Consider the following 121,896-nt stretch of genomic DNA (forward strand, 5'->3'; position numbering starts at 1 on the left):
ATCAGAATAGATAATTGGCCATATTAGGGGACTGTCGTTCTGAAGTCCCACACCAGAGCTGCTGGCTGGGGATAAAAAGGATGTCATCTGAGAGTAAAGAAAACATACTAACAGGGACAGGAAGTAAAATGGACTAAATTGACACTTATTTCTTCTAAGTCTTGCTATTTGAGTGTAGCACTTAAGTGCTGGTCGGTGTACTCACCCTCTGACCCCTCTCCTACCATTGTTTCCCTTCTAGCAGGAGATGCTTCCTGAACTGTACAAAGCCGCATATAACCTTATCGGAGTGAGGGTTGACCTGTTCTTCAATGTGAGTTTGAAGTGCTCACGCTCATCTCCCGATATTTCCCTGCAGCAGGGTAGCGTTGACGTGATCCGAGGGACTCGAGATCCCTGCCGCCTTGGGGTGACATCCATGAAAGCAACACCTGTTGACCTCAGACCTCCACGCTAGTTCACTGCATTCAACACATGCAGCCATTTTTCCTTCTTGGATGTGGTGAGGATGAGCAGAAATTGTACTGCTTAGGTATTAGTATCTTTTAATGTAAGTCAGCTTGTGCCAAATCTTATATTTAGATTGTTGGTGCACATTTGTTTTTGTGAAGTTGTGTTGACAGTGCCACCGCTTGGCTAGCCATATCTCTTTCTGCTTGGCAGTTGGAAGAGAACAGCAAATAGATCATATGCTTTTGGAGTTCTCACTGGTTGATTTGCATATACTAAGCGTGAGGCAAACAGAACGACAAATAAGTCTGGCTGCACAACCGATTGGCAAACGTACTGCAAATTGAGAAATCATGTGACCAAACTGAATAAAAAGAATTAGAAACTACACTATAAAACAAAGATAAATTCCATAAAGAATAATAGTAAAAAGCTTTGGAGCAACTTCAATCAAATTTGGGGAAAAAAGGTATACTCAGCTCCATCATTCATTAAATCAGATTGTTCATTAATTGCAAAACTGGCTGATATTGCCAACTACTTTAATGATTTTTTAATTGGCAAGATAAGCAAACTTAGACATGACATGCCAGCAACAAATGCTGACACTACACACCCAAATATATCTGACCAAATTATAAATTCCATAATGTGAGTGTGGAAGAGGTGAAAAAATGATAGACAACAATCAACAATGTCAAGCCACCAGGGTCTGACAACTTGGATGGAAAATTACTGAGGATTATAGCGCCGATATTGCCACTCCTATTTGCCATATCTTCAATTTAAGTCTACTAGAAAGTGTGTGCCCTCAGGCCTGGAGGGAAGCAAAAGTCATTCCGCTACCTAAGAATAGTAAAGCCCCCTTTACTGGCTCAAAAAGCCGACCAATCAGCTTGACACCAACCCTTAGTAAAGTTTTTGAAATAATTGTGTTTGACCAAATACAATGCTATTTTACATTAAACAAATTGACAACAGACTTTTGGGACAAATCATTCACTAAACCCTAACCCTAAACTAAATCTTGTAATAAATAATGTGTAAATTGAGCAAGTTGAGGTGACTAAACTGCTTGGAGTAACCCTAGATTGTAAACTGTCATGGTCTAAACATATTTATACAGCAGTATCTAAGATGGGGAGAAGTCTGTCTATAATAAAGAGCTTCTCTACCTTCTTAACAATATTATCAACAAGGCAGGTCTTACAGGCCCTAGTTTTGTCGCACCTGGACTACTGTTCAGTCATGTGGCCAGGTGCCACAAAGAGGGACTTAGGAAATTTACAATTGGCTCTGAACAGGGCAGCATGGCTGGCCCTAATTGTACACAGAGAGCAAACATTAATAATATGCATGTCAATCTCTCTTGGCTCAAAGTAGAGGAGAGATTGACTTCATCACTACTTCTATTTGTGAGAGGTGTTGACATGTTGAAAGTAGCGAGCTGTCTGTTTAAACGACAAGCATACAGCTCAGACACCCATGCATACCCCACAAGACATGCCACCAGAGGTCTCTTCACAGTCTCAAAGTCCAGAACAGACTATGGGAGGTGCAGAGTACCACATAGAGCCATGACTACATGGAACTATATTCCACATCAGGTAACTGATGCAAGCAGTAGAATCAAATTTTTAAAAACGATACAAATACACCTTATGGAACAGCAGGGACTGTGAAGCAACACAAACATAGGCACAGACACATGCTGTCATGCAGGTGAAAGAGGACCCAAAAGCGACTTAACAGAAACAGAGTTTATTTAAGTCCAAACAGGGAATAACAAAAATCCTCTAGTCTGTAGAGGGGAATAACTGGAGAAGCGGCCACAGACTGCAGGTCGCTTCGGGTAGGCGCAGGCCGTAGTTGACAGAGACACCTGCTCACACGCAGCATCTGATGAAGGCAAAAAACACGACAGGACAGGGCGATACACAATCACAGCAAAAACACGACAGGACAGGGCGAAACGCAATCACAGCATGGTGAATACTAAACAAGGAACCGACGGGACAGGAACGGAACACAAAGGAATAAATAGGGACTCTAATCAGGGGAAAGGATCGGGAACAGGTGTGGGAAGACTAAATGATGATTAGGGGAATAGGAACAGCTGGGAGCAGGAACGGAACGATAGAGAGAAGAGAGAGCGAGAGAGTGAGAGAGGGAGGGGGAGAGAGAGGGATAGAAGGAGGGAAAGAACCAAATAAGACCAGCAGAGGGAAACGAATAGAATGGGGAGCACAGGGACAAGACATGATAATAAATGACAAACATGACAGTACCCCCACTCACCGAGCGCCTCCTGGCGCACTCGAGGAGGAATCCTGGCGGCAACGGAGGAAATCATCGATGAGTGAACGGTCCAGCACGTCCCGAGACGGAACCCAACTCCTCTCCTCAGGACCGTAACCCTCCCAATCCACTAAGTATTGGTGACCCCGTCCCCGAGAACGCATGTCCATGATCTTATGTACCTTGTAAATAGGTGCGCTCTCGACAAGGACGGGAGGGGGAGGGAAGACGAACGGGGGTGCGAAGAAAGGGCTTAACACAGGAGACATGGAAGACAGGATGGACGCGACGAAGATGTCGCGGAAGAAGCAGTCGCACAGCGACAGGATTGACGACCTGGGAGACACGGAACGGACCAATGAACCGCGGAGTCAACTTACGAGAAGCTGTCGTAAGAGGAAGGTTGCGAGTGGAAAGCCACACTCTCTGGCCGCAACAATACCTTGGACTCTTAATCCTGCGTTTATTGGCGGCTCTCACCGTCTGTGCCCTGTAACGGCAAAGTGCAGACCTCACCCTCCTCCAGGTGCGCTCACAACGTTGGACAAACGCTTGAGCGGAGGGAACGCTGGACTCGGCAAGCTGGGATGAGAACAGAGGAGGCTGGTAACCCAGACTACTCTGAAACGGAGATAACCCGGTAGCAGACGAAGGAAGCGAATTGTGAGCGTATTCTGCCCAGGGGAGCTGTTCTGCCCAAGACGCAGGGTTTCTGAAAGAAAGGCTGCGTAGTATGCGACCAATCGTCTGATTGGCCCTCTCTGCTTGACCGTTAGACTGGGGATGAAACCCGGAAGAGAGACTGACGGACGCACCAATCAAACGACAGAACTCCCTCCAAAACTGTGACGTGAATTGCGGGCCTCTGTCTGAAACGGCGTCTAACGGGAGGCCATGAATTCTGAATACATTCTCAATAATGATTTGTGCCGTCTCCTTAGCGGAAGGAAGTTTAGCGAGGGGAATGAAATGTGCCGCCTTAGAGAACCTATCGACAACCGTCAGAATCACAGTCTTCCCCGCAGACAAAGGCAGACCGGTAATGAAGTCTAAGGCAATGTGAGACCATGGTCGAGAAGGAATGGGGAGCGGTCTGAGACGACCGGCAGGAGGAGAGTTACCCGACTTAGTCTGCGCGCAGTCCGAACAAGCAGCCACGAAACGGCGCGTGTCACGCTCCTGAGTCGGCCACCAAAAGCGCTGGCGAATAGACGCAAGAGTGCCTCGAACACCGGGATGACCAGCTAACTTGGCAGAGTGAGCCCACTGAAGAACAGCCAGACGAGTGGAAACAGGAACGAAAAGGAGGTTACTAGGACAAGCGCGCGGCGACGCAGTGTGCGTGAGTGCTTGCTTAACCTGTCTTTCAATTCCCCAGACTGTTAACCCGACAACACGCCCATAAGGAAGAATCCCCTCGGGATCAGTAGAAGCCACAGAAGAACTAAACAGACAGGATAAGGCATCAGGCTTGGTGTTCTTGCTACCCGGACGGTAAGAAATCACAAACACGAAACGAGCGAAAAACAACGCCCAACGAGCTTGACGGGCATTAAGTCGTTTGGCAGAACGGATGTACTCAAGGTTCTTATGGTCTGTCCAAACGACAAAAGGAACGGTCGCCCCCTCCAACCACTGTCGCCATTCGCCTAGGGCTAAGCGGATGGCGAGCAGTTCACGGTTACCCACATCATAGTTGCGCTCAGATGGCGACAGGCGATGAGAAAAATAAGCGCAAGGATGAACCTTATCGTCAGACTGGAAGCGCTGGGATAGAATGGCTCCCACGCCTACCTCTGAAGCGTCAACCTCGACAATGAATTGTCTAGTGACGTCAGGAGTAACGAGGATAGGAGCGGACGTAAAACGTTCTTTTAGAAGATCAAAAGCTCCCTGGGCGGAACCGGACCACTTAAAACACGTCTTGACAGAAGTAAGAGCTGTGAGAGGGGCAGCAACTTGACCGAAATTACGAATGAAACGCCGATAGAAATTAGCGAAACCTAAAAAGCGCTGCAACTCGACACGTGACCTTGGAACGGGCCAATCACTGACAGCTTGGACCTTAGCGGAATCCATCTGAATGCCTTCAGCGGAAATAACGGAACCGAGAAAAGTAACGGAGGAGACATGAAAAGAGCACTTCTCAGCATTTACGTAGAGACAATTCTCTAAAAGGCGCTGTAGAACACGTCGAACGTGCTGAACATGAATCTCGAGTGACGGAGAAAAAATCAGGATATCGTCAAGATAGACAAAAACAAAAATGTTCAGCATGTCTCTCAGAACATCATTAACTAATGCCTGAAAAACAGCTGGCGCATTGGCGAGGCCGAACGGCAGAACCCGGTACTCAAAATGCCCTAACGGAGTGTTAAACGCCGTTTTCCACTCGTCCCCCTCTCTGATGCGCACGAGATGGTAAGCGTTACGAAGGTCCAACTTAGTAAAGCACCTGGCTCCCTGCAGAATCTCGAAGGCTGATGACATAAGGGGAAGCGGATAACGATTCTTAACCGTTATGTCATTCAGCCCTCGATAATCCACGCAGGGGCGCAGAGTACCGTCCTTCTTCTTAACAAAAAGAACCCCGCCCCGGCCGGAGAAGAAGAAGGCACTATGGTACCGGCGTCAAGAGACACAGACAAATAATCCTCGAGAGCCTTACGTTCGGGAGCCGACAGAGAGTATAGTCTACCTCGAGGAGGAGTGGTCCCCGGAAGGAGATCAATACTACAATCATACGACCGGTGAGGAGGAAGGGAGTTGGCTCGGGACCGACTGAAGACCGTGCGCAGATCATGATATTCCTCCGGCACTCCTGTCAAATCGCCAGGTTCCTCCTGAGAAGTAGGGACAGAAGAAACGGGAGGGATGGCAGACATTAAACACTTCACATGACAAGAAACGTTCCAGGATAGGATAGAATTACTAGACCAATTAATAGAAGGATTATGACATACTAGCCAGGGATGACCCAAAACAACAGGTGTAAACGGTGAACGGAAAATCAAAAAAGAAATAGTCTCACTGTGGTTACCAGATACTGTGAGGGTTAAAGGTAGTGTCTCAAATCTGATACTGGGAAGATGACTACCATCTAAGGCGAACATGGGCGTAGGCTTCTCTAACTCTCTGAAAGGAATGTCATGTTTCCGAACCCATGCTTCGTCCATGAAACAACCCTCAGCCCCAGAGTCTATCAAGGCACTACATGTAGCACCCGAACCGGTCCAGCGTAGGTGGACCGACAAAGTAGTACAGGACTTTGATGGAGAGACTTGAGTAGTTGCGCTCACCTGTAGCCCTCCGCTTACAGATGAGCTCTGGCTTTACTGGACATGAATTAACAAAATGTCCAGCAACTCCGCAATAGAGGCACAGGCGGTTGGTGATCCTCCGTTCCCTCTCCTTATTCGAGATGCGAATCCCTCCCAGCTGCATGGGCTCAGTCTCAAAGCCAGAGGAGGGAGATGGTTGCGATGCGGAGCAGGGAAACACCGTTGATGCGAGCTCTCTTCCACGAGCCCGGTGACGAAGATCTACCCGTCGTTCTATGCGGATGGCGAGAGCAATCAAAGAGTCCACATCTGAAGGAACCTCCCGGGAGAGAATCTCATCCTTAACCACTGCGTGGAGTCCCTCCAGAAAACGAGCGAGCAGCGCCGGCTCGTTCCACTCACTAGAGGCAGCAAGAGTGCGAAACTCAATAGAATAATCCGTTATGGACCGTTCACCTTGGCATAAGGAAGCCAGGGCCCTAGAAGCCTCCCCACCAAAAACTGAACGGTCAAAAACCCGAATCATCTCCTCTTTAAAGTTCTGGAACTTGTTAGAGCAATCAGCCCTTGCCTCCCAGATAGCTGTGCCCCATTCTCGAGCCCGGCCAGTAAGGAGTGAAATGACGTAAGCAACCCGAGCTCTCTCTCTAGAGTATGTGTTGGGTTGGAGAGAGAACACAATCTCACACTGCGTGAGAAAGGAGCGGCACTCAGTGGGCTGCCCGGAGTAGCAAGGTGGGTTATTAACCCTAGGTTCTGGAGGCTCGGCAGGCCAGGAAGTAACAGGTGGCACGAGACGTAGACTCTGGAACTGTCCAGAGAGGTCGGAAACCTGAGCGGCCAGGTTCTCCACGGCATGGCGAGCAGCAGACAATTCCTGCTCGTGTCTGCCGAGCATGGCTCCTTGGATCTCGACGGCAGTGTAACGAGCGTCCGAAGTCGCTGGGTCCATTCCTTGGTCGGTTCCTTCTGTCATGCAGGTGAAAGAGGACCCAAAAGCGACTTAACAGAAACAGAGTTTATTTAAGTCCAAACAGGGAATAACAAAAATCCTCTAGTCTGTAGAGGGAATAACTGGAGAAGCGGCCACAGACTGCAGGTCGCTTCGGGTAGGCGCAGGCCGTAGTTGACAGAGACACCTGCTCACACGCAGCATCTGATGAAGGCAAAAAACACGACAGGACAGGGCGATACACAATCACAGCAAAAACACGACAGGACAGGGCGAAACGCAATCACAGCATGGTGAATACTAAACAAGGAACCGACGGGACAGGAACGGAACACAAAGGAATAAATAGGGACTCTAATCAGGGGAAAGGATCGGGAACAGGTGTGGGAAGACTAAATGATGATTAGGGGAATAGGAACAGCTGGGAGCAGGAACGGAACGATAGAGAGAAGAGAGAGCGAGAGAGTGAGAGAGGGAGGGGGAGAGAGAGGGATAGAAGGAGGGAAAGAACCAAATAAGACCAGCAGAGGGAAACGAATAGAATGGGGAGCACAGGGACAAGACATGATAATAAATGACAAACATGACACATGCATACACACACACACGCATGATAACATACGCACTATACACAGATGTACACATGGATTTTGTGTTGTCGATATGTGGTAGTGGAGTATGGACGTGACGGCACACACTTAGTGTGTTGTGAATTTTGTTATGAATGTACTGTAATGTTTTAAAATTGTATAACTGCCTTAATTTTGCCAGAACCCATGAAGAGTAGCTGCTGCCAGTGGCCATCGAAGGTGAGTATTTGCCCACTGAAGTCAGGTCAAGACCCTGGTGAGGATAACGAGCATGCAGATGAGCTTCCCTAAGAAGGTTTCTGACAGTTTGTGCAGACATTCTTTGGCTGTGCAAACGCACAGTTTGTGTGTCTGGGTGGTTGGTCTCAGACCATCACGCAGGTGAAGAAGCCAGATGTTGAGGTCCTTGGATGTCGTGGTTACACATGGTCTGTGGTTGTGAGGCCGGTTGTACGTACTGCTAAATTCTCTAAAACGATGTTGTTGGCGGCTTATAGTAAAGAAATGAACATTCAATTCTCTGGAAAAAAAGCTCTGGTGGACATTCCGTCAGTCAGCATACCATTTGCACGCTCCCTTAAAACTTGAGACATCTGTGGCATTGTGTTGTGTGACAGCACTGCACATTTTAGAGTGACTCTTCATTGGCCCCAGCACAAGGTGCACCTGTGTAATGATCGTGCTGTTTAATCATCTTCTTGATTTTCCACACCCGTCAGGTGGATGGACTGTCTTGGCAAATGAGAAATGCTCACTAACAGGGATGTAAACCAACTTGTGCACAACATTCGCAAGAAATATGTTTTTTGTGATTATGGAACATTTCTGGGATTTTTTACTTCAGCTCATGATTTTTTATTTTTTATTTTACCTTTATTTTACTAGGTAAGTCAGTTAAGAACAAATTCTTATTTTCAATGACGGCCTAGGAACAGTGGGTTAACTGCCTGTTCAGGGGCAGAACGACAGATTTGTACCTTGTCAGCTCGGGGGTTTACTTCCGGTTACTAGTCCAAGGCTCTAACAACTAGGCTACCCTGCCGCCCCATGGGACCAACATGGAACCAACACTTTTATATTTTTGTTCAGTATAGTTGTTAGCCTACTATATGTGTTATCTGGTACGGCCTTTCCTACATCACATCCATGAATCATGAGTAAAATAACTTTTAATTTGATCCATTCTGACTAGATCAATTAAACTAAAGTCTCAGTCAACCCCTGTGTATAAGGGAAGGTTATTATCGGAAGTTGCGAATATACAATGGCTGGTGCCCATTATGCAAACAAATAACAAATATCACAGATGGCAAAAACAATTATTCTGCAATGCACTCATTTGAAACACAACAGAGATTTGCCAACCTGTGGCTGGCTGCTAGGGAAAATGGCTAATCGAAAAGAGACAGAGAGATCAGCATGAATATAATGCACCAAATACCATCCCATTTGTTTTGGGGGAGGGCACTGACAGGAGAAAGGGGAAATGAAACGATGGATGACAGATTAAATGTTAAATAAAATGACAAGGATGCAGAGGGAAGATAACATTAGCAAGTGACCAAATTGGTTTGCCACCTTCATGAAAGGCTAACACTCACAGGTCACATAGTCATAGGTAAATATTAATTGTGTGCACTTAGCATTTGGAGAACTAAAAACAAAAATGATCAAAGGATAAAAATGGATGACAGTGGTTGGACTGCAAGTAACATTTTGTGGAATTGATCTTTGGTTGATATATATATACAGTATGTCATCTTGAAAGTTATGTAAGAAAGCAACCAACAAGCCAAATGACCAAAATTCCATATTAAGAAGAAAATACTCACAAAGTTGACAAAATAACAACCAGCAGTTCCATTCAAGTTCATAATCAGCACATTTCAGCTATGGCAAGAGGTGAAAATCCTTCAGGATGGCTGGCGTTTCAGTCATGAAGAAAGACATGGTGAGCTATGAGACATGGGAGGTTTCTGGGCCTGGCTTTAAAATATCTGCTTGGAGAGAGATAACAGACAAATCCAGGGAGTGATGGATACCGTCTTCACTCAATCCCCCACTTATACTCTTAACTGCTGCTCATATTTTGGTTTAAACTCCGTGTCTATGTTTGGCCTCATCATTCCGGAGACAATGTTATGTCACCATTAACGACTTCTGAGTTCAGTCTGACTGACTCAAAATTGTAGCTTTTAATATACAATACCCATTGTACTTAGACAAGAGGAACTTGAGACATGTACAGCATGCTCCCTTTTTTACTTGATATTACATTTCAGTCTCTTGGAACTGAGTGTCAGGGTGTTTACTTTTGGATCTTTGTGCGTTATGTGCAATGCTAGAATTCCATCAAAGTAAAAAAAATATTTAAAAATCCTATCCCCCATATTTTCCGCCACATTTGAGCCAGAATGTAATATAGAGGCCATTTTTTTAGCAAACCATGTTCTCCTACATCAACTAGTTTCATTTTCCCAAAGTGACATCCATAATATCATATTTTCAGCCACATTTGAGCCAGAATGTAATATAGAGGCCATTTCTTTTAGCAAACCATGTTCTCCTACATTAACTAGTTACATTTTCCCATAGTGACATCCATAATATCATATTTTCAGCCACATTTTAGCCAGAATGTAATATAGAGGCCATTTTTTTTAGCAAACCATGTCCTCCTACATTAACTAGTTACATTTTCCCATAGTGACATCCATAATGTCATACTTTCAGCCACATTTGAGCCAGTGGATTAATGTAATCTAAAGGCCATTTATTATCAAACCATGTTCCCCTACATTAACTAGTTTTATTTTCCCATAGTGACATCCATAATGTCCTATTTTCAGCCACATTTGAGCTAGTGGATTAATGTAATCTAGAGGCCATTTTTAATCAAACCATGTTCCCCTACATTAACTAGTTTCAATGTCCCATAAAGTGACATCCATAATGTAAAGACTCTGCTGACAAGTTAATGATCCTATCTTCCCTTCAACGGTTCATTTTAAATAATGAATTTAAACCCAGTAAAGTTTGAATTAACATGAATCAGCCTGAAATGTATTTTCTGAATCTGAATAAATTAGTTGTGGACTGTTTTTAGGAACTGACAAATGCCTGAAGAACAGTGATAAAGACAGTGGTGGTACTACGGATCGTACAGTTGAAGTCAAATACATTTCAACTCAGTTTTTCACAAAAAAAAGTCCCAATCTTACGTTGGTTAGGATCACCACTTTATTTTAACAATGTGAAATGTCAGAATAATAGTAGAGAGAATGATTTATTTCAGATTTTCTTTCTTTTATCACATTCCCAGTGGGTCAGAAGTTTACCTACACTCAATTAGTATTTGATAGCATTTCCTTTAAATTGTTTAACTTGGGTCAAACGTTTCGGGTAGCCTTCCACAAGCTTCCCACAATACGTTGGGTGAATTCTGGCCCATTCCCCCTGACAGAGTTGGAATCAGACTTAAATGTAAATGTAGGCCTCCTTGCTCGCACACGTTTTTTCAGTTCTGCCACAAATTTTCTATTGGATTGAGGTCAGGGCTTTGTGATGGCCACTCTAATACCTTGACTTTGTTGTCCTTAAAGGCACAGTCAACTTCTGACCCACTGGAATTGTGATACAGTGAATAATAAGTGAAATAATCTGTCTATAAATAATTGTTGGAAAAATGTATTGTGTCACGCACAAAGTAGATGTCCTAACCGATTTACCAAAACTATAGTTTGTTAACAAGAATTTTGTGGAGTGGTTGAAAAACACGTTTTAATGACTCCAACCTAAGTGTATGTAAACCTCCGATTTCAACTGACCCACCAAGGCACATCGAAGACCATGGTCATTGGAGAGTAAATATTTAAATAATAAGGTTTGGGCTCTTCTAAGGTAATTGCATGGTGGCACTGCAAGTCATTCTTTAAGAAATCTAATTGAAAAGTTGGCCCAGGCCAAACGTATGGATGTGTGTGTTGGACCTCAGAGCATTTGTTCAAAATAATTTTAGACCGCATGCTGCAATTCTGAATTAATTTGAAAAAAAAAAAACAACTGAATGTGTATGGCTGGTGGAGAGAGGTGAACGAACCCCCACAGTTATTTCCAGTCCCTCTGACAAGCACAGGCTTATACTGCTAATGAACAGATCTCCCCTAAAGATCACCAAAATGGTCTTCAAATCAACAAAAATAACTCAGACACTTCACACATAATCAGGGGTGCAATCAGCACAGAGGAGCACCAACATGTTCAACGATAAGAGAGTGAGGGAATCAGGGCATCACCACGCTTCGTATTGACAGATTTTATGTAAATTCTGAATTATGTACAAAATATAGCTTAGTACAGAGACGAATAAAACACTAATACTCAGAATGCTTTGAATCTTATAAGCACCATCTTCCAGTCCATCACCATATTGAAACGCATATATACTGAGCGTACAAAACCATTAAGAACACCTTCCTAATATTGAGTTGCATCCCTTTTGCCCTCAGAACAGCCTCAGAGACATGTGTATGACACACATACACGTCTCAGTTGTCTCGAGGCTTAAAAATCCTTATTTAACCTGTCTCCTCCCCTTCATTTAACAAGTGACATCAATAAGGGATCATAGCTTTCGCCTGAATTCACCTGGTCAATCTATGTAATGAAAAATATTTTGTACATTCATTGTGTACATACACAGTACCAGTCAAACTTTGGGACACACCTAGTCCTTCAAGGGTTTTTCTTTATTTTTGCTATTTTCTACATTGTAGAATAATAGTGAAGACATCAAAACTATGAGCTAACACATATGGAATCATGTAGTAACCAAAAACTATATATTTATATTTGAGATTCTTCAAAGTAGCCACCCTTTGCCTTCATGACAGCTTTGCACACTCTTGGTATTCTCACGACCAGCTTCTTGAGGTAGTCACCTGGGATGCATTTCAATTAACAGGTGTGCCTTGTTAAAAGTTTATTTGTGGAAATTATTTCCTTATGTGTTTGGGCCAATCAGTTGTGTTATGACAAGGTAGGGGTGGTATACAGAATATAGCCCTATTTGGTAAAAGACCAAGTCCATATTATGGCAAGAACAGCTAAAATAAGCAAAGAGAAATGACAGTCCATCATTACTTTAAGATATGAAGGTCAGTCAATGCGGAAAATTTCAAGAACTTTGAACGTTTCTTCAAGTGCAGTCGCAAAAACCATCAAGCGATATGATGAAACTGTCCCTCATGAGGACTGCCACAGGAAAGGAAGACCCAGAGTTACCTCTGCTGCAGAGGATAAGATCATTGGAGTTAACTGTACCTCAGATTGCTGCCCAAATAAATGCTCCAAGGTACTAATCTGTCGTTCTGCCCCTGAACAAGGCAGTTAACCCACTGTTCCTAGGCTGTCATTGAAAATAAGAATTTGTTCTTAACTGACTTGCCTAGATAAGAATCTCAAATATATTTCGATTTGTTTAACACTTTTTTGGCTACTTCATGATTCCATATGTGTTATTTCATAGCTTTCAGGTCTTCAATATTATTCTACAATGTAGAAAATAGTACAAATAAATAAAACCCTTGAATGAGTAGGTGTTCTAAACCTTTTTACCGTTAGTGTGTGTGTATATATATTCAGTTGAAGTTACATACACCTTAGGCAAATACATTTAAACTCAGTTTTTCACAATTGCTGACATATAATCCAAGAAAAAATTCCCTGTTTTAGGTCAGTTAGGATCACCACTTTATTTTAAGAATGTGAAATGTCAGAATAATAGTAGAGTGAATGATTTATTTCAGCTTTTATTTCTTTCATCACATGAACAGTGGGTCAGAAGTTTACATACACTGAAATAGTATGTGGTAGCATTGCCTTGAAATAGTTTAATTTGGGTCAAACGTTTCGGATAGCCTTCCACAAGCTTCCCACAATAAGTTGGGTGAATTTTGGCCCGTTCCTTCTGACAGAGCTGGTGTATCTGAGTCAGGTTTATAGGCATCCTTGCTCACACATGCTTTTTCAGTTCTGCCCACAAATTTTCTATAGGACTGAGGTCAGGGCTTTGTGATAGCCACTCCAATACCTTGCCTTTGTTGTCCTTATGCCATTTTGCCACAACCTTGGAAGTATGCTTGGGGTCATTGTGCATTTGGAAGACCCATTTGCGACCAAGCTTTAACTTCCTGACTGATGTCTTGAGATGTTGCTTTCAGGTTATGTCGATATAGGACTCGTTTTACTGTGGGTATAGATACCTTTGTCCCTGTTTCCTCCAGCATCTTCACGAGGGCCTTTGCTTGATTTGCACTTTTCGCACCAGAATACGTTCATCTCTAGGAGATAGAATGCGTCTCCTTCCTGACGGCTTAAAAATCCTACAATGTGATTTTCTGGATTTTTGTTTTAAATTCCGTCTCTCACAGTTGAAGTGTACCTATGATACAAATTACAGACCTCTACATCCTTTGTAAGTAGGAAAACATGCAAAACGGCAGTGTATCAAATACTGGTTCTCCCCACTGTACATACTACCTCAATTGGCCCGACCAACCAGTGCTCCCGCACATTGGCTAACCGGGCTATCTGCATTGTGTCCCACCACCCGCCAACCCGTCTTTTTACGCTACTGCTACTCTCTGTTCATCATATATGCATAGTCACTTTAACCATATCTACATGTACGTACTACCTCAATAAGCCTTGCTACTCTTATTTTTAAATGTCTTTTTACTGTTGTTTTATTTCTTTACTTACCTACACACACATACCTTTTTTTTCTCAACTATTGTTTAGAGCCTGTAAGTAAGCATTTCACTGTAAGGTTTACACCTGCTGTATTCGGCACACGTGACAAATACACTTTGATTTGATATGAAAATAAATAGACATATTTTGGACAAAGAATCAAGCATAGTGATTGTGGCTCTAGATTGCAGGAAAAAGCTGAGCAATTGTGTAAGTATAATATTATATAATTTCCCCATTTTTTAAATTTATTTTTTACATACAATATAGTTCAGTATTTGAATAATTTATTTTATACAGTCTTTTTTGCTCATATTTATCAAGGGTGCCAATCATTTTGGACCTGACTGTATATGTATGAAAATATCATGGTACAAATCACCCTTGGAGTGCTTGTCTGAGAGAAAGACATGTAAATACCCCATGGTTGAATCTGCCATTGAATCTGATAACTAACTAAATGCATTGAGTCCCTGCAAGTTCTTTTTTCAAGAAGTGGACATCCTGAGGTAACAAACAGCCTCCCTTGACCTTAAAGGGGAATGGAAACACTTTCGGAAGTAAATCTAAGGTCAAGGGAGGTTGTTTGTTACCTCACGGTGGCCGCTTCTTGAAACAAATACGACCTCAGCCCCCCATTGAATTCTGCTGCGTGATCTAAATTCCAAGTTTATTATGGAGTGTTTAAAGTGCCGTACAAGCTACCTAGGCCTTTGTATTCGCCAAACGATCAATTTCTCAGCTTTTTAATTCACTGTGTGTGCCACCTCAAACGTGATCGCATTAATATAAAAGAGCAATCGCAGCACTGGAGTATCTTGAATAGGACACAGAGGAACCACAGCCAGTGATGAATTGCTTGTGGATGTGTTTCTATAGTTGCAGTGGAAGAAATAAGTAATGCACATTTAACCAACGCAAGCAATTTGTTGATGATTGAGCACAGGTTAGAGAAGGAATGACAACATTTTGGTATAATTCTTTATTGTACAGGTGGTATTTAGTATTTAGAAGGAAATGATATGGTAAAATGCATACTTTTTTGGTATTGAACACAATAACTAATTATGTACTCCTGCTTGTAGCTTCAGTGTAGCCAATCAAAAAGAGCAGAGTGATCTGGTCTTCTCATGGTTTACTGAATTGATACATTACGTGTTTGCTGCAATGCCAGATGAGCTGTGCAACACTGATGCCCTCTCGGACACGCCACCCACTACCTATAGCTCCATCAACATAGTCTTAGCTCGACCTGAGCCAATAACTAGTGAGAAGGAAATGGCCCACCTGGAATCTTAACCTTGAGCATCAGCGTACTGGACTAATTTCCATTGTTTAAGTACTGGTATGATACCTTGAAGATTGTGACATAAAGTTGAATTTGAATTTGACGTTTTGTTGATACTAAGTTGATTGAACTACAAGGTAGTATTTAATCTCAAGAGATAGTCTCTTAGATTGTTCTTGATTTAGAATTAGATGCCAGATTACTCCATGTTTAGACTGAAGAACTTTGAAAACCTAATTACGAAATTAATTTAGCTGGATTATTACCGCAACAAATATATAATGAGCTGTATAGGGCCATCGAGCTGTATACGGTCATAAATTGACAAGAAAATCGTCATCCAGAGGCGGCACTTCTAGTGACCGGGGTTGTTAATGCAGGAAAACTGAAAGCATTTTACCTCATTTCTACGAGCATGTCACGTGTGCAACTAAATACGGAAAAACTCTTGATCACTTTTATTCCACAAACTGAAACGCTTTCAAAGCTCTCCCTTGCGCTACATTTGGCAAATCTAATCATAACCATCCTCCTGATTCCTGCTTACAAGCAAAAACAGGAATTACCAGTGACGCGTTCAATACTGAAGTGGTCTGATGAAGCAGATGCTAAACAACAGGACACACATTGACCATACGTACATTTCCCAACCAGAAGCCATGGATTATAGGCGACATCCACACTGAGCTAAGGCTAGAGCTGCTGCTTTCAAGGAGAGGGACACTAATCTGGGCGCTTATAAGATATCCCGCTACACTGTCCGATGAACCATCAAACAGGCAAAACATCAATACAGACCTAAGATTTAATCATAATACACCGGCTCTGATGCTCGTCAGGTGTGGCAGGGCTTGCAAACTATCATGGGTTACAAAAGGAAAATCAGCCGCAAGCTGCCCAGTGCCGCAAGCCTACCAGACAAGCTAAATGCCTCCTATGCTTGCTTAGAGGCAAGCAACACTGAACCATACAAGAGAGCAACAGCTGTTTCGGACGACTGTGTGATCGCACTCTCCGTAGCCGATGAGAGTAAGACCTTTAAACAGGTTAACAATCACAAGGCCACAAGGCCAGTGGGATTACCAGGACGTGTACTTAGACCATGCACTGATCAGCTGGCAAGTGTCTTCATTGACATTTTCAACCTCTCCCTGACCCAGTCTGTAATACCTACATGTTTCAACAAGACCACCATAGTCCCTGTGCCCAAGAATGCCAAGGTAACCTGTCTAAATCACTATCGCCCCATAGCATTCACATATCCGTGAAATGCTTTGAAAGGCTGGTCATGGCTCACATCAACACCATCATGCCAGACACCATGGATTAGCTGTCTTCACGGATCCACCTGTACTTGAATACCCAAGAATCGATCCAGTACCCGAGCGGGTTTGGATCCAGAATTCTAAATAATATCACGGGTCTGAATCGGACATAATATTATTGTAAAGGATATGTGTAATTTTAACTGACTTGTTTGGAAGGGCCCGTACAGCTCTGAATGTGACTGCTACAGTAGAGAGAGATAGTGACATTTGATCATTTATCCTGCTGCTTTTGCTTGTCACGAGACAACAAGCTTGATTGTAGCTTGTTGTTGTTGTTGGCCAATCATAAGTCATCAAAGCGGAAATAGGCTACAGTCATAGAATCTCCATATGTGGCAAAAGTTAGGAGATATCTAATCAATGGAAGATGGAATTAAAATGGAATTCAAAGTTAAAGGAGAAGGATACAACGACCAAGAGGCAACAGGTAGGCTGCTATTTAATATTCTGAATGGAGTCGTTATTTGTAACTGTACGATGAGAAAGTGTATGCACTGCAGCCTCAATTAGACTACCTTGCTAACTAGCTTCTCCCAGTTTTATGCATTCAAGACAGGCACTACGTAATCATATTTGATGATAAATAACCTAGATATGGCATCTATTGGTCTACTTGGTTGGTTGCTTAATTGGTCTTTCTACTCTCCCTCCCACCCTCCCTCCTCCCGTGTCATTCGCTCAAAGTACGACCCCTCCACCCGCCTGCTAGAGGGGCACCTCTCTCTCCCTCCTCTCGCGCTTTATCAGCTCCGGTTAATAAAGTAGCTTTAAAAAATGACTTTTCTGCTGCTTCCCTCACTCGGATTGGGTCTAAATCCGAACACGTCTATACAGTACGGGTATTGTTGTCCTCAGGTGCAATTGGAACAGGTCTCTATATTATTTATTCATGCATATTGGGTCCAGGTGGGAAAGCCCCAGGTCCATTTCAGAACTGGTCCAACTTTTTGGATCCGTTAAGACCTCTACCCTGGACCCAGTTCACATACTGCCCCAACAGATTCGCAGATAACACAATCTCTATTGCACTCCACACTTCCCTTTCCTATCTGGACAAGAAGAACACCTACGTGAGAATCACAGGAGGCTGCTCAGAGGAGGGCAGCTCATAATAATGGCCAGGAACGAAGCGGATGGAATGTGTTTGATGTATTTCAAATCAAAATCAAATCAAATCAAATTTATTTATATAGCCCTTCGTACATCAGCTGATATCTCAAAGTGCTGTACAGAAACCCAGCCTAAAACCCCAAACAGCAAGCAATGCAGGTGTAGAAGCACGGTGGCTAGGAAAAACTCTCTAGAAAGGCCAAAACCTAGGAAGAAACCTAGAGAGGAACCAGGCTATGTGGGGTGGCCAGTCCTCTTCTGGCTGTGCCGGGTGGAGATTATAACAGAACATGGCCAAGATGTTCAAATGTTCATAAATGACCAGCATGGTCCAATAATAATAAGGCAGAACAGTTGAAACTGGAGCAGCAGCACAGTCAGGTGGACTGGGGACAGCAAGGAGTCATCATGTCAGGTCGTCCTGGGGCACGGTCCTTGGGCTCAGGTCCTCCGAGAGAGAGAAAGAAAGAGAGAATTAGAGAGAGCATATGTGGGGTGGCCATTCCTCTTCTGGCTGTGCCAGGCGGAGATTATAACAGAACATGGCCAAGATGTTCAAATGTTCATAAATGACCAGCATGGTCAAATAATAGTAAGGCAGAACAGTTGAAACTGGAGCAGCAGCATGGCCAGGTGGACTGGGGACAGCAAGGAGTCATCATGTCAGGTAATCCTGGGGCATGGTCCTAGGGCTCAGGTCAGTTGAAACTGGAGCAGCAGCATGGCCAGGTGGACTGGGGACAGCAAGGAGTCATCATGTCAGGTAGTCCTGGGGTATGGTCCTAGGGCTCAGGTCCTCCGAGAGAGAGAAAGAAAGAAGGAGAGAATTAGAGAACGCACACTTAGATTCACACAGGACACCGAATAGGACAGGAGAAGTACTCCAGATAAAACAAACTGACCCTAGCCCCCTGACACAAACTACTGCAGCATAAATACTGGAGGCTGAGACAGGAGGGGTCAGGAGACACAGCATTCTCTGTATTTGATACCATTCCAGCCTTTACCAAGAGCCTGTCCTCCCAAATTTAGGTGCCACCAACAGCCTGTGGTGAGAATGCTGTTCATAGACTACCGCTCAGCGTCCAAGCTCATCACTAACTTAAGGCCCTGGGATTGAACATCTCTCTCTGCAACTGGATCATGGACTTCCTGATGGGTAGCCAACAACACATCCACCATGCTGAACCTCAACACATGGTCCCCTCCTGTATTCCCTGTTCACCCACGACTGCGTGGCCGTGCATGACTCCAACACCATCAGTAAGTTTGCCGACAAAGATGAGATAGTTCTGATCACCAACGACGATGAGACAGCCTATAAGGAGGAGGTCAGAGACCTGGCAGTGTGGAACCAGACCAACAACCTCTCCCTCAACATCAACAAGACAAAGGAGCTGATCGTTGACTACAGGAAAATGAGGGCCGAGCACGAGCAGAGCAGGTTCTATCACATAGGATCTATCATGGTCCACACACACCAACATAGTCGTGAAGAGGGCACGACAACATCTCTTCCCCCTCAGGAGGCTGAAAAGATTTGGCACAGGCCCTCAGATACTCAAACACTTCTACAGCTCCACCATTGAGAGCATCTTGACTGGCTGCAAAACCGCTTGGTATGACAACTGCTTGGCACCCAACCGCAAGGCGCTACAGAGGGTTGTGCGTACAGCCCAGTGCATCACTGGGGCTGAGCTCCCTGCCATCCAGGACTTCTATACCAGGTGATGTCAGAGGAAGGTCCTATAGTTTTTCAAAGACTACAACCACCCAAGTCATAGACTGTTCTCTCTGCCAATTAAATAGTTAACCTAATAGCTATCTGCATTGACCCTTTTGCACTAACTTTTCTACTCATCACATACACTGCTGCTACTGTTCATTATCTGTTACTTCATTCCTAGTTATATGTACATATCTACCTCAATTACCTCATACCACTGTACGTCGACTCAGTACTGGTACCCCGTGTACATAACTTGGCTATCGTTACTTTATCAGGTAACAAGGCCAAGTGCAGACTGTGTGCCGTAACAATGTTTATTGTAACATCAGGCAGGTAAACGACAGGTCAAGGCAGGCAGGGGTCGAGTACATTTACATTTACATTTAAGTCATTTAGCAGACGCTCTTATCCAGAGCGACTTACAAATTGGTGCATTCACCTTATGACATCCAGTGGAACAGCCACTTTACAATAGTGCATCTAAATCTTTTAAGGGGGGTGAGAAGGATTACTTTATCCTATCCTAGGTATTCCTTAAAGAGGTGGGGTTTCAGGTGTCTCCGGAAGGTGGTGATTGACTCCGCTGTCCTGGCGTCGTGAGGGAGTTTGTGCCACCATTGGGGGCCAGAGCAGCGAACAGTTTTGACTGGGCTGAGCGGGAACTGTACTTCCTCAGTGGTAGGGAGGCGAGCAGGCCAGAGGTGGATGAACGCAGTGCCCTTGTTTGGGTGTAGGGCCTGATCAGAGCCTGGAGGTACTGAGGTGCCGTTCCCCTCACAGCTCCGTAGGCAAGCACCATGGTCTTGTAGCGGATGCGAGCTTCAACTGGAAGCCAGTGGAGAGAGCGGAGGAGCGGGGTGACGTGAGAGAACTTGGGAAGGTTGAACACCAGACGGGCTGCGGCGTTCTGGATGAGTTGTAGGGGTTTAATGGCACAGGCAGGGAGCCCAGCCAACAGCGAGTTGCAGTAATCCAGACGGGAGATGACAAGTGCCTGGATTAGGACCTGCGCCGCTTCCTGTGTGAGGCAGGGTCGTACTCTGCGGATCTTGTAGCGCATGAACCTACAGGAACGGGCCACCACCTTGATGTTAGTTGAGAACGACAGGGTGTTGTCCAGGATCACGCCAAGGTTCTTAGCGCTCTGGGAGGAGGACACAATGGAGTTGTCAACCGTGATGGCGAGATCATGGAACGGGCAGTCCTTCCCCGGGAGGAAGAGCAGCTCCGTCTTGCCGAGGTTCAGCTTGAGGTGGTGATCCGTCATCCACACTGATATGTCTGCCAGACATGCAGAGATGCGATTCGCCACCTGGTCATCAGAAGGGGGAAAGGAGAAGATTAATTGTGTGTCGTCTGCATAGCAATGATAGGAGAGACCATGTGAGGTTATGACAGAGCCAAGTGACTTGGTGTATAGCGAGAATAGGAGAGGGCCTAGAACAGAGCCCTGGGGGACACCAGTGGTGAGAGCGCGTGGTGAGGAGATTCTCGCCACGCCACCTGGTAGGAGCGACCTGTCAGGTAGGATGCAATCCAAGCGTGGGCCGCGCCGGAGATGCCCAACTCGGAGAGGGTGGAGAGGAGGATCTGATGGTTCACAGTATCGAAGGCAGCCGATAGGTCTAGAAGGATGAGAGCAGAGGAGAGAGAGTTAGCTTTAGCAGTGCGGAGCGCCTCCGTGATACAGAGAAGAGCAGTCTCAGTTGAATGACTAGTCTTGAAACCTGACTGATTTGGATCAAGAAGGTCATTCTGAGAGAGATAGGGGGACAGCTGGCCAAGGACGGCACGTAGAGGCACAGGACGGTAGGCAGGCTCAGGGATGGGCAGGGTGGACAGGCAAGGTGGTCAGGTACAGAGTCAGGACAAGCAAGGGTCCAAATCTGGGAGGATGAGGAACGAGAAACTGGAAAAAGCAGGCACCGAGACACAAAACACTGGTAGGCTTAAACAAACCAGATGAACTGGCAACAGACAGAAAACACAGGGATAAATACCCAGGGGATAATGGGGTAGATGTGCGACACCTGGAGGGGGGTGGAGACAATCACAAAGACAGGTGAAACAGATCAGGTTGTGACATATTCATTGTGGATTTATTATGACTTTTATTATTATGTGTTTTACTTATCTATTATTTCTCTATTGTTGGAAGGGCCCATAAGTAAGCATTTTACTGTAGGTCTACAACTTTTGTTTACGATGTGACAAATTAAATGTGATTTGATCCACATGTCAAAACATCTGTTAAAAGTAAACATTTTATGAATATTTTGCCAGACTTACTTTGCTAAAGTTATTCACATGTCCCTTAAAGGAATGTCATTGAGATGTATTTATTTTTTTGCAGAGAAAGACATTTGTGGACTGGAAAATAATGCTACGGAATGTTCTGCAAATTCCAAGTCCACGGTTTGGGCACAGGAATGTCTGCCAATCACACTTCCACTTCATAATCCGAGCCACAAAACCTGCAATGCTCAGTCCACAAAGCTGTGAAATCAATCCCAGGATATCTATGTATTACCATTTTCAGTGGGTCAAGACTTTTGGAGAGGCAAAACATTGAGAAAGTAGGTTGGAATATCAGTGCTCTTCAATATAGGTATCCTTTCCCTTAATATTTTATGTTTAGTTTTGTGTTTAGATAAATCCATGTTATCAGCAGGCCTTCAGGGGCTTTCTTACTATTTCATACCCATGACATTGAGATGTTCTGATTTTGAAAGCAATTTGGCTCCCCGACTGTGATAATGGCAACACATGTGTTAGCATAGTAGCTCTATCAGACCTTTAATCAGAATCCTCAATGACATCGACCACTAAAGAGGTCTAACATATTGTAGCTGCTGTCGCAAATGTCTTAATAAAAAATATAACTAGTGAATTGAATTTTGAAGTACATTTTTAACGACAGGAATTCAGTACATTTTCTGACTTACAGTTCTATTTGTGGGGGGAGGACAAATGTACCTAGATATTGACAAATGGACCTGCATATTTAGTGAGATGCACTTATTTATCCACTCAGAAATGATCCAAACGTGAACTCTTGTGGACGGCTACTCGGCTATCTTCCTTTGCTGGAAGGAGAGACATGAGCTTCCTTGTCAGTCTGAGACAGATTTTCTTAGTCTGCTGTCAGAAGATTAGACATCTCCCTTAGCCGTAAAAACGCTCTTAATCCCATCCCCTGATCCAACATGTCACACAGAGGAAGCTTTTATTTATTCACTCTGATGTCTCGCACAGCACAGGAAAGTCACAAAGAAAACGTTCAGTTTTCACTGAACAGAAGTTGTCCAGGGAATGTTGGAAAGACTGCTTTTAGGTTGCCTGCTTGTCATGACACATGCAATGCATGGACACAGTGTTAGATATATTTTCCTTCATGGTGTAGTGCAATGTATAGGCCTAAAATGGCCTCTCCTCCATGCTTTTAACATCTGTCATCCCTGTTATTGTGGAACTAGGTTCTATCACAATGGAACTGGGTTATTTTCTTTCTTTCCTGTGAATTCAACATGAATCTGGTATTCACAGTTGATGCTAACAAGTGAGCAGTTCATTAAACCATGAGTTAGCCAATATAGTGTTTGTTCAACACCTGAGTAGTATTCTTAAAACATTCTACCCACTGGGCACACCACATCATTTCAACTTGGAAATGTGGGTCACATTTGGTTGAGATGTTGATGAATGAGATTTCAACCTTTATTCACCCCCTCAAGAAATGCAGCCAGAAGTTTGTTGAATTCAAATGTATTATCACTAAGCTTTCAACCATTTTACAAGCAAAACAAAGTTCAAATAGGAATACAGATATCAGATATTGTGTATTTCTGCAACAACTAAATGTGTTATCACTGTGCTTAACTTAATAGCTCAACCAAATGACCTGGATTGCAGTTGAGATTATATTGAAAGCACATAGTGCAAGTGACCAATGATGCTCGAGATTCTGTGCCGATTATTGTAGCATTGTGAAGATCTCCACAGACCTGCAACATTTGCATGCTATCTTGAACATGCACATGTTCTATGATAACATAAGACATAAGACATTTGTAGTTAGTAACTTCAAAATGTGTTTTAATCATTTTAACATTGAATTTGTTTTTTTTACATTAGTTTATAAGATAGCCTAAAGTTAAGGCTATTTACTGTCTTAGAGAAGAAAATTGAAATGTGTTTGGTTGACAACCCAACCAAATATCAACATTTAAAGAAGATGTATGTAATGCTTGGATAATTTAATCTGAGCCACTGGCTTAATCCTATTCTTTAACTTGCATTTTTTGTTTGAATTGGAGACATGAAATCAACATATCATTTGTTATCTTGTCAACAAGTTAATAGGACATTTAGCCACTCTATTGCTAAAGTGATATTGAATTGTGTTTGTTTGTCAACACAACCCAATATGAATATTTGAAGGAGATGTATCTTTTGTGCCACTGAATGAATAATTGATATGTTGGATTCACATCTCCCTCTCAACCAAAAATAATAGGACATAATTCAATCAAAATTGATTGAAACTTCATTTAAAGTTCGATTTGATCCTAGTCTTTAACTTTTGGTTGAGATGGAGATGTGAATCCAGCATGTTAATTTTTCATTTGTAGACAAACTGGAATTAAAGCCAGCCTAACTCAGCGGCACAGAGGGAGCTATCCAAGCAGAACATACATTTCCTTCAAATGTTTGATATTAGGTTGACAACCAAACACAATTCAAAATCCAATTAGTCTACAAAATAATAACTGATATGTCGGATGCTCGTCTCCATCAACCAAAAATCTAAGTTAAAGTATAGGGCTAAATTAAATCAAACTTTTATATGCACTTTCAATAAGGTTTGATTTGACCTAGTCCTATTCTTCAACTTACATTTTTTGGTTGAGATGGAGACGTGAATCCAACATATAAACGAACTTGAAGGTTCCATTTGAAATCAACCAGAGCTTGAAACCCTATGCCTATATGTATAGTTTATTTTTAGTTGAACCCTGGGTTGAATTAAAACAATAGCTGTTGTGTTCGCAAATGCTGTATAGGCCTAAATAGTATCATTGATGCTATATGATTTATAAAATGTGATTACATTCAGGGAGTGAATACAGTTTAATAAATAAACAAACACAACAAGAAACACAAACAGCACACCAACGTGATACAGACAATAACGCCTGGGTAAGAAACCAAAGGGAGTGACATATAAAGGAGGTGATTTAGTCCAGGTAAGTGTCATTATGCGCAGATGCGCATAACGCTGGTGAGAGGTGTGCGCCGTAACGAGCAACCTGGTGACCTAGAGGACGGAGGGGGAGCACACGTGACAACATTCCTGTTAATGAGCATTTCTCCTTTGCCAAGATAATCCATCCACATGACACGTATGGCATATCAAGAAGCTGATTAAACAGCATGATCATTACACATGTGCACCTTGTGCTGGGGACAATTAAAGGCCGCTCTAAACTGCACAGTTTGGTCACATACTGTAACACAATGCCACACGTCTCAAGTTTTGAGGGAGCATTCAATTGGCATGCTGACCGCAGGAATGTCCACCAGAACTGTTGAAAGATAATTGAATGTTAATTTCTCTACTGTAAGCAACCTCCAACATTGTTTTAGAGAATTTGGCCTCACAACCGCAGACCATCTGTATGGTGTTGTGTGGGCGAGCGGTTTGCTGATGTCAACATTGTGAACAGAGAGCCCCGTGGTGGTGGGGTTATGGTATGGGTAGGCATAAGCTATGGACAATGAACACAGTTGCATTTTATCTATAGCAATTTGAATGCACTGAGATACTGTGACGAGATCCTGAGGCCCATTGTCATGCAATTCATCCGCCGCCATCACCTCATGTTTCTGCATGATAATGCACGGCCCCATGTCACAAGGATCTGAACACAACTCCTGGAAGCTGAAAATGTTCCAGTTCTTCCATGGCCTGCATACTCACCAGACATGTCACCCATTGAGCATTTTTGGGAGGCTTTGGATTGATGTGTACGACAGCATGTTCCAGTTCCCACCAATATCCAGCAACTTCACACAGCCATTGAAGAGGAGTGGGACAACATTCCACAGGCCGCAATAAACAACCTTATCAACTCTATTGGAAGGAGATGTGTAGCGCTGCATGAGGCAAATGGTTCTCACACCAGATAGATACTGACTGGTTTTTTGATTCATGCACCTACCATTTTTTTGTCAGGTATCTGTGACCAACCAATGTACACACAGTCAAGGAAAAAAGTATTTGATCCTGATGCTGATTTTGTACGTTTGCCCACTGACGAAGACATTTTAATGGTAGGTTTATTTGAACAGTGAGAGACAGAATAACAACATAACATTCCAGAAAAAAGCATGTCAAAAATGTTATTAATTGATTTGCATCATAATGAGGGAAATAAGTATTTAACCCCTCTGTAAAACATAACTTAGTACTTGGCAATCACAGAGGTCAGACATTTCTTGTAGTCGGCCACCAGGTTTGCACACATCTCAGGAGGGATTTTGTCCCACTCCTCTTTGCAGATCTTCTCCAAGTCATTAAGGTTTCGAGGCTGATGTTTGGCAACTAGAACCTTCAGCTCCCTCCACAGATTTTCTATGGGATTAAGGTCTGGATACTGGCTATGCCACTCCAGGACCTTAATGTGCTTCTTCTTGAACCACTCCTTTGTTGCCTTGGCCGTGTGTTTTGGGTCATTGTCGTGCTGGAATACCCATCCACGACCCATTTTCAATGCCCTGGCTGAGGGAAGGAGGTTCTCACCCAAGATTTGATGGTACATGGCCCCGTCCATCGCCCCTTTTGATGCGGTGAAGTTGTCCTGTCCCCTTAGCAGAAAAACACCCCCAAGCATAATGTTTCCACCTCCATGTTTGACGGTGTGATTGGTGTTCTTGGGTTCATAAGCAGCATTCCTCCTCCTCGAAACACGGCGAGTTGAGTTGATGCCAAAGAGCTCCATTTTGTTCTCATCTGACCACAACACTTTCACCCCGTTGTCCTCTGAATCATTCAGATGTTCATTGGCAAACTTCAGACGGGCATGTATATGTGCTTTCTTGAGCAGGGGGACCTTGCGGGCGCTGCAGGATTTCAGTCCTTCACGGCGTAGTGTGTTACCAATTGTTTTCAAGGTGACTATGGTCCCAGCTGCCTTGAGATCATTGACAAGATCCCTCCCGTGTAGTTCTGGGCTGATTCCTCACCGTTCTCATGATCATTGTAACTCCACGAGGTGAGATCTTGCATGGAGCCCCAGGCCGAGGGAGATTGACAGTTCTTTTGTGTTTCTTCCATTTGTCGCAGCAACTGTTGTCACCTTCTCACCAAGCTGCTTGGTGATGGTGTTGTAGCCCATTCCAGCCTTGTGTAGGTCTACAAACGTGTCCCTGACATCATTGGAGAGCTCTTTGGTCTTGTCCATGGTGGAGAGTTTGGAATCTGATTGATTGATTGCTTCTGTGGACAGCTGTCTTTTATACAGGTAACAAGTAGAGATTAGGAGCACAGTAAATGTCACAGAGATGTTCAGAATCCCCTCATTCAGCAGAAGCAGGCCGGTCCGCGCACGAGGAGGAGTGTGATAAGTGGCAGAATAATTGCCGTTCTCTTTATTCTTTGTTGGAGAAAGGAATAATACTGCACATCACACACAATTTTCTTAGAAATTAAAGTGTGTCCCTTTTGAAGTCTGTCGGGCTATAAAGGCTAGGTACTGGTGAAACTCTTATTTTCCTACTACTAACTACTGGAAAAAGCCATGTGGTGTGGATTCCGAAGGCTCTAGGAAATAAGACAATAATCGGAAATGTACAGTAAGAGCGTACACAATCTAAGTAAAATAGTAAAAGTAGCAGCTTAAGTTTTAACATTTGCTTTCATAGCAAACAATGTTATACACTTAACCTTTAAGACAATATAAACACAAAAAACTGATGAAAAAACGAACACAGATTGAATTCTTCCATTAGACCTTCTCCCACACATCCCTTACTGTATCTCCTCAGAAGATGAATTCAATTTCCAAACATGCGTTATCGCCATTGACTCCCATCAGAGACATAATCAATGACTGACGGGTCCTTAAATCAGTCGTTACACGATGACAGATGCAACCTGCCAAAAGAAATGACCAAATTTCCACACCAACGTCTCCCCAGTGAATTATGGCCATCAAGCCGTCATTCTTCATCATCATCGCATTGATACGCTCAGATAAACACAGCCCTCCTGTTTTCGGTTTCCCTCTAGTTTCCTTCCTCTTAATGATCCTAGGAGAGTTGGGGAGAAACATTCTCAGGGACAGATTATGTCAAACCCACCATAGCAATGTGTTTAGAAGTAAGTGTGTTAACAGAAAGTGGAGGGAAAAAAAACACAAAGTGTACAGAGGGAGCATCAAATTTGTGGGGTGTTTTGGTACAACAGTTCATAGTGTGCTGGGCTATAAGACTGGGTGGCAGGTAGCCTAGAGGTTAAGAGCGTTGGGCCAGTAACTGAGAAGTTGCTGGTTTGAATCCTTCAGGTTTAAAAATCTGCCAATGTGCCCTGGAGAAAGGCACTTTACCCTAGTTGTTCTGGATAAGAGTGTCTGCTATAAATGACTAAAATGTAAACATCTGCTTAGGTAGCAACAGTAACAGCATGCTACTTTGTAAAGACTGCAGTGTAGGTTGGAGTCAATTACATTGCGCTCTTATATGGTACTTTGTCCACTGCACTGTCACTTAAGGGGGAAATAAATAGCTAACCCAATGGAAGTGAATATCCTGTCATCTGCAACACTGTTTTTATGGTCGAATGGGCCACTCTTGTTTGCAGATTATCAGGCAGATTTGTCAACAGCGCACCTCGGGAACACCGCTGATTAATTTGGGCCATGGTCTTGTCATCAGATGGATGCACCCATGTACTGAAGTCCAACTTCCTCTACTTCTCCCCACTGATCTCTTCTGCCTGTCACGCAGATTGATACTTGTTTGTTGGCATTTTGGTCCCACACTGACTGGAGGGCAGGAGGATCAAGCGAGGAGGAGTGAGTGACAGTATCAGGGAGTCAAGGAGCTCTTAAATGATTCCTGGAGTTTGACATTTAAACAACATAATATGTGACTAGGCAATACTAAACAATTGTATTTAAGGTAGACCTTTTCTTGCATACCACTCAAACATAATCAAGAGACAGTGTTTCAGAAAGAGCTTTCAATGTGACAAATTGATTCACATATCCAACAAATTCATACTCAAAACAAAGGTCTGCCAATGTAGATCGGCAGGATGTGAATACCAAACAGGGAATGGAGTTGGATTGTCACCACGTTTGTGGTGAAGACAACAAAACCGCAACGATTTTAAGACATTAAAGATTACGACATTATCACACATTCTTTACATGTCCCGAATGTTCTAATGTCATCTCCCTTTGTTCTAACTGTCTTGTACACTTTGCTAGTTCTTCAATTAAAGGAAAATGTTTTTTTGTTTTCCCAAAATGGAACCCATTGTAATACTACGGTATTTACAGTATGTTATCTTTTGGTGAGCAGACATATGTAAGAGCTGTCTGTAACTGAAGTGTATGTAACGGGTTAAATATGTATGTGATAACACAAGGCGCTCTGGATTTCATGAGTAGGCTTGGCAATCAGGGTGACAGCAGCCCTCACTCGACATTGCTTTAATTCCTCCTAGTCTTCTGGGGGAAGCTGCTTCCTGGAATTATTTGCAGTGGGGATTTAGCATTGGCACAACAGACAGACTTTTATGGAAGCTTTGGTGGATAGAATTGAGATCTAATACGGTCTCTTTTGTAGAGTTCATTGTAGACCATTGTAGAGACCATTTGTCATAAACGTCATAAGCAATCAAATGGTAATCTGTGGTAAACATTTTACATAACATTAATTCCTAACAAAAATAGATGGATCAATCAGCTCCCAATTCTGATATGAGAAGAAACAGATTGCTTTGATCATATAAAATACGTACATCCAGCTGATTCCCTGCTCTTGACACATCTTGTCGTGCTAAGGGTGATCATACCACAGTAATTACATGTGATTCTGCCATTGTAATGCTAAAACAACAATACCTATTACCGATAACCTTGTTAAATGAGCATATAGTATTGCAAGACAACAACAAATAAATGACATAACCCCACGTTGTGAGAACACGTGTGTCAGACTGAGGGAAGAAGTTCCCTGTGACCTTTTCTGATAGGATTTGAATCATTATGGGTTAGACGATTTTGGTATTTTTATGAGAATTACCTTATTTCTATTACCTTATTTCTATTACAGCATATTGGGTGACTGTAATTCATATTCCATTCACCCAGCTCAATGTAAGATCAATATGTTTAGGCTACTACATGATACTGTAATGTTCCCTATACCCTATTGTCTTTCTTTAAGTCAACTACTCACTACATGTTGTGCACTGCAGTGCTAGCTAGCTGTAGTTTATGCTTTCAGTACTAGATTAATTCTCTGATCCTTTGATTGGGTGGACATGGCAGTTGTCCACCCAATCAAAGGATCAGAGAATTAATCTACACTGAACCAAATATAAAAGCAACATGCAACAATTTCAAAGAATTGACTGAGTTACAGCTCATATAAGGAAATCAGTTAATTGAAAAAACTGCATTAGGCCCTAGTCTATGGATTTCACATTACTGTAAATACAGATACAGTGGGGCAAAAAAGTATTTAGTCAGCCACCAATTGTGCAAGTTCTCCCACTTAAAAAGATGAGACAGGCCTGTAATTTTCATCATAGGTACACTTCAACTATGACAGACAAAATGAGAAAAAAAATCCAGAAAATCACATTGTAGGATTTTTAATGAATTTATTTGCAAATTATGGTGAAGATGGAACTATTTGTGAAATTATGTAATGTGATTTTAAACTGTTTAATGAAGGAAACTCCAATGCCCTTTGTCATTTGCCCGCCCCAAGAGCACAGACATTGATCTGGCGTCATGGGACAGCCCCTTTCTACTTTGTTACGAATATAACCCCCACCCGGAGGAATTCCCTGCAGACCAGTACCTCATCACAGAGGGAGTTACAGTTTGAGTAGATCTTTTAACCATACCACGTGGTACCACTAAAGACTAGCAATCCGACAGAATAAGAGCTACTCTTCGATACTAATTACTAGTCTGCAGCTAGAAATTATGTACCCGTGAATGCGTGGACCGACAACCGATGAAACATCTATTCTATAACAACATTGCTGAATGTTATCCTGAACTATTCATTCTAACCATGTCAGAGAGGGAGAGGGTGGACAAACTCTCCAACAGAAACAACCTTTCCAACAGAGATCACGACGACACACTGAGCGTAAATATATATATTGATTGCAATTATTCCCGAATGAGTGAGCGTTCAAGTGCAAATGATTAGCATTTCAATTGTTAGAAGTATCAAGTGTGTAGTGATTCATTTGCATAATTCCCGCCTTTCTCAGTCTACACTCACTTCCCTTTTTGTCTACCAAGCCGCCATTCTGGTTTAGCCCACTAGGGCACATCCCCTATCATTTCCTTGTAACCATACCTACTTTGTGTGTGCATTTCTGTGATTATTTAGTTAGCTAATAAATAAATGATTGAGACAATTGCTGTATGGATGATTCATAGTGAAGACTGGGTTCGTGCAGATAACCAACAATTTACGACGTTTGGAATCAGACTAACCCGAGGTAAAGAATAATTAATTAATTAGAAGACTAATTCATCAGATATTAAAATATCTGAAAAGTTGTATAAGGAAAATTATAACTTTGTAATCTGAATATTTTCCTTGGTGCCCCGACTTCCTAGTTAATTACATTTACATGATTAGAATAATCACATAATAATTACAGAGAATTGATTTGATAAACTAACAGTCTTCAGTTGAATGATGCCATAGACATGACACTGTTCACAACGTTGACATCAACAAAATTCTCGCCCACACGATGCCATACATGCTTCTGCAATCTGCCTGGTACAGTTGAAACTGCGATTAATCAGTGAAGGGCACACTTCACCAGAGTACATGTGGCCATCGAAGATGAGCATTTTCCCACCGACGTCGCTTACGACGCCGAACTGCAGTCAAGACAAGACCTGGTGAGGATGACGAGCATGCAGATGAGCTTCCCTGAGACTGTTTCTGAGAGTTTGTGCAGAAATTCTTCGGCTGTGCAAACCCACAGATTCATCAGTTGTCAAGGTGGCTGGTCTCGATCTTTCAGGTGAAGAAGCCGGATGTGGAGGTCCTGGGCTGACATGGTTACAGGTGGTCTGCGGTTGTGAGGCCGTTTGGACGTACTGCCAGATTCTCTAAAATGACATTGGAGGTGACTTATTGTAGAGAAATGAACATTCAATTCTCTGGCAACAGCTCTGGTGCATATTCCTGCAGTCAGCATGCCAATTGCATGCTCCCTCAAAACTTGAGACATCTGTGGCATTGTGTTTTATGTGACAAAACTGCAGATTTTAGAGTGACCTTTTATTTTTTCCAGGACAAGGTGCACCTGTGTAATGAGCATGCTGTTTAATCAGCATCTTGATATGCCTCACCTTTCAGGTGGATGGATTATCTTGGCAAAAAGAAAAGCTCACTAACAGGGATATAAACACATTTGTGCACAACATTTGAGCTAAATAATATTTTTGTTGTATGGAACATTTCTGGGATCATTTTTTCTGCTCACGACAATGGGACCAACACTTTACATGTTGCGTTTTAGATTTTCGTTCATAGTATTACTGAAAGGATAAGCTACACTGCAAAGCGTAAAATGTGTGAGTAGGTGACTCAATGAGAGAGAAAGACAGCTGAACAGTTCTTCCAAAATGAAGGAGAAGCGAGAGAGAGAGATTGAGAGCAAGCTATATTTTGTAGTATATACAGTACCCGTCAAAAGTTTGGACACACCTACTCATTCAAGGGTTTTTCTTTATTTGTATTATCGCTGCAGAATGCTGTGGTAGCCATGCTGGTTAAGTGTGCCTCTAAATAGATCACTGACAGTGTCACCAGCAAAGAAACCCCACACCTCCTCCATGCTTCACTGTGGAAACAACACATGCGGAGATCATCCGCTCATCTACTCTGCGTCTCACCAAGACATGGCGGTTGGAACCACAAATCTCACATTTGGACTCATCAGACCAAAGGACAGAATTCCACCGGTGGAATGTCCATTGCTCGTGTTTCTTGGCCCAAGCAAGTCTCTTCTTCTTATTGGTGTCCTTTTAGTAGTGGTTTCTTTGCAGCAGTCCTGATTCACACAGTCTCCTCTGAAAAATGTATCTTGATGTGTCTGTTACTTGAACTCTGTGAATAATTTATTTGGTCTGCCATCTGAGGTGCAGTTAACTCTAATGAACCTATCCTCTGCAGCAGAGGTAACTCTGGGTCTTCCTCTCCTGTGGCGGTCCTCGTGAGAGCCAGTTTCATCATAGCGCTTGATGTTTTTTGCGACTGCAATTGAAGAAACTTTCAAAGTTCTTGAAATGTTCCGGATTTTAACTGGCCTTCATGTCTTTCCCTTTGGTTATTTGAGTTGTTCTTGCCAAAATATGGACTTGGTCTTTTTTCCAAATAGGGATATATTCTGAATATCACCCCTACTTTTTCACAACACAACTGACTGGCTCAAATGCATTAAAAAGGAAAGAATTCCACAATTAAACCTTTGACAAGGCACACCTGTTAATTGAAATGCATTCCAGGTGACTACCTCCATGAATCTTGTTGAGAGAATGCCAAAAGTGTGCAAGCTGTCATCAAGGCAAAGGGTGGCTACTTTGAAGAATCTCACATTTTAATATATATTTGGATTTGTTTAACACTATTTTGGTTATTTCATTGTGTTGATGTCTTAACTGATATTCTATAATATAGTAAAAATGAAGAAAAACCTTGGAATGAGTAGGTGTGTCCAAACTTTGACCACTACTGTATATTTTTCACTTTCACTCACTTAGCTAGTGTAAATGCAGCTAGCCAGTTAAGCCTACTAAAACAACCAGCTCAAGACAAAGGGCTGCTCTGTTAGCAAACTGGCTATGGCTGTCCAACACGGGAACTCTTCCAAGTCAATGTAAGCTTTTGGTATTATACATTTATTGCCATCGGGGCCCGCTTGTCATGTTTTGTCATATATTGTCATGTCTTGTCCTTGTGCTTCCCCTTCTGTTCGTTTCCCCCTGCTGGTCTTATTAGGTTCGTTCCCTCTTTCTATCCCTCTCTCCCCCTCCCTCTCTCCCTCTCTCTCTCTCTCTCTCTCTCTCTATCGTTACATTCCTGCTCCCAGCTGTTCCTCATTCTCCTAACTACCTCATTTACTCTTTTCACACCTGTCCCCTATTTTGCCCTCTGATTAGAGTTCCTATTTCTCCCTCTGTTTTCCGCTTCTGTCCTTGTCGGATCCTTGCTTGATGTTCGCTGTTCTGTGTCCTTGTTCCGCTCTGTCGTGTTTTACCTTCTTCAGATGCTGCGTGTGAGCAGGTGTCAATGTCAGCTACGGCCGGTGCCTTCCCGAAACGACCTGCAGTCTGTGGTCGCGTCTCCAGTCATTCCTCTCTACTGACGAGTGGATTTCAGTTTTCCTGTCTTTGCATTTGCCTTGATAATATCCAGGATTATCGCTTTTGTCTAAGACTGGAATAAAGACTCTGTTTCCGTTAAGTCGCTTTTGGGTCCTCATTCACCTGCATAACAGAAGGATCTGACCAAGAATGGACCCAGCGACTACGGATTCTCTCTACTCTACTGTCGAGTTCCAGGGAGCGATGCTCGGCAGACACGAGCAGGAATTGTCTGCTGCTCGTCATGCCGTTGAGACCCTGGCCGCTCAGGTCTCCGACCTCTCAGGACAGTTTCAGAGTCTTCGTCTCGTGCCACCAGCTACTTCCTGGTCTTCCGAGTCTCCGGAACCTAGGGTTAATAACCCACCATGTTACTCTGGGCAGCCCACTGAGTGCCGCTCCTTTCTCACCCAGTGTGATATTGTGTTCTCTCTCCAGCCCAACACATACTCAAGAGAGAGAGCTCGGATTGCCTACGTCATATCACTCCTTACTGGTCGGGCTCGGGAGTGGGGCACAGCTATCTGGGAGGCAAGGGCTGAGTGTACTAACGATTATCTGAACTTTAAAGAGGAGATGATACGGGTTTTTGATCGTTCTATTTTTGGGAAAGAAGCTTCCTGGTCCCTGTCTTCCCTATGTCAAGGTAATCGATCCATAACGGATTACTCTATAGAGTTTCGCACTCTTGCTGCCTCCAGTAACTGGAACGAGCAGGCGTTGCTCGCTCGTTTTCTGGAGGGACTCCACGCTAAGGTTAAGGATGAGATTCTCTCCCGGGAGGTTCCATCCAGCGTGGATTCTTTGATTGAACTCGCTATTCGCATTGAACGACGGGTAGATCTTCGTCACCGAGCTCATAGAAGAGAGCTCGCGTTAACTGTGTCCCCCCTCTCCCCGACACTACCATCTTTCCCCACTGACTCAGGTGTTGAGCCCATGCAGCTGGGGGGTATTCGCATCTCGACTAAGGAGAGGGAACGGAGAGTCACCAACCGCCTCTGTCTCTATTGCGGTTCCGCTGGTCCTTTTGTCATTTCATGTCCAGTTAAAGGCCAGAGCTCATCAGTAAGCAGAGGGCGACTGATAAGCGCTACTAGACTGTCCTCTCTGTCAAGTACCTGTACTACCTTGCCGGTCCATCTACGCTGGACCAGATCGGCAGCTTCCTGCAGTGCATTAATAGACTCTGGGGCGGAGGGCTGTTTTATGGACGAAGCCTGGGCTCGGGAACATGACATTCCTCTCAGACAGTTAGGGGAGCCCACGGTCATGTTCGCCTTGGATGGTAGTCCTCTCCCCAGTATATTATGTGAAACACTACCTTTAACCCTCACAGTATCTGGTAACCATAGTGAGACCATTTATTTTTTGATTTTTTGTTCACCTTTTACACCTGTTGTTTTGGGTCATCCCTGGCTAGTGTGTCATAATCCTTCTTTTGATTGGTAGTAATTCTATCCTTTCCTGGAACGTTTCTTGTCATGTGAAATGTTTAATGTCTGCTATTCCTCCTGTTTCTTCTGCTCCCTCTTCACAGGAGGAACCTGGTGATTTGACAGGAGTGCCGGAGGAATATCATGATCTGCGCACGGTCTTCAGTCGGTCCAGAGCCAACTCCCTTCCTCCTCACCGGTCGTATGATTGTTGTACTGATCTCCTCAAGAAGCGTTTTGCATCCGCTCCTATCCTTGTTGCACCTGACGTCACTAAACAGTTCATTGTCGAGGTAGACGCGTCGGGGGTGGGCGTGGGAGCCATTCTGTCCCAGCGCTCCCATACTGACGATGGGCTCCACCCTTGCGCGTATTTTTCTCATCGCCTGTCGCCGTCGGAACGTAACTATGATGTGGCTAACCGCGAACTGCTCGCCATCCGTTTAGCCATAGGCGAATGGCGACAGTGGTTTGAGGGGGCGACCGTTCCTTTTGTCGTTTTGACTGACCAAAAGAACCTTGAGTACATCCGTTCTGCCAAACGACTCAATGCGCGTCATGCTCGTTGGGCGTTGTTTTTCGCTCGTTTCGAGTTCGTGATTTCTTATCGCCCGGGTACTAAGAACACCAAGCCTCATGCTTTATCCCATCTCTTCAGTTCTTCTGTAGCGTCTACCGATCCCGAGGGGATTCTCCCTGAGGGGCGTGTTGTCGGGTTGAATGTCTGGGGAATTGAGAGACAGGTCAAGCAAGCACTCACTCACACTCCGTCACCGCGCGCTTGTCCTAGTAACCTTCTTTTCGTTCCTGTCTCTACTCGTCTGGCTGTTCTTCAGTGGGCTCACTCTGCCAAGTTAGCTGGCCACCCCGGCGTTCGGGGTACGCTTGCTTCTATTCGCCAGCGGTTTTGGTGGCCTACTCAGGAGCGTGACACGCGCCGTTTCGTGGCTGCTTGTTCGGACTGCGCGCAGAATAAGTCCGGTAACTTTTTTTCTGCTTCTGCTCCTGGTCTTGCTGGGTCTCAGTCTGTCCCCAGCCACCGCATCTCTCCTGCCCTTGCTGTGTCTCAGTCTGTCCCCTGCCACCGCATCTCTCCTGGTTCTGCTCCTGCACTTGCTGTGTCTCAGTCTGTCCACAGCCACCGCCTCTCTCCTGTTCCTGGTCTTAGCCTTGCTGTGTCTCAGTCTGTCCCTAGTTATTACTCTCCTGGCCTGTTTGGTCCTGATTGCTCTAACGCTTACAGTTCTCTACCCGTGTCTCATTTTTATAAGAGTAATAGCCCTAGATTCCCTCTTCATCGTCTCCCGTTACGGTCCTGAGGAGAGGAGTTGGGTTCTTTCTCGGGACGTGCTGGACCGTTTGTTGATCTATGATTTCCTCCGTTGCCGCCAGGGTTCCTCCTCGAGTGCGCCAGGAGGCGCTCGGTGAGTGGGGGGGTACTGTCATGTTTTGTCATATATTGTCATGTCTTGTCCTTGTGCTTCCCCTTCTGTTCGTTTCCCCCTGCTGGTCTTATTAGGTTCGTTCCCTCTTTCTATCCCTCTCTCTCCCCCTCCCTCTCTCCCTCTCTCTCTCTCTCTCTCTCTATCGTTACATTCCTGCTCCCAGCTGTTCCTCATTCTCCTAACTACCTCATTTACTCTTTTCACACCTGTCCCCTATTTTGCCCTCTGATTAGAGTTCCTATTTCTCCCTCTGTTTTCCGCTTCTGTCCTTGTCGGATCCTTGCTTGATGTTCGCTGTTCTGTGTCCTTGTTCCGCTCTGTCGTGTTTTACCTTCTTCAGATGCTGCGTGTGAGCAGGTGTCAATGTCAGCTACGGCCGGTGCCTTCCCGAAACGACCTGCAGTCTGTGGTCGCGTCTCCAGTCATTCCTCTCTACTGACGAGTGGATTTCAGTTTTCCTGTCTTTGCATTTGCCTTGATAATATCCAGGATTATCGCTTTTGTCTAAGACTGGAATAAAGACTCTGTTTCCGTTAAGTCGCTTTTGGGTCCTCATTCACCTGCATAACACCGCTGGTATAACTGCTAAACTGATTGTTGCTACACTGTACTGCATAATTGTAACGGTGTTAGTTCTAGTAGCATTATTGACTATAACTGGTCTTGATATGAAGGTTTGGCTTGGAACGTTTATTTTTGCCTGGTCACAGACAGCTGATGTGTTGTGTACTGATGTCCATACGCTAAGGGAAAAAGTGAGAAGAGGACAGCATGTACATAGATGCGAGAAGGAATGATATATATAACGAGCTGTTTGTATGTGTCTGGTATGCAAGTGAACTGTGTTTGCGTGTGATCAGGGGTGTGTTCATTTTGCCAATGTATGTTTTAAAACCTTTCTTAAACGGAAGCAAACAGAATGAAACGGGGATAAATTCACCTGAGTTATCCGATATAAACTCACATTTGCAACTGTTGGACTAATGATCACACCCTCGATCAGCTAAATGCAGGCAAGAGTTTGCAAAGGCAGCATTGAATGTGTCAATGTCTGTCACCTTGATTTCAAAAAATGATCTCCACCTGTGCACGTTGTAAACTTTCATTCAAAGGCTAGGTTGTAGCAACCTCATGATGGGTACAGGGAAAATGTGAGTATCATGTAGAAGCACAAACCGATCGATGTTACATTGGGCTGGTTGAGTGGAATATGAATGACAGTCATCCAATATGCTGTAATAGAAAAAAGGCCAAGCTCATAATTTTTTTTTATCGTGCTCCCTTATCATAAATGGCACAGACAGCCGCTGTTATGCATATTCACAGTGGATGTGCATTAGTGTAGCACCTTAGCATGTAGGCCGAAATATGGGGATGTGCCTAGGTGCACAATGACTTACTTTATATGAAAATACAATACAAAATTCACAGGGAGTTCTTTTACGTTCCCCAGTTCCTGAGTTGCTGTGGGTTTTGTGAAGTATTTTGTAGCCGGTCCTGCGGAGGTATGTTTTTGTCACAAGGACTGTGTTTTGATTATTCAAATTGTTCACGTTACGTTAGTATTTATTATTAGTATTCACTGTCTATAAACACTAGGTAAGACCTGGGCGGACCACCCCCTGTATTTTGGTTAGTGCACCAGGTGGTGCTAGGTAAGTTGTGGGTAGGTAGGTAAGGTAGGAGAGGGGCTCTTTAACTTTTACTTTATTTTCTTTGGTTCCGTCCAGCCCCTTTTCCCCAAATTACCGTGTAAAGGTAATCTTTATGTTTGAAGCCTGAAATGTGGCAAAAGGTCGCAAAATTCAAGGGGGCCGAATACTTTCGCAAGGCACTGTACATTCCCTGTTAATGGTAATATTATCTGCCTCTGTCATCCTTACCCACACCTGCAATCCCATACCTCTTTCACCTGCAGTCCCATATCTCTTTCACCTGCAGTCCCATACCTCTTTCACCTGTAGTCCCATACCTCTTTCACCTGCAGTCCCATATCTCTTTCACCTGCAGTCCCATACCTCTTTCACCTGCAGTCCCATACCTCTTTCACCTGCAGTCCCATACCTCTTTCACCTGTAGTCCCATACCTCTTTCACCTGCAGTCCCATATCTCTTTCACCTGCAGTCCCATATCTCTTTCACCTGCAGTCCCATACCTCTTTCACCTGCAGTCCCATACATCTTTCACCTGCAGTCCCATATCTCTTTCACCTGCAGTCCCATACCTCTTTCACCTGCAGTCCCATACCTCTTTCACCTGCAGTCCCATACCTCTTTCACCTGCAGTCCCATACCTCTTTCACTCCACGGGGAGTTGAGTGTAAGCAGGGTGTTGCGTTCCCTCCTCCAAGAGGCGTGCGTAACAAGCTCAGACAATGGAAACACTAAGGGAAGTCCCGCAGGCCAAACAGAACCACACTGAGGAATTAGTTGTCGCGAGCCAAATCATAGCTCTCAGACGGTTGGTTTATACCAAGTGATTGGGAGTGTCTCTTTCGTCCGGTGTCTAGATAGTAGTGAGTCAGTTTGGAGCGATGGTGATTTGCAGGAACAGCTCTATTACTCTGGCTTCCCCTCACCCACTGTGCTAATCAAGTGGAGAGTGTGCTTGCCTGCATGGTGCTCAATTAGGCCTAGAGGCGCACACAAGAACAAGGTGCTGTGTCTCCACTAATGGTACTCCTCTTGTGGTGACGGTTCAAGGGCATAGGCTGCATATTTTACCCCCAAGTCAAGCCCCAAGACCCCAACTGTATCTTTCATCACATTGACACAACATAACAACACTGCAATGCTAAATGGTCAGGTTTGAGGTTTCGGGAATGCTATTATTATTATGCTGTAAACAAACTTTCCTGATGTGGAAAACAAGCTCTAATCAGTTTCTTCCTAAAACTTTTGTAATGCCAAATGTCAAGCAATTCTCAACAAAATGTAAAATTATATATACATCTGAGCAGGTTATATGATGTACCGGCAGGATAGAACAGCGGCAACCAGCGGCATACAAACCTCTCCATTTGGCAAATCTAACCATAATTATATCCTGATTCCTGCTTACAAGCAAAAATTACAGCAGGAAGCACCAGTGACTACATCAATAAAAAACGTGATCAGATGAAATAGATTCTAAGCTACAGGACTGTTTTGCTAGCACAGACTGGAATATGTTCTGGGATTCCTCCAATGGTATTGAGGAGTACACCACATCTGTCATTGGCTTCATCAATAAGTGCATCGATGACGTCGTCCCCACAGGGACTGTACATACCCCAACCAGAAACCATGGATTACAGGCAGCACCCGCACTGAGCTAAAGGCTAGAGCTGCCACTTTCAAGGAGCGTGACTCTAAAACAGAAGCTTATAAGAAATCCCGCTATGCCCTCCGACGAACCATCAAACAGGCAAAACATCAATACAGGACTAAGATTGAGTCGTACTACACCGGCTCTGAAACTCGTTGGATGTGGCAGGGTCTGCAAACCATTACAGACTACAAAGGGAAGCACAGTCAAGAGCTGCCCAGTGACATGGGCCTACCGCATGAGCTAAACTACTTATATGCTTGCTTCGAGGCAAATAACGCTGAAACATGCATGAGAGCACTAGCTGTACCGGAAGACAGAGTGATCACAAGGCCGCAGGGCCAGACGGATTACCAGGACGTGTTCTGCGAGCATGTGCTGACCAACTAGCAAGTGTCTTCACTGACATTTTCAATCTCTCCCTGTCCGAGTCTGTAATAGCAACATGTTTTAATAAGCAGACCACCATAATGCCTGTGCCCAAGAACACTAAGGTAACCTGCCTAAATGACTATCGATCTGTAGCACTCACGTCTGTAGCCATTGAAGTGCTTTGAACGGCTGGTCATGGCTCACATCAACACCATCATCCCAGAAACCCTAGACCCACTCCAATTTGCATACCGCCCCAAAAGATCCACAGAAGATGCAGTCTCTATTGCACTCCACACTGCCCTTTCCCACCTGGACAAAAGGAACACCTATGTGAGAATGTTATTCATTGACTACAGCTCAGCGTTCAACACCATAGTGACCTCAAAGCTCATCAATAAGCTAAGGACCCTGGGACTAAACACTTCCCTCTGCAACTGGATCCTGTTCTTCCTAACGGGACGCCCCCAGGTGGTAAGGGAAGGTAACAACACATCCGCCACGCTGATCCTCAACACAGGGGCGCCTCAGGGGTGTGTGCTCAGCCTCCCCCTCCCTGTATTCCCTGTTCACTCATGACTGCACGGCCAGGCACGACTCCCAACACTATCATTAAATTTGCCTTTGACACAACACTGGTAGGACTGATCACTAACAACACTGAGACAGCCTCAAGGTAGGAGGCCAGAGACCTGTCCAGACCTGTCCATGTGGTGCCAGGGCAACAACCTCTCCCGCAATGTGATTAAGACAAAGGAGATGATTGTGGACTATAGGAAAAAGAGGACAGAGTACGCCCCCATTCCCATCAACGGGGCTGTAGTGGAGCAGGTTGAGAGCTTCAAGTTTCATGGTGTCCACATCACCAACAAACTAACATGGTCCAAGCACACCATGACAGTCGTGAAGCGGGCACGGCAAAACCTATTCCCCCTCAGGAGACTGAAAAGATTTGGCAATGGTCCTCAGATCCTCAAAATATTTTACAGCTGCACCATCGAGAGCATCCTGATACATCACTTGGGCCAAGCTTCCTGCCATACAAGTCCTCTGTACCAGGCGGTGTCAGAGGAAGGCCCTGGAAATTGTCAAAGACTCCAGTCACCCTAGTCATAGACTCTTCTCTCTGCTACCACACAGCAAGTGGTACCGGAGTGCCAAGTCTAGGTCCAAGAGGCTTCTAAACGGCTTATACCCCCAAACCATAAGACTCCTGAACATCTAGTCAAATGGCTACGTAGACTATAACATGCCAAGTGTAATTTGATTTTCAAACTCGAGATGAAAAACAAAATACTTTCATTTTGCGATTTGCATCTTCAACATTTTTTTATTGTAGATGCTTCAGCTAATTGTTTGCACCTGCTGTGTCTAAAGAGAGACCGTATTAGAAGTAATTTGAAGGAATCATCTTCAACACATTATATTCAAACCAAGAGTAAATTATCCTGAAAAGTTCAAATGTTGCATCTATTATGCTGGTTTCAGATTTTGAAAGGCCATTTTGCTTGTGTATGGACTCCGCCTTATCTCAGTTCACTGGTCACGATGGCAAAACCCATCCGTAGCACGCACTCCAGCAGGTGTAGCACGCGCTCCAGCAGGTGTATCTCACTGATCATCCCTAAAGCCAACACCTCATTCGGTCGCCTTTCGTTCCAGTACTCTGATGCCTGTGACTGGAATGAATTGCAAAAATCGCTGAAGCTGGAGACTTTTATCTCCCTCACCAACTTCAAACATCAACTATCTGAGCAGTTAACCGATCGCTGCAGCTGTACATAATCTATTGGTAAATAGCCCACCCATTTTCACCTACCTCATCCCCACAGTTTTTATTTATTTACTTTTCTGCTCTTTTGCACACCAATATCTCTACCTGCAGTGATAATCTGATAATCAGTGATAATCTGCAATATTGTAATTATTCCCCTACCTCCTCATGCCTTTTGCACACATTGTATATAGACTCCCCTTTTTTTCTACTGTGTTATTGACTTGTTAATTGTTTACTCCATGTGTAACTCTGTGTTGTCTGTTCACACTGCTATGCTTTATCTTGGCCAGGTCGCAGTTGCAAATGAGAACTTGTTCTCAACTAGCCTACCTGGTTAAATAAAGGTGAAATAAAAACATAAAAATAAAAATAAAATCTGAAAACCACGTATACACCTGTAATACATTTTATTGTTTAAAAAAACCCTAAATCTTACTCTACTCTGGTGTCCGTTTTCTGTCCAAGTTGATTCAGCACTAGTGCTGTCCAATGAATGTCAACTGAGTTCATACATGTATGAAAATGGAATTATGCTATACAATTTTGTCTCTCTATGGGATATGAAAAATACTATATCGTGTTGATCTATTCTAGATTATTAATCTATGTTAAAAATAAGTAGTGGCCTTCCAAAGTGTTATACCACTAAAGGTAACACTAAAGGTTGGGTCTGCTGCTCAGTACTTGGAAGGGAGAAGGGAGACTGCTGGGGGAAGGACAGGTGGTGTTTTGGCCAAAGTTGGGCACTCATCCCATGGGTCTATGAAGACCACATTACCTTTGGGTAGTAGTAGCTATAGGGACAACTCACTTTAAGTTCTCGATGTGATATTATTTAATCAAGGCTATGACTTTCTATGGTCTAATAAATAAATCCCCTGGCATTTATCGCAAGAGTAGCCGTGACCGGGAGACCCATGAGGCGATGCACAATTGGTCCAGCGTCGTCCGAGTTCGGCGGAGGGTTTGGCCGGCTGGGATGTCCTTATCCTTATTCCCCCAGCAGTCTCCCGTGCTGTAGCGACTCCTGTGGCGGGCTAGGCGAATGCACACCGACACGGTCTCCAGGTTTATGGTATTTCCTCCGAGACTAAATGTTTGTTTGTGGATGGGTATAATTTGTATGTATAAAATGTATAATGGTAATATTTAAAATGACATAATCTGATAATTTTGTATACATTTATTTAAATTTGCATTGACCTGCTTCTGGGGGGATTATTTTAAGATGTCGGTGTAACCGATGTGAAATGGGCGAGGAGAGGGACGGAAGCTATACTGTTACACCGACAAAGTCAGCTGAGTTCTGGTAGATGGAAACGGCCCGATGTACAATTCTCGGCAGTCATTCATTTTGATTCCGGGCTGAGTCCGACACCCGATTCCGGGCCGATTCAATTAGTTCCGGCCTCCCGGAAGAGGGCCTCTTCTTCATTCCAATGAAGTATGATCAAGTATACTCACAGCTTGCTCGTGCATTCTGAACTGCTATAACCCAGCACGCTTCGGCTCCGACCATAACGACTTTGTGCTGGGCAATCACTTTGTATGAATGGAATCTAATGTTGGTGTAGCCTATTGTAATTATTTAACCAATCCAAAGGATGCTGCCTACCTGTCTCCAAAGCACCAACCTTAGAAGGTAACAATTTTCCAGTAAGTTACTGACATTTTGGATGATTTCGAAGAAAGCATCCCTTGATAACACATTGATATTGCACCAAGAGCAATATGTTTGTAGCCACATTGTAGCCAATGTAGCAGTGTGAGCAGCAAGCGCTAGCAATTTAGTGGACAACTATCCTAACATGGACATATCTGACATGAATAACAAGTAACATTTTCCTCAGTACCTGTAATTAATGAAGTGGACACCGACCAGAATAATTATCCTACCGTATAGGGTCCTCCTCTCGCATATTGCTCAGTCTGCTGCTCCATCGTTGTGGACAGGACAGGTAAGATTGCATGCATGATATCGTACAGGCTACAATTTTTTTGAGATGGCTAAATAAGCTATTTTACTCACTGTTTACAAATGATTAATAGCCAGAATAGTGGTGTTTCAATCTGAAGCTAATATTGCATTAGAGCTGCTGTTTTCTTCTAATGCGTGGGCTTTCATTCGGATTAATTCATACAACTATCGCACCTGTGGTGACACTGATGTTCAAGATAACATGGTTTTATATTAGTTGATAACTCATATTGAAAGGTGAAATGATGCAATCTAACTAGATTAGAAGGCTGAGGCGACTTCATCCTAATGTAAACTAAATGCATTGCATACAAAACGAATACTGGCATGTGATAAAGGATAACATGTCCAATTTAATTATTTAAGTGCAATTATATAAATTTTGCTTGCTCTGTTGCTGACTATTCAGACAAGTGTAAAGTGCTGAGAAACATCAAGCATTTACCATTATATTTGGAAAGATTTATCAATCAATCAAATGTATTTATAAAGCTCTTTTTACATCAGTAGATGTCACAAAGTGCTGTACAGAAACCCAGCCTAAAACCCCAAACAGCAAGCAATGCAGATGTAGAAGCACAGTGGCTTTGAAAAACTCGCTAGAAAGGCAGGAACCTAGGAAGAAACCCAGAGAGGAACCAGGCTCTGAGGGGTGGCCAGTCCTCTTCGGGCTGTGCCGGGTGGAGATTATATTAGTACATAGCCATTGAGGCCAGATCATTCGTCAAGATCTTCAAACATTCACATATTATGATTATTTGACATGCAGGTCAAATAATAATCACAGTGGTTGTAGAGAGTGCAACAGGTCAGCACCTCGGGAGTTCATGTCAGTTGGTTTTTCATAGCCGAGCATTAAGAGGTTGAGACAGCAGGTGCTGTAGAGAGGGAGAGAGAGAGTCAAAAACAGCAGGTCTGGGACAAGGTAGCACGTCCGGTGAACAAGTCAGGGTGCCATAGCCACAGGCAAAATAGCTGAAACTGGATCAGCAGCACGACCAGGTGGACTGGGGATGGGGACAGCCAGGAGTCATCAGGCCAGGTAGTCCTGAGATATGGTCATAGGGCTCAGGTCCTCTGAGAGAGGAAAGAGAGAGAGAGAGATGGGAGAGTTAGAGGGAGCATACTTAGGTACACAAAGGACACCAGATGAGACAGGAGAATCACACCAGATAGGACAGACTGACACTAGCCCCCCGGCACATAGAACATTGCAGTATAAATATTAGAGGCTGGTACAGGGACGGTCAAAGGACACTGTGGCCCCATCCAACGATACCTCCAGACAAGGCAAACCAGGCAGGATATAACCCCACCCACAGCCTGTCGAGTATAGCAAAAAAGCCTGGCATGACATGACACAACCCTCCTAGGGACAGTGACTCAGGCCCCGTAATACGGTCAGAGGCAGAGAATCCCAGTGCAGACAACAAGGGCGGTTCGTCACTCCAGTGCCTTGCCGTTGACCTTCACATCCCTGGGCCAGACTACACTCAATCATACGACCTAATGGGGCGGCAGGTAGCCTAGTGGTTAGAGCGTTGGCCCAGTAACTGAAAGGTTGCTAGATCGAACCACCGAGGAAAAAATCAGTTGTTCTGCCCCTGAACAAGGCAGTTGTAAATAATGTGTTCTTATTAACTGATTTGCCTAGTTAAATAAAGGTTAAATTAAAAAAAATAGAGATGAGTCTTCAGTAAAGACTTAAAGGTCAAAACTGAGTGTGCATCTCTTGTGTGGATAGGCAGACAAATGCGTAAAAATTTAGCTCTATAGGAGAAAGCCCTGCATCCAGGTGTTTCCTTAGAAATTATACGGACAATAAGGAGGCCTGCATCTTGTGACCAGCATACGGCATGACCAAATTGGAGAGAGAGGTCGGAGCAAGTCCATTGAATGCTATCAGGGTGTATCAGTAAAACCTTTAAATCAGCCATAGCCTTAACAGGAAGTCAGAGGCTATCACTGGAGTAATATGATATGCATTTTTGGTTCTAGTCAAGATTCTAGCAGCCGTATTTAGCAGTACCTGAAGTTTATTTTGTGCTCTCCGGGTAAAGAATTGCAGTAGTCTAATCTAGAAGTGACAAAAGCATGGATTAGCTTTCCTGAATAATTTTCTGACAAAATGTTTCAGATTTTTGTAATATTATGAAGATTCAAAAAAAGCTGTACGTGAAACATTGATGTTTGTCAAAAGAGAGATCATGGTCCAGCGCAACGATCCCTCAGTTTTATTTGAGATGACTGTACAACCATCACAATTAATTGTCAGATCAAACAGCAGATCCCTTTTGTTTCTTGGGACCTAGAACTAGCATATCTGTTTTGTCCGAGTTTAAAAGTAAAACATTTGTCGCCATCCACTTCCTTTTGTCTGCAGTAAAAGTTGACATTGTGTTTCCGAATGACATCACCAAGAGGAAGAATATATAGTGAACCTTGAGGGACACTGACTCTTGATTTGTCAGAGGGCAAACAATCCACAGAGACAAACTGATTTCTGTCTGACAAGATCTAAACCAGGCAAGAACTTGTCCATGAAGGCCAATTAGAGTTTCCAATCTCTCCAAAAAAAATGTGGTGATCGATGGTGTCAAAAGCGGCACTAAGGTCTAGGAGCACGAGGACAGATGGTCTGGTCTGATGTCATTAAAAGGTAATTTACCAATTTCACGAGTGCAGTCTCAGTACTATGATGGGTCTAAAACCAGACGGGAGCGTTATACATTATTTGTCTTCAGGAAGGGAGGGAGTTGCCGCGCAACAGTTTTTTTTTAATTTAGAGGAATGGGAGATTCGATTATAATTTTGAAAAATTTCCGGGTCAAGTTTTGGATTTTTCAGGAGATGCTTTATTACTGCCACTTTTAGTGCGTTTGGTTCACATCTGGAGGATAGGGATAATTTTATTATGTTCAACATAGGAGGGCCAAGCACAGGAAGTAGCTTTTTCAGTAGTTGAGTTGGAATAGGGTCTAGTAGGCAACTGGAAGTTTCAGAAGCCATGACTATTTTCGTGAATGTGTTGAGAGATACAGGATTTAAAAACGTAAGTGTCTCCATTGATCCTAGGTCCTGGCAGATTTGTGCAGACTCAGGACAACTGAGCTTTAGAGAAATATGCATATTCATAGTGGAGTCCATAATTTGCTTTCTAATGATTATGATCTTTTCGTATACCAGGGAGCTCATTTCTTGTGACAAATGTTTTTTATTTTTTAGAGATGTGACTGTGTCCGAGGTATTACGCAAGGTTAGGTTTAGGTCCTCGGTTAGGTGGTTAACAGATTTTTGTACTCTGACATCCTTGGATAGGTGGAGGAAGTCTGAAAGGGCATCTGGGAATCTTTGTGTTGTCCGAGAATTTATAGTGCGATTTTTAATAATCCCTAATTGGGGTCTGATCAGATTATTTGTTGCAATTGCAAATTTAATTAAATGGTGGTCCAATAGTCCTGGATTATGAGGAAAAACATTTAGATCCACAATATTTAATACACTGGACACAACGTGTAGGTCCAGAGACATGCTGGACAAAACCCACTGAGTTGATAGCTCTGAAAGCCTTTTGTAGTGGGACTGTCACCAGAAATGTGAATATTATCAGCCATGACTACGAGGTCCGAGGAATTCAGAGAACGCAGTGAGGAATGCTGTATAAATCCCAGGAAGCCTGTAAACATTATCTATAAAATAATGATTGAGTAGGATGCAAAGATTTCATGACTACAAGCTCAAAAGACAAAAACGCAGTCATTTTTTACAAAATCAAATTACATTTGCTGTCGTAAATGTTAGCAAAGCCTTTGCGGGATGTGTGGGGGGAAATGGTCACTAATGTAACCAGGAGGAGAGGCCTCATTTAATTAACACTGTAAACTCATAAGGCTTTAGCCATGTTTCAGTCAGGCCAATCACATCAAGGTTCTGATCAGTGATTACTTAATTGACTATGAAAACTGTTTTCAACCAGCGATTGAGTTGTACGAGTCTTCTGTAAAGTTTCATCACTCTCCCTAACTGGACAATTATTAAGAGACAATTATTCAATGCCAGCACATCTTTCTTGCTAAATTACAAGCTGAAGTTATGTTGCACTTGGTGACCTCTGACTGTTTCACTTTTAACATCGTTGGTGCCGACGTGGGTAACAATATCCCCATACCATCTATACAGTTTTAGCTTCAGCCAGCACCATCTTCAGATTAACCTTTATGTCGGTTGCGCTGCCCACTGGTAAACAATGTATGATTGCTGGATAATTATTTTTAAGTCTAATATTGCAGATAATGGAATCTCCAATGACAAGGGTTTTTCAATTTGTCAGATCTAATGGTGTGAGACTCAGGCTGTGACCACAACTCGTTGCTTTGTGGGGAAAACATCACATCATTTATATGATTTCACAATGTTAACTGCAGGGTTCTTTGTTTTGTCATCCTACCATTGTGGGCCAAACATATACACAAAAACATTATTTTAACCATAATAATAATTAGCACAGCCAGACAGAACACTACACGGACAAAACGCCTAGAGAAATTCTGAGATTACTGTGTGCTGGTTGTTCAAAGTTCGCTATGAATGCTGGACATTGTGCTTCACTGTGAGCAGACGAAAAACACAGGAAGTCAACATTTCTATATTTTACCAGTGAAATGAAAATGCGCTCGTTGTAGCTTGTGGATTGGATAATGTTGACGTTTATGACAAAAACGTGACAATATGCCATGGCAGAGCCAGGGTGAAATTCCCCTTTAATCATATGCATCTGCGTAACTGCGGCACTTTTCCCTTCAATCGCACAATTGTACCACTAGACAGGTTTCCATTGACCCAGGTTTATTTGACAAAAGCAATGTCCTAAATAAAATAATAATTGTGATGTGTACAGCAAACAGCAGATGTAGGAGCATCCTATTGGTTCCTGCATGAACGCCCCCCCTCTGGAACCCCCTTGGTTCCTGCATCTTCATGCTTGTGTGACACTTTCGAATGTGGGTCAAAAGGGAAATAGATTTTTTACTTGAGTTTAGACAATGTCCTTCACTCCCGCATGCCCTCACCATCATTAACAGAACTGTGGGAAAACATGCCCGACAGGCGGGGGTGAACGACACTCTAACGCTCTCCCCCGCCTCACACTAGCACAGCAGGCGGAAGGCTGGGGCAACACCCCTCCCAAAAGAACCTGTTGTGCACCAGAGAAAACTGTGGCCGACAGGCGGGGCGAAGTACACTGTCTACCGGTCGTACCATGTACTAACTAGCTTGATAGTTACACTTCACCACCTGTTAGCTAGCTTAGGGTTCCTGCAAATGCATTAATGCCCACATGCAGGAACGGTTCCTTTGGCACCCTTCTCAAATGATGATGACCTTATAATTCTGAAGGTACACAGGGCACGCAATCTCATCATGGAACTATAACTATAACTAACTATAAAGCTCCACTCCACATTTCATTCAAAATGCCTACTGCTTGCAAAATAATGTTTTTCAACTATAAAAATAATCTTTCATTGCAGGACAAGGATCGCCCTGACTTTCAAGGATGCCTGAATTGCTATTCCTTTCTGGTTGGCTGGCAAGTTTCACCATCCAATTAGGAGTGGAATAGTGCAAGTTTCACCATCCAATTAGGAGTGGAATAGTGCAAGTTTCACCATGGCACGGACCGTGGAGATACATTGGCACATGAGAATTATTAGTATACAGTATATGGCAAACAGTCAGTTATTACATTCTATCCATGCTGGCCTTCGCGGACTACCTGAGACATGAAACAAATGGTGGGAGGGCATATGTCGCCGATCTAATAACGTAATTGGCAATCGTCACATCTATTTTCTATGCAAACTTTCTACAATTTACAAAAGAAATCACAGGACAAGTTCATGGAAACATAGCTACTGTATCATTGTACCCCTCAGGAGACTGAAAAGATTTGTCATGGGTTCCTAGTTCCTCAAACTGTTCTACAGCTGCACCTTGGTACTGCTCAGCATCTGACCATAAGGTGCTACAGAGGGTAGTGCGTATGGCCTAGAACAACACTGGGGCCAAGCTTCCTGCCATCCAGGACCTAAACAGCAGAGGGAGCACCACCCTATCCACATCGACGAGACAGTAGTGGAGAGGGTAGAGCGTTTTAAGTTCCTCTGCGTACATATCACGGACAAACTGAAATGATCCAACCACACAGACAGCGTGGTGAAGAAGGCGCAGCAGCGCCTCTTCAACCTCAGGAGGCTGAAGAAATTTGGCTTGTCACCAAAAACACTCAAACTTTTACAGATGCACAATCGAGAGCATCCTGTCAGGCTGTATCACCGCCTGGTACGGCAACTGCTCCACCCATAATCGTATGGCTCTCCAGAGGGTAGTGAGGTCTGCACAACGCATCACAGGGGGCAAACTAACTGCCCTCCAGGACACCTACACCACCTGGTGTCACAGGAAGGCCAAAAAGATCATCAAGGACAACAACCATCCAAGCCACTGCCTGTCACACAGAAGGTGAGGTCAGTACAGGTGCATCAAAGCAGGGACCGAGAGACTGAAAAACAGCTTCTATCTCAAGGACATCAGACTGTTAAATATCCATCACTAACACTGAGTGGCTGCTGCAAACATACTGACTCAACTCCAGCCACTGGATAAATTGATGTAATAAATGTATCACTAGCCACTTTAAACAATGCCACTTCATATAATCAAATCAAATCACATTTCTTTATATAGCCCTTCGTACATCAGCTGATATACAGCTGATGTACAGAAAGTGCTGTACAGAAACCCAGCCTAAAGCCCCAAAAAGCAAGCAATGCAGGTGTAGAAGCACGGTGGGTAGGAAAAACTCCCTAGAAAGGCCAAAACCTAGGAAGAAACCTAGAGAGGAACCAGGCTATGTGGGGTGGCCAGTCCTCTTCTGGCTGTGCCGGGTGGAGATTATAACAGAACATGGCCAAGATGTTCAAATGTTCATAAATGACCAGCATGGTCGGATAATAATAAGGCAGAACAGTTGAAACTGGAGCAGCAGCACAGTCAGGTGGACTGGGGACAGCAAGGAGTCATCATGTCAGGTAGTCCTGGGGCACGGTCCTAGGGCTCAGGTCCTCCGAGAGAGAGAAAGAAAGAGAGAATGTATGTGGGGTGGCCAGTCTGTCAGGACCCGGTTACGAACCCAGGTCTCCGGAGTGAGAAACAGTCACTTAACCAACTGAGCCACGAATAGTCGGCAGAACCCAGAAGATGAGGCAGACACAGCAGTACTTGAGACGGTGTATTTAATGAAGTAAAAAGTGAAGTTCTTCAGGTAAACATGTAACTCCACAACCTCAGAATCCTACAAGAACAAAGGTAATCCTCCAAGAAAAAAAAGGTAAATCCACAAGGTGGAAGGTAAAGCACAAAAAGCCTCAAAAGATACTCAAACAACCAACAAACAAGAACAAAAAACAGAATTCCACAAGAGAGTCCACCGGGATCAACAAGAGTTCTCAGAGTACTAGGGCTGGGTGCTAACATACAAACACAGAGAAAAGAACAGAGGAAAACAAAGGGTTTAAATAAAATCAGGGGAAACGAGGCACAGGTGCAAATAATAATGGGGATCAAGGGAAAACAAAAGGTCAAAAGGCACAATGGGGGCATCTAGTGACCAAAAACCGGAACAACCCTAACCAAATCCTGACACAGTCCTCTTCTGGCTGTGCTGGGTGGAGATTATAACAGAACATGGCCAAGATGTTCAAATGTTCATAAATGACCAGCATGGTCGAATAATAATTAGGCAGAACAGTTGAAACTGGAGCAGCAGCATGGCCAGCAGCATGGCCAGGTGGACTGGGGACAGCAAGGAGTTATCATGTCAGGACACTGAATAGGACATGAGAAGAAACTGACCCTAGCCCCCCGACACAAATGACTGCAGCATAAATACTGGAGGCTGAGACAGGAGGGGTCAGGAGACACTGTGGCCCCATCCGATATAATGTTTACATACCCTACATTACTCATCTCATATGTATATACTATACTCTATACCATCTACTGCATCTTGCCATCTTGATGTAATGTATCACTGGCCACTTTAAACAATGCCACTTTTATATGTTTACATACCCTACATTACTCATCTCATATGTATATACTATACTCTATACCATCTACTGCATCTTGCCATCTTGATGTAATGTATCACTGGCCACTTTAAACAATGCCACTTTTATATGTTTACATACCCTACATTACTCATCTCATATGTATATACTATACTCTATACCATCTACTGCATCTTGATGTAATGTATCACTGGCCACTTTAAACAATGCCACTTTTATATGTTTACATACCCTACATTACTCATCTCATATGTATATACTATACTCTATACCATCTACTGCATCTTGCCATCTTGATGTAATGTATCACTGGCCACTTTAAACAATGCCACTTTTATATGTTTACATACCCTACATTACTCATCTCATATGTATATACTATACTCTATACCATCTACTGCATCTTGATGTAATGTATCACTGGCCACTTTAAACAATGCCACTTTTATATGTTTACATACCCTACATTACTCATCTCATATGTATATACTGTACTCTATACCATCCACTGCATCTTGCCTATGCCGTTCTATACCATCACTCATTCATATATATTTTTATTTTGGTGACAAGCCGAATTTCTTCAGCCTCCTGAGGTAGAAGAGGCGCTGCTGCGCCTCTTCACAATGTTGTCTGTGTGGGTGGACCAATTCAGTTGGTCTGTGATGTGTATGCCGAGGAACTTAAAACTTGCTACCCTCTCCACTACTGTTCCATCGATGTGGATAGGGGGGTGTTCCCTCTGCTGTTTGCTGAAGTCCACAATCATCTCCTTAGTTTTTTGTTGACGTTGAGTGTGAGTTTATTTTCCTGACACCACACTCAGAGGGCCCTCACCTACTCCCTGTAGGCCGTCTCGTCGTTGTTGGTAATCAAGCCTACCACTGTTGTGTCGTCCGCAAACTTGATGATTGAGTTGGAGGCGAGCGTGGCCACGCAGTCGTGGGTGAACAGGTAGTACAGGAGAGGGCTCACAACGCACCCTTGTGGGGCCTCAGTGTGGAGGATCAGTGGGGTGGAGATGTTGTTGCCTACCCTCACCACCTGGGGGTGGCCCATCAGGAAGTCCAGCACCCAGTTGCACAGGGCGGGGTCGAGACCCAGGGTCTCGAGCTTGATGACGAGCTTGGAGGGTACTATGGTGTTAAATGCCGAGCTGTAGTCGATGAACAGCATTCTCACATAGGTATTCCTCTTGTCCAGATGGGTTAGGGCAGTGTGCAGTGTGGTTGAGATTGCATCGTCTGTGGACCTATTTGGGCAGTAAGCAAATTGGAGTGGATCTAGGGTGTCAGGTAGGGTGGAGGTGATATGGTCCTTGACTAGTCTCTCAAAGCACTTCATGATGACGGAAGTGAGTGCTACGGGGCGGTAGTCGTTTAGCTCAGTTACCTTAGCTTTCTTGGGAACAGAAACGATGGTGGCCCTCTTGAAGCATGTAGGAACAGCAGACTGGGATAGGGATTGATTGAATATGTTCGTAAACACACCAGCCATCTGGTCTGCGCATGCTCTGAGGGCGCGGCTGGGGATGCCGTCTGGGCCTGCAGCCTTGCGAGGGTTAACACGTTTAAATATTTTACTCACCTCGGCTGCAGTGAAGGAGAGGCCGCATGTTTTGGTTGCAGGCCGTGTCAGTGGCACTGTATTGTCCTCAAAGCGGGCAAAAAAGTGATTTAGTCTGCCTGGGAGCAAGACATCCTGGTCCGTGACGGGGCTGGTTTTCTTTTTGTAATCCGTGATTGACTGTAGACCCTGCCACATACCTCTTGTGTCTGAGCCGTTGAATTGAGATTCTACTTTGTCTCTATACTGACGCTTAAATGTTTTACTCACCTTGGCTGCAGTGAAGGAGAGGCCGCATGTTTTGGTTGCAGGCCGTGTCAGTGGCACTGTATTGTCCTCAAAGCGGGCAAAAAAGTTATTTAGTCTGCCTGGGAGCAAGACATCCTGGTCCGTGACGAGGCTGGTTTTCTTTTTGTAATCGGCGATTGACTGTAGACCCTGCCACATACCTCTTGTGTCTGAGCTGTTGAATTGAGATTCTACTTTGTCTCTATACTGACACTTAGCTTGTTTGATTTTTTCCGGTCACCTTGCCCTGATTAAAAGCAGTGGTTCGCGCTTTCAGTTCCACGCGAATGCTGCCATCAATCCACGGTTTCTGGTTTGGGAATGTTTTAATCGTTTTAATCGTTGCAATGGGAACGACATCTTCAACGCATGTTCTAATGAACTCGCAAACTAGGTGTGTTATAGGTTATAGGTTACAGCTCCCCCCTTATTACCGTATTATCCCCTCGTTTCATGTGTCTCTCCTCAGGCCGATGGTGGCTGGTCCGCTTCAAGAAGATGTGGTGCGGGAGGTCCCTCCGCCCCCCCCTGGACATCGGGGACGTACTGGATCCACCTATGCTAAGGGAGTTTCACCGCCTCCATCCGGATCGCCCTGCGCCTCGTCCTCTAGGTCGTGCTCGAAGGCTAGCGTCTTCACGCTGCGGGAGCCGCGCGTCACGACTTCTACCGAAGGTAACTCCCTGCAGGGCGCTCGGCGTCGCCGGTTTACTAGCCGCTACCGATCCCTTTTTCCTTTTCTGGTTGTTTCGTCTGTGTTCCTTTTCACACCTGGTTTCAATTGCTTTTATTTCTGTGTGTATATAGGGCACCTGTTGCCTGCCTTAATTCGTGCATGATTAAGCTTGTGGATATTTGCGTTCGATTATCTATGCTGTTTATTGTTTCCGCTATTACGTACGTGTATGTAGTGTCGGAACTGTGGTTGTTCCTCCGTGTATTGACACGAGTTTCTGTTCCTTCGAGAGCGTAGTTTTGGATTTTCATCTGTGCCAATTTTGTATTGGTGGACTATGTGTGTGTATATATATGTATACATGTATCTATATTAAACACGCTTCTCAGAAATCCCTGCTCTCCTGCGCCTGACTCCTACACCTCTCACCGAGATGCACCTTATCACAAAGGTACTTAATTTTTACCTAGAAATGAAAAACGGCTGCATTGGTACTTTACTTAAACAATTCCATCCTCAAAATATGGAAAGATATTTCTGCCCTCAGGCTAAGATTTAATAAGCAAAATGGTGTTTATGTAAGTGTTTACATAATGTAGTTGAATTAAGAGAAACTCAACTGCATATTATTAATAAAAAAGGACTTATTAATGTAAAAGTTCAGAGTGCTGGGGGAGAGACTGCTGGTGCATGTAGACAACATTACAAAAAACATATAAGGTCCAATTCCTCATTAAGCCCTTCGGGGTGTAGAGTTTTTAATGAGGAATTGGAGGGCTTAATAAGGAATTGGACATTGTTGCATGTTTCTTGTAATGTTGTCTATAGGCACCAGCAGTCCCTTCACAGCCCTGATGAGCCCGAAACGTGTGCTCCATTTTTGTTTTATAGCACCTTGCACTTTCTGTATTTTCTTTAGCATGGATTGAATTAATGTCACGTCCTGACCATAGAAAGCCTGTATTTTCTATGGTAGAGTCAGTCAGTCTAGTTTATTATTTCTATGTGGGGTTCTAGTTTTAATTTTCTATGTTGTTGTTTGTGTATGATTCCCAATTATAGGCAGCTGGTAATCGTTGTCTCTAATTGGGGATCATAATTAAGTTGTATTTTTTCCACCTGTGGGTTATGGAATATTTATGTTTAGTTGCCTGTTAGCACTGCATTGTAGTCATGGTTCGTTTTATTATTATTTTTTTTTCTAAGTTTCACTCTCTAATAAATAATGTGGAACTCTACCTACGCTGTGCCTTGGTCCGTCTATACTAAAGATTGTGACAATTAACTACATTATTTTTGCATCTTGGCTTCCTTGGGGTATTCCTTTTCATGGTTTTGAGTGTGAGTACCTTTTGAACTCCACATATATTTTTTTTCTCCTACACACCAGCCACCTTCCATTCTAGCCTGAGCGCAAACCCATATTATTGTAGTTAATTACCACGTTTCTGTTCTGATCTAGGTTGAATATTTGAACAATGAAAACTACAACTTCCAATCAGTCCAGCGTCCCACATAGTTCTTGACTAAGTTTTTCTCCTGCATGATTTGATTTCTCTCTAGAAAAACGGCACATTGAGCTCCCCCCAAAAAACGAGCCCATGGTCAATCCTCTATTGACAGATCTAATTCCTTAAATTAATTCCCAGTGAGAACTAGATTTTCAAAAAGCAAAATAATACATTTCACTGGGACTTGCGCATGGCCTTGGCAGTCCCACACAGTGATAATGGATTCAAGAGAGACTCATAATGTCTCTGCAATTTTCTCTCCGTGGTTAAATAATCACTGTTGTGTTAGTTTACATGGACTTCAGAATGTAAAATTCTTGCCTATGCAATGACCCAGAGTGGGTGGCTGTCATTATGTTTGGAGAGTCCATCCACTTTCCTGCATTACCATGGAAACAATGCCAGCAAATCTTCATCTTTTATTTTCCGTTCAAATATATTCAACTGGGGCATCTTACCGACCTCTTGTAGTTGAGCCCTGATTGCAAGAGATGGACCAAGGCTGTTTTTATTGGAAATCTTACCACATTACTGTTTTCTGAGCGTATCAGACAGTTTCAGTTTTGCTTCAGCTATCAGTGAAATAATCAATAATCAATTATCTAAAAACATTGTTCACATTTCCATTTTCCGACATGTTTTGTCCCTGGCAGAGAAGAGAACTTCACCTGCTAAATGTTGTTGTGATACACAGCAATTTCATTTGAGACTAACTGCATGATCATTTCAGCACCATGGATCGAGACAATTTAGACAAGCAGGGTTAAACTCAGTGAAGCATGTTTTAAGAGTCTCTGATGCTCATTTTCTTCTCATTCAAAGAGCAAACGCAAAGCAGTCAAAGTGTTCATGTAATTTTCCACCACATTTTCCATCTGTCTAAGCAATTTGGCGAGTTGCGTTTTCTTCAATTTACTAAGCTTGTCTTTGTTTTGCTATGTGCTCATGGTAAGGGATTCGTAATTGGGTTCTACACAATATGTCTGAAAAATGTGTTGAAGGAAATCTTGTAGTTCGTCTAGTTTATAACATATTTTATTGAATGCATTAAATGTCTTTAAAACAAAACATCTCACCTTGAAAATGTGCTGTACACTACCAAAAAAACTGGCGTATACTGGCCACCTGATATAATACACAGATCTTAATGTACCTCTGCAGAGCAAAAATAGATAGCCTTGACAATGTGCATTGCCTCCAAACAGAGCATCAAGGCATGTTAACCTCCGTTATAATTGAAAAACTCCTGATCTCCAATTCAGGTCTTTGGGGGAAGTAGGAAACTCATGAAAATGGCCAGCAGCTTTTTCCTCGTTAAGCGGCAACTAATAGAGACTTAAAAAAACAGTCTTCCATTGCTGAATAATCCGATTTTTCAGTGATTTTCAAAACGGTTATTGGGTGAGCAACAGAAAGACGGCTTGGGGTTAACACTGCAGCAAAGGCTCTGTCCTCAGCACATCAAATTTACTGTGGCTCTCTACCAACACTTCCAAAAACAGTGCTGCTCCAACCATTGTTTTTGATTGGATGACTTTCCCCAAGGTTCAAATCCTGATGTAAAATATGACTAAACCAGCCTCTAGCTAGTCATTGTAAGACAATTGTCTTCCCCTTTTCTTAGCCCAGCACCGAGAGATTTATACATACAAAGTTAGTTTCCCAGACACTGATTAAGCCTGGTCCTGGACTAAAAAGTGTCATAACATGATATATTTTATTGTAGAATAGAAAAGTAGGAATAAATGTCATTACGCACATATTGACCATGGACAACAACAGTAAACACAAAGGACGTCCATGGTAGATACTGAATACTCTCTTTCCACTATGTGGATTTACTGTCATGTTTTGTCTTATTTTGTCTTGTCATTTTGCTTTTCCCTCTGTTCGTTTTCCCCCTGCTGGTCTTTTTAGGTTCGTTCCCCTCTTTCTCTCTTCCTCCCTCTCTCTCTTCTCTCTATCGCTCCGTTCCTGCTCCCAGCTGTTCCTATTCCCCTAATCAATCATTTAGTCTTCCCACACCTGTTCCCTATCTTTCCCCCTGATTAGAGTCCCTATTTCTCCCCTTGTTTTCCGTTTCTGCCCTGTCGGATCCTTGTCTATTGTTCACCGTGCTGTGTCTGTGTATCGCCCTGTCGTGTCGTGTTTCCCTCAGATGCTGCGTGGTGAGCAGGTGTCTGAGTCTGCTACGTTCAAGTGCCTTCCCGAGGCAACCTGCAGTTCTTGATCGAGTCTCCAGTCTGTTCTCGTCATTACGAGTGGAATTATGTCTTATGATTGTAGATTTACTTTACTGGATTAAAGACTCTGTTTTCGCCAAGTCGCTTTTGGGTCCTCATTCACCTGCATAACATTTACAAACTTCTTAAACAATTCACATGTTGAACACTTAATTATCTACAGAGAGAATAATGTACTTTCAGTCTTTAGTGGTATACAGTTTATCTATGTTTTCTTATTTGTTAACAGTCATCTGCATTCACACTGAATGTGTCAAATAATGGAAATATCCACTCAGTTACCAGTTTATCAGGTACACCCATCGTACCGGGTAAAAACAAAGCCAGACTACGGTTTGCAACTGCACATAGGGTGGCAGGGTAGCCTAGTGATTAGAGCATTGGACTAGTAACCGGAAGATTTCAAGTTCAAATCCCCGAGCTGACAAGGTACAAATCTGTTGTTCTGCCCCTGAACAGGCAGTTAACCCACTGTTCCTAGGCTGTCATTGAAAATAAGAATTTGTTCTTAACTGACTTGCCTAGGTTAAAAAATGGGGACAGAGATCATGCTTTTTTGGAGAAATGTCCTCTTGTCTGATGAAACAAAAATAGAACTGTTTGGCCATAATGACCATCATTATGTTAGGAGGTAAAAGGCTTGAAAGCCGAAGAACACCATCCCAACCGTGAAGCACGGGGTTGGCAGCAATCATGTTGTGGGGGTGCTTTGCTGCAGGAGGGCCTGGTGCACTTCACAAAATAGATGGCATTCAGTTACACCAGCTCTGTCAGGAGGAATGGGCCAAAATTCACCCACTTATTGTGGGAAGCTTGTGGAAGGCTACCCAAAACGTTTGACCCAAGTTAAACAATTGAAAGGCAATGCTACCAAATACTAATTCAGTGTATGTAAACTTCTGACCCACTGGGAATGTGATGAAAGAAATAAAAGCTGAAATGAATCATTCACTCTACTATTATTCTGACATTTCACATTCTTAAAATAAAGTGGTGATCCTAACTGACCTAAGACAGGGAATTCTTACTTGGAGTACATGTCAGGAATTGTGATAAACTTAGTTTAAATGTATTTGACTAAGGCGTATGTAAAACATCTGACAGCTGTATTTTGCCCATTCTAACTTTCAGTCGAACAGTAACTGAATGCCTCTTTGCATGTCGGCATGCTTTATATAGCATGCCACAGCCACAGCCACCTGACTCGCTGTCTGTAGGAGCGAACCATTTTTGTGAACGGGGTGGTGTACCTAATAAACTGGACAAATGTACAGTAGTCATATACTGTTCACATAGGCATATTGTTTCAAATGTAATCTCCAATGCAATCTAGAACTGAAGAGACAACATACCGGTAAAGGAGAGTTCTGCTGTGCTTCTTTTAACATGTGCCCCAGAAATGCATGTGCTTACTAACCTTGTGCCTCCCCTCACAAAAACAGTTTGTTGATCATCCTTTTAACTTCATTTGAACTGGAAGACATTTTATAATGAATCATTGCACTTAAAACCAGCCAAATGGAGGGAATCCAAATCAAATGACTACTGCTTGTGGCATGGTGATAGAAAAGGGTCCCTATAGACCGTACTTTTGGAGTAGTTCGGACTGCCACTGCCGCTTGCGCTCGGGGAAAGCCTGTGGGATTTTGATGTTGTTAAAGTCCTGTATGCACTGCTTCATCTCTTCCTCTGAGCTGGGTCTCTCCGTGTTCTTCTTCCTGCTGAGGCCGCCCTCACGCCCCATCAGCGACTGGAAGAGCTCGCTGTTGCGTCGCTTATTTGGCAGCTGCATCCACTGCACTGACGAGCCCTTCTTGGAGGGCCGCCCAAGGGTGAGGGTGCTGGGCTGCCGAGAGACAGACTGGAGGGCTCCGCAGGGGGCCATGGATCCCCCACCGCCTCCCCCCACCCAAGTTGAGGCCGTCCTGGGGCGAGGTGGCCTCAGAGTGGGTCTCAGAGCTGGAGGTGGAGAGTTCGTTGAGGGAGGTGCCGCTCTCACTGCCCTTGTCGGTGCCCAGTTTGTCCTTCTGGCGTTCCTCACAGTCCTGCTTGGGGGAGACGATCTTCGATGCCGGCCCTGCCAAACACACAGCAGAGAGACAAGGTCAGTCACATGTTGAGACAACTGGAGTAAAGAGCACCTGTGTATGTCATGTTGCCATTTCCCCCGAATTTCTCCTTCAGTGCCACAGCCGTTCCACTTATGTTCTGTTACAGTACAAGTACACCTAATTCATCTTGGTGATTAGTTGAGCAGTTGAATCAGTTGTGCTAGGTACTCGCTCGCGCTCTCACTCTCTCTCTTTCTGGTTACAGTAAGAACGCATCTCAACACCCAGCTTAAAATCCTTGTCAGTGGCTAGGTTTCCATCCAATTGGCTACAGATTTTTGTGTAAATAGTCTGAAATTGCATAAAAAGAATATTCAGATGTTTACAAATAACTCATTTTGATTCATGTGAAATGGTGCCTTTTTGCAGCGTTAGTATTTTGTGATATTCCACAGCTCAGGGTTTTTGTAGAATGAGTTTGGCTGAATCCCTGGTTTTATAGCATCAGAACTAGAGGCATCATTTCTATTATGTCGATTCTACAATTTGCCCATAACATTTAATTGAAATGCTTCTACACCCCCCTACCCACTGCAGAATAAACATAAACACATAAATGATCTACATTCACAATAGCTGATATGGCTTGTGTTCAAATGTCAGCCAGGCCTGGGTTTTTGGTGGGCCGCTGCAAGCCCGTATTAGCAAACACATGCAGGCTGTAAATCAGTGATGCACCTCAAATGCATTGTACTTCAAGGCTTCCACTTTGGTTCACTATCATTCTAATAGCAACAGTAGCCAAGACCCCAAGGATGCCAAACATCATTCACAATGACTGCCTCCACCATGGAAACCAATTACATATGTAGATCCTAGATTACTCATTACCCCCCCCCCTGCCCCCACACACACACACACACAGCAATTTTTAAAAGTTGAATCGAATCAGTGCCAGGTTCCATTTTTCCGTCTTTCTCTCAGTGGCACCAATAGACTGCAGAATAGAGGCACAGGCGGTTGGTGATCCTCCGTTCCCTCTCCTTATTCGAGATGCGAATCCCTCCCAGCTGCATGGGCTCAGTCTCAAAGCCAGAGGAGGGAGATGGTTGCGATGCGGAGCAGGAAACACAAACGCGAGCTGAGCCCGGTGACAGTGGCAGGAATGGAAGAAAAAGGGTCAGTAGAAATCTGGGCCTTTAAAACGGAGAATATTCTGTCCGACTGTCTCCCATTTGATTTGAAAATAGAGCATGAATAACTTGCTACTCTCAATACTTAGACAACTAATGTCAAGCTAATAGAGGGACTTAGGGAGCCTGTACATCAAAGGAGAAAATGTGACTCCATTAGATAAATAGCATATCATACAAGGATTAAGGCCCTATCATTGAGTTCTCCTTTTTTCATCTTGTTTGACAAAGACACGTCATATGTGGCTCCCTATTCTCTGTATACAGTAGTGCACTACCTTTGACTAGGTTCCGTAGGGAAAGTGTGCCATCCAAGGATTACTAACTCACCGAGACAGTTTGCATTCAACAATGTGTCACGCCGTAACCTTAGATTCTCTGTTTTTCTATATATTTTGGTTAGGTCAGGGTGTGCTTAGGGTGGGTACTCTAGTTGTTGTATGTCTAGGGTTTCTGTCATCTAGGGGTTTTGAATGTCTATGATGGCCTGGTATGATTCCCAATCATAGACAGCTAGCTCTTTATCGTTGTCTCTGGTTGGGGATCATGTTTAGGTAGCCATTTTCCCTATTGTTAGTTGTGAGATCTTGTCTATGTTTGGTTGCCTGTCAGTACTAGTTTGTATAGCTTCACGTTTCGTTTGGTTGTTTGTTGTTTTTGTTCATTCATTAAAAAGAGAATGTACTCATAACACGCTGTGCCTTGGTCCGATCCTGACGAACGTGACACAATGTGCTTTTGTGTGGGATGGTTCTTGGCACCCTATCTCAATAAGTCTTAGGGACGCGACTCAATCGAAACCACATTGCAGTATTAAAAGAATAGTGTCAACATAGCTTTATCAGCAGAGTCAAATGAAATTACAGAATGGTTTGGGTGATTATAATTAATAGCAGGTAGACTACACAGGTCAGGTAGATTCTTTCCAGTTTTCAGAATAAGAATGTGTGCATGGGCAGTAGTGTTAGTGGATATTTTGAAAGGGTTCACTTACATATTTTTTTTATATGTGATTGTTTTACATACTGGCTACTGTCGTAACTTTACCTTCATTTAAGGCAGTTAAGACAAAATTCTTGTTTTCAATGATGGCCTAGGAACAGTGGGTTAACTGCCTGTTCAGGGGTAGAACAACAGCTTTTTACCTTGTCAGCTCAGGGGTTTGAACTTGCAACCTTCTGGTTACTACTCCAACACTCTAACCACTAGGCTACCCTGCCTCCCTAATCTAATGGGTGTTATTTATTTAGTCAACTAACTATGTTTAATTGTAACCTGATTAAATGAATCATGTAACAATTAACTCATTAGGATTGGGGGGCAGCACGAGAGCCGTTGTTTAAAGAGTTACCATCTCCTGAATTAAAGACTAAAGGTCTTTACCTATCACATCCATAAAACAGTCAATGTATTAATTATAACCTTGTATCATATCATTTTGAAAAGTCGTAACCTCCTGCATCGTCAAAAACCCTAGCCTTACTTGATTCAGTACTACACAAATGGGTGTAATTATTTATTTACTAAATAACTACAGTAAATGGTAACACAGGTAATACATAAAAACAGGCCCTAGCGGACTAACAATATGGTGGCTTATTACAAAGGAGATGAAGAGTGAGAGATGGAGAGAGGGGCAGATACATAATACTATGGTACATTTAGAAACTACTCTCACAGTAATCATATACTTTGAACACAAACTGCCGCCCATTTGGAGTAAGAAATCATGAATGTAATTACAGTGGCTTTCGAAAGAATTTACCCCCTTGGCATGTTTCCTATTTTGTTGCCTTACAACCTGGAATTTAAAATACACTGCTCAAAAAAATGAATGGAACACTAAAATAACACATCCTCGATCTGAATGAATGAAATATTCTTATTAAATACTTTTTTCTTTACATAGTTGAATGTGCTGACAACGAAATCACATAAAAATTATCAATGGAAATTAAATTTATCAACCCATGGAGGTCTGGATTTGGAGTGGCACTCAAAATTAAAGTACAAAACCACACTACAGGCTGATCCAACTTTGATGTAATGTCCTTAAAACAAGTCAAAATGAGGCTCAGTGGTGTGTGTGGCCTCCACGCGCCTGTATGAACTTCCTACAATGCCTGGGCATGCTCCTGATGAGGTGACGGATGGTCTCCTGAGGGATTTCCTCCCAGACCTGGAATAAAGCATGCGCCAACTCCTGGACAGTCTGTTGGTGGATGGAGCGAGACATAATGTCCCAGATGTGCTCAATTGGATTCAGGTCTGGGGAACGGGCGGGCCAGTCCATAGCATCAATGCCTTCCTCTTGCAGGAACTGCTGACACACTCCAGCCACATGAGGTCTAGCATTGTCTTGCATTAGGAGGAACCCAGGGCCAACCGCACCAGCATATGGGGTCTGAGGATCTCATCCCGGTACCTAATGGCAGTCAGGCTACCTCTGGCGAGCACATGGAGGGCTGTGCGGCCCCCCAAAGAAATGCCACCCCACACCATGAATGACCCACCGCCAAACCGGTCATGCTGGAGGATGTTGCAGGCAGTAGAACGTTCTCTATGGCGCCTCCATACTCTGTCACGTCTGTCACGTGCTCAGTGTGAACCTGCTTTCATCTGTGAAGAGCATAGGGCGCCAGTGGCGAATTTGCCAATCTTGGTGTTCTCTGGCAAATGCCAAACGTCCTGCACTGTGTTGGGCTGTAAGCACAACCCCCACCTGTGGACGTCGGGCCCTCATACCACCCTCATGGAGTCTGTTTCTGACCGTTTGAGCAGACACATGCACATTTGTGGCCTGCTGGAGGTCATTTTGCAGGGCTCTGGCAGTGCTCATCCTGCTCCTCCTTGCACAAAGGCGGAGGTAGCGGTCCTGCTGCTGGGTTGTTGCCCTCCTACGGCCCCCTCCACGTCTCCTGATGTACTGGCCTGTCTCCTGGTAGCGCCTTCATGCTCTGGACACTACGCTGACAGACACAGCAAACCTTCTTTCCACAGCTCGCATTGATGTGCCATCCTGGATGAGCTGCACTACCTGAGCCACATGTGTGGGTTGTAGACTCCGTCTCATGCTACCACTAGAGTGAAAGCACAGCCAGCATTCAAATGTGACCAAAACATCAGCCAGGAAGCATAGGAACTGAGAAAGGGCTTAGTGGTCACCACCTGCAGAACCACTCCTTTATCGGGGTTGTCTTGCTAATTGCCTATAATTTCCACCTGTTGTCTATTCCATTTGCACAACAGCATGTGAAATTTATTGTCAATCAGTGTTGCTTCCTAAGTGGACAGTTTGATTTCACAGAAGTGTGATTGACTTGGAGTTACACTGTGTTGTTTAAGTGTTCCCTTTATTTTTTTGAGCAGTGTAGATATTTTGTATCATTTGATTTACACAACATGCCTACCACTTTGAAGATGCAAAATTGGTTTTATTTTGAAACAAACAAGAAATAGGACAAAACAATGAACTTGAGCCTGCATAACTATTCACCCCCAAAGTAAATTCTTTGTAGAGCCACCTTCTGCAGCAAGTACAGCTGCAAGTCTCTTGGGGTATGTCTCTATAAGCTTGGCACATCAAGCAGAACTGCTCCAGCTCCAAGTTGGATGGGATCCGTTGGTGTACAGCAATCTTTAAGGCATACAATAGATTCTCAATTGGATTGAGGTCTGAGCAGTGACTAGGCCATTCCAAGACATTTAAATGCTTCCCCTTAAACCCCTCGAGTGTTGATTTAACAGTATGCTTAGGGTCATTGTCCTGCTGGAAGGTGAACATCCGTCTCAGTCTCAAATCTCGAAGACTGAAATAGGATTCCCTCAAGAATTTCCCTGTATTTAATGCCACCCGTCATTCCTTCAACTCTGACCAGTTTCCCAGTCCCTACCAAAGAAAAACATCCCCACAGCATGATGCTACCACCACCATGCTTCACTGTGGGGATGAGGTTCTCAGGGTAATGATAGGCATTGGGTTTGCGCCAGACATAGCGTTGTCTTGATGGCCAAAAAGCACATTTTTGTCTCATCTGACCAGAGTACCTTCTTCCAAATGTTTGGGGAGTCTCCCACATGCCTTTTGGCAAACACCAAACATGTTTGATTATTTTCTTTACGGAATGGCTTTTTTCTGGCCACTTGTCCATAAAGCCCAGCTCTGTGGAGAGTACGGCTTAAAGTGGTCCTATGGACTGACACTCCAATTTCCACTGTGGAGCTCTGCAGCTCCTTCAGGGTTAGCTTTGGTCTCTTTTTTTCCTCTCTGATTAATGCCCTCCTTGCCTGGTCCGTGAGTTTGTGCGGGCGGCCCTCTCTTGGCAGTTTTGTTGTTGTGCCATGTTCTTTCCATTTTATAATAATGGATTTAATGGTGCTCCTTGGGATGTTCCAAGTTTCAGATATTTTTTATAACCCAACCCTGATCTGTACTTCTCCACAACTTAGTCCCTGACCAGTTTAGAGAGCTCCCTGGTCTTCATAGTGCCGCTTGCTTGGTGGTACCCCTCGCTTAGTGGGGTTGCAGACTCTTGGGCCTTTCAGAACAGGTGTACATATACTGAGATTATGACAGATCATGTGAAACACAGCTGGACTTTATTTAACTAATTATGTGATTTCTGAAGATAATTGGTTAAACCAGACCTTATTTAGGGGCTTCATAGCAAAGGGGGTGAATACATATGCACGCACCACTTTTCCGTTTTAAATTATTTTAGAATTTTATGAAGCAAGTTATTCTTTTTCATTTCACTTCACCAATTTGGACTATTTTGTGAATGTCCATTACATAAAATCCAAATAAAAATCCATTTAAGTTACAGGTTGTAATGCAACAAAATAGTAAAAATGCCAAAGGGGATGAAGACTTTTGCAAGGCACTGTATGTGTAAATGCCTTGGGTATCTCTGTCGGATCCAAGCCTTCATGGAAAGGGGTTTGGTTGGCCCTTTCCCGCGGCACACTTGTAATACTCTGATTGTCCAAAAAGGGGTCCTCACCCATCTCTTCTACTTTTGATCTCAACTGCCTTCGCCTGGCAACCGGCAATCCGTCGTGTAGTCCTGAAAAGAACTACAGAAGACACTCTGCTTCCACTCGCTCTGGAAGATGATTCTTTGAAAATAGGCTAGCCAGCTTTATCGATAGCTCTCAGTGGGGTGATGAGAGTAGTAGAATACGATGGCTTGAAGATTAGTTGAATGGTTCCACAAACTGATCCCACTCATAAGGGTGTCCATTGAAAGTTGACTAGCAACAACAACTGGGACCTAAAACACCCCCACCATGAGCACCCAATAAATTTGCCAAAGAAGAGTCAAACAAAATAAAAAACCACACCAAACATAAACAACAGGAAGAAATACAAAAAGTGAAGAATAACAACGAAAAAAGAGTGATGATCAGATAAAGGATTTTGTCTAGAACTCAAATAGGGAGTGCCAACTAAAGGTGTGAGCCCTCCACATCTCTCAAGACAACTGCAGCACTAGGCCAGCACAGGTAAAACACCTTCCAATTAACGAGATGACGCCAATTGACAAACGAGGTAATACCTAACGTCCAAACTTAAAATATATATGGAAAAATCTAAGCCTGTAACATCTTCCACCTTAAGACAACAAATATATCCTATATTTTTGTTGGACAAGTTTGCTCACAACCAACAGAAAATAACATCCATCTCACAACATGATCAACTTAAATGCGTCGCTATTTAAATACGTTGCCTCCTCCGATTTATAAACATTGTGTCTACTGGCTGTCAACACTTAAATGCCAGACAGAACAGCCACCTTATTTTTTGTAAATATATATACACACCATTTGTTCTTGACAATATTTTTCTTCTTTTGTTTCTATTTGTTCTACAGCTGCCTAAAACTGAAGTTCTGAAAAGAGGTCAAATCACATACATTTTTACAACTCTTATCCTTGGAACGAACCCAACCAAAACAAAACTCATTTCCAAAATGGCAAAATGTGCCGTCAAAATAAATTGTGAGCCATCCTCATTAACTCGTCGAAGCGTAACTGGATCATCAATTTGAGATACACTACCCCAATTGCCTTGCCCAGAAGTGGCACGAGAATGCAATTTCCTCATTAGAACACCATCTTTGTCTACGTATACCCCACAAACTTCATCAAACTCTTCCTCCGGACGTATCTCAGCAAAAAGGGGAGATGAAAACATCTTTACTCTGTTCAGAAATCAGCTGCTTTCTAGAAATCGAAGTGTCAACTGTAGGAACTCACTTCCTTCAGTGGTCCTACAAACTCACTCACCTTTGGGGTTTTCAAAGGAAAAGTCAATTCAGGAGATTCACTGACAACAGGATCACCCATAAACGTCTCAGACAGATCGACCATTGTGGGGTCGCTGACATGTTCCTCAACACTAGACTTTCACCCGGCAACTTTCTTGGACATAGCACATGTAACGGCACACATTGGGAACACTCTAGGGTACTTTTCTGATAACCCATCAAGTTCCTCTACTCAAGGTTCCTTACAAACTACAGGATTTGGCACGACCTTCCCTCCAGCCAAATCATTTTCCAAAATAAATGAGCCCCTTCATTGGTAGGCTAGGATTCACTCCAACGACAACAGAACCAGAAACAAGATCAGACTTGAGTTCCACATTATAAAAATGAACTTCCATGCAACCCATCTCCACGCCTTGTACTAACACACTGTAACCAGTTGCTGAAGTGTCTCAGACAAAGCAAAACACTCTCCAAAATGAAAGGCTGCCTCAGTGACTCGCAGTTTCTTCAAGAGCATCGCCACTCTGCATAGTCACGAACCTGTCTGAAACAAAGGGGTAATACACATCTGATCCAAAATCTTGTTTAGGATCCCACAAGAAGAAAATGATTTTTTTCGCTCTCATTTTTCTGTTTCAACTTAGGACACAGAGACAATGTGTCCTTTATCACGGTAATAATAACAAACTGGCATATACAAAAAAACTGTTCTGTCGATCTTTCTTTGGGCACTGTAGAAAAGGACCGAAACCTTTTGGAGGTGACTTCTCTGAATTGCTTTTATGCGTATGGATAACTACTGTGTGCATTGTTTGTGAAGGTAGTTTTATGTGCCAACACACACTCATCTGCCAGAGCTGCTGCTTTTTCAAGAGTGAGATCCTTGTGCTCATAAATGTAGGTAGAAACCCTTTTGTGAAGGCAATTTTTTAACTTCTCGGGAATTACGAGTGTCTTTTAAATCCTCAACGTCGTTGACCTTTTGAGAACCACACCACCGATCAGAAAGACACTCTTGTTCCCTTGCAATCTCAGCACAGCTTTTTGATTCTATCTTTTGTAATTTATGGAACTGTTGTCCGTACGCCTCTGGGACCAACTCGTAAGCCCGATGGATAGCAGCTTTACCAGTGTCATAATCTGAACTCTGGCCAAGAGAAAGCAGGGGTCACTTTTTTTCCCCACAATAACATTTTGGAGGAGCAGTGACCAAATGTCACATGGCAATTTTTAGGGATGTGGCAGTCCACTCAAACAGAGTAAAATATACACTATGTATGTGACCCGATTTGTGAAGCTAGGCATATGCCGCAAGTCACGACTTCACAGGGGAGTCATTCGAATGTAAAAAAAAATCAAAAAATCAAAATCAAAATGCGTTTTTGGGGCGAAATGCCTTCTCAAACAACTTTCATGTGCCTTAACAACAAACTTGTATGTCATCTGTAATTTTGAATGAAATTGTTAAATTACAAGCCATTTTGCTTAAGCCACAGAAAAAGTTGGCAACCTTCCCCCTAGCCATGATTGGCTGAGATAATGAGTGGGCTGGACATGTCGAGAGAGGAGTTCGGATTGGTCTGTCATATTGAAGGCCGCTGTCTATTTGAGCTGGTAAGTCTGTGTTGGTAATCCTGTCGAACGCGGCTTTAAATTTTTTTATTGTGTAGTGGAGCTGCATAAGTGTTGTTCTCCACTTTCTGGAGAACTGAGTTTTGAAATCAGTGGAATTAGAGTATGATAGCTAAAGAGATGGAGAAAACACCTGTCTCCGCATAACATCTGCAAACTGTTAGCAAGCTAGCTAATGTTAGCTGGCTGGCTCCCTAGCTGAAGTTATTATTTGTTTGGCATTGTTGGCACTTTGTTCATTGTTGTTTAACTAGCTAACTTTAGCTGGCTGGCTCGTTAGCTAACGTTACGTGAAGTGTGTACACCACCTGTTGAATATTGCCGGTGTCAGTAAACAACAGTAAACACAAGAGCGAAATGAGATGGGCGGGGCTAAAGCTTAAGAGGGTGTGAACGATGCTTGAATGGGTGTAGACAAATAAGAGCTCTTCACTAGATACCAAAACATTCAAAGGCAATTTTATCAAAAGTGAGTTTACATGTTGATCAACCTTCATAGCAGAATTACTTTCCCATTGTTCCTCAAATGCAGTGTATGATAAACCATTTTGTAGTGCTGAGTCTCTACTTTTATCCAACATAAAAAACACCATTTCACATTTTGCTACACAAGACCGAATCCAGGTGGTGATTCGCATACACAAAAGTATGTGGACACTCATTCAAATGAGTTGATTTGGCTATTTCAGCCAAAACCGTTTTAAAACAGGTGTATAAAATCAAGCACACAGACATGTAATCTCCATAGACAAACATTAGCAGTAGAATGGCCTTACTGAAGAGCTCAGTGACTTTCAACGTAGCACCTTCATAGGATGCCACCTTTCCAACAAGTCAGTTTGTCAAATTTCTGCCATGTTAGAGCTGTCTCGGTCAACTGAAAGTGCTCTTAGTGGTAGGCCACACAAGCTCACAAATCGCCTGTCCTCGATTGCAACACTCACTACAGAGTTTCAAACTGCATCAGCATAAGAACTGTTCTTCGAGAGTTTCACGAAATAGGTTTCCATGGCCTAGCAGCCGCACACAAGCCAAAGGTCACCATGCGCAATGTCAAGCATTGGCTGGAGAGGTGTAAAGTTTGCCGCCATTGGACTCTGGAGCAGTGGAAATTTGTTCTCTGGAGTGATGAATCACGCTTCAAATCAAATTTTATTGGTCACATACACATGATTAGCAGATGTTAATGCGAGTGTAGCGGAATGCTTGTGCTTCTAGTTCCGACCATGCAGTAATATCTAACAAGTAATCTAACAATTTCACAACAACTACCTTTTACACACAAGTGTAAAGGAATGAATAAGAATATGCACATATACATATATGGATGAGCGATGGCCGAACGGCATAGGCAAGATGCAGTAGATTGTATAGAGTACAGTATATACATATGAGATGAGTAATATAGGGTATGTAAACATTATATAAAGTGGCATTGTTTAAAGTGACTAGTGATACATGTATTACATTCAATTTTAAAATATTAAATTGGCTAGAGATTTGAGTCAGTATGTTGGTAGCAGCCACTCAATGTTAGTGATGGCTGTTTAACAGTCTGATGGCCTTGAGATAGAAGCTGTTTTTCAGTCTCTGGGTCCCAGCTTTGATGCACCTGTACTGACCTCGCCTTCTGGATGATAGTGGGGTGAACAGGCAGTGGCTCGGGTGGTTGTTGTCCTTGGTGAACTTTTTGGCCTTCTTGTGACATCGGGTGGTGTAGGTGTTCTGGAGGGCAGGTAGTTTGCCCCTGGTGATGCGTTGTGCAGACCTCACTACCCTCTGGAGAGCCTTACGGTTGTGGGCTTGGTGACAAGCCAGATTTCTTCAGCCTCCTGATGGCTGAGGAGGCGCTGTTTTGTCTGTGAAGTGTACGCCGAGGAACTTAAACTTTCCACCTTCTCCACTACTGTCCCGTTGATGTGGATAGGGTGGTGCTCCCTCTGCTGTTTCCTGAAGTCCACGGTCATCTCCTTTGTTTTGTTGACGTTTAGTGTGAGGTTATTTTCCTGACACCACACTCCAAGGGCCCTCACCTCCTCCCTGTAGGCCGTCTCGTCGTTGTTGGTAACCAAGCCTACCACTGTAGTGTCGTCTGCAAACTTGATGTTTGAGTTTGAGGCGTGCATGGCCTAGCAGTCATGGGTGAACGGGGAGTACAAGAGAGGTCTGAGAACTCACCCTTGTGGGGCCCCAGTGTTGAGGATCAGCGGGGTGGAATGTTATTTCCTACCCTCACCACCTGGGGGCATCCCGTCAAAGTCCAGGACCCATGTGCACAGGGCGGGGTCGAGACCCAGAGTCTCGAGCTTAATGATGAGTTTGGAGGGCACTATGGTGTTAAATGTGGAGCTGTAGTCAATGAACAGCATTCTTACATAGGTATTCCTCTTGTCCAGATGGGTTAGGGCAGTGAGCAGTGTGATTGTGTCGTCTGTGGACCTATTGGGGCGGTAAGCCATCTGACATTCCGAAGAACGAATCTGGGTTTGGCAGATGCCAGGAGAACGCTACCTGCCCGAATGGATTGTGCCATCTATAATGGTCTGGGGCTGTTTATCCTGGTTCAGGCTAGGCCCCTTAGTTCCAATGAAGGGAAATCTTAACGCTACAGAATAGAACATTCTAGATTATTCCGTGCTTCCAACTTTGTGGCAACAGTTTGCGGAAGGCCCTTTCCTGTTTTAGCATAGGTAAAAAAAAGCAGACATTGAAGATCCCTTTGAGCATGGTGGAGTTAATTTCACTGTGGATGGTCTATTAATTCATCCAGTCACTACAAAGATACAGGTGTCCTTCCTAAGTCAGTTGCCCGAGAGGAAGTAAACCGCTCAGGGATTTTACCATGAGAACAATGGTGACTTTAAAACAGGTACAGAGTTTAATGGAAGTGAGAAAACTGAGGATGGATCAACAACATTGTAGTTTCTCAATACTAACCTAAATGACAGAGTGTAAGGAAGAAAGCTTGTACAAAATAAAATTATTTCAAAGCATGCTTCCTGTTTTAATAAGGCACTAAAGTAAAACTGCAAAAGACGTGGCAATCAAATTAACTTTGTCCTAAATACAAAGTGTTAAGTTCTGGGAAAATCCAACCCAACACAGAGTACAACGCTCCATATTTTCAAGTATGGTGGTGACTGCATCATGTTATGGGTATGCTTGTCATTGGCGAAGACTAGGGAGGGTTTTATTTTAAATAAAAATAAACGGAATAGAGCTAAGCTCAGGCCAAATCCTAAAGGAATATCTTGTTCGGTTTGCTTTCCAACAGACACTATGAGACATTCAGGAGTTGCTTACCAAGACATTGATTGTTCCTGACTGGCGTAGTTACAGTTTTGACTTAAATTGGCTTCAAAATCTATGGCAAGACCCTAAAATGGCTGTCTAGCATGGATCAACAACCAACTTGACAGAGCTTGAAGAATGTTAAAAATAATAAAGTGTTATTACAATCCAGTTGTGCAAAGCTCTTAGACTTACCCAGAAAGACTCAGGGAGACTTACTAATGTTAGACGTTTTCTTCCACTTTGACATACGAGTATTTTGTGTAGATCATTGAGAAATAAATAACAATTAAATCCATTTTAATCCCACCTTGTAACGCAACGAAATGTGGGAAATCTCAACGGGTGTGAATACTTTCTGAAGGCACTGCACATGATAATTACAAGTATATCCTATGTAACTACATTGTTCTTATATGATAATTGATTCGGTATAGCCATTGTGCCACCTCAAAACATAGAAATAAACAAATAGAAAATCAAACCAATTGATTAATTGTCACATTCACTGAATACAACAAGTGTAGACCTTACCATGAAATGCTTACTTACAAGCCCTTAACCAACAATGCAGTTCAAGAAATAGAGTTAAGAAAATATTTACTAAATAAACTAAAGTAAAAAAATTTAATTAAATATTAACAAGGCTATATACAGGGGGGTGCTGGTACCAATGTGTGGGGGTACTGGTTGGTCGAGGTCATTTGTACATGTAGGTAGGGGTAAAGTGACTATGCACAGATAATAAACAGTGAGTAGGTAGGCCCCATTTGATGAACTGTTCAGCATTCCTATAGCTTGGGGGTAGAAGCTGTTAAGAAGCCTTTTGGAACTGCCGTGCGATAGCAGAGAGAACAGTCTGATTTGGGTGACTGGAGTCTTTGATAATTTTTTTGGGCCTTCCTCTGACACCACCTAGTATATAGGTCCTGAATGGCAGGAAGCTTGACCCCAGTGATTTATTGGGCCGTACACACTACCCTCTGTAGCGCCTGTCGTGGAAATTCATACTGAGAGAGACTTTGCCATTTCTTCAAACAATCATCTTCATTTAATTGTTATTAATTATTGCAATAAGACTGTTGGGCTGAGCAGCCTAACCCTTACAGACAATGCAGAGTTTTTCTATAGCTGACATTAAAGATGCTTAGTCATTGCTGGTTCCACCCCTCCTATGCAGATTGGGGCATCATATGTCATCCTGTGGTCATCCAAACCCGGTGCCGTTTCAACCTGACCCCGGCTTAGTTTCCCAGTTGATTAGAACAATAAAGAATTGTTCAAAACACTTCCAGGCTATCTCTATCTCGGGTCACACATGCTACATTTTGTCTATGGAATGCTGGCTTGAGGTTTTTATCACCAAGTCATTGTCAGCTCAAGCTATCTCTGGCAAAACACATTTTCCTTGACCAGACGCCCACTCTAACTGTAGGAGTGGAGACCATAAAAACACAGCATTAGTAGGACAGATTCCAAGAACACAGGATGAGATGTTACTATCCTTTGTGCAAGCACTTCTAAGAGTTAATGAACAGTGAGCTTGGTGAAATTTTGGGAGCGCATCGTCAATAGTGTACCTTTGGTTCCTAGGGTGTTTCGGCCTTTCACACTATACACCCCCCCCCCCCAAAGGCGGCCAGCGACAGGATGATCAATCCTACGCTTGCGTCCCATTCCCAATTAGTCATAGGAGTTGCCTTGTTGTTGATAGCCAACATCCCATGGGACTATGCATGGCAGGGGTGTCCTCCTCCCTGAGTCAAGCATTGTTGACCGCATAGCTCCTGCTGCCTTCTGCCGCCTCCGATACAGCTTTGATTGCCGAACGCTGGCTCTGGCCCTTAATTCCCAGGTCTCTAAGCAGTCTGGTTGTAGGTGTTGCCACAAAACCTCTGCAGCCCACCTCCACTGGTCGAACTTCTATGTTCCAGCCATGATGCCGTGCTTCGGCAGCTAGATCAGCATAGCGCAGATGTTTTCGCTCATAAGCCTCATCTACTGAGTCCTCCCAGGGTACTGTGAGCTCAATGATGAAGACTTTATTGAGCGAACGGGACCAGAGCACCATGTCAGGTCTTAGGGTGGTGGTTGCGATCTCCGGAGGAGACACAAGTTGCCGGCCAATGTCAGCTAGCATTTGCCAGTCGCGGGCCAAGCGCAGCTGGTCTCGCTCTAATGGTGTAGAGCCGCTCTTCGATGGATTAGCCCCTTCGCGGACAAAGTTTGTCCGTAAGGAGTGTGATGCTGCTGTGGGTGGTAGGGAGTTGGTGGCAGCACGCTTGTCCTCCAGGGCGGACGCAAGGTTTTTAAGGACTGGGTTGTGACGCCAAGTGTAGCGTCCTTGGGTGAGGCTTGTTTTACACCCTGTGAGAATGTGCCTGAGGTTGGCTGGCATGGAACAGAGGGCACATACCATTGGTGAAGATTAACTGGTGTTGGAAGGACGTCATATGTTGCTCTGATGGAAAAGCTCAACCGCTTCGCTTACATGGCCCACAGATCCTTCCAGCTGATCTTCCTCTTCTCCACACTGTCCCATCGAGTCCACTGTCCCTGTTTAGCAAGAGAGACTGCCTTGGCCCACCTTGCAGCCTCCTCCTGATGGCGTACTTCCTGCACTACCATCTTCTGCCGCTCTGGTGCAGTGGCCTTACTCCAAGCAGCATGGCTAGTTAGCCCAAGGCCTCCTCTCCCTTGCTGAACATGACCCACAATGTCAGCATGTCTGAGGGCTGCTGTTGCCTCCTGGACTGCTTTTCCTGGCCTCCATTTGCGCTCAGTTGCCAAGGTCGGCGCATTGTTGCTCAATACTGGGTCTCGAGATTCATTCAGTGTCATCTGGAGCCTGGTTTTTGCACACTTGAATTCCTCTGTTAGACTGGTGAGGGGCAGCTTGAGGACACCATCTCCATAGAGGCCTATGGTGGTAAGGCATCGTGGAACTCCGAGCCACTTCTTTAAGTAGCCTGTGACTCCTCTTTCCATCTTCTCCACTGTTGAGATTGGAACCTCATACAGTGCTAAGGGCCACAACACCCGGGGTAGGAGACCTAACTGCAGACACCAGGCCTTTAACTTTCGAGGTAGCTGGGTGTTGTCGATGGACTGTAGGCTACTACATGATGTCTTTGCGCAGCTGTTGCACCTGGTCTTTGTCCTTCAGGCTTGCATCATACCACCTTCCAAGGCTTTTTACCGGCTGCTCAGACACTGTTGGGATTTGGTCATCTCCGATGAAGAATTTCAGGTCAGAGAGTACTCCCTTCACAATCGAGATGCTGCGTGACTTGGATGGTTTAATCTTCATACGGGCCCAGCTGATGTTCTCCTCAAGTTTTCTGAGCCGTCTCCTGGTGCATGGGACAGTGGTGGTCAATGTTGTAATGTCGTCCATGTAGGCTCTGAGTGGAGGGAGGCGGAATCCAGAGTCGACTCGCTGTCCACCAGCAACCCATTTTGAGGATCTGATGATAACCTCCATTGCCATAGTGAATGCCAGAGGAGAAATGGTACATCCCGCCATTATACCTACATTCAGGCACTGCCATGAGGTGGTGAACTTTGAGGTGGTGAAGCAGAACTGCAGATCCTGGAAGAACGACTTCACCAGGTTTGTGATGGTGTCCGGTATGTGGAAAATCTGAAGGAGACCACAGGAGTTCATGGGGCACAGAGCCAAATGCATTGGCGAGGTCGAGGAAGACTACATGGAGGTCCCTTTTCTCCACCTTGGCCATTTGGATCTGGTGCCAGATCATGCTGGAATGTTCCAAGCAGCCAGAGAACCCTGATATGCCTGCCTTCTGTACAGATGTATCGATGTACGCATTCCATTGCAAGTACTCGGCCATCCTCTGGGCAATGACCCTAAAGAAGATTTTACCCTCGACATTCAGTAAGGAGATTGGGCAGAATTGGCTGATGTTCACTGCATCCTTCTCCTTAGGGATCAGGACCCCGCCTGCCCTACGCCACACTTTGGGTATTTATTTTTTTATTTTTTTATATCACACGCCTTACAGTCAAGCAGTTGCCATACCAGACAACTGTCAGGATGTTCTCGATGATGCACCTCTAGATCGTTTTGAGGATCTGGGGATCCATGCTAAATCTTTTTAGTCTCCTGAGGGGGAAAGGGTGTTGTTGTGCCCTCTTCACGACTGTTTGGTTCGTTTGGACCATAATAGTTTGTTGGTGATGTGGACACCAAGGAACTTGAAACTCTCGAGCCGCTCCATTACAGGTCGTCGATGTTAATGTGGGCCTGTTCGGTCCTCATTTTCCTGTAGACCACGATCATCTCCTTTGTCTTGCTCACGTTCAGGGAGAGGTTGTTGTCCTGGCACCACACTGCCAGATCTCTGACCTCCTCCCTCTAGGCCATCTTATCATTGCCAGTGAAAGTTAATGACAGGGTGTGTCTTGTTAAAATTGTTGTTACCAGGTCCTAGCCTATTTATCAACACTGGTATTACATGTGGATTTGATGATAGTGGCACCTTGTAGTTACATTGTAGTTACATGTCAGATTTTGGTTTGAGTTGTTAACATGGTAATTCACATGTGTCTAAAATGTGCGATTACAAAACAGTTATATAGTGGAAAAAGAAAATGTGTAATAACATCAGTAATTACACATGTGGAATAACCTTCAGCAAGTGGATGTGTAATTACACATTCCTTCTTCCAATTGTGTAATAACTTATAGGGCTTAAAACTTATTACCAAGTAGTTACATACTAACACATGTAACTACTATGTTGTTACTACAGTTATTGTGTAGTTACATAGTAATAGTGGCAACTTAATGTAAAGTGTTACCGAATTATATATTTGAACTTAAATTGTTCACATCCAAGGACAAGCTGGTGATCTACTATTGAACTGAGTCAAATCTCAACCCTCCCTATAAAGGATCTAGTTCCCTATAACCACTCTCCCATATCATTCCCTGCTGAGTCTTCATGTTTCAGATCGATTCTCTGAGAGAGTCTTTCTCAGGGCTGCAAGATCATCACTGAGCCCTAGGGACAGTAGGGAAAGGCTACACAGGTGGGGTCGGTTAGTGCTGAATTAGGACCACTGATGCCACTGCCCTTCTCCGGTGACATTGGGACTATAATCAGGTTTCCATCCAAACTTTTTATGCGAGTAAAGTGCACCTGAAGTGGGAAGTTTACATACACTTAGATTGGTGTCATTAAAACTAGTTTTTCAACCACTCCACAAATGTCTTCTTAACAAACTATAGTTTTGGCAAGTCGGTTAGGACATCTACTTTGTGCATGACACAAATAATTTTTCCAACAATTGTTTTCAGACAGATTATTCCACTTATCATTCACTGTATCACAAATCCAGTGGGTCAGAAGGTTACATACACTAAGTTGACTGTGCCTTAAAACAGCTTGGAAAATTCCAGAAAATTATGTCATGGCTTTAGAAGCTTCTGATAGGCTAATTGACATAATTTTAGTCAATTGGAGGTGTACTTGAGGATGTATTTCAAGGCCTACCTTCAACTCAGTTACGCTTTGCTTGACATCATGGGAAAATCAAAAGAAATCAGCCAAGACCTCAGAAAAACAATTGCAGACCTCCACAAGTCTGGTTCATCCTTGGGAGCAATTTCCAGATCCCTGAAGTTACCACATTCATCTGTACATACAATATTACGCAAGTATAAACACCATGGGACCACGCAGACGTCATACCGCTCAGGAAGGAGAAGTGTTCTGTCTCCTAGAGGTGAACGTACTTTGGTGCAAAAAGTGCAAATCAATTCCAGAACAACAGCAAAGGACATTGTGAAGATGCTGGAGAAAACAGGCACAAAAGTATCTATATCCACAGTAAAAATGAGTCCTATATTGACATAACCTGAAAGGCCGCTCAACAAGGAAGAAGCCACTGCTCAAAAGCCTCCATAAAATAGCCAGACTACGGTTTGCACATGGGGACAAAGATCATACTTTTTGGAGAAATGTCCTCTGGTCCGATGAAACAAAAATAGAACTGTTTGGCCATAAGGACCATAGTTATGTTTGGAGGAAAAAAGGGGAAGCTTGCAAGCCGATGAACACCATACCAACTGTGAAGCACAGGTGTGGCGGCATCATGTTGTAGGGGTGCTTTGCTGCACGAGGAACTGGTGCACTTCATAAAATAGATGGCATCATGATGATGAAAATTGTGGATATATTGAAGCAAAATCTCAAGACATCAGTCAGGAAGTTAAAGCTTGGTCGCAAATGGGTCTTCCAAATGGACAATGACCCCAAGCATACTTGGCTTAAGGACAAAAAAGTCAAGGTATTGGAGTGGCCATCACAAAGCCCTGACCTCACTCCTACAGAAAATCTGCGGGCAGAACTGAAAAAGCATGTTCGAGCAAGGAGGCCGACAATCCTGACTCATTTACACCATCTCTGTCAGGAGGAATGGGCCAAAATTCACCCAACTTATTGTGTTGGGTGCGGCGCAGGTCCTAATCCAGGCACTTGTCATCTCCCGTCTGGATTACTGCAACTCGCTGTTGGCTGGGCTCCCTGCCTGTGCCATTAAACCCCTACAACTCATCCAGAACGCCGCAGCCCGTCTGGTGTTCAACCTTCCCAAGTTCTCTCACGTCACCCCGCTCCTCCGCTCTCTCCACTGGCTTCCAGTTGAAGCTCGCATCCGCTACAAGACCATGGTGCTTGCCTACGGAGCTGTGAGGGGAACGGCACCTCAGTACCTCCAGGCTCTGATCAGGCCCTACACCCAAACAAGGGCACTGCGTTCATCCACCTCTGGCCTGCTCGCCTCCCTACCACTGAGGAAGTACAGTTCCCGCTCAGCCCAGTCAAAACTGTTCGCTGCTCTGGCCCCCCAATGGTGGAACAAACTCCCTCACGACGCCAGGACAGCGGAGTCAATCACCGCCTTCCGGAGACACCTGAAACCCCACCTCTTTAAGGAATACCTAGGATAGGATAAAGTAATCCTTCTACCCCCCCCTTAAAAGATTTAGATGCACTATTGTAAAGTGGCTGTTCCACTGGATGTCATAAGGTGAATGCACCAATTTGTAAGTCGCTCTGGATAAGAGCATCTGCTAAATGACTTAAATGTAATGTAAATGTAAGGCTACCCAAAACATTTGACCCAAGTTAAACAATTTAAAGGCAATGCTACCAATTACTAATTGAGTGTATGTAAACTTTTGACCCACTGGGAATGTGATCAAAGAAATAAAAAGCTGAAATAAATCATTCTCTCTACTATTATTCTGACATCTTATATTCTTAAAATAAAGTGGTGATGCTAACTCACCTAAGACAGGGCATTTTTTACTAGGAATAGATATCTGGACTTTTGAAGGTGTATGTAAACTTCCGACTTCAACTATACATGTCGGATAAGAAAAAATTCCTGACAGGCCCGATGAAACAGCAAATTTTCCAAATGTTGACTAAACATGCTAGACAAGGTGGGATCTTTGTCCGTCTGTAAAATTAATTGTGAGAAATGGCGATGGAAATGCAAAAATATGAATATAATAACCATCATATCGAAGTCAACTTGTAGTCAAACCATGACATGTTGTGTGGTCCTCTCATTATGTTGTTGGGAAAGAAGGCAGTTTATTAGGCTACGGATTAAACATGTGATGATGAACTTTACAAGGTAATTGATACTCCTTTCCAGTAAATATTGCGGGTCTTATTCTGGAGACATTATGATCGATGTTTGGCTGCCTTTTGACAAATAAAAAGAATCGTTATCTTTTGTCCATAATCTAATCATCAAGGCTATCCTACCCGCACTGTATCTGTGAGCTGTTGGCTAGAGAGCCTGTGCCAAGACCAGTGGACACATTTGCAATATACTGTAACGCAACATTTGTTTTTTTACACAACCATCAGTGGAGTTGAAAATGCAATGGAAACTCATTTAACTTGTGTTCTTTATTCGGTACATGGGAATTTAATCGCAAAAGTTATTTATGTGCACTATGTCATCATAGTAGTGTGTAGTCTCTCTCTTTCCCTCGCTCTCTGCCTCTCTCTCTCCAACCACAGAACAACAGTTTAGGTTACCTACATTTTGCCTGTTTTTGATGATGGAAAGAAACAATGTTCTCAGAGAAATATTTTATTTTTAAATTATTTGTTATTTGGATCCCCATTGTCACGCCCTGGTCTTAATGTTTTGTGTTTTCTTTATTATTTTGGTCAGGCCAGGGTGTGACATGCGTTGTTTATGTGGTGTGTTTTGTCTAGGGTTTTTTTATAGGTTATGGGATTGTGGTTAGTGGGGTTGTCTAGAAGAGTCTATGGTTACCTGGAGTGGTTCTCAATCAGAGGCAGGTGTTTATCGTTGTCTCTGATTGGGAACCATATTTAGGCAGCCATATTCTTTGATTGTTTAGTGGGTGATTGTTCCTGTCTCTGTGTTTGTTTTCACCAGATAAGGCTGTTTAGGTTTTCACAGTTAGTGTTTATCTTTTATTAAACATGTATTGAAATAACCACGCTGCATTTTGGTCTGCCTCCTTCATCGGAAGAAAGCCTTAACAGCCATTAGCTTTTGCAGAAGCAGCAGCTACTTTTCCTGGGTTCCACAAAAAAACATGACAATTATCCAAAGTCACACAAATGTAAAATACAACAATATACAAACAATACAACAAAAAATATAAACAATACTACGAAAGCATAATGTGTTAGTGTGTATGTGCATGCGTGTGTCCCCTCACAGCTCACGCCATTACATGAGTTGAATTTGTTTTTAAAGGTAATTTTGCTGTTTGCCTTCAGTAATTGGAGATTGATGGGAGTTCCATGCGATCATGGCTCAGTATAAAAAAATTTGCTTTGCCGTGAATTCATTTTGGACTTGGGGATTCTTCACAACAACTTTGTCTGTAAATGATTTGACCATGATAATTTACCATCGAATGTTATACCTAGGAGTTTAGCTTCCATACACCCAGTCTAACTGTAGGAAGCTAGAGTGGAGACCATACAAACACAGCATTAGTAGGACAAAAATTGATTTTGTTCCTGTCATCATTTGTAAAAATAGAGAAGCGTAACGGCCCAAGGCAACTGCCCCGAGGGACACTGCCCTGTACATATCTGATGTTAAAGAAGCTTCCATTGAAGAACATAACATTGCAAAGTGGGGTTGGAGAAGTACATCCAGCACTTTCTCATATTGGAAATGTTTACGTGAAAGAGTAATATATCTCAATGAATAACAGGATATCATTAAGGCATGATTCCTTGGTTAAGAATCACTTGACACTTTAAAACACCTTTCAGACCAGCCTCAACAAATGGACCAGACTGACCTCAGAGCCATATGGGTCGTTCCACCTCAAAAATGACAAAAAATGCAAGAAAGTTTGAATTTGAAATAGTGGCCAGATAAACAAAACCAAATCATGGGCTGCTGTCATAGCTGGTCCATATAGAGTTTACAGGGTTAAAAAAAACTCAATTCAATTTTGTAAACTGTCCCTTTAACAATTTGTGTGTGTGTGTGGGGGGGGGTTCTTCAATGTCCTCGAAAATAAATATCTGAACACTATGAAGTTGATATGCGTACACACGCACTCAATTACACGCTCGCTTACACATATGGACGCATACACACACACACACACTTGATCTCTCACTCTCTCTTTCTCTTCACTCATCTCCCTCTCTCTCCATTTGAAATCTCAAATGTTTACCGTCATAACACCTCTTATGACAGTACATTTACAAGCAATAATTATGGTCAATTTAGACTGAGAATGGTATCTAGTTACAGTAAGGGGTGAAATAAGTATAGCCAGTTGTAATTGTAATGGTTTAGCATATTATAAAAAAGATCAGTCTTTACATGGATTTGGTCTTATGTAGCAAAATGTTAAATGGTGTTTTTTTTAAACATTTGATAAATGACTCGGAGCTATAAAAGGTTATCATACACTACAGTTGAGGAACAATGGGAAAGTAGTTCTGCTTCGAAAGTTGATAAACTTGTAAACTCACTTTTGAGAAATAGGCCTTGGAATATTTTGGTATGTGGTGAAGAGCTCTCCTTTGTCTATACCCAATCAGCATTGTTCACACCCTCTTAAGCTTTAGCCCCGCCCATCTCTTTAAGGATTCACATATGAGGCCATGTGCTAAACAGTGAGTAGTGTAGTAAAGATTAAGACTAAAAGTGGTAGTAGCCTACAATAAGGAAAAATTGCAGGTGAACAGAAAGTGTCCAGATGTAAAGATACCTCAACAGAAAATGACTGAAGTAAAAGTCACCCAGTAAAATACTACTTGAGTAAAGTATTTTTAAAACCAAATACTTTAAGTATCAAAAGTAAAAGCAGAAATAATTTCAAATTCCTTATAGTAATCCAGATGAACCAAATAGTTTTTTAAATGTTTGTTCATTGACGGATAGCCAGGGACACTCCAACGCTCAGACATTTACAAACGAAGCATGTGTTTAGTGAGATCAAATGCAGTAGGGATGACCAGGGATGTTCTCTTGATAAATTTCTGAATGGGACAATTTTCCTGTCAAAATGTAACGATTACTTTTGGGTGTCAGGGAAAATGTATGCAGTTAAAAAAAAGTACATTATTTTCTTTCGGAATGTAGTGAAGTAAAAGTTGCCAAAAATATAAATACTGAAGTAAGTATCAAAAGTAAGTAGAAATCTTTTCAAATTTCTTAAACTAGACCCGATTGTTTTTGTTTATTTTTATTGGCGGATAACCAGGGGCACACTCCAACACTCAGACATAACTTACAAACGAAGCATTTTTGTTTTGTGAGTCTGTGTCATATGTCACAAAATCCTGTTATGACCACACATATCAGTATTCATTTTATATATCAGTTTTTGTCTTGCAAGTGGATGGGTCTCTACAGAAGGTGTAAACGGTCCAGCCAAATGGTTACTTGCATAGTAGCAATATCAAAAATAGATCATGTCAATATAAATAAAATATACAGTATGAGCACGAACAATATCAATAACGATAGTGATAGATGAGGTAGTTATATGCATACAGTCAGGGGTAAAGTGGCTGAGCAGCAGGATAAAAAAAATGTGTTGCAGCAACGTATGGCGTGTGTGTTATGAGAGAGTAATTTGAATAGAGGCACTGCAGATAATGCTGTTGACTGGTCCGTCTGACAAACGCATGAACAAGGAAATCTATATTCGGAGAGCCTGTTTCTATCCTGCCCTTGACTTTGGTGCAGGGCATGCGATGTCCATAGCCTCTTCGTCGCAAAACTCCTTGATCTTCTCAAAAAGATACGTTTGCCTAGCTGTGTCCAGTCCAGGTGGTGCTTGTACAGGCAGACCTTCCTCTCGAAGGATGTCAGTGTTGAGCAGCAGCTGAAACCTGGTCCCAACTGAGTTTGAATGCTCCTTGGCGACAGCAACACCAGGCTCCAGAGCATGGAAGCTGTAAAACAGGAAATATATATTTTTTAAATAAGACATTACAACACCAATTCATCTCCCAAGTTCAGATAAGAAGAATAACCTCATGCAATGCAATGAAAATTATATTCACCTGAAGCGCTGGTACTGCTTGAACTGTGGCAGTGGCCTAAAGTACGGAGTCAGATGTTGTTGCCAGCCATTGCTTTCCACCAGCACTGTACCATCCTCCCAGACTGTGTTGGAGCTTGTGTATGGTCCACCAGGCACAATACCAGAGCACAAACTTGTTCTTGTTTTGGCCACTGCAGTTATCACAATTCAGGTCCACACATGTTTCCACAACTCCGTGGTTGGTGAAGAAATGGTGCATGTAGTTGATGACTGCGCTGCTGCCTTTGCTGGATGACATGCCTACATCAATCAAGTAGTTGACTTGTTGTGGTATTCCTTCACAGCAGACACCAAACAAGCCACACTTGCGAGGAGTTAAAAAGTAGATGGGACCTGGCTGCATAGGGTCAGAAGGATAGTGCACCTGCAAACAACAAAAGAACATTAAGATAAGTTAATGAAAAGAAAATGTAATGTAAAACGTGATATCATTTTGTAATGCATCGTTATCAGGTAAGTTTCACTTACCTACAAATGTGCAGAGCAGCAGCACTGCATACAGAAACATAATCTTGGAAATTGGAAGTTAAAATGATAACACACAGCCTGACTACACATACCTCTGGAAAATACAGAAGTAATGTGAGATCAATCAAAGTAGTGCCAGTCATGTTGGTCAGTTAAATAATGAAAACGTGTTGTTTATGCTTTACATACCAAGTGTTCCATTCCTTGTAGAGACGCCACACTGCTGCTTTTGTCACATGGGACGACAGCAGCTTTGCACCAAAGTGTTTGTGTCCTGTGTGGCGTCCTGGTAACACTATTGCATTATCCTCTGTGTAGTTGTTAATGACGTTTCACCACTCGCTGCAAGTCCTCATGCTTCAGGTGTAAGCTGCGCTTGCTTGGGCCAGGTCTCTTTTTGATGGGAGGCATTAGACCATTCTCCTTGAATGACTGGTGGAGGTGAGTCAAAACAAATAGTATTTGTCACATGCATCAAATACAACAGTAAACCTTACAGTGAAATGCTTACTTACAAGCCCTTAACCAACAATGCAGATATTATGAAAATACCACAAAAAAAAGAAAAGAGATAAAAGTAAAAGTTTAAAAAGTAATTAAAGTAATTAAAGAGCAGCAGTAAAATAACAATAGCGAGGCTTTATACAGGGGGCACTGGTATTGAGGTAATATGTACATGTAGCTAGAGTTATTAAAGTGACTATGCAAAGATAATAACAGAGAGCAGCAGCAGCATAGAAGGGGGGGACAATGCAAATAGTCTGGGTAGCCATTTGATTAGATGTTCAGGAGTCTGTTTAGAAGCCTCTTGGACCTAGCATTGGCGCTCCGGTACCACTTGCCATGTGGCTGGAGTCTTTGACAATCTTTGGGGCCTTTCTCTGACACCGCCTGGTATAGAAGTCCTGGATGGCAGGAAGCTTGGCACCGGTGATGTACTGGGCCGTACGGTCTACCATCTGTAGTGCCTTGCGGTCGGAGGCCGAGAAGTTGCCATACCAGGTAGTAATGCAACCCGTCAGGATAATCTCGATGGTGCAGCTGTAAAAACTTTTGAGGATCTGAGGACCCGTGTAAAACCTTTTCAGTTTCCTGAAGGGAATTAGGTTTTGTCATGCCCTCTTAATGACTGTCTTGGTGTGCTTGGACCATGTTAGTTTGTTGGTGATGTGGACACCAAGAAACTTGAAGCTCTCAACCTGCTCCATTACAGCCCAGTCGATGATAATGGGGGCGTGCTCAGTCCACCTTTTCCTGTAGTCCACAATTCACTTCTTTGCTTTGATCACGTTGAGGGAGAGGTTGTTGTCCTTGCACCACACGATCAGATCTCTGACCTCCCTATACACTGTCTCATCGTTGTTGGTGATCAGGCCTACGACTCTTGTGTCATCGGAAACTTGAAGTCATGCCTGGCCGTGAGTGAACAGGGAGAACAGGATGGGGACTGAACACGCACCCTTACCTCCTGGGGGGGCCCGCCAGAAAGTCCAGGATCCAGTTGCAGAGGGACGTGTTTAGATCCAGGGTTCTTAGCTTAGTGATGAGCTTTGAGGTCACTATGGTGTTGACTGCTGAGGAGTAGTCAATGAATAGTATTCTCACATAGGTGTTATTTTTCTCTGTTCTTGGGCCAGGGACTATTGTGGTCTGCTTGAAACATGTTGGTATTACAGACTCGCACAGGGAGAGGTTGAAAATGTCAGTGAAGACACTTGCCAGTTTGTCAGTGCATGCTGCATTAAATTCCCTGTCCACTAGGAGCGGGGGATGAGCATTTTCCTGTTTGCTTATGGCGGTATACAGCTCAATGAGTGCAGTCTTAGTGCCAGCATCAGTCTGTAGTGGTATGTAGACAGTTATGAAAAATACAGATAAACTCTCTAGGTAGCTACAGCTTATCTACAGCTTATCATGAGATACTCTACCTCAGACGAGCACGACCTCAAGATTTCCTTAGATATCGTGGACCAGCTGTTTACAAATATACATAGGCCGCCACCCCGTGTCTTACCAGAGGCTGCTGTTCTATCCGGCCGAGAGTGTATAACCTGCCAGCTGTATGTTATTAATGTCGTCGTTCAGTCACGATTCGGTGAAACATAAGATAACAGTTTTTATTGTCACGTTGGTAGGATATACGTGCTTTTAGTTTGGCCCATTTATTTTCCAGCGATTGAACGTTGGCCAACAGTACGGAGGGCTGTCACGCCCTGACCATAGAGAACCTTTTTATTCTCTATTTTAGTGAGGTCGGGGTGTGACTAGGGTGGGTAATCTAGGTTGTTTTATTTCTATGTTGGCCTGGTATGGTTCCCAATCACAGGCAGCTGTTAATCGTTGTCTCTGATTGGGGATCATATTTAGGCAGCCATTGTCCCACTGTGTTTTGTGAGATCTTGTTTTGAGTTAGTGCATGTGGCACCTTAGATGTCACGGATCGTTGTTTGTATCTTTTTGTTTGGAAGTTTCGCGTCAATAAATATGTGGAACTTTAATCACGCTGCGCCTTGGTCCGTCTCTTCCACACAACCGTGACAGAAGATCCTACCAACAAAGGACCAAGCACCGTGAACATGAGGTGGGGAGGTTTTGGACTTGGGAGGACATGAGAGGATGCGAAACTCTTCCTTGGCGGCAGACGGAAGGAAAATAGGGAGGACCTCGACGACGCCAGGGTTCGCACCCACAGAAAGCCCAAGGACAACATTTAATCACACTGCACCTTTGTCAAGGTTGTGTGCAGAGACTGAACATGGCAATGTCAGATTAGCCACTCGTCGCCTGATTCTCAACAAGGCACCCCAAACTCCATCCGCAAAATCTCTTTCTTTTTCCTGCAAATGACGGGGATGAGGGCCTGTCTGGGTGTTTGGAGAATATCCTTCCCATCTGACTCATTAAAGAACAATTATTTGTCCAATTCAAGGTGAGTAATCGCTGTTCTGATGTCCAGAAGCACTTTTCAGTCATAAGACACGGTAGCAGCAACATTTTGTACAAAATAATTGACAAACAATGCAAAAAAATAAGAAAATAGCCCGATTGGTTAATAAGAGCAAATACAACAGCAGCCATCATTAATTTTTATTTTATTTTTTACCTTTATTTAACTAGGCAAGTCAGTTAATTAAGAACAAATTCTTATTTTCAGGGGCAGAACAACAGATTTGTACCGTGTCAGCTTGGGGATTTGAACTTGCAACCTTCTGGTTACTAGTCCAATGCTCTAACCACTAGGCTACCCTACTGCCCAAACATGTCAGATGTGTTAGCGAGGTGTGTTCTATTGATGCTGAAATACAAATTCCAGGTACAATTATTTGCCATTATTATACAATAGACAGCCATAATCACCGTCAGACACACCTGCCTAACTTGATAGGTCATGTAAACAACTGGCGAAGTGGAGTCTTTGATTTAGACATGCTAGCTAAACAATGAACCATAATCAATAGAGTACTAGCATTACAAACCGATTGTGTTAGCCTTAACTTGGTATTTTCTTTATACATGGAGCTAGCTAGCTAGCTAGCTACCTAAACCATGAACAATAATCCCCAATCCATAGAGTACTAGTAATACAAACCGATTGTCATAGCTAGCTAAAGTTAACCAAATAGGTATCATTAGGCTAACTAGCCACGCGAAATGGCATTCTGAGAACATTACTATACACAGATCATAAACGTAATGTTAGCTAGCGAGCCAGCCATCTAATGTCAGCTAGCTCGCGAACACTATGCTTTGATTTGCAATGAAAACAACTTTCTGACAAAATTAGAAACGTATAGTATCTGAAACTGTAGCTAGACTCTTACCCTTATACATGGATGAATGCTTCACGGCAGACTGCAACTCCTTTCATTAAATAAGACGTCCTGTGTCGTTTCCATTGCTTGGCCTGTTGTTGTGTCAAGTCACTCTGGTTCAAATTGACTGTGTACAATGCCATAAGAATCATCTTAAGCTTTAGCCCCCACCCAAACTCTGACCATTTCACTCACCCTAGCAGAGCTGGTTAGGCTGTTTTCATGTTATCCAGATTGTTGGTGACTAACTGTGCTCCTAGCAACAATTTAATGATGCTTTTTTTGCCAACGTTTACTGACACCGGCCATATTCAACTGGTGTTGAGCGTCATAAATTCACGAGTTATTCTGCACTCTGGCACACAGACGAGAGTGCTCTGAAACAGAAATGGATACTTGCAGAATTACCTAGTGACCAGCTCAAATAGACAGAAGAGTGCTATATGGCAGACAAATCCAAACTCTGCTTTGCTTTATCTGGTTAAATAAAGGTGAAATAAAATAAAAAATCATTAAGTTTGCCGACAACACAACAGTGGTAGGCCTGATCACCGACAACGATGAGACAGCCTATAGGGAGGAGGTCAAAGACATGGCAGTGTGGTGCAAGGATAACAACCTCTCCCTCAACATGATCAGGACAAAGGAGATAATTGTAGACTACAGGAAAAGGAGGACCGAGCACGCCCCCAGTCTCACAGTAAAAGTGGTGAAGGGCCGTAGTGAACGCTTAATTTGGGAGGTCCCTTCACATCTGGATCCGGGTGCTTTAAAAAAAGCACCCCAATTTCGTGGTATCCAATTGGTAGTAGTTACTGTCTTGTCCTACTGCTCTCCTAAGGAAACTGTCTCGGGAAGCCTTTCAAAGGGAGAGATACAGAATCATTGATAAACCTGTAAAACAAAAACTTGGTAGTGGATATTCCATCAGATGAAAGAAAAAATAAAATCGGGTTTACTTCATCTTGGGCAGTTAGGCTTAATAAACCCATGCATATACAGAATTATACTTCATACACATCAGATGATACGGTGTCCCGTAAAGCTGATTAGGGCACCTTCTAAAGTAAACAACTCTCTTCTAATCTTAATCTTTTTGACCTGTTTCATTGATACACAATTCTGTACAAACTGTCCCTAATTTCCCCACTGTGTCTTTCACAGCCTTGCACATCCAAGTACAGAGCACTTTATCGAGAATGGAAAAATATTATATTCACATTCATCACATGCACCTTCGTACATTAGCATTGTAGCATGACAAATGTAGTGTAGTGAATGCAGGGGATAGCTTGACTGGGTTTCAAACCTATATAGAAAATTTCAGTCCTACTGTCTGTCAAACAGCAAGAGACTGGAACCCCAGTGCAGTAAAAAACATGATTATCCATATATATATATATATATAGTACCAGTCAAACGTTTGGACACACCTACTCTTTCAAGGTGTTTTCTTTATTTTTACCATTTTCTACATTGTAGAATAATAGTGAAGACCTCAACACTGAAATAATACATATGGAATCATGTAACCAAAAAAGTGTTAAACAAATAAAAATATATATGAGATTCGAGATTTTTCAAAGTAGCTTTGCACACTCTTGAAATTCTCTCAACCAGCTTCATGAGGTAGTCACCTGCAATGCATTTCAATGAACAGGTGTGCCTTGTTAAAAGTTCACTTGTGGAATTTCTTTCCTTGCCAGTGCGCCATATTAAGTCAAGAACAGCTCAAATAAGCAAAGTGAAACGACAGTCCATCATTACTTTAAGACATGAAGGTCAGTCAATACGGAAACATTTCAAGAACTTTCAAGTGCAGTCGCAAGAACCATCAAGCGCTATGATGAAACTGGCTCTCATGAGGTATGGATATTACGATAAATAGATTTGAAATTGTGTCTCATTATGGTGAAATAAGTATAGCCAGTTAATTGTAATGGCTTAGCAGATAATAGAATAACAATACTTACCTGGCTCAAAGAGATGGAATATAATATCTATTGTTTACAGGAAATTCAAAAGGGGTGATGATATTAATTAACAGTAATTTTGATCCGAATGTGGAAATTGTCCAAACAGATCTGCAAGGTAGATGGATGATTTTAAATATGTTATTGGACCATAAACATATGGCTCATTAACCTTTACAGACCAAATCATGATGATCCACGCTTTGAAAATATATATAATAAATGATCAACCCTGCAAGCAATATAATACTCTGTTATTATGGTGGGAGATTATAATATGGTTTTAAATACCTCAATGGACTGTAAAGGAAGTCACACTACAAGCGATCATCCTCATGATCTTAAGGAAATCATTAATGTCATGGATATATTGGAACTAGTGGATATATGGAGGTTTAAATATCCTGACTTAGTGAGATATACATGGTGCAGGAATAATCAATCTCGTCGACTTCTTTCTTATGTCATTCTCGTTGGCACCAAAAGTTTTTTTTAAGTGTTGATAAGGGATAGAATGCGGTCGGACCATCAGATAATTGGCATATACTTTACTCTTACTGAATTTCCACGTGGGCAGGGATATTGGAAATCTAATCAAAGCCTATTGGATGATAACTTGTTTTCACTAGGACAGAGGAATTTATAACTGAATTTTTGCGACATAACATTAGGTACAGCAAATCCCCTTATTGTATGGGACACTTAAATGTACCTTTAGAGGCCATGCAATTCAGTACTCATCTCTAAAATAAAAGCAATTTAGGTCAAAAGACCATACTAACAAAGGAAATAGACAGACTAAAAGGCTCAGAATAAGTTAGATGAAAAACAAAAAGACATGGATGAACTTATTCAAGAAAGATCAAGTGTAACAAACTGGATGGAATGGTAGATTATCAGACACAACCAGTATATTGTTTTCTAAATTTTATCTTTGACCGTCGGGGTGTGGGGAGTAGATCAGCTTTAATATTGCAGATTGTAGCTTCCATCAATGTAATTGTCTGCATCACTTCCAATCCCCCATATATTTTTTTCTCTGAACAGGGCGGAAAAATATCACAAATTTCACTGACAATACATTACATAGGATGAAGAAACAATATTCCGAGCCACAGCTCCATACTACTTGTCAGATATAGAGAACTGATGCTGTATACTCGTTGTTGAGATGGGATTGACGTGGGATGTGGGGGGTCCGTGGATGGCTTTTGACCACTTATTTGGATTCCTCATGTCTTACTCATTGTCAGAATTTTTTTTGTTTAGGTACCATCATTATTTAATATTAGAAGAATCCTATAAATTAAAATGGCCAATTTGTGTGCAATCAAATAGTTTACTTTCTCAAAAATCGAATTATACAGTTGAAATCGGAAGTTTTACATACACTTAGGTTGGAGTCATTAAAACTCAACCACTCCACAAAAATCTTGTTAACAAACTATAGTTTTGGCAAGTCAGTTAGGACATCAACTTTGTGCATGTCACAAGTAATTTTTCCAACAATTGTTTAGACAGATAATTTCACTTAAAATTCACTGTATCGCAATTCCAGTGGGTAAAATGTTATATACACTAAGTTAGAGCTTTTAAACTAGAGCCTTTAAATAGGGAGATTAAAGCCTTTAAACAGGAAAACTAGAGCCTTTAAACAGGAAATTCCAGAAAATGATATCATGGCTTTAGAAGCTTCTGATAGGCTAATTGACATAATTTGAGTCAATTGGAGGTGTACCTATGGATGTATTTCTAGGCCTACCTTCAAACTCAGTACCTCTTTGCTTGACATCATGGGAAATTCAAAAGAAATCAGCCAAAAAATTGTAGACCTCCACAAGTCTGGTTCATCGTTGGGAGCAATTTCAAAACGCCTGAAGGTACCCCTTTCAGCAGTACAAACAATAGAACACAAGTTTAAACACCATGGGACCACGAAGCCATCATACCGCTCAGGAAGAAGACGTGTTCTGTCTCCTAGAAATGAACATACCTTGGTGCGAAAAGTGCAAATCAACCCCAGAACAACAGCAAAGGACCTTGTGAAGATGCTGGAGGAAACGGGTACAAAACTATCTATACCCACAGTAAAACGAGTCCTATATCAACATAACCTGAAAGGCCGCTCTGCACGGAAGAAGCCACTGCTCCAAAACCGCCATTAAAAAAAGCCAGACTACGGTTTGCAACTGCACATGAGTACAAAGCCCGTACTTTTTGGAGAAATGTCTTCTGGTCTGAAAAATGTAATTGTTTTGCCATAATGACCATCGTTATGTTTGAAGAAAAAAAGGGGAAGAACACCATCCCAACCGTGAAGCATGGAGATGGCAGCATCATGTTGTGGGGGTGCTTTGCTGCAGGAGGGACTGGTGCACTTCACAAAACAAATGGCATCACCAGGAGGAAAATTATGTGGATATATTGAAGCAACATCCCAAGACCTCAATCAGGAAGTTAAAGCTTGGTCGCAAATGGGTCTTCCAAATAGACAATGACTCCAAGCATACTTTCAAAGTTGTGGCAAAATGGCTTAAGGACAACAAAGTACCAGATACTAATTCAGTTTATGTAAACTTCTGACCCTCTGGGGATGTGTTTGAAAGAGATTAAAGCTGAAATAAATCATTATCTCTACTATTATTCTGACATTTCACATTCTTAAAATAAAGTGGTGATCCTAACTGACCTAAAACAGTTAATTCTTACTAGGATTAAATGTCAGAAATGGTGAAAAACTGAGTTTCAATGTATTTGACGAAGGCGTATGTAAACTTCTGACTTCAGCTGTATTTTGCCCATTCTAACAGTCAGTCGAACAATAACTGAATGCCTCTTTGCACGTCTGCATGCTTTATATAGCATGCCACAGCCACCTGACTCGCTGTCTGTAGGAGCGAACCATTTTTGTATATTTGTGTGTGTGTATATATATATATATATATATATATATATATATATATATATATATATATATATATTTTTTTACTTCTACCCATTTCTCTCCCCAATTTGGTGATATCCATTTGGTAGTTACTGTCTTGTCTCATCGCTGCAACGTACGGACTCGTGAGAGGCGTCGGTCGAGAGCCTTGCGTCCTTCGAAACAACCCAACCAAGCCACACTGCTTCTTGACACAATGCCCACTTCACCCGGAAGCCAGCCGCACCATTGTGTCGGAGGAAACACCGTGCACCTGGCGACCGTGTCAGCGTGCACTGCGCCCGGCCCGCCACAGGAGGAGCTAGTGCACGATGGAACAAGGACATCCCTGCTGGCCCAAACCTCCCCTAACCTGGATGACGCTGGGCCAATTGTGCGCCGCCCCATGGGTCTCCCGGTCGCGGCCGGCTGCAACAGAGCCTGGACTCGAACCCAGAATCTCTAGTGGCACAGCTAGCACTGTGATGCAGTGCCTAAGACCACTGTGCCACTTGGGAGGACCAAATTAGATATTTCAACAAAATTGTGTTTCCGGAATGCTTATCTTACCCAATTCACCTAACCTGCTACATAAATACACCTTTCATTTGTCATTTTACTTCTACTAACCTTTATCTTTAGTTCCTCTACGATGCACATTTTTCCCATATTTCTCCTTTGTTGTTATGTGCAACAAGCAACCTGGTCTCCGATAAAGATGTGCAACACTATAAGTCCTCCAGGATGTATGATCATTACGTCATTCCATTTGTATGCTATTGTATCACCAGGTAAGACATATGGTATGATACGTCCTCTAATTCGTATCCTATTGTAAAACCGCTATTCCATTCATAATGTAACCTAACATAACACACCATACTAAATGGGGTTTTAACAGATTTACATACAGAATAATATGTATCGCCCGAGACCACATTGAATGGACACCACATAAAAAAGTGAGATATGCGAGAAAGCACACCAACGGCTAAGGAAGACATCTATTATCTAATCAAGTGTTGAACAAAAAAATATTATATAAGTGCTCCCGATAACGCTTCACTGGGTGCACATCCAAGAAATGAAGGCAAATTACAGTACATCTAGCTGTGCGCTAAGGATGAAAGGTGCAATTATGTTGAAGACACGGTGAATCTTAATAAGGTTGGAAAGCTCCGCCGAATACTCGCAGAACAAAACATGTACACCTGACCTGAGATGTTAATAAAAAAACAAAACATGTCAAGCACACTGATCTCAAAAATGAAAAGCAGATAACTGTAATGCAATTCCCTATTCGACATCCATTGGGGATGAAGTGCATGGTTTGAAAGCAATATGATGGATAAGGTATCAGGGTAATATTTGATAAGGGCAATCGTTGAAAAAAAAAGACGAGAAATAGAAAGACTCATAGCAGGAATAAAGAACACAAATATAGAGATGTAATGCTGTTACAAACTGTCAGAATGGCCATATGTGTGTACATTCAGTCCAGGTTACTAATGAATATAATAGAGGTGAAGGATCAGAATGAAAAGCAGAGGCCTCATAAGGTACGATTTATAAAGATGGTCAGACTGAAAAAGATGGCGTGGGCTTTGACCTTTTGTCAAGGGAAAGGGGATTAAAGAAAATAGTTGAATGTGATACCAATCTATAATTGAAATGCAAGTCTCCCTATCTCGCGGCAGCTGAGTTGGGGAAAGAAAAGGAGTGCATGGAATAAAAAATACAAATATGTGCCGATGATGCCCATGGGGAAATGGCTTTAGTATATACAGGGGGAGAGCAGCAGCATGATCAAGCCGTAAACCAAAAAAATGCAGGGTGTTTCTATGCTTCAGCACCATAGACATTCTATTGAATACATGTACTGTACATCAGTGGAGACTGTTGTATATTAAGAGGGCGATTATCATTCGTTCTCCTACTATGTGAGAATTTGAATTTAACTTGCAGTACATTCTCCGCTGGGTGTTTTCAGACAGGTTTGTGGCTCTTGCCACCTGTAATCTGTAAATCAATGTGCACATTTACTCTAGTAGAAATGGCTATCGAAACAAGTTAAAAACATCCTGCTAGTGAACATCCAATTACAATGAAAGCACTCAGGCTCACAACCTGTGTAGTGGTGGGAGTCTGGGAGAGCAGATGGCCTGACAAAACGATGTCCTAGAAATAATGCACATGGAAACGGTGGAAACATATTGTGTTCACTCATGCTTTCATCTGCTAATCGGGTGCATGGAACATTCCCATCTGTGTCCATTTTCATGGTCCGGTAGAGTCCACAATGACTGCTTGGTCATGATTACTTACATTCCGGGTGTCTATCTGGATTTTAATAGACAGGCAAAGTGGCTACCGCCACTATCTTTCAGGCATGTTATCAGACAGCTTTCTGCCTAATTAATTATACTTAGGCAGATAAAGACCACCATAGTCAGCTGGCATTTGCTTGATAAGAATCCCCAGCGCAATTGTACTTCCTAAAAAAAAGTTACATTTTTTTCCAGCAAAATGGCAGCCCTGACACTTGTTTTGCTATGCAGCTGAGGGATTGGGCTATTGAGTAGATTACTATGTAGCCTACCAGACTGCACCATTTATGGCCTTAAGTTGTAAACAGGAAGGGATCGTTGTATGGCTATAGTAGAGATTGTTTTGAAAAGTAACGGTACTGATGGAAATCATTCTAACCGTAACCCGTATAACATTTGAATATGTTGGGGAAATATGTATACGTTTATGCATAGATCAACACATTATTGTAAAATAAGTAAGTATTCAGGCACGACTTTTTCCACATTTTGTTACATTACAGGCATATTCTAAAATGTATTAAATAGTCCCCCCCTCCCCATCAAACTACACACAATACCACAAAATGACAAAGCAAAAACAGGCTTAGATATTTTGGAACATTTATAAAAAAATATATATCACGTTTACGTTAGTATTCAGACCCTTTACTCAGTACTTTGTTGAAGCACCTTTGGCAGAGACTACAGTCTTGAGTCTTCTTGGGTATGACGCTACAAGTTTGGCACACCTGTATTTGGGGAGTTTCTCCCATTCTTCTCTGCAGATCCTCTCAAGCTCTGTCAGAATGGAGGGGGTTCTTTGCTGCACAGCTATTTTCAGGTGTCTCCAGAGATGTTCGATGGGGTTCAAGCCCGGGCTCTGGCTGGGCCACTCAAGAACATCCTGAAACCACTCCTGCATTGTGTTGGCTGTGTGCCTAGGGTCGTTGTCCTGTTGGAAGGTGAACCTTTGCACCAGTCTGAGGTCCTGAGTGCTCTGGAGCAGGTTTTCTTCAAGGATCTCTCTGTACTTTGCTCCGTTCATCTTTCTCAACTCTGGAACTCTGTCAAAGTGACCATTGGGTTCTTGGTCACCTCCCTGACCAAGGCCCTTCTCCCACAATTAATCAGTTTGGCCGGGCGGCCAGCTCTAGGAAGAGTCTTGGAGCAACTGTGTTCTTGGGGACCTTCAATGCTGCAGACATTTTTTGGTACCCTTCCCCAACTCTGTGCTTCAACACAACCCTGTTTCGTAGCTCTACGGATAATTCCTTCAACCTCATGGCTTGGTTTTTGCTCTGACATGCACTGTCAACTGTGGGACCTGATATAGATGAGTGTGTGCTTTTCCAAATCATGTCCAATCACAGGTGGGCTCCAATCAAGTTGCAGAAACATCTCAAGGATGAGCAACGGAAATATGATGAACCTCAGCTCAATTTCGTGTCTCATAGCAAAGGGTCTGAATAATCATGTAAAAACAATTTTTTGCTTTGTCATTATGGAGTATTGTGTGTAAATTGATTGAGGAAACCTTTTTATTCAATCCATTTTAGAATAAGGCTGTAACGTAACAAGATGTGGAAAAAGTGAAGGGGTCTGAATACTTTCCGAATGCACTGTATGTAGCAGCCCAGCAAATAAACATATATACAATTCTGTCTAGACTTCCTTCCACACTTTATCACTCTCTCTTTCAAATTAAGTCAACATTATGTGCAAAAGTACAGTGAAATGCCTTTCTCGCAAGCTTTAAAACCAACAATGAATTAATCAATTACAATTTAATACAATAAAAACACAAGCTAGAGCAAAAACACATAAATAAAAATACAAGTAAACAAGAGAAAGTAAACACACAATCCTGTTTCTTTCAAATACCATATCCCAGTATGTTCCATTGCCATATTTACAATCTGCAGTGATACTGGAGTGAGTAGTAGATACAGTTGAAGTCGGAAGTTTACATACACTTAGGTTGGAGTCATTAAAATGATTTAAAACCACTCCACAAATGTCTTGTTCACAAACTAGGACATCTACTTTGTGCATGACACACATACTTTTTCCAACAATTGTTAACTGACAGATTATTTCACTTATAATTCACAGTATCACAATTCCAGTGGGTCAGAAGTTTACATACACTAACTTGACTGTGCCTTTAAACAGCTTGGAAAATTCCAAGAAATGATGTCATGGCTTTAGAAGCTTCTGATAGGCTAATTGACATAATTTGAGTCAATTGGAGGTGTACCTGTGGATGTATTTCAAAGCCTACCTTCAAACTCAGTGCCTCTTTGCTTGACATCATGGGAAAATCAAAAGAAATCAGCCAAGACCTCAGAGAAAAAATTGTAGAACTCCACAAGTCTGGTTCATCCATGGAAGCAATTTCCAAATCCCTGAAGGTACCGCGTTCATCTGTACAAACAACAGTACGCAAGTATAAACACCGCGGGACCATGCAGCCATCATACCGCTCAGGAAGGAGATGCATTCTGTCTCCTAGAGATGAAAGTACTTTGGTGCGAAAAGTGCAAATCAATCTCATGACAGAAAAGGACCTTGTGATGCTGGAGGAAACAGGTAAAAAAGTATCTATGTCCACAATAAAATAAGTCCTATATCGACATAACCTGAAAGGCCGCTCAGCAAGGAAGAAACCACTGCTCCAAAACCGCCATATAAAGCCAGATTACGGTTTGCAACTGCACACAGGGACAAAGATCGTACTTTTTGGAGAAATGTCCTCTTGTCTGATGAAACAAATATATAACAATTTTGCCATAATGACCACCGTAATGTTTGGAGGAAAACGGGGGAGGCTTGCAGGCCAAAGAACACCATCCCAACCGTGAAGCAAGAGGGTGGCAGCATCATGTTGTGTGGGTGCTTTGCTGCAGGAGGAACTGGTGCACTTCAGAAAATAAATGGCATCAGGAGGAAGGGAAATTATGTGGATATATTGAAGCAACATCCCAAGACATCAGTCAGGAAGATAAAGCTTGGTCACAAATGGGTCTTCCAAATGGACAATGACCCCAAGCATACTTCCAAAGTTGTGGGAAAATGGCTTAAGGACAACAAAGTCAAGGTATTGGAGTGGCCATAACAAAGCCCTGACCTCAATCCTATAGAAAATGTGTGGGCAGAACTGAAAAAGCATGTGCGAGCAAGGAGGCCTACAAACCTGACTCTAGCTCTGTCAGGAGGAATGGGCTAAAATTCACCCAACTTATTGTGGATTGTGGGAAGGTTATGGAAGGCTACCTGAAATGTTTGACCCAAGTTAAACAATTTCAAGGAAATGCTACCAAATACTAATTGAACTTCTGACCAACTGGGATTTTTTTTTAACCTTTATTTAACCAGGCAAGTCAGTTAAGAACAAATTCTTATTTTCAATGACAGCCTAGGAACAGTGGGTTAACTGACTGTTCAGGGGCAGAACGACAGATTTGTACCTTGTCAGCTCGGGGTTTTGAACTTGCAACCTTCAATTACTAGTCCAACGCTCTAACCACTAGGCTACCCTGCCGCCCCAAATGTGATGAAAGAAATAAAAGCTGAAATACTACTATTATTCTGACATTTCACATTCTTAAAATAAAGTTGAGATCCTAACTGACCTAAAACAGGGCATTTTTACTAGTATTAAATGTGAGGAATTGTGAAAAACAGAGTTTAAATGTATTTGGCTAAGGTGTATCTAAACCTCAGACTTCAACTGTATGTAAATGGGTAAACTGCCATAGGCATCAGGGTACATGATAATCAGAGTAGCAGCAGCAACAGTGCCTTGCAAAAGTATTCGGCCCCCTTGAACTTTGCGACCTTTTGCCACATTTCAGGCTTCAAACATAAAGATATAAAACTGTATTTTTTTGTGAAGAATCAACAACAAGTGGGACACAATCATGAAATGGAACGACGTTTATTGGATATTTCAAAAAAATGTAACATATCAAAAACTTAAAAATTGGGCGTGCAAAATTATTCAGCCCCTTTACTTTCAGTGCAGCAAACTCTCTCCAAAAGTTCAGTGAGGATCTCTGAATGATCCAATGTTGACTTAAATGACTAATGATGATAAATACAATCCACCTGTGTGTAATCAAGTCTCCGTATAAATGCACCTGCACTGTGATAATCTCAGAGGTCCGTTAAAAGCGCAGAGAGCATCATGAAGAACAAGGAACACACCAGGCAGGTCCGAGATACTATTGTGAAGAAGTTTAAAGCCTGATTTGGGTACAAAAAGATTTCCCAAGCTTTAAACATCCCAAGGAGCACTGTGCAAGCGATAATATTGAAATGGAAGGAGTATCAGACCACTGCAAATCTACCAAGACCTGGCCGTCCCTCTAAACTTTCAGCTCATACAAGGAGAAGACTGATCAGAGATGCAGCCAAGAGGCCCATGATCACTCTGGACGAACTGCAGAGATCTACAGCTGAGGTGGGAGACTCTGTCCATAGGACAACAATCAGTCGTATATTGCACAAATCTGGCCTTTATGGAAGAGTGGCAAGAAGAAAGCCATTTCTTAAAGATATCCATAAAAAGTGTCGTTTAAAGTTTGCCACAAGCCACCTGGGAGACGCACCAAACATTTGGAAGAAGGTGCTCTGGTCAGATGAAACCAAAATTGAACTTTTTGGCAACAATGCAAAACGTTATGAAATGAAGTAACAAGAATTCTAACCACCCAAACATTAGAAGACATATCAATGACCAAATGTCAGACGTTAATATAGCTTAAGGTAAGGCCTAATGCACAGTACAGATTTGAGAACTGTTCGCAGTGTGCGGTATATGTGGGGCTTTAGATAAGAATGGGCTGTAATAGGGACCGACTAGGGGTTTTGACTCCCTATGTGTCCCTGGCAAAGAGGATTAACTCCATAGAAGTAATTGAGTGTGTGTGTGTGTGTGTGTGTGTCTCGAGCGAGCATGCGTGTTCGGTCTCTGTGGAATACCATCTACTGTATGAAAAAAAACTTACAACACACTCAGCCAGCAAGAGCCTTTGGGTTTTATCTAAGAGTACAACATGTCAAGAATAAGTCTGCATTATGCTAGAATATGGAACATTTTTATATATTGCACACTCCTTGTTTGCAAAGTTTCACATATGTATTCTAGCTTATTGCCAACTTTTCTGTCTACTGACCTTCAGACCAAAGACATTGGCAATCAATGTATTTGGTCTGAGAAACAGTGTGAACCTGCTGAACCATAACAGCATGTATAATGCATGGTAAGGTGCTGCAGTTTGGTTTAGGGATAAAGGTTAAAAGTGTATAATGCAGATGAGGGATGGATAACTCAGTTTTGGAAAAAGCTTTCTTGAATGCTTTTAAATGTGGCCAATGCAGAACTTTATGGTTTAAGATTCTGGCTGTTTTTCTACTTACCCAGAGTCAGATTAACTCATGGATTTTTATGTGTCTGCATGCAGTGTAAAGTAAGCAGAATAGGCTGGTGGGAGGCGAATTAGGAGGATGGGCTCATTTATGGTTGGAATGGAACTAATGGAAAGGTATGAAACATATGGAAACCACATGTTTGACGGACTAATTCCTTTCCAGACTTTACAATGGCCTGTCCTCCTACCGAGCTCCACCGGAGGGAAGTTGGAGGTAGTGTCACAAGCCAATGTCAACTAGCGTTAGCACAATGACTGGAAGTCTACAGGTACAGTAGCGTAAGCTAGCAGCTTAATAGCCAGTATCCTTGTAACATAGTGAGGTTGGACCCAGGTGCAGAGAAGAGACCAGACGAGGAATCAGCGGATAAGGATAAACAACTTTATTTATTGCCTCCCGGGTGGCGCAGTGGTCTAAGGCTGTGCCACCAGAGACTCTGGGTTCGTGCCCAGGCTCTGCCGCAGCCGGCCGCGACCGGGAGGTCCATGGGGCGACGCACAATGGCCGGTAGGGATATCCTTGTCTCATCACGCACTAGCGAATCCTGTGCGAATCTAGCGAATCCGGGCGCAGTGCACGCTGACCAGGTCGCTAGGTGTACGGTGTTTCCTCCAACACATTGGTGCGGCAGGCTTCCGGTTTGGATGCGCGCTGTGTTAAGAAGCAGTGCGACTTGGTTGGGTTGTGTTTCAGAGGACGCATGACTCTCAACCTTCGTCTCTCCCGAGCCCGTACGGGAGTTGTAGCGATGAGACAAGACAGTAACTACTAACAATTGGATACCATGAAATTGGGGACAAAAAGGGGGTAAAAAAATATATATATAATACTTTACTTTATAATACTTTATAATACTTTACTGAGAAATGGTAACGAACGGAACACAAACAATAAACCACTAAGTCTCAAAAACTCACTCAGGCAACAAACACACATGGCACACAATTCCAACTTCTGCAAAGGACAACAGAAAACACACCTGTTTTAACAGGATAATCATAATGAGTACATTGGACACACCCGAGTGTGGATGGTCTCTGCCGCCAACTGGTGACAGGTGGAACCATCACAATCCTTTTAACATGGTTGAATGCAACATCTTCGACAACATGGTCAATGCTTCCTATTTTTTATTGTTTTTTCTATTTATTTCACCTTTATTTAACCAGGTAGGCCAGTTGAGAACAAGTTCTCATTTACAACTGCGACCTGGCCAAGATAAAGCAAAGCAGTGCGACAGTCAATAACACAATAGAAAAAAACAAAGTCTGTATACAGTGTGTGCAAATGGTGTATTAAGGCAATAAATAGGCCATAGTAGCGAAGTAATTACAATTTAGCAGATTAACACTGGAGTGATAGATGTGCAGATGATGATGTGCAAGTAGAAATACTGGTGTGCATAAGAGCAGAAAAGTAAATAAAAACAATATGGGGATGAGGTAGGTAGATTGGATGGGCTATTTACAGATGGGTTAGCTGCTCGGATAGCTGATGTTTAAAGTAAGTGAGAGAAATATAAGTCTCCAGTTTCAAAGATTTTTGCAATTCGTTCCAGTTATTGGCAGCAGAGAACTGGAAGGAAAGGCGGCCAAAGAAGGTGTTGGCTTTGGGGATGACCAGTGAGATATATCTGCTGGAGCGCGTGCTACGGGTGGGGTGTTGTTATCGTGGCCAGTGAGCTGAGAAGTGCAAACAATGTGCCAGCACTTGTAAAACATTTGTTATATTTTAATATACTGTAATATACCATTATGTTGCATTATTTCCTTGTAATGACATAAGAAAAGTGTATCAACTCATATTTTGAACAACAGAATAGCAGCTCTATGCTTTACCGCATTCAACAGGAGACAAATCCGCTTTGTTACCGCAGTGATGCTCTATCATTGCTCCGGAATGAAGGCTTGATTCCCTCATAAATATCAATGCAAAGCTCTGTTGCAGAGTGGTCAATGAATTACGCATGGCCCTAGCAGGACCACACAGATGGATCAGTTTCGGTTTCAGCTTCAGAGAAGAGGTGTGTGTACAGCAATGCCAACTTTTCCACTGACAGGAAGAAAAGTTCAGATAACCCAACAGCCTCCTCAACCTCTTAAACCAGTCAAGCGTTTGTCAGCAGCAGCCGTAGCCTCAAACTCCTCAGGTGTCACTCAACACTTTTGCTTCATCACCCTATCCATTACCCCCCCCCCCACCCTCTTTATATTTATGCCCTCCAGCACAATTCACTTTCAAAAGTGTTATACTATCATGGTGCATTGAATGGCAGGTGGGGGGGGGTAAGATACATTATATAGATGTCAGATATGATGACCCCCCTCTCCCACGGAGTATTCTCACATACATCTTATGTTGGCATCTTGTTTTTCCTTCAAAATACACCTCCCATGGAAGCATTTTAAATGACACCTCAGAGCTCTCTCTGCCACACCTTGGCATGACACAGGATTGTGAATGTAGCCCTGTCTTTAACTTGAAGCCGAGACTGATTGGTCAAGGTTCTATTGAAAGTATTTTACTCCATCTAAAAAATAATCTAACTATGGTTTATGTTGTGGATGTCATTGATCTTGTACTATATTGATGAAAGGGAAACCAACCAATATCTTGGTAGTGTATTGATATAATGGAAAGATTTACAGTGCTTATTCAATCCTTGTCACAAAGAACAGACAACAGTTCCATACAGTGATAGAGAATATTACAGTGGTAATAGCTGAGGCTATAGATCATCCTTTAGACAAGAACTACAGAAAGAAGACAAACATCGAACCATTTGTGTGTCTGCCTAGAAAAATCACTCACATGCTGGATCATTTTTAAAACCTTTTTATAGTACTGAAAACTACAAACAGATATCTTTATCAGAACCCAAGTTATGAGCTTTTACTTTAGTCAAAAAGTAAAAAGAGAGAACAAGCATTCCATGATTCTATTCGGTTTCATTTGAATTCCATTGAGAGGCATGAAAGAAAAACACCAACTTGATTATTTCAAAAGAGATTGTCACTATATTTAAAACAGCAACTGCTTGTGTTGTTTGCATTAAATAATCATTACCATATTTAATTATTACACTGACCAATAACATATAAATATATTTGAATTAGAGCAAAAAATATTTACATTTCAGGGCGATAATGAAAAGTAAACAACAAATCCTTAGAAATAAACACTTTCACAATATATACACACAACACTGGATGGCATGAAAGATAGCACAATGAGTCTGACAATAATTATATACTGCTTTGTCAATACAAGGCCCAAATCCCCATCATCAGCATGAAGAAATGATGGAGGAAAAGGGAGGAGGGCGGGGTGCCTTGTAAGAACTTGCTGACAAGAAGGTAGGCATGTAGCCTCGTGGTTAGACTGTTGGGCCAGTAACCAAAAGGTTGCTGGATGGAATCCCTGAGCTGATAAGGTAAAAATATTTTTATATGTTGTTCTGCCCCTGAACACTGTTCATCTGTAGGCTGTCATTGTAAATAGGAATGTGTTCCTAACTGACTTGCCTGGTAAAATAATAATTAAAAATAACACCATTACCCTCTGTATTATTGTCCAATGTGCAATCATTGGAAAACAAACTCTAGGATTAAGACTATCCTACCAACAGGACATTAAAAACGATAATATCTTACGTTTCCCAGAGACATGACGGATAATATAGAGAAGGCTGGTTTCTCTGTAATTCGGTAGGACAGAGCAGCTCTGTCTGGTAAGATGACAGGCGGGGGTGTGTGTCTATTTGTCAATAACTGCTGGTGCGCAATATCTAATATTAAATAAGTTTCGAGGTATTACTCGTCTGAGGTAGAATAACTCATGATAAGCTGTAGACCACACTATCTACCAAGAGTTCTCATCTATATTACTTGTAGCCATCTATTTACCACCACAAACTGATGCTGGCACTAAGACAGTACTCAACGAGCTGTATAAAGCCATAAGCAAACAAGAAAATGCTCATCCAGAAGAGGCGCTCCTAGTGGCCGGGGACTTTAATGCAGGCAAACTTAAATCTGTTTTACCTCATTTCTACCAGCATGTCACATGTGCAACCAGAGGAAAAAAACCTCTAGACCACCCTCGTCCTCTATTTGGCAAATCTGACCATAATTCTATCCTCCTGATTCCTGCTTACAAGCAAGAAACACCAGTGACTCACTCAATACGGAAGTGGTCAGATGACGCAGATACTACGCTACAGGACTGTTTTGCTAGCACAGACGGGAATGTTATGCGATTCATCCAGTGGCCTTGAGGAGTATACCTCCTCATTCACCGGCTTCATCAATAAGTGCATTGACAATGTCGTCCCCATAGTGACCGTACGTACATATCCCAACCAGATGCCATGGATTACAGGCAACATCCGCAATGAGCTAAAGACCAGAGCTGGCACTTTCAAGGAGAGGCTCACTAAACTGGATGCTTAAAAGAAATCCCGCTATGCCCTCAGACAAACCATCAAACAGGCAAAGCATCAATACAGGACTAAGATTGAATCCTACTACACCGGCTCTACGCTCATCGGATGTGACAAGGTTTGAAAACTATTACTCTCCCTGACCAAGTCTGTAATACATACAGTTGAAGTCGGAAGTTGACATACGCCTTATCAAAATACATTTAAACTCAGTTTTTCATAATTCCTGACATTTAATCCTAGTAAAAAATCCCTGGTTTAGGTCAGTTAGCATCACCACTTTATTTTAAGAATGTGAAATGTCAGAATAACAGTAGAGAATTATTTATTTCAGCTTTTATTTCTTTCATCACATTCCCAGTGTGTCAGATGTTTGCATACACTCAATTACTATTTGATTGCATTGCCTTTTTATTTAAATTGTTTAACTTGGGTCAAACATTTCAGGTAGCCTTCAACAACCTTCCCACAATAAGTTGTGAATTTTTGCCCATTCCTCCTGACCGAGCTGAGTCAGGTTTGTAGGCCTCCTTGCTCGCACACGCCTTTTCAGTTCTGCCCACAAATTTTTTATAGGATTGAGGTCAGGGCTTTGTGATGGCCACTCCAATACTTTGATTTTGTTGTCCTAAGCCAATTTGCCATAACTTTGGAAGTATGCTTGGGGTCATTTGTCCACTTGGAAGACCCATTTGCGACCAAGCTTTAACTTCCTGACTGATGTCTTGAGACGTTGATTCAATATATCCACATAATTTTCCTTCCTCCTGCCATCTATTTTGTGAAGTGCATCAGTCCCTCCTGCAGCAAAGCACCCCCACAACATGATGCTGCCACCTCCGTGCTTCACGGTTGGGATGGTGTTCTTCGGCTTGCAAGCCTCCCCCTTTTTCCTCCAAACATAACGATGGTCATTATGGCCAAACAGATCTATTTTTGTTTCATCAAACCAGAGGACATTTCTCTAAAGTACTATTTTTGTCCCCATGTGCAGTTGCAAACCGTAGTCTGGCTTTGGAGGTTTTGGAGCAGTGTATTCTTACTTGCCTTTCAGGTTATGTCTATGTAGGACTCGTTTTACTGTGGATATAGATACTATTGTACCTGTTTCTTTCATCATCTTCACAAGGTCCTTTGTTGTCTTGTCTGGGATTGATTGGCACTTTTCGCACTAAAGTACGTTCATCTCTAAGAGAAAGAACACATCTCCTTCCTGAGCGGTATGATGGCTGCGTGGTCCCATGGTGTTTATACTTGCATACTATTGTTTGTACAGATGAACGTGATACCTTCAGGTGTTTGGAAATTGCTCCCAAGGATGAACCAGGCTTGTGGTGGTCCACCATTTTTTTCTGAGGTCTTGGCTGATTTCTTTTTATGTTCCCATTTTCACAGAGTTTGAAGGTAGGCCTTGAAATACATCCACATGTACACCTCCGATTGACTCAAATGATGTCAATTAGCCTAACAGAAGCTTCTAAAGCCATGACATAATTTTCTGGAATTTTCCAAGCTGTTTAAAGGCACAGTCAACTTGGTGTATGTAAACTTCTGACCCACTGGAATTGTGATACAGTGAAATAATCTGTCTGTAAACAATTGTTGGAAAAATGACTTGCACAAAGTAGATGTTCTAAATGACTTGCTGAAACTAGAGTTTGTTAACAAGACATTTGTGGAGTGGTTGAAAAACAAGTTTTAATGACTCCAACCTAAGTGTATGTAAACTCCCGACTTCAACTGTATATGTTTCAAACAGACCAACATAGTCCCTGTAACCAAGAAAGCTTAGGTAACCTGCCTAAATAATTACAGCCCCGTAGCACTCATGTCGGTAGCAATGAAGTGCTTTGAAAGGTTGGTCATAGCTCACATAAACACAAACATCCCGGAAACCCTAGACCCACTCCAATTTGGATACTGCCCCAACAGATCCACAGATGACGCAATCGCACTCCACACTTTCCCACCTGGACAAAAGGAACGCCTTTGTGAGAATGCTGTTCATTGTCTACAACTCAGCGTTTAACACCATACTGCCCACAAAGCTCATCACAGAGTGATGAAAATAAATTTGTGATAAGACTGCTCTAGGACTAAACACCTCCCTCTGCAACTGGATCCTGGACTTCCTGATGGGCGACCCCAGGTCGTAAGGGTAGGCAACAACACATCTGCCACGCTGATCCTCAACACTGGGGCCCCTCAGGGTTGCGTGCGCAGTCCCCTCCTGTACTCCCTGTTCACCCACTACTGCGTGGCCAAGCACGACTCCAACACCATCATTAAGTTTGCTGGTGACACAGCATTGGTAGGCCTGATCACCGACAATGATTAGACAGCCTATAGGGAGGTCAGAGATCTGGCAGTGTGGTGCCAGGACAACAACCTCTCCCTTAATGTGATCAAGACAAAGGAGCTGATCATGGACTATAGGAAAAGGAGGGCCAAACAGGCCCCCATTAACATTGACGGGGCTGTAGTGGAGCAGTCGAGAGTTTTCAAGTTCCTTGGTGTCCACATCCCCAACAAACTATCATGGTCCAAACACACCAAGACAGTTGTGAAGAGGACACAACAACACCAATTCCCCCTCAGGAGACTGAAAAGATTTGGCATGGGTCCCCAGATCTTCAAAAAGTTATACAGCTGCACCATCAAGAGCATCCTGACCGGTTGCATCACTGCCTGGTATGGCAACTGCTTGGCATCCGACCGTAAGGCGCTACGGCCTACGGCCCAGTATATCACTTGAGCCAAGCCTTCTGACATCCAGGACCTATATAGTAGGCGGTGTCAGAGAAACGCCCCAAACATTGTCAAAGACTCCAGTCACTCAAGTCATAGTTGTTCACTCAGCTACCTCACGACAAGCGGTACCGGAGAGCCAAATCTAGGACCAAAAGGCACCTTAACAGCTTCTAACCCCAAGCTATAAGACTGCTCTACAATTAATTAAATGGCCACCCGGACTATTTACATTGACCCCCTCCCCCCCTTTGTTTTTACACTGCTGCTACTCGCTGTTTATTATCTATGCATGGTCATTTTACAAATTACCTCGACTAACCTGTACCCCTACACATTGACTCAGTACCGGTACTCCCTGTATATAGCCTTGTTATTGTTATGTAATTGTCTTGTGTTCATTTTTTTACATTGGTTTATTTAGTAAATATTTTATTGAACTGCATTGTTGGTTAAGGGCTTGTAAGTAAGAATTTCACGGTATTCGGAGCATTGAATTCGGAGCGTGTGACAAATAAAATGTGATTTGATGTCCTAAAAAGACTTCAGAAAACCTTTCATTCGTTAGGGGAAAGGAGGGAACCTAGTCAGTTGTCCAACTGAATGCATCTTCCGCATTTAACCCAACCCCTCTGAATCAGAGAGGTGTGGGGGGCTGCCTTAATCGACATCTACGGTGCCCGGGGAACAGTGGGTTAACTGGCTTCTTCAGGGGCAGAACGACATATTTACCTTGTCAGCTCAGGGATTCAATCCAGAAACCTTCCGGTTACGACCCAACGCTCTAACCACTGGGCTACCTGCTGCCCCCTTTCAGTCCCCTGGCATTGCACATAGGCCTAATGTGTCCAAAGTTCTAGGGGTTTTTGTTCTAGTTTGTATTTTCTATGTGGGGTTCTAGGTTTGATTTTCTATGTTGGTGATATGTATGATTCCAATTAGAGGCAGCTGGTTATCGTTGTCTCTAATTGGGGATCATACTTAAGTAGCATTTTTTTCCACCTGTGGGTTATGGGATATTGTTTATGTTTAGTGTGTTTGAGCACTGCGTAGTCACGGGTCTTTGTACGTTTTTGTTATTTTGTTTTCAGTTTCACTTATTCATTAAAATATGTGGAACTATACTCACGCTGCACCTTGGTCTGCTCATTTAGAATAACGTGACATTTTCACAGAAGCTTCATGGACAATAATAATGTCCAATGTAAAGACTGTCTGACTGTTTTGCTGCTTCTGATATTTTAATAAAACATTGTTTATAGGCTACTGTGGGTCTCCGCTGGCAAAATCGACCATAACTAATTACATTACTGCTAAGACCAGCTTTTGTGAGCAAATTGGCATTTTTAAGGACACATCTCAAATATTTACACCCCTCCCACCTTAGTTCAAGCGAGCTGATATCCAACCCAAATAGCAGAGAGCTGGCTTTGCCAAAGAGCGAGCATTTGACATTAGTGCCGCCGAAAATAGAGCCCCTAGTTTCATTGGAAGAGGAATGATTGATCGAAAACTGCCTGTGGGCAGATAGATGGGGTTTTGGTGGGGTGTATCTAGGGGTGAGGTGTGTCTGGGGAATAGGGAATGATTTGTGGGGGGGGGACTGCTCCAATTTAAACAGATTGGACCATTCTAATCAATAGAAATAAATACTGAGAAAGAGGGGAGTGTGAGTACGTGTTTGTGCGTACATGGTGTGCCTGTGTGGATGTAGGCTATGTGTGCTTGTGTATCAATGTGTATGTGTGTTTGTATACCTGGAAAGACTTCAGGGGACTGAAAGGTGTTCATGAAGAAAATGCCCAGTCTATGTTATGACTGTCTACAGTTCCAGACATTTTGCTCCCTGACTTGTTGCCAGACCCCTGTCTCACCTCCCCCAGTCACGTTTCCCTGCTGCTAATGAAGAACTCTTGGCTTGGTCCCATTGGATGTGAAGGCTTTGACGGATTGGGGAGGCTTGACGGGGGGAGAGCAGGCACACAGGGGCAGGGGGCAGCGAGGTCGACAGGGCCTGTCGGCCGGCTTTAGTGTGATGTGTTGCTGCCCCGTGGGAGCTGGCTGCCTAGTTATCTTTTGTCAGGTTGAAGAACACGTCCAAGGGGCCTGGGAAGGAGGAAGATTATATATTTTTGCTTGTCAGTGGCAACTCCATTGAAAAGTTTTTTTGTTGTTGTGAGGTGTGATTATCAGCCATTGCTTTTTGAAAAAAGTAAGTGTATAATTATTATAGATTTTTTTAAATCATCAAACATAAGACCAAAATTGAAAAAGCAAGCACTGCTACCTCAAGGACATTGAATGTTGTCCATTGCCCTAGAATGTGAGCACTGATAAACGTGATGTGGCCTACAATAAGCATTCAGATATCGGCGCCGTTCATTGTTGGAAATGTCACAGGAAGGCCAAAAAGATCATCAAGGACAACAATCACCCGAGCCACTGCCTGTTCACCACGCTATCATCCAGAACATTTACATTTACATTTAAGTCATTTAGCAGACGCTCTTATCCAGAGCGACTTACACGCGAGGTCAGTACAGGTGCATCAAAGCTAGGACAGAGAGACTGAAATATAGCTTCTATTTCAAGGAAATAAGACTGTTATATAACTAGCACATTAGAGGCTGCTTTCTATATACATATAATAAATGGAACACGAGTCACTTTAGTAATGTTTACATATCTTGCATTTCTCATCTCATATGTTTATACTGTATTCTATACTATTATATTCTATGCTGCTCTGACATTGCTCGTCCATATATTTATATATTGTTAATTCCATTCGTTTACTTACATTTGTGTGTGTGTTAGGTATATGTTATGCAATTATTAGATATTACTTCTTATATTAGATCTTACAGCACAGCTAGAAACACAAGCATTTCACTACACCCGCAATAACATCTTCTAAACATGTGTATGTGACAAATAACATTTGAAATGATTTGAATTGGGGATTTGATTAGGGGTGTGAAGTTGGGATCCATAACACTAAGAAAAATCCCTACCCGAAAACTGTTTTCTTTGTTATTCCCCCACAAAATTAAAATCACAGTGCAGTTATCACAAAACATTAGTTTCAGTGTTAAGCCTATAGCCTAACTAGATATTAGGCTAACGACCTGGGAAATGTTGTAAAATGTGATAAAACCAGAGAGGCATGCATTTGTGAGGCATGCAAGTCAAGAAATTACGAGATACAGATTACCAAGAAATGTTTTCTGCCTGCCTGCCTGCCCCCTCCTCTCTCTCCCTCGATCTGGCTCGCCTCCGCTTTGCTAATGATGCTAGTGTGTGTTCAGCCTTCGGTCTGTTGCGTGCAGAATATCCTAGCCAATTCATTGATGATAGGCCCTGCTTTACTGAATTCGCGAGACATTGCAAGCCAAGAAATGGCAATATGCAGCATGCCATTGCGAGTTACAGCTTTTGATAGGCCTACAGTGATTCTTCCTTTTAAAGCTTTTGAGTTTATGACGTGGCCTTTGCAGTAGATGGTGTCAGATTGTGGTAAATTGCGTCATTCTGACAACAATAGCTGACTCTTAAATAACGTGCCATAGAAATCTTGCAGTGTGCCACAACTTTTAAAGGAAGAACCACTGTAGTGCACTGTTCTGACTGTCTGCCTGATGCCGACCTGCCCACCTGCCCCATTCTCTGTCCATGCCGTGCTCTATATGAAGGATGCAAGTGTTTTGGTTCACAGAAGAACGGCAACTAATCTCCTCCATCAAAAAGAATAGTCGATTCCAAGAGTTGATTCCCCAAAAGTTGATTCCCCAAAAGTCGATTCCAAGAGAAATCAAATGTAAACACTCAGAAATGGGAGTGGACACCTGGAGTAACTATATGGCTTTGCCTTACCTCCCTGATCTTACTACATTTTCACACACTGTATATAGACTGTTCTATTGGGTTATTGACTGTAACTTTGTTTATCCCATGTGTGTTGTTTGTGTCGCACTGCTTTGCTTTATCTTGGCCAAGTCGCAGTTGTAAATGAGAACTTGTTCTCAACTGGCCCACCTGGTTAAATAAAGGTGAAATAAAAAAATAACTTTAAAAGTCTATTTTTGATTTTATAAGATAATTTGCCTCATTTGTCACATCGACAGAAATTGTACTTGTCACGTGCACCGAATAGAACTGTGAAATGCTTACTTACAAGCCCTTAATTAACCAACAACGCAGTTCAAGAAATAGAGTTTAGGAAATGATGCCGAGCAGTTGCCATACCAAGCGGTGATGCAACCGGTCAGGATGCTCTCCATGGTGCAATTTATACTTTGAGGATCTGGGGACCCATGCCAAATCTTTTCAGTCTCCTGAGGGGGGAAATGTGTTGTCGTGCCCTCTTCACAACTGCCTTGGTGTGTTTGGACCATGATAGTTTGTTGGTGATGGGGACACCAAGGATCTTGAAACTCTCGACCGCTCCACTTCAGCCCCGTTGATGTTCATGGAGGCCTTTTGGGCCCTCCTTTTCCTATAGTCCCCGATCAGCACCGTTGTCTTGCTCACAATGAGGGAGAGGTTGTTGTCCTGGCACCACACTGCCAGGTCTCTGACCTCCTCCCTATAGGCTGTCTCATTGTTGTCGTTGTCACTTAATAATGGTGTTGGAATCGTGCTTGGCCACGCATGGGTGAACAGGGAGTACAGGAGGGGACTAAGCACGCACCCCTGAGGGGCCCCAGTGTTGAGGCAGATGTGCTGTTGCTTACCCATACCACCTGATGGGCCGCCCCAGGAAGTCCAGGATCCAGTTGCAGAGAGAGGTTTAGTACCAGGGTCCTGATGAGTGATGAGCCTTGTGAGCACTATGGTGTTGGATGCTGAGCTGTAGTCAATAAACAGCATTCTCACATAGGTGTTCCTTTTGTCCAGGTGGGAAAGGGCAGTGTGGTGTGCGATTGCGTCATCTGTGGATCTGTTGGGACGGTATGCAAATTGGAGTGGGTCTAGGGATTCTCGAATGACAGTGTTGATGTGAGCCATGACCATCCTGTCAAAGCACTTCATGGCTAGCTACAGAGTGATAATCATTTAGGCAGGTTACCTTCGCTTTCTTGGCACAAGGATTATGGTGGTCTGTTTGAAACATGTACAGTAGATATTAGACTCGGTCAGGGAGAGGTTGAAAATATCAGTGTACAGTAGACAAGCTTTGCGTAAAACGTCCTGGTAATCTGTCTGGCCCTGCAGGTTTGCGCATGACCTGTTTAAAGGTCTTGCTCACATCTGCTACGGAGAGCTAAATCACAAAGTCATCTGGAACAGCTGGTCCTCTCATGCATGCTTCAGTGTTGCTTGCCTCGAAGCGAGCATAAAAGGCATTTAGCTTGTCTAGTAGGCTCGCCTCACTGGGCAGCCCGCGGCTGGGTCTCCCTTTGGAGTCTGCAGTATTTTTCAAGCCCTGCCACATCCAACGAACATCAGAGCAGAGGATTCCATCTTAGTCCTGTATTGATGCTTTACTTGTTTGATGGTTCGTCTGAGGGCATAACAGGATTTCCTACTAGCGTCCAGATTAGTGTCCTGCTCCTTGAAATTGGCAGCTCTAGCCTTTAGCTCAATGCGGATGTTCCATGTAATCCATTGATTAGGAAATGTACGTATGGTCACTGCAGGGACAACGTCGCCGATGAAGCCGGTGACTGAGGTGGTATACTCCTCAATGCCATTGGATGAATCCCATTGGATGAATCCCAGAACATTTTCCAGTCTGTGCTAGCAAAACAGTCCTGTAGCGTAGCATCCGCGTCATCTGACCACTTCCGTATTGAGTGGGTGACTGGTACTTCCTGATTTTAGTTTTTGCTTGTAAGCAGGAATCTGGAGGATATAATTATGGTCAGATTTGCCAAATTGAGGTTCAGGGAGAGTTTTGTGTGCATCCCTGGGTGTGGAGTAAAGGTGGTCTAGAGTTTGTTTTTTTTTTCCTCTGGTTGCACATGTGACATGCTGGTAGAAATTCGGTATAATGGATTTAGTTTGCCTGCATTAAAGTCGCAAGCCACTAGGAGCGCCTTTTCTGGATGAGCATTTTCTTGTTTGCTTATGGCAAATAAGCTCGTTGAGTGCAGTCTTAGTGCCAGCATCGGTTTGTGGTGGTAAATAGACTGCTACGAATAATATAAATGAGAACTCTCTTGGTAGATAGTGTGGTCAACAGCTTATTATGATGTATTCTCAGGTGAGCAATACCTCGAGACTTCTTTTAATATTAGATATTGGGCGCCAGCAGTATTTTACAAATAGTCACACACACACCCGTCCCTCGCCTTACCAGACGTGGCTGCTCTGTCCTTCGTGCATCCTGCCGATGCACGAAGAAGCCACCCAGCTCTATATCCGTGTCGTCGTTCAGCCACATCTCGGTGAAACACAAGATAATACAGTCTTTAATGCCCCGTTGGTCGGATAGTCTTAATCATCGATTATGTTTTCCAATGATTGCACGTTGGCCAATAATATGGAGGGTAGTGGTGGTTTTCCTCCTCATTGGCAGATTCTTACAAGGCACTCCTCCCCCTTTCTCTGTCTTTTCTTCACGCTGATGACAGGGATTTGGGCCTTGTCTTGACAAAGCAGTATGTCCTTTGCAAAAAACTCATTAAAGAAAAAATCTTTGTCCATTTCGAGGTGAGTAATCGCTGTTCTGATGTCCAGAAGCTCTTTTTGGTCATAAGAGACAGTAGCAGCAACATTATGTACAACATGAGTTATAAACAATGTGATAAAACAAAATAGCACAGTTGTTTAGGAACCCGTCATCAAGTTATTACAATAGACTTCTTATTGCTTTTCCTTTTTCATTTGGTAAACAAAATTGCATCTTCCACTAGCCTATTAGACCTGTCAAATAATGGGATGGCAGGCTAATGGAAGGCTAATCTTCTTATAACATTTGGGCAATGTCCAATTGTCCATGGCTTGAACGCAGTACACTTTTGAAATACGAATGCAACGTGTGTAGACTAATGTTTCCATGTTGAAGCCAATACAAAACACTAGATAGGCTACAAGTTTGTTATGACTAAGCCTATTCTATGGTTACTGTATACTATTTAATACACTTTGATCGTCAACGTATAGGGTAAACATTCATGCCAATGAGCCCTTAGGCCTACGTGTGCATACATTGCCTTATGCTCATGGAACGAGAGATGTGATTTATGATATCATGCTTCTGACCTGATTATTGTTTTAAAAAATGTTTTTCATTTAATTTGACTTAAAACTTATTCGAAAGATTCGCCAGTCAGTGGGTTTATGTTGAGAACATGCATGGCTTGAATGCAATGCAATTTAATCTGCTATTTCTGGAGCAGTGCAAATATGTCATGTTTTGTCTTAGATTGTCTTGTCATTTTGCTTTTCCCTCTGTTCGTTTTCCCCCTGCTGGTCTTTTTAGGTTCGTTCCCCTTTTTCTCTCTCTCTTCCTCTCTCTCTTCTCTCTATCGTTCCGTTCCTGCTCCCAGCTGTTCCTATTCCCCTAATCAATCATTTAGTCTTCCCACACCTGTTCCCTATCCTTTTCCCTGATTAGAGTCCCTATTTCTCCCCTTGTTTTCCGTTTCTGCCCTGTCGGATCCTTGTCTATTGTTCACCGTGCTGTGTCTGTGTATCGCCCTGTCGTGTCGTGTTTCCCTCAGATGCTGCGTGGTGAGCAGGTGTCTGAGTCTGCTACGTTCAAGTGCCTTCCCGAGGCAACCTGCAGTTCTTGATCGAGTCTCCAGTCTGTTCTCGTCATTACGAGTGGAATTATGTCTTATGATTGTAGATTTGCTTTACTGGATTAAAGACTCTCTGTTTTCGCCAAGTCGCTTTTGGGTCCTCATTCACCTGCATGACATATGACCTATAGGATGGCTCCATGATGTTTATAAAACATTACATTTGTGAGCAGTGTAACAGTGAGTGGACAATCCCCCTTTCTCTTTATATTGCATCTTTGTCCAGCTCCTGTGAAATGTTTGGATGTGCGTAAAACCCTCCATAGCCTAAGTTTCCTTGTCTGTATTATGTGCGGGGCAGCACAGGGAGCAATTAAGATATCTGTAACAGTATTCAAATTACCTATTTAAAACAAGTTTAGTTTTTTTCTGAATTTGATACAATCTTTTTAGGCCTTGACATTCAAAATCAAATCAAATGTTATTTGTCACATACACAGCAGAGGTTATAGATATCCCTCTAGTGGTGTGGGGGCTGTGCTTCGGCAAAGTGGGTGGGGTTATATCCTTCCTGTTTGGCCCTGTCCGGGGGTATCATCGGATGGGGTCACAGTGTCTCCTGACTCCTCCTGTCTCAGCCTCCAGTATTTATGCTGCAGTAGTTTGTGTCGGGGGGGCTAGGGTCAGTTTGTTATATCTGGGGTTCTTCTCCTTTCTTATCCGGTGTCCTGTGTGAATTTAAGTATGCTCTCTCTAATTCCCTCTTTCTCTCTTTCTTTCTTTCTCTCTCTTTCGGAGGACCTGAGCCCAGGGACCATGCCTCAGGTCTACCTGGCATGATGACTCCTTGCTGTCCCTGGTCCATCTGGCCGTGCTGCTGCTCCAGTTTCAACTGTTCTGCCTGCGGCTATGGAATCCTGACCTGTTCACCGGACGTGCTACCTGTTCCAGACCTGCTGTTTTCAACTCTCTAGAGACAGCAGGAGTGGTAGAGATACTTTTAATGATCGGCTATGAAAAGCCAACTGACATCTACTCCTGAGGTGCTGACTTGCTGCACCATCGACAACTACTGTGATTATTATTATTTGACCATGCTGGTAATTTATGAACATTTGAACATCTTGGCCATATTCTGTTATAATCTCCACCCGGCACAGCCAGAAGAGGACTGACCACCCCTCGTAGACCGGTTCCTCTCTAGGTTTCTTCCTAGGTTTTGGCCTTTCTAGGGAGTTTTTCCTAACCACCGTGCTTCTACACCTGCACTGCTTGCTGTTTGGGGTTTTAGGCTGGATTTCTGTACAGCACTTTGAGATATTAGCTGATGTACGAAGGGCTGTATGAATAAATTTGATTTGATATTGCGGGTGTAGCAAAATGCATGTGTTTCTAGCTCCAACAATGCAGTAATATCTAACAAGTAATACACACACTCTAAAGTAAAGTAATGGAATTAATAAGAAAAAACATTTGGATGAGCAATGTCAGAGTGACATAGACTAAGATACAGAAGAATAGGATAGAATACAGTATATACATATGAGAAGAGTAATGCAAAATAAGTAAACATTATTAAAGTAACTAGTGTTTCATTATTAAAGTTGCCAGTGATTTAAAGTGTATGTATATAGGCAGCAGCCTCTAATGTGCTAGTGATTGCTGTTTTTCAGTCTCTCTGTCCCAGCTTTGATGCACCTGTACTGACCTCGCCTTCTGGATGATAGCGGGGTGAACAGGCAGTGGTGGTTGTTGTCCTTGATGATCTATGTGAGGGTTTTAGGTGCCAAACCAAATTTCTTCAGCCTCCTGAGTTTGAAGAGGCACTGTTGCGCCTTCTTCACCACACTGTCTGTGTGGTTGGACCATTTCAGTTTGTCAGTGATGTGTACGCCAAGGAGCTCGAAGCTTTTCACCTTCTCCACTGTTGTCCCGTTGATGTGGATAGGGGGGTGCTCCCTCTGCTGTTTCCTTAAGTCCACGATCAGCTCCCTAGTTTTGTTGACGTTGGGTGAGAGGTTATTTTCCTGGCACCATACTCCCAGGGACACTCCTCTCACCTCCTCCCTAGTGAATTTAATATTGCTTATTGATTATGTTCGGCATGTCCAAACTGCAATTTACAGTGGACCTAGCCCAGATGAGGCTGGTTGAAGGAGCATTAGGAGGACAGGCTGATTGTAATGGCTGGAATGGAATTAATGTTTAATGTAAAGATGGCTTACATATGTTTGATTTGTTTCGTACTGTTTCATTTATTCCATTCCAGCCTTTACAATGAGCCTGTCCCCCTATAGCTCCTCCCACCAGCCTCCTCTGGCCTAGCCTCTATATCAGTGTGAATGCTATTGCCTATGTTTATTAATGTATTTCCATATTGAGCAATGCAATTACAATAATGTGACTGCAAATATGCTCAACATATTTAGCAAATGTGGGGCAGGCAATTCAACGAACGAGACTTCAACAGACTAACATTCGTATTGGAGTTTATGACAATGCAATACATAAAAGACCGTAAATACACGACTTGAAGCAACCACATTTTTAGCCATTGTGCATGTTCTGATTGGCCAGTGAGGTGTCAAGGCTTGAAACACCTACAACTTGTTTATTAATCAAAACCCAGGCCTCTCACACCACCGTCAGCTATTGCACCCATAATTCTGGTTGTGAAAATAGCAAAAATATTCCTGACACTCGCCCGAACATATAGCCTACCGCCAGCGCTAAGACTTTGTTAAAATAGAGCCCTATATGTAACTGTCATACACAGCTTTCTCTCTAATCTATTCTCATATTTACTAGATCTATTGTGATTTTGGAACACGTGTCAAAAACAGATTAGAGGAAAAGGGAGGATGTTCTAAAGGAAAGTGAAGAAGCTGGTAATGATTACTTTGAACCACGTAGAGGAAAATGTATGCTTTACCTTTAAAAGCCTGTACAATCCAAGTTCAAATAGATAGGCAAATAATCTATTCAATCATTTCACTTGTGAAGCGAAACTTGACACATTACCAAAACATGACAAAACATGTTGGACCCACTTTTCCAAAATGTATGCTAGTGAATACGTGAGAAGTCATTTTGCACTTACTGAAGAAGATGTACTCTGTGTAGCTGCTCCAGAGTTTGTCGTCCCTGTACTGGTTGACAAAAGCGGCTGTTCCCGTGGAATTACAAGCCACCATTGTAAAGCCCGCCTCAGAAAGGCGGTCAAATGCCTGCTCCAAGTAGGTGAACTTGAGGTAAAACCTTGACGTGTACTTCTCCGGCGGCCGGTCTGGGTCCCGGCTCTCGTTCAGTGTTTCCCCAAACACCTCTTTGGCCAGGGCGATGCGTCCACACACCATGATCCTGGCCACGCGTCGGAACTTGGCGTCGGCTTGATTGTCCCGCACCGTGGTGTAGGATCCCCTGTAGCCGATGGTGATGAACCCTGACCTCTTGTCCGAGGAAGTCAAGGTACGACCTGTGGGGTACTCACTGCTTTGTGAGCTCTCCTCAATATCGCTGTGACAGCCTTCATCATTCATGGAGCCCTGCTTGGAACCCACCCGGGGCCCCAGGAGGCGCAGCAGTTCGCCCAGCTGGAAGTGCTCGGCTTCCCTCTGCAGGCGCTCACGCTCAGGGAAGTGGTCAGGCAGCACCAGCTGGCGGTCTCGCAGGAAGTCCAGCACGTAGCGGAACAGGAAGCCATCGCGGTCGATAAAGAAGCGCCCGCGGCTGTCCCTTGGCAGCTCCCGTGGCGGGCACCGGGTGAACATGGCGTGCAGGGTGGTGTCGGGCACGCTGACCAGGGTAGAGCGCTTCGTGACATACACCTGGCCACCCACGTTGAGCTCCACTACCTCCGGGTAGGGCAACGGGGCCGGGCCAGACACCTCACTGATGGGCAGAATGGTCTCCTTCATGGCCATGGTCCTGTAGTTCTACCAGGGTATAGGGAGAAATCAAACAACTTCCAAACCCAATAAGGTCCTCTTAGATCCTCTCAAACAAGTGGAGCAAAATATCTCAGTAAGGAGCAGTCTAAATAGAATCAATAGAGGTCAACAAGGAGTACACAGCATAGCAGGTGCTGAAGTTTGAAAGAGGCAGAGGACTACATCCCTGCTGTTAAAGGAAGCTAAGGAGGAAGAGAGCGGGGGAGAGCGAGAAAGAGAGAAAATATGGAGAGACAGAGAAGTGTCCTGTCACCTCACTAATGGAGAGTGCAAATGCGAAGAGAGAGCGATAGAGCAGGAGAAGAAAAAAACACTGAGTGACTCCCGGATGACATCATCCTCTGAATAAAAGGGGAGGTGCTGCAGTTACAGCCTTTTAAAGAGGAAGTACTGCTACGATATTAACCAACTTCATCTCCTTTTAAAGTCTGAAGATGACCTGGTAATGAAAATGACATAAACAACATTATAAACAGACATATATTTTCAGACATTAACCAATCCCAACATTTTTTAATGTTGCTTCCGTAATGTCGACAGTAAAAATGTGACATATGTCAGTCTGTTTATATGCTTCACATGTCTTTTTAACAAATGCTATAATATATTACACAACCATATTTCCTACACAATATGTATTTTTGGTTGATTGGAAATGCAACAATACTGTAGCAGTGGCAAATATCCAACACATTTCTATGGTTCAACATTTGGGTTGAAATCAGAAGCCCACAGTGCCATCTGTTGGAATGCTGCAAAACATTTAAACATGATCTTAACATGTCCAATAAACTCAAACATGGTTGAGGTCTTGTTTTTTGCCTAACAAAGAACATGTTGAAATGTTGAACAAAATGGGTCAATTATCATTTATATTGATGAGGAGACGATCTCAATGTGAACTATTAGACAACAGCGACGCCCAAAATAAATAATGAGATGCAGA

General features: G+C 43.0%; 1 protein-coding gene and 1 long non-coding RNA gene across 3 annotated transcripts; both read right to left on the reverse strand.

The window, feature by feature from the left end:
* Positions 1-60,148: 60,148 nt before the first annotated feature.
* LOC124011632 (BTB/POZ domain-containing protein KCTD8-like) lies at positions 60,149-121,215 on the reverse strand. The gene is made up of 3 exons (XM_046325088.1): positions 120,101-121,215; positions 61,062-61,229; positions 60,149-61,021 (listed from the first exon to the last, which is right to left on the reverse strand). Exons 1-3 carry the CDS (start codon positions 120,921-120,923, stop codon positions 60,729-60,731), a joined length of 1,284 nt encoding a protein of 427 aa, XP_046181044.1. The 5' UTR covers positions 120,924-121,215; the 3' UTR covers positions 60,149-60,728.
* Positions 84,178-90,013, reverse strand: LOC124011633. 2 transcript variants are annotated; one of them, XR_006834601.1, is made up of 4 exons: positions 89,495-90,013; positions 85,674-86,105; positions 85,165-85,569; positions 84,178-85,053 (listed from the first exon to the last, which is right to left on the reverse strand). It is a non-coding gene; the product is annotated as an uncharacterized LOC124011633 (long non-coding RNA). The 2 variants fall into 2 exon arrangements; XR_006834600.1 differs by having other exon boundaries at positions 85,165-86,105.
* Positions 121,216-121,896: the final 681 nt, after the last annotated feature.

Source organism: Oncorhynchus gorbuscha, linkage group LG23, assembly GCF_021184085.1.
Source record: "Oncorhynchus gorbuscha isolate QuinsamMale2020 ecotype Even-year linkage group LG23, OgorEven_v1.0, whole genome shotgun sequence".
Taxonomy (NCBI): domain Eukaryota; kingdom Metazoa; phylum Chordata; class Actinopteri; order Salmoniformes; family Salmonidae; genus Oncorhynchus; species Oncorhynchus gorbuscha.

Bases quoted from the DNA above. Each gene is read 5' to 3' on its own strand.
- LOC124011632 (XM_046325088.1), bottom strand. From the start codon at position 120,923: ATGGCCATGAAGGAGACCATTCTGCCCATCAGTGAGGTGTCTGGCCCG. The intron at 61,230-120,100 runs GTAAGTGCAAAA...TGTGTTTGGCAG, and splicing joins CACAGAGTACATCTTCTTCA to GGCCGGCATCGAAGATCGTC. The intron at 61,022-61,061 runs GTGGGGGGAGGC...CCCCCTGCGGAG, and splicing joins CCAGGACGGCCTCAACTTGG to CCCTCCAGTCTGTCTCTCGG.